The sequence below is a fragment of the Pseudophryne corroboree genome, chromosome 4 (assembly GCF_028390025.1).
Source record: "Pseudophryne corroboree isolate aPseCor3 chromosome 4, aPseCor3.hap2, whole genome shotgun sequence".
Lineage (NCBI taxonomy): Eukaryota > Metazoa > Chordata > Amphibia > Anura > Myobatrachidae > Pseudophryne > Pseudophryne corroboree.
The window spans coordinates 833551614-833695792 of record NC_086447.1 but is presented as its reverse complement, the minus strand read 5'-3'; positions in this window follow the sequence as shown (position 1 = coordinate 833695792).

Below are 144179 nucleotides of genomic sequence, written 5' to 3'. Positions count from 1 at the left end.
AATTGATGGATGGATGGATTGATTTTTCTGTATAACTTTATTGTATGCCTATATATAGTTTTCCAGTTGGATGTTTTCCTTGTGTACTTTGGAACCGGCTAACTTTCTGGAAACCGAGGATTGCTTTTCCCTTTTATAGAATTATTAATGTATTCTGTATGATATACTGATGGACGGGATGCCGGCGGTCAGAATACCAACAGCGGCATCCCAACCATCAGAATCCTGGCAGCCCCCAGAAAGTACCCTAACCGTTCCCTGCACCCTAGCCCAGTGTTGGACTGGGATATGAAGGGCCCACCGAGGGAATGTAGTGATAGGGGCCCATACTTAGGGGTGTGACCAGCCAACAAAGGGGGTGTAGCCAGCCTCTACATAGGCTTGAAATGCACAATAGCCTTGTGCAGTGTAATGCAACATATCTACCATGTATAATACAAGTGCACAGTCTGGAACCTGATCCCTAGAGGAAGGAGTGGGCCCTCAGGCAGTGGGGCCCACCGGTGGTTTCCCCTGTACCCTTGTGGGCCAGTCCGACCCTGCCCAAGCCTAACCCTCCCTTGTGGATGCCTAGCCCTAACCCTCCCAGGTGGTGCCTAACCCTAACCCTCCCTTCTCTACTGCCTAAACTTAACCCTCCCCACTTGGTGCCTAGCTCTTACCTCCCCTTGTAAGTTTCTAACCCTACCCTCCCCCTCCCCAGTACCTAACCATTCCCTTCCCGTCCCTGCAGCCTAACACTAATCCACCTTCTAATGCCTAAACCTAACCTACCATGCCCTGTGTCAGGACGCGAGCGCATACCACTAAAAGAACGTTTGGGATTTCAGGCGTCGGTATGTTAATGCCGGGGTTCTGAGGTTCACTGGGATTTATGCCGGCATTATGCCGTTGTTCGGGATTCCGTCATCTGTATTTAGACCGCCGGGATCCCATCCAGCGGCATTTTAACTACATCCCATTAATTTGTATCAAAGTAGATGCTTGCTTAGTTGCTATAACGGGATGCGTACAGCATCCCAATGAACGGGATGCCGGCAGTCATGTGACTGACACCAGAATCCTGACACCATTTGGGAGACCGGCACCAGAAAACTGAACGCCGACATCCTGGAGGTAAGTATCGGGGAGACTTTTAGGGTTAGGACCATGGGGGGCGGAGTGGGGAGGTAGGCTTAGGCACAAGGCGGGGCTAGGGATAGGTACTAGGAGGGGTTTGCCCTAGCCGCCACCCCCAGAGTCTTAGAGTTAGAGTGTGTGTGTGTGTGTGTGTGTTGGGGTTTAAAAATACTTACCCACTCCATTGTCGGGATCTTCAATGTCAGGATGCCGGTGGCGGCCATGTATCCGCCGGCATCCCGATGACCGGGATTGCATATAGAACCCGCTGTGACAATGATCTTATGCTGATTGTTTACCATAGTCTATTGAAATGTATACTTTTTTTGACTCTTATAATCCTTTGCAGTTTATAATAAGTAGCCAGAGAATGACTCAAAAGTTTGTGACCTGTAGAAGAGTTGTGCTGTATAGGGGGTCTTCCCGTGATTGTATAACAAACAACAGGACAGGTGGATCCTCTCTAAAGTTTACATAGGTAAGGAAAGCAAACTTGAAAATTAAACCAACTCATTTCTCCTTTCACGGGACCGTAAACCCATTGTAGGTTTGTTTGCAGTGCAGAAACAGTGACTGAATTCACACCAGTGTATCCAGCATAATAAGCCATCTGAATGCTGTCTGCTGATGCTGAATCTTGCTTGACCCAAGGTTAGCTAAATATCCCCCCATACACTACATAATTAGATAGACTCTTCCACGGCTGTCAATATGCATCTCACCCCCACAATTCTGCTCTGTAAACATACATGTCCTGTGAAATGTGGCTAGTAGTACATTATATAATAAACAAAAAAATGTTCTTTTCAAATATTTATTTATTTATTTTTTGGAGAAAAGCCATAGTTATTCCCCAGAACATGGGGAATAACATAGCGCTGTAATCTTTAGCATTTATTCCACATATTTTAATACCGACATCCAATATGTTGACATACACTTAGTTAGTTAAAGTGTCGACACATTCAGAATGACACCATGCAACATGTCTACACCAGAATGTGGACAGGTTCTGAATGCCGACTGTCAGTAGGTCAACATGGATATTAAGTCGACAACCAATATGTTGACATACACTTAGGTTGACATGGTTAAAATGTTGACACATTCAGACTACACCAGAATGTCAACATATTATTTTGGCTTATTTAAGTCTAACCCTATCCCTAAAAATTGATTAAAAAAAGTTGATATTCTGGTTTTCACATTGTAAATGCTGACATACTGAATGTGTCAGCATTTTAAGCATGTTGCTGTAAGTGTATGTCGACATTGGTTGTCAGTCTGTCATCCATGTCAACATTCTGACAGATGACATTTAGGATCTATCGAGATTCTGGTGTCGACATTCTGAATGTCGACCAACTGACCAGATACTTTTTAATACTTTTACATCTAGGAGGTTTATTTAATAGTAAAGTGCAAATGCACAAATTAACCATGACAGCATTTGGCATGTTTACACTGGTGTAATGTCGACACCTAATGCACATGTCAACATTTATGATGTTGACATTTTAACCACTCTGACATCATAACTGTTGACATTCTGGTGTACACATTATGAATGTTGACATTGTCACTGTTGACTTAATGAATGCATACCCACTGTTGACATTGTACAGTTTTTAAATGAACATTTCAAATAATATACTAATGTTGTAAATTCATCCGTTGGGCAATGCCCCGGGCTTTTCTGGATTGAACAGAATGTTTTTGACACAATTATAGTGTGTTGTTTATCTGTAGAATTTCCAACTGAGAAGCAATTATTTAAAACAAATGGGCCATTTTCAATATTAGTAACTGATACCCCTTCAATGGGTGTAGTATGGTTTGACGGCGGCCGGGTTCCCGGTGGCCAGCACACTGGCGCCGGGATCCCGACAGCAGGCATGCCGACAGCGGAGCGAGCGCAAATGAGCCCATTGCGGGCTCGCTATTCTCGCCGCACTACGCTCGCCAAGCTACGCTCACCACGCTACGCTCGCCACACTGCGGGCACGGTGGCGCGCCATGCACGCCACGCTATTTATTCTCCCTCCAGGGGGGGTCGTGGACCCCCAAGAGGGAGAATAGGTGTCGGTATGCCTGGTGTCGGAATTCCGGCGCCGGTATACTGAGCGCCGGGATCCCAACAGCCGGCAAACTGAATACCACCCCCTTCAATTATTTACCACCCATTTCACTCGTCAATAATGATTTACCACCCAATTCACCTGTCAATAATCCCTGAAAATGGGCCTGTCTTGCAAAGAAAAGTCAGGTATGTATAAACACAAAAGCCCATGGTACGGTATACTGTAGTTCAGAAATGCATTTTGTACAATATTTAATTTCTATTGGTGCTCAATAAGATGGGGGAAATTTATCAAATCTTGGAGAAAGATAAAGTAGCAACCAATCAGCTTCTGTTATTTTTCTAGCACAGCCTGTAATTGTAATTGGTTGGTACTTTATCTCTCTTCACTTTGTCTCTCTCCGAGATTTGATAAATCTCCTTCCATGTCCTCCATACTTGTTATGTGACATATCATGCCAAAAAGTTTTTATGGCTCATTTTAATAAAGCTGAAAAATGTGGCATGACGCTGTTTGCTTAATCGCACACCTGCATCTACTGTATAATTCTGGAGTATGAATCGGGTGATAGTTATAACGGCTGCTCTCGTGGACAGAGGACCGGGTACAACTGCATAGATGTGTACGAACCAGAATAAGTGCATAGTGTATGAGGGGTATGCAGTAAGTTTTGTATTGTTACATTAGCATTCCATTCACATTTTGTTGGCTGCAGGCACCCAGGATTGCGCTGTGTATATTTGCTCCCCAAATGCATGCTGACTCTTCTGCCTACTGATTACCTCCTCCCACTCCCAGCTCCAAGATTTTGCAAGTGCTACACTCTATCTCTGGAATTCTCTACCTCACCCTATCAGGCTCTCCAGCTCTGTACAAAGCTTCAAATGTGCTCTCAAGACCCACTTCTTCATCAAAACCAGCCAACTCTCCTCCTAACCAACTGCTTCACGCTCACTGTCTACCCCATCGTTGTCACCCTTGTCTGTCTGCTCCCCTATAGAAATGTAAGCTCTCACGGCCAGGGCACACTCCCCTCATGTGCTTTCCTTCTCTTTGTTAGACTATCGTCTACTCCATACCCCCTACAACGGCACCTATCACTCGGTTTTGGCCACCCTGAGGCTTATTTCAGTGTCATGGCCACTGAGGCAGAAATGTTATATACCTGGTCCTGCATTGTCTTGTACTGTAAGTCGCTATTTTCTAGTTTTACTTATTTGTTTATGTACTTTGTTAGGTGCTGTGGAACCCTTGTGGTGTCATATGAATAAGGGGCTGTGTAATGGGATGTCGGCCGCAGAATGATAATAAACAAATCTACACAACAAAGCAAGTGGGCACTCAGTGAAGTACATTATATACAAATTCAAAGATTAAAAACTTTATCAAACAAAATTGTGCTTAAAGTAGTTCCAATCATTGGCGTATCTATAATGGGTGCAGGGTATATGGAGCATGCCGACCACTGGGTCCACAGAGGCCCACAACGCACATCCTGCACACCTATAATTATACTTACCCCCCTGGAGTCCCGCGGTGGCTGCCACTGCAGACAGGAATCACTGGGAAAATGGCATTGCAGCATGCGCAATAGAGATTTCTCCGGGGACCAGAAGCCGGCACTATGTTCCCAGAAAACTGCACATGCGCTGTAGACTCTGCTAGAGAGTGGAGCCTGCACTCGGGCCCTGTCATCTTTTAAACCGGCCCTGCTTGCAATCTATGCTTACTACCACAGACATAAACATTAGGGTTCATTTTTGTCAGAATCAGATTCATTTTGGATTGTGGGAGGAAACCCATGCAAGCATGGGGAGGACATACACACTCCACACAGTTATGGCCTTAGTAGAAATGGAACCCAAGACCTCAGTGCCTCAGTGCTAAGAGGTAGTAATGCTAACCATTACACCAACCGTGCTGCCTGAAGAAATCTTTGTTAGTGTGCTCTTCATAGGAGCCAGCGGCATGGGTGCTAAATATGGGTGATTGAGCACACCCAATATTTGTCCTCCCATGAGTTATGTCTAAGTACAGTATGCCATTTTTATGTCATCTCCATTGAGCTGAAGTGCAGATGAAAAGGTTGGCTCCCGTCACCGTCTTCCCTTCTTACTGCGAATGTTAGCCATAGAAAACTTTGAGATAATAAGAAACAGGCCAGAGACTGAAGAGAGAAAACATGAGTGCAGTCTTCTTCTCTGTCTAATATTAAATATATTACAGGTTGAGTATCCCTTATCCAAAATGCTTGGGACCAGAGGTATTTTGGATATCGGATTTTTCCGTATTTTGAAATAATTGCATACCATAATGAGATATCATGGTGATGGGACCTAAATCTGAGCACAGAATACATTTATGTTACATATACACATTATACACACAGCCGGAAGGTAATTTTAGCCAATATTTTTTATAAGGTTGTGCATTAAACAAAGTGTATCTACATTCACACAATTCATTTATGTTCCATATACACCTTATACACACAGCCTGAAGGTCATTTAATACAATAGTTTTAATAACTGTGTGTATTAAACAAAGTTTGTGTACATTGAGCCATCAAAAAACAAAAGTTTCACTATCTCACTCTCACTCAAAAAAGTCCGTATTTCGGAATATTCCGTATTTCGGATATTTGGATATGGGATTACTCAACCTGTTTAAGCTATTGTTTTTTATTGGAATTCCACATAGTTCACCACTCCAGTGAATTACGAAATAACCTGACTCAAGAGTATTACCATTTTCTACACTTATAACGGTAGTACGGAGAAGTTATCCAATTGAACGCTCTTTAAAATACAAAGCTTTAGTCTTTCACACTCTTAGTCACTTTGCATTCTTAATATATGTCCACTTATTAACGCAGCCAGCCTCAGTGAGGGAGAGAACAGTACATGTGTGTTACTTGATATCGGCCAAGGGAGTTTCTCTAAGAGGTCATCCGAAAGGTTTCTGGTAATCTCCTGTGTCATGTCCCTTTAACAGCCCGGCAATGATATTAATTGCTTGGTGTCAATGAACATATTACCTAAAACAGGAAACTTGCAAACAATTATATTTTCAGAACCAGGAAGGGAATACTTTGGTGCACATTAATGGACCCCCAGCGTGGATCAAAAGGAGCGACTTTCAAAAGAAAAAAAAAATAACAACCAATAAACATACAATGAGCTGCAATCACATATACACCTTGGAAACAATGCTAAGTCCAGGTGGTAGATTGCACTAATTGTGTAAGGTGTTATGGTTTACCAAACTATTGTGATGGTTTACAGCCTTGTATATTGAGCTACTATAGTAACATGTTGTCATATTAATTTATTAACATTAGTGCTCTAAAAGTGTCTCCAAACACTGTAAAAAGTGTTCACTTAAAGCAAGAAAACCCAAATTGTGATATCTGAATAGGGGAAGGTTGTCTGATGTGGCTGGATGTGTTGGGTAATACTTACTTATTGCCTGCAGATGTCAGTGTAACAGTTGCTGTCTATGACAAGGCTTATTCTGTAAGGCTTATGTACTAACATTGCATTTTACTGCGCGTGGTGTCTAACTAATCGGCACTTTCATATATCTAGTGCAAGGGAGTCATTGAAGCATAGGGTGAGTTTGTATGGATTTTGCCATACAGGTGTGACCTGATACACCAATTATTTTTGTGTCACATGGCGCAAGATGTGTAGGAGACTTCTGAGTTTTTGGGTAGTCAACCGCATCCTAGGAAGGTTAGGCAGATCTCCTGCGTCCTACCCATAGGATGCACACAGTATGAGGAGAAAAACACAGGAATCACGACACCATATAAATGGGGTGGGGCCAAATTCCACAAATTGTGTCATTTAGCACCACCCCTATGTCCACAGACCCGAGAATAGCAATATCTTTTCCCATGGTCAGGCCTAATGACATGACAGCCCTCCCCCACAAGCCCCCCCGCTCCCTCCACAGTGGCAAGCAGACCTACAGAATAGTAAATAAGAATGATTTAGGCTGGGCACACTCCAAACAGACATGTCTTGGACCCGCCATCTTACCAACAGAGCGGCCAATTCATGTAAGTATACACACGGATCGACCGCTCGATGCGTCTTCGGGACACCCAGCTGGGTGGGCATTTGAATCTGCCCGCCCAGCTGTGTTGTCAGTCCCTGCGGCCCGTGTACCGGCGGTCAGCAGACTGCCCGCATGCACAGCCAGATGTGCCGATATACATTTAGACGTGATATGTCTATAAATGACGTCATTCACAGATATATTGGGTATACACACCCGCAGGCAGGCTCGTGACATATCGTCCGTTCGCTCAAACCTACATATCGCTCAGTATGTACCCAGCTTTAGACACCACTGGTGGCAATTCATGGATTTTAATAACTTTCCCTAAATTTAGAATCTTTTAAGCATCATAGGTACATACAAAGGCACTTAGGATTTGTAGGGGACCTGTGCATTGTACTTTTGTCACATTAGCAATGCGAGTAAGATGCATATTTTGTGAACACGTGTGTGTCGGGACACATGGCACGGCTTAGTGGCAAAGTCCGTGGAGCTATGTGGCGCGTTTGGAGGATAGTTTTATGAGGACACATTTGGAAGTGCAATATTGGTAAATCAGCACTACTAATAAATAACACATTCACACTAGAGGTGAGACACATCATGACGACAAAGTCATCCGTATATCCAAATGGAACACGTTGTTAAATTAATTTTCAGTCACTTTATTACAAACGTTAAAAGGACACGTTATAGTTCTACGATTGTACGTGAAACTCTTTTTCTGCTTTCTGTTATTGCTGTACAATTGTCACCTTTTTATAGGTTTTAAATCCGTGTAAGAAAAACAATTGTACCCATTTCTCTTGCTGGATTGGATTTAGTCTGACACTGGCGCAGAACTGACTTGTGCTTAAAATGCTTATTAAAGTCTAGACACAACTTGAAAGCTTGTAGATTGGTTCCAGCCATTGCAAGCAGTAACTTCACTTAAACAGAGCAGCTGATTGATGTCCCTCTTAACGTTACCAGAATATGATGTTGGGATTTCTTTCTATGTAGTCAGTTACTTTCCCCTATATGCTGAATTTAGTATCTCTGCTGGTACATAAAATTGGTTTCTTTATAACTTATTAAATCGGAATGTCATTTTAGTCAGGTTAGACATTTTTTGCCTCTTTGGTGGTCCATCCCTTATAAGTTTCCTAAGTATGTTTTATGCTGACGTTCACCGCAGTCTAATTGTGTTTTGCCAAAAGAGAAAATAACACAGCTTCTGACACTTCTTAGAATCCAACCAACGTATAACGTTTAGAAAATCCTAGGAGAGAAAATATACTTTTTCATTTTTTTTTTAGTTTCCACTATTAACTTACGTTATTTAACTTACTCCCTCCTCCTAGCGAAATTCTTCTTCTTGATGCCCTGTTAAGTATGCACTATTTAGAAGGACTGTTTCAGAAAATGAATGTGTCTATAAGATGATATTAAGAACACAGCAGTGCAATGGTAAGCTCCGATGACTCTCAGCACTGTGGACATTGGGCTTAATACAGACCTGATTGCTAGGCTGCGTTTTTTTGTACAGCGAGCGATCAGATCTAAACTGCGCATGCGTATGCACCACAATGTGCAGATGCGTCACGCAGATACAAAGCGGATCGCTGTTCAGCGATGGGTTTGTGCGAAGAAACCATTCACACGGGCGTTCGCAAGGAGATTGACAGGAAGAAGCCGTTTGTGGCTGTCAACTGAGCGTTTTCTGGGAGTGTTTGGAGAAACGCAGGCGCGTCCATGCGTTTGCAGGGAGAGTTCCTGACATCAGTTCTGACCCCAGACAGGTTAAAGCTATCGCAGCGGCTGAGTAAGTCCTGGGCTACTCAGAGACTGCACAAGATCTGTTTGTACAGCTCTGCTACACATGCGTTCGCACACTTGCAAAGCGAAAATACACTCCCCTATGGGCGGCGACTATGCGAACGCAGGACTGCAAAAAAAACATAGCAAGCGAACAGGTCTGAATTAGGCCCATTGCTTTAATTCTAATCAGCACCATATGTTGTGGAGTTTGTATGTTCTCTCCAGGTTTGCGTGGCTTTCCTTCCGGATGCACCAATTTCCTCTTTCAGTCTTAAAACATACAAGTAGGTGGATTTTGATCCTAGTGTGTGTACAGCAACTTGGTCCTCAAGGCACCCTAACAGTCCAGGTTTCAAGGATATTCATGCTTAAGTACAGGTGACTTAATTAGCATCTCCGTTGACTTGATTTAATCATCTGTGCTCAAGCATGGATATTCTAAAAACCTGAACTGTTAGGTTGCCTTGAGGGCCGAGCTTGGGAACCACTGTTTTAGGGTTTATAGAATGTAAGTTCCACTGGGGCAGGGACTAATATGAATGACAAAAAATTCTCTGTAAATCGCTACGTAATTGTTGAAAGAAGAGTGCATTACTGCACAAATCTCAGTCTTCCTGTTCTCCAGGAAGGCTTCATGCCCTATCCCCAGATGACCACAGAGGTCACTACTGTGCATGTGCGGGAGCCTTCATGAGAGAGATATGGTGGGAGACAGAAGTCTCCTCCTTAGCTTCTATAAGAGACCTGGTTAATACCTGCTATAAAGCTATTACAGCATCCCTGCACCACTGCCTATTTGCAGCATAAACTTACTGCTGGTGAGATGTATGAAACCCCGCTTTGCTTCATCACCAATGTACACGTAACAGGTGCCAAGAGGAGGGGAGGGAGGCGGGTACTCTTTACCCGGACCCAGGCAAGTTTGAGGGGGCACGGGTAATGCTGCCCTCTTCCCCCACCGCAGCAGCCTCTTCCCACAGCCCAGTACCAACACACTGCTCAGTGCTGAGCTGGGGAGAGAGGCAGCTGCAGCGGCAGTCATTCCTCTCTCTTCCTGCATGGGGGAGCGATCACAAACACACCCGCACCCTGCCGGATTGGACACCTGCGCCCCCTTGTTTTTTAAAGAAGAGGATTTGCCCATGCCTCCCCCTTTGGCCATGCCTCCCCCTTTGGCCATGCCCCTCCTTGTACTGGAGCTCGGAAGAACTGTCGGCGCCCCTGGTAACAGTGGGTTTGGCTGTACCTGATATCTATCAATAAACCAACACCACTGTTTAAGTAACTGGGCTGTTCATAGATTGAGTCATCCACTGGGGTGTGCCTGTATAACCCAATATCAACACCTGCACGCACATCATATACACAAGTAATATGGGTGGTCTTCAGTTTGCCGGCTGTCGGGATCAAGGCACACAGTATACCAGCGCCGGAATCCCGACAGCCGGCATGCCGACACTTTATCGCCCTCCTGGGGGTCCACGACCCCCCTGGTGGGAGAATAAATAGCGTGGCACGCGTAGTGCGCCACCATGCCCGCAGCGTGGCGAGCGCAGCGAGCCCAGAAGGGGCTCATTTGCGCTCACCACGCTGTCAGTATACCGGCGGTCGGGATTACAGCGCCAGTATGCTGGTCGCCGGGAGCCCGGCCGCCGGCATACCATACTACACCCAAGTAATATATGTGCATAGCTGTTGATAAATAATAAACGTTGATAGGTTCACCCTTATTGCAGATATATTTCATTATGTTCTTTGCTTGATTTGTCACTTCAATCCAAATATGTCTCTTAGCCATGCTCCCACCATTATTGTGTAATCACAGTGTCATGTTTTTCACCTAGGTCATGTGCTCATTCAGCCAGTGGCCCTTCACATCAACTTCAGTCAGACAGGCAGGCCCAGTCTCTGTCACATAGGTGCAGACTGAATGCTGGTCGTGTAATTGCAATTTAATGACAAACATACCACCTGCTGTTGTCAGGGCCGGCAACAGAAATCTAGGGGCCCGTTACACTGATATCTCTGGGGCCCCCCTCCCCTCCGTCCCACTCCCTAAATATCCCTAACCTGCATGTGCCAATACATGCATCACCAAATACAAGGCACTAGATTTGTGCATATACTGAAACACTACAATACATAGATGGAAAACACACAACAAAAGTGCACTGTGTCCGTTACTGGAGCACAAACACACTCATACACATACCTACATACATATACTGTAACTGTATACACACACATACATACTGTGAAGCAGAGGCAGGAGACAGGGAAGGCAGCGGAGGCAGGAGACAGGGAAGTGCCGGCGGGCCAGCGTCATGGCGTCACGACGTTGATGCCATGGTATGGGACCATACCAAGGGACAGGGTAAGGAGGGGGAGGCGCGGAAGGAGGTATTGCGGCTTCTGACTGGACACTTAATTAATTTTTTAGGTGACTGGCAGCTGGGCAGGCATTCACTTCAAATAGGCAGTGCGTCCTATATTTTATTTCCCTGATTCATGGGGCCCCTCCAACCCTCGGGCCCGGTACAGGTGTCCCCTTTGACCCCCCCTGTCGCCGGGCCTGGCTGTTGTCCTGGAACTTGCGGACAGTTTGCCAAGATTGGTGTCTGCAGTAATCACTGCACGTGGTGGACCTACAGAGTATTGACGTCAATAAGATCTAGATCTCAATTATCTGTATGCTGTCAGTGTCTAATCACTTTTGTCTACAAAGTGTCATTTATAATTTGAATGAAAAATAATGTTGAGGCAGGGTTCTAGGGGCGAATTATGAGGACAATATAAATATTGCATTCATTTGGAGCTGGCATCAGGCAGATTTGCTGCAATCTCTGCAATATCGCTGTGCATGTGCCTATAATAGTGGCAAACGCAAGATTTCTACAGGGGGGTTTCCAAATGCAAACCAGTGTCTCCCACTCTGCGGAACATTGGAGCAAGTACGGGAGTCTGGGGGAGCGCCAGAAGAACCTAGTAACGACCCTGGACATTAATGTAAATATTGGTCTATTTTTACATTGGATAATGTAAGGAATACAGTATTAATATTTAATACTATAGATGGCCTACACTATAGGCTGTATCAAATATTTAAATAATATAAATAAGATAAGTGGTCAGGAAAAGTTAAACATACTATAATAAATAAATAACAAACATAATAGAATCAGTACTTCACTTTCTAAGCACACATTCTCCCACCTGATGGTAAGGCTCCTGTCTTTTCTTTCTTGTAGCTACTCTCTGGTCCAGTGCACTGATTGAGGGCTCAGAGCCACCTAACATAACAACTTGGCAGAAGTAGCTGCTACCACTGGACATGTGCAGCAGCTCTGCGCTGTCCCTTACACTGTATGATGTGGCGGCAGTTCTAGTAATCAATCATATTATATACCATTGCTATTGTTGTCATAATTTGAGCCACTTGCCAAGAGGAGGGGGGTTTCCAGGCAACGGGAAACTCCCCCTGCGTTTGCCCATGTATAACATGTACTTTTTAAAAGCGCATCCGTCACTTATTGTTTTCAGCGCTTAGTAAACCCTAGAGATATCCCAAGTGCTGTGGACATACAATAGTAATTGGAACACTACCAAACAAATGTATTACAAGTATGCAGTGTCATGGGGCAGATGGAGCTACAGCTCCAGGCCTCCATATAGTAATAGGCCCATCATCATAAGTATTAAGACCATATTTCTAGGTTTTTCTTTTACAAAATTATGCAATTTTCTATTTTTATGTATTCTGAAGACAGTGGGGTAAATTTACTGAGGTAGGTTTTTTTTTTTTTTTAGAACTGGTGATGTTGCACATACAGTAGCAACCAATCATATTCTAGCTATTATCTTCTAGAAACAGCTAGATAAATGTTAAGTAGAAACTGATTGGTTGCTATGAGCTACATCATCAGTTCTAACAAAAACTCCCACCTTAGTAAATTTACCCCAGTGTGGCTCATAATGTAGGGGGTGTACACACCCACGTGGTACTGGCCCCACCCACACAGCACTGTTCAGCTTCTCCCCTTCTCCTTATAGGCCCTTTCACCTTTTCAGCTCCAGGCCCATTTGGCCCTTAATCTGGCTCTGGCTATGCCCTTTCATATAAAGCTAAATAAGAAAACTATAAACTATAAGGAGAGCTGTAGTCATTTAAAGCAGAAAAGTTCTGTACAATGTTGGTGATAATGCTGATTCAGCTATTTAAGAACGTGCTCTGATAAGAAAAACTCTGCACGAATGCACTAAATACCCAGCAGAATAAAATGTAAATCTACCCAGGGCATAGTTTGCTCTCTCAAAGCCGCAGTAGGTCATGACAATAAACACATGCTTAGAAATATTTAGCGACACGAAGACACAAACACGGTTTCATTTACTTTCAAGCAGGCTCCCTAATCCTGTAATTCATAAACATCTAAAGCACTGAACAATATTTCTTTACTATTCATTCCGTGCTTCAATGCCATTGTTCCGCTGATCCGTGTGGAGCACCAGCTGCCAAGGTTCCGCCTTTACATTCATAATCTTATTAAAAGCATGCCATTATCATCCTGCTACAAGCACAATGACATGGGCAGCCAGCAACTGGCAGGTGCCTCTCGCTGGCCTGGCACCAACATACAGAAGTGGTTGGAGAGTCTTCATTAGAGCTTGCTCTAGCCACATATTACTATCAGCGTGCAGAGTGGCCGCGGTGCGCTGCGTATTTCTGCCGGTAATTTCTGTTGAGTGCTTTGAGATTGTTCCCGAGACCGAGGATGGGGTGTAAGCGATGTGTGACACAGGCAGAGATTGTGACAAGCGTGAAATTAATCTTGATGTGGCAGGTGTCTTTGATTAAAGGGAACCTGCTTATACTCTGATCATATGTATTTAGGAGAACCTGATTCAGAGTGGCAGTAAAAACACAATGTAGTTCTATCCGTGGTGCCATCACAATTGATCAAAGGATACAATTTGAAATGTCCAATAGGGTAGGGTAACCGCGGCGTACAGAGCTTATATACATTAGATTTGGCTGCGACTGACTGTGACCGCTGCCATGTGTTATTATAACCTAATGAAACCACTTAAAGGAAGTGTACATCTGTGTATTCCGAGGGGGTTGTGACCCAAAAACTTGGTCATGTGCCATTGTAGGTAGGACCCCATGAGCCTCTCTTTGCAAAAAGTGTACTAACCACTAATAACCATATTATTCATATTGTTTGGACAATTATTTTCTGAGTCCTGTGCAAGTTCGTATACAGCCGCATCTAATGATCTCTGCCAGACTGCGCATGCTCATTATTGAGCATACACATATTTAGGCAATCTGAGTCAGACAGATCTTAGGGCCTAATTCAGACCTGATCGCAGCAGCAAATTTGTTAGCTAATGGGCAAAACCATGTGCATTGCGGGGGGGGGGCAGATATAACGAGCAGAAAGAGTTAGATATGGGTGGGTTATATTGTTTCGGTGCAGGGTAAATACTGGCTGCTTTATTTCTACACTGCAATTTAGATTTCAGTTTGAACACACCCCACCCAAATCTAACTCTCTCTGCACTTTACATCTGCCCCACCTGCAGTGCACATGGGCCCTCATTCCGAGTTGTTCGCTCGCTAGCTACTTATAGCGGCCGTGCAAACGCATAGTCGCCGGCCACGGGGGAGTGTATTTTTGCTTTGCAAGTGTGCGAACGTCTTTGCCGCGGAGCTCTGCAAAAACATTTTGTGCAATTTCAGAGTAGGTCTGGACTTACTCAGTCCTTGCGATCACTTCAGTGTTTTTGTTCCCGGAATTGACGTCAGACACCCGCCCTGCAAACGCCTGGACACGCCTGCGTTGTCCCAAACACTCCCAGAAAACGCTCAGTTGACAGTGACACCCACAAATGCTCTCTTCCTGTCAATCTCCTTGCGACCGGCTGTGCAAACAGAATCGTCGTAGAAGCCATGCTGTCAGTGTCCAGAGTCTTACCGGTACGCTGGGGCTGGCTTCTCTGGCGGTGTGCGGGCAGCGGTGGAGGTGGGCTGCTGCGCCGGGTCCGTGGGCAGCAGTGGCGGCGGTGAGGGGGTCCGCTCGTGGCGGCGGGACGCCGCTACAGCAGGTCGCTCTTGCTGAGCCTTTGTTAGGAGACCAGAGGCAGTGAGCAATGTGCCTTTGTAGAAAGGTCTGCATTACTGGGCGCCGCCATGTTGGAGACCAAGTTTTAAGTATAGTTCCTGTTTCCTGTTTCTTCCAGCCAATCCAGGGAAAGCTCTCCCTATAAAAGGGGGCTGGTTTAGGACAGGGACGCCAGTGATTCAAGTTACAACCCTGTTGTAGGTGCTTTAGCCTGTGCTCCCAGGATCCTTGTCTTATTCTGGTTACTCCTGCTCCTGCTTGGTCGGTTCTCTGTTGCTGCTGCAGTCCTGCCATTTCTAACCTGCTACTGCCTGTGGAAGCGCTCCTGAAAAACCCGGTCCAGTAAGACTCTTTGGGCACAGTCGGCCCCTGAGTCTTCTGCCTCGTCTTTCAAGCCACACTCCACAAATGTACTTCACCAGCCACGTCTTTGTACCACCGACCACAACCTACAGATTGTTATCTTCAGCCTCATCCTCCAAACCACAGTCCACAGTCCTTGTCTCCAGCCATGTCTTCAACTACCATCCACAGTTCATCATCCACAGTCTCGTCTTTCAAATCACAGTCCACAGTTCTTACCTCCAGCCACGTCTTTTAACCACCATCCACAGTTCCGCAGTTCATTATTCACAACCTCATCTTCCAAGCCATAACCTGCAGTTCTTTACCTGCAACTACGTTCTTTAACCATCGTGCTCCAGCCACAGTTCTCTACCTCAGCCCTGTACATAATAAATACTATTCATTGACTTTCAACCCCGCCTACGTTCTTCATTGCTCCGTGTCCCATGCGAAGGAACTATATCCAACCCCCTCATCTTGTTCACCCACAGCCATCTACCTCCTCGGGCAAGTCTCAGCTGCCGAATCCTCAAACTTTGCTAGACGTGACAGTAAGCACTGGCCATATGGATTCGACGGGTGATCAGGCCTCAGGAGGGGATTCAACTGCAGATATCTGGTCTCGCTTAAGTAAGCAGGAGGCCACACAATCTCAAATTGTGCAGTTCATGCAGAATATGTCCGAACGTCTTGACACTCTCTGTGCTGCCATGATGGCCCCCCAAGTATCTACAGCTGCTCCCACATTAGCACCTCCGGTCCCGCTTCCTCCTGTACCAGTACCACTTCCACGGTTGCATTTACCACCTCCCAGTAAGTTTGATGGGAATCCAAAACAATGCCGCGGGTTTCTTAACCAGTGCGAAATCCAGTTCGAACTACAGTCAGCCAACTTCCCATCAGCACGAACTAAAGTAGCTTATATAATTTCTTTACTTACCGGGCAAGCATTGGAATGGGCTTCACCCTTGTGGGAGAGGATGGATCCCATCCTATCTAACTATTCAGAAATTGTGGCCACCTTTCGAAGAATCTTCGACGAACCGGGCAGGACTTCTGCCGCCTCATTGGAGATCCTGCGCCTGCGTCAGGGCACGCGTACGTACGTACGTACGTACGTACGTACGTACGTACGTACGGTCAGTCAGTACGTGATCCAGTTTCGTACTATCTCCTCAGAACTGAACTGGAATGAGGAGGCTCTCATTGCAGCTTTCTGGAGTGGTCTCTCCGAAAAGATCAAAGATGACCTCGCAACTCAGGACATACCTGATAAGTTGGATTAATTAATTTCTTTATGCAATAAATTAGACCTGAGGTACAGAGAACGCTGTATGGAGAGGTCGCGGTCAGATCGCCCTAAGCCTAGAGTTGTTCTTCCACCAACACTATCATCATCAACTGCAGAAGAACCCATGCAGATCAATCGCTCCCGCCTCTCCAACAAAGAACGTCAGAGACGGCGACAAGGAACCTCTGCTTGTATTTTGGTGCATCTGATCATTTTATCAAAACTTGCAATCTAAGTCCGGGAAACGCCCGCTCCTAGCTTGTGCTGGAGAGGTCAAGCTAGGAGAATTCTCAGAATTACATACCAAGAAAGAGTCTGTCTTGTTAACCCAATTGGAGATCCCTTCTTCTCTTCTTATCCCTGCACTACTCGACTCCGGAGCCGCCGAAAGCTTCATTACATCAGCTCTGGTCAAACGATCTACAATACAAATGGTTCCTTCGGATCGTACCATTTCTGTGACTGCGGTGGATGGAAGTTATATCCCTGAGGGTATTATATCCTTTCGTACTATTCCTCTCAAGATGAAGGTCGGAGTTCTTCATTCAGAAAAAATCTCTTTCCTTTTAATTCCTAAAGCCTCTCATGAACTGATCCCAGGGTTTCCATGGCTAACCAGACACAATCCCCACATAGACTGGCAAACTGTGGATGTTCTCTCTTGGGGACAAGACTGCTTCCAGAACTGTTTACCTTCAGTAAGACCTCTCTGTTCTTCCAGTCCTTCCAGCCTTCCTGTGGAATACCAAGCCTTTCAAGATGTTTTCAGTAAGCATGGGGCGGACACCTTGCCCCTGCATCGTACTTGGGATTGTCCCATTGAGCTAGTACCTGGTAAGACTCCTCCCCGAGGTCGAATCTACCCTCTCTCACTTCCCGAGACACAGGCCATGTCGGAGTATATCCGGGAGAACTTGGATAAAGGGTTCATCAGGTCTTCCACATCTCCGGCCGTGGCGGGGTTTTTCTTCGTCAAAAAGAAGGATGGGGGTTTGCGGCCCTGTATTGACTATAGAGGTCTCAATGACATAACAATTAAGAACAGATATCTGTTACCCCTGATTCCAGAACTGTTCGACCGTGTTAAAGGAGCTACTGTTTTTACTAAGCTGGACTTACGGGGGGCCTACAATCTTATACGTATTCGCCCAGGTGACGAATGGAAGACGACATTTAATACCCGTGATGGCCATTACGAATACCTGGTAATGCCTTTTGGCCTATGTAACGCCCCAGCCGTCTTTCAAGAGTTCGTTAACGAAATCTTCAGAGACCTCCTCTGTGACTGCTTGGTAGTGTATCTGGATGACATCCTCATTTTTTTTAGGGATCTGAAGACCCATTGGGAACAAGTCAAAGAAGTGCTAACTTGTTTACGAAGGAATCAATTATTCTGTAAATTAGAAAAGTGCACCTTCGAAGTACCCACGATTCCATTCCTCGGTTACATTCTGTCAGGGCAGAGGTTACAGATGGACCCCGCTAAAGTCCAGGCGATTCAGGATTGGCCACTTCCAGCTACCCTTATAGGAGTTCAATGTTTCCTGGGGTTCGCTAACTTCTACCGAAGATTCATTCAAAATTATTCTTCTGTCATAGCTCCCATAACCGCATTAACTAGGAAAGGAGCCGATCCTGCCAGGTGGTCTCCGGAGGCTTTGGAAGCCTTTTCGTCTTTAAAGGAGGCCTTCATAACCGCTCCAGTTCTTCGATAACCTGATCTCAGCCGTCCGTTCTTGGTGGAGGTTGATGCCTCTACTGTAGGAGTAGGAGCAGTATTATCCCAGCTCTTCGAGGACAAGAAGGTCCATCCTTGTGCATTCTTCTCGCAAAGATTTTCCCCCGCTGAACTGAATTACGCTATTGGGGACCAGGAATTACTGGCAATTAAGTTGGCCTTTGAGGAGTGGAGGTATTTGTTGGAGGGAGCTCAGCATCCAATCTCGGTAACCACGGATCACAAGAACCTCCTGTATCTACAGTCAGCCTGATGTCTGAACCCACGCCAAGCAAGATGGGCACTCTTCTTTACCTGTTTTAACTTTAAACTTAGCTACCGACCAGGTTCCCTCAACAGAAAGGCAGATGCATTATCTCGCTCCCTAAGTTCTGAAGAACCCTCTGACCGTTCAAAAGAGCAATTCATCCTGAAATCCACCTCTTTTTCAGCAACTAATACCTCTCCACTTCCTCCTCCAGGAAAGATCTTCGTTGCACCAAATCTTCGCAAAAAACTTCTTACATGGGCTCACTCCTCCTTCTTCATGGGCCTTGCAGGCGGTCTTAAAACACTCAAATTCATTCAGCACTCCTACTGGTGGCTTCATCTCAGGACTGACATTCACGAATTCGTGGCTGCCTGTCCAAAATGTGCCCAGCATAAGAGTCCCAAAGGTCCTCCAGCCGGGTTACTCCATCCGTTACCTGTGCCACTAAGACCATGGACGAATATTTCTATGGACTTTATTACTGATTTACCTACGTCTGGTGGACGGAACACCGTATGGGTCATAGTTGACCGATTCTCTAAAATGGCACACTTCGTTCCTCTGGCTAATCTTCCATCAGTATCCCAGTTGGCAAAATTATTTATAGCAGAGATCTTTCGACTTCATGGTCTACCGCAGGAAATCGTGTCTGATAGAGGTCCTCAGTTTGTGGCCAAGTTTTGCAGATCCCTATGTTCTGCTCTTGGTATGAAATTGAACTTCTCCTCAGGATATCATCCCCAAACGGATGCTCAAACAGAGAGAGTGAACCAGGATCTGGAGACTTTTCTGCATTTATTCATGTCCTCCTCACAGGACAACTGGCTGGACTTCCTTCCGTTCGCAGAGTTTGCCCATAAAAATCTCTATCACTGCCACAAAATCTTCCCCATTCTTCATTAATTATGGTTACCATCCGAGAGTTCCTGACTTCCAACTTCTGCCTACGCTCGAGGTTCCTGCCGCAGAGTCAACACTTCGACAATTTACTGAATCCTGGAAACAAATTCACAAGGCCTTGCTCAAGACATCCAAGAGGTATAAGACCTATGCAGATCTGAAGCGAAAAGCTGTACCAAGCCTTAAGGTAGGAGATCGGGTTTGGGTTTCCACACATAACCTAAGATTAAAGGTTCCTACGAAAAAGTTTGCTCCCAGATTTATTGGGCTCTACCCAATCGAAAAAGTTTTGAATCCTGTGGCTTACAAAGTGAAATTACCTCCGCAGTTAAGAATCCCTAATGCATTTCATATTTCTCTCTTAAAAACTTTGGTACTTAATCGATTCAGAGCTGCTTTGCCTAAATCACCCAAGATTTAATCAGCACAAGGAGACGAATTTCAGATTCACAAGATCCTCGATTCTCGCAGACGTTATGGTCGCCTCCAGTACCTTGTTGATTGGAAGGGATATGGACCAGAGGAGAGATCTTGGGTAGAAGCAGAGGATGTCCATGCTCCAAGACTTCTTCGGACATTTCATGCCAAGTTCCCAACTAAACCATTTAGGTGTCCGGAGTCCACCCGCAAAGGAGGGGGGGTACAGTCAGCGTCCGGAGTCTTACCGGTACGCTGGGGCAGCAGGGCTGGCTTCTCTGGCGGTGTGCGGGCAGCGGCGGAGGTGGACTGCTGCGCCGGGTCCGTGGGCAGCAGTGGCGGCGGTGAGGGGGTCCGCTCGTGGCGGCGGGACGCCGCTACAGCGGGTCGCTCTTACTGAGCCGTTGCTAGGAGACCAGAGGCAGTGAGCAATGGGGCTTTGCAGAAAGGTCTGCATTACTTGACACCGCCATGTTGGAGACCAAGTTTTAAGCATAGTTCGTTTCCTGTTTCTTCCAGCCAATCCAGGGGAAGCTCTCCCTATAAAAGGGGGCTGGTTTAGGACAGGGACACCAGTGCTTCAAGTTACAACCCTGTTGTAGGTGCTTTAGCCTGTGCTCCCAGGATCCTTGTCGTATTCTGGTTACTCCTGCTCCTGCTTGGTCGGTTCTCTGCTGCTGCGGTCCTGCCATTCCTAACCTGCTACTGCCTGTGGAAGCGCTCCTGGAAAACCTGGTCCAGTAAGACTCTTTGGGCACAGTCGGCCCCTGAGTCTTCTGCCTCGTCTTTCAAGCCACACTCCACAGATCTACTCCACCAGCCACGTCTTTGTACCACCGACCACAACCTGCAGATTGTTATCTTCAGCCTCATCCTCCAAACCACAGTCCACAGTCCTTGTCTCCAGCCATGTCTTCAACTACCATCCACAGTTCATCATCTACAGTCTCGTCTTTCAAATCACAGTCCACAGTTCTTACCTCCAGCCACGTCTTTTAACCACCATCCACAGTTCCGCAGGTCATTATTCACAACCTCGTCTTCCAAGCCATAACCTGCAGTCCTTTACCCACAACTACGTTCTTTAACCATCGTGCTCCAGCCACAGTTCTCTACCTCAGCCCTGTACATAATAAATACTATATATTGACTTTCAACCCCGCCTACGTTCTTCATTGCTCCATGTCCCATGCGAAGGAACTATATCCAACCCCCTCATCTTGTTCACCCACAGCCATCTACCTCCTCGGGCAAGTCTCAGCTGCCGGATCCTCAAACTTTGCTAGACGTGACACATGCTGGGCAACGAACCACTGTGTACTCGTACAACGTGCCTGCGCATTGCGGTGCATACGCATGCGCAGATTAGTCCCGTTCTGCGATGATTGCTGCGCTGCGAAAATCCATAGCGAGCGATCAACTCGGAATGACCCCCCTTGAATTGTCCTTTAGCTAACAAATTTGCTGCTGCGATCAGATCTTAATTAGGCCCTTAGCCTCTACACCCCTTGTATCACAGTTTCAATGCAATACATCCAGCCCCTTATTGCTCCTACACCAGCATTTATTAATGCTATATGCATGACTCATTATGTAAGGGACAGCTCTTCCGATAAGAGCTGTCTCTTGCACACAGAGTCCTATTGCATATGGACGCCGCTGGAGGAAACATTAAGTGCAACAGAATATGCTGGCCCAATATAAGCAACTGTTAATAAATAAGTCCAGGAAAGGTCGTACAGTAGTCATTGAATCCAAGAGCATGGAGAGTGTTGGTGAGGACAGGAATCTATTGCAGTATACCTTTCACATACATTTTTTTATATTTTGCCGCCTGAAATAATGGATTTGCCACTAATTCCACTGTGATTACATTATTATAATTAGAGATGAGCGGGTTCGGTTTCTCTGAATCCGAACCCGCACGAACTTCATGTTTTTTTTCACGGGTCCGAGCGACTCGGATCTTCCCGCCTTGCTCGGTTAACCCGAGCGCGCCCGAACGTCATCATGACGCTGTCGGATTCTCGCGAGACTCGGATTCTATATAAGGAGCCGCGCGTCGCCGCCATTTTCACACGTGCATTGAGATTGATAGGGAGAGGACGTGGCTGGCGTCCTCTCCATTTAGATTAGGAGAGAGAGAGAGAGATTGACCTGAGGCTGATACTGTAGAAGAGAGTGCAGAGTTTAGTGACTGACCACAGTGACCACCAGCAGTGCAGTTGTTTTATTTAATATATCCGTTCTCTGCCTGAAAAAAACGGTACACACAGTCACATACCATATCTGTGTGCACTGCTCAGCCCAGTGTGCTGCATGCCTGCATCATCTATGTATATATTATATATCTGACTGTGCTCAGCTCACACAGCTTATAATTGTGGGGGAGACTGGGGAGCACTGCAGTGCCAGTTATAGGTTATAGCAGGAGCCAGGAGTACAAGACAGTCACATACCATATCTGTGTGCACTGCTCAGCCCAGTGTGCTGCATCATCTATGTATATATTATATATCTGACTGTGCTCAGCTCACACAGCTTATAATTGTGGGGGAGACTGGGGAGCACTGCAGTGCCAGTTATAGGTTATAGCAGGAGCCAGGAGTACATATTATATTAAAATTAAACAGTGCACACTTTTGCTGCAGGAGTGCCACTGCCAGTGTGACTGACCAGTGACCTGACCACACTGACCACCAGTATAGTTAGTAGTATACTATATTGTGATTGCCTGAAAAAGTTAAACACTCGTCGTGTGACTTCACTTGTGTGGTGTTTTTTTTTTAATTCTATAAAAAACTCATTCTGCTGACAGACAGTGTCCAGCAGGTCCGTCATTATATAATATATATATACCTGTCTGGCTGCAGTAGTGATATATATATATTTTTTATATCATTATTTATCATCCAGTCGCAGCAGACACAGTACGGTAGTTCACGGCTGTAGCTACCTCTGTGTCGGCACTCGGCAGTCCATCCATAATTGTATACCACCTACCCGTGGTTTTTTTTTCTTTCTTCTTTATACATACATACTACTACATCTCTTTATCAACCAGTCTATATTAGCAGCAGACACAGTACAGTACGGTAGTTCATGGCTGTGGCTACCTCTGTGTCGGCACTCGGCAGTCCGTCCATAATTGTATACCACCTAACCGTGGTTTTTTTTTCTTTCTTCTTTATACATACATACTACGACATCTCTTTATCAACCAGTCTATATTAGCAGCAGACACAGTACAGTACGGTAGTTCACGGCTGTGGCTACCTCTGTGTCGGCACTCGGCAGTCCGTCCATAATTGTATACCACCTAACCGTGGTTTTTTTTTCTTTCTTCTTCATACATACATACTACGACATCTCTTTATCAACCAGTCTATATTAGCAGCAGACACAGTACAGTACGGTAGTTCACGGCTGTGGCTACCTCTGTGTCGGCACTCGGCAGTCCGTCCATAATTGTATACCACCTAACCGTGGTTTTTTTTCTTTCTTCTTTATACATACATACTACGACATCTCTTTATCAACCAGTCTATATTAGCAGCAGACACAGTACAGTACGGTAGTTCACGGCTGTGGCTACCTCTGTGTCGGCACTCGGCAGTCCGTCCATAATTGTATACCACCTAACCGTGGTTTTTTTTTCTTTCTTCTTCATACATACATACTACGACATCTCTTTATCAACCAGTCTATATTAGCAGCAGACACAGTACAGTACGGTAGTTCACGGCTGTGGCTACCTCTGTGTCGGCACTCGGCAGTCCGTCCATAATTGTATACCACCTACCCGTGGTTTTTTTTTCTTTCTTCTTCATACATACATACTACTACATCTCTTTATCAACCAGTCTATATTAGCAGCAGACACAGTACAGTACGGTAGTTCACGGCTGTGGCTACCTCTGTATCGGCACTCGGCAGTCCGTTCATAATTGTATACCACCTACCCGTGGTTTTTTTTTCTTTCTTCTTCATACATACATACTACTACATCTCTTTATCAACCAGTCTATATTAGCAGCAGACACAGTACAGTACGGTAGTTCACGGCTGTGGCTACCTCTGTGTCGGCACTCGGCAGTCCGTCCATAATTGTATACCACCTACCCGTGGTTTTTTTTTCTTTCTTCTTCATACATACATACTACGACATCTCTTTAGCAGCCAGTCTATATTAGCAGCAGACACAGTACAGTACGGTAGTTCACGGCTGTGGCTACCTCTGTGTCGGCACTCGGCAGTCCGTCCATAATTGTATACCACCTAACCGTGTTTTTTTTTTCTTTCTTCTTCATACATACATACTACGACATCTCTTTATCAACCAGTCTATATTAGCAGCAGACACAGTACGGTAGTTCACGGCTGTAGCTACCTCTGTGTCGGCACTCGGCAGTCCGTCCATAATTGTATACTAGTATCCATCCATCTCCATTGTTTACCTGAGGTGTCTTTTAGTTGTGCCTATTAAAATATGGAGAACAAAAATGTTGAGGTTCCAAAATTAGGGAAAGATCAAGATCCACTTCCACCTCGTGCTGAAGCTGCTGCCACTAGTCATGGCCGAGACGATGAAATGCCAGCAACGTCGTCTGCCAAGGCCGATGCCCAATGTCATAGTACAGAGCATGTCAAATCCAAAACACCAAATATCAGTAAAAAAAAGGACTCCAAAACCTAAAATAAAATTGTCGGAGGAGAAGCGTAAACTTGCCAATATGCCATTTACCACTCGGAGTGGCAAGGAACGGCTGAGGCCCTGGCCTATGTTCATGGCTAGTGGTTCAGCTTCACATGAGGATGGAGGCACTCAGCCTCTCGCTAGAAAAATGAAAAGACTCAAGCTGGCAAAAGCAGTAGCACCGCAAAGAACTGTGCGTTCTTCGAAATCCCAAATCCACAAGGAGAGTCCAATTGTGTCGGTTGCGATGCCTGACCTTCCCAACACTGGACGTGAAGAGCATGCGCCTTCCACCATTTGCACGCCCCCTGCAAGTGCTGGAAGGAGCACCCGCAGTCCAGTTCCTGATAGTCAGATTGAAGATGTCAGTGTTGAAGTACACCAGGATGAGGAGGATATGGGTGTTGCTGGCGCTGGGGAGGAAATTGACCAGGAGGATTCTGATGGTGAGGTGGTTTGTTTAAGTCAGGCACCCGGGGAGACACCTGTTGTCCGTGGGAGGAATATGGCCGTTGACATGCCTGGTGAAAATACCAAAAAAATCAGCTCTTCGGTGTGGAACTATTTCAACAGAAATGCGGACAACAGGTGTCAAGCCGTGTGTTCCCTTTGTCAAGCTGTAATAAGTAGGGGTAAGGACGTTAACCACCTCGGAACATCCTCCCTTATACGTCACCTGCAGCGCATTCATAATAAGTCAGTGACAAGTTCAAAAACTTTGGGTGACAGCGGAAGCAGTCCACTGACCAGTAAATCCCTTCCTCTTGTAACCAAGCTCACGCAAACCACCCCACCAACTCCCTCAGTGTCAATTTCCTCCTTCCCCAGGAATGCCAATAGTCCTGCAGGCAATGTCACTGGCAATTCTGACGAGTCCTCTCCTGCCTGGGATTCCTCCGATGCATCCTTGCGTGTAATGCCTACTGCTGCTGGCGCTGCTGTTGTTGCTGCTGGGAGTCGATGGTCATCCCAGAGGGGAAGTCGTAAGCCCACTTGTACTACTTCCAGTAAGCAATTGACTGTTCAACAGTCCTTTGCGAGGAAGATGAAATATCACAGCAGTCATCCTGCTGCAAAGCGGATAACTGAGGCCTTGACAACTATGTTGGTGTTAGACGTGCGTCCGGTATCCGCCGTTAGTTCACAGGGAACTAGACAATTTATTGAGGCAGTGTGCCCCCGTTACCAAATACCATCTAGGTTCCACTTCTCTAGGCAGGCGATACCGAGAATGTACACGGACCTCAGAAAAAGACTCACCAGTGTCCTAAAAAATGCAGTTGTACCCAATGTCCACTTAACCACGGACATGTGGACAAGTGGAGCAGGGCAGGGTCAGGACTATATGACTGTGACAGCCCACTGGGTAGATGTATGGACTCCCGCCGCAAGAACAGCAGCGGCGGCACCAGTAGCAGCATCTCGCAAACGCCAACTCTTTCCTATGCAGGCTACGCTTTGTATCACCGGTTTCCAGAATACGCACACAGCTGAAAACCTCTTACGGCAACTGAGGAAGATCATCGCGGAATGGCTTACCCCAATTGGACTCTCCTGTGGATTTGTGGCATCGGACAACGCCAGCAATATTGTGTGTGCATTAAATATGGGCAAATTCCAGCACGTCCCATGTTTTGCACATACCTTGAATTTGGTGGTGCAGAATTATTTAAAAAACGACAGGGGCGTGCAAGAGATGCTGTCGGTGGCCAGAAAAATTGCGGGACACTTTCGGCGTACAGGCACCACGTACAGAAGACTGGAGCACCACCAAAAACTACTGAACCTGCCCTGCCATCATCTGAAGCAAGAAGTGGTAACGAGGTGGAATTCAACCCTCTATATGCTTCAGAGGTTGGAGGAGCAGCAAAAGGCCATTCAAGCCTATACAATTGAGCACGATATAGGAGGTGGAATGCACCTGTCTCAAGCGCAGTGGAGAATGATTTCAACGTTGTGCAAGGTTCTGATGCCCTTTGAACTTGCCACACGTGAAGTCAGTTCAGACACTGCCAGCCTGAGTCAGGTCATTCCCCTCATCAGGCTTTTGCAGAAGAAGCTGGAGACATTGAAGGAGGAGCTAACACGGAGCGATTCCGCTAGGCATGTGGGACTTGTGGATGGAGCCCTTAATTCGCTTAACAAGGATTCACGGGTGGTCAATCTGTTGAAATCAGAGCACTACATTTTGGTCACCGTGCTCGATCCTAGATTTAAAGCCTACCTTGGATCTCTCTTTCCGGCAGACACAAGTCTGCTGGGGTTGAAAGACCTGCTGGTGAGAAAATTGTCAAGTCAAGCGGAACGCGACCTGTCAACATCTCCTCCTTCACATTCTCCGGCAACTGGGGGTGCGAGGAAAAGGCTCAGAATTCTGAGCCCACCCGCTGGCGGTGATGCAGGGCAGTCTGGAGCGACTGCTGATGCTGACATCTGGTCCGGACTGAAGGACCTGACAACGATTACGGACATGTCGTCTACTGTCACTGCATATGATTCTCTCACCATTGAAAGAATGGTGGAGGATTATATGAGTGACTGCATCCAAGTAGACACGTCACACAGTCCATACTTATACTGGCAGGAAAAAGAGGCAATTTGGAGGCCATTGCACAAACTGGCTTTATTCTACCTAAGTTGCCCTCCCACAAGTGTGTACTCCGAAAGAGTGTTTAGTGCCGCCGCTCACCTTGTCAGCAATCGGCGTACGAGGTTACATCCAGAAAATGTGGAGAAGATGATGTTCATTAAAATGAATTATAATCAATTCCTCCGCGGAGACATTGACCAGCAGCAATTGCCTCCACAAAGTACACAGGGAGCTGAGATGGTGGATTCCAGTGGGGACGAATTGATAATCTGTGAGGAGGGGGATGTACACGGTGATATATCGGAGGGTGATGATGAGGTGGACATCTTGCCTCTGTAGAGCCAGTTTGTGCAAGGAGAGATTAATTGCTTCTTTTTTGGGGGGGGTCCAAACCAACCCGTCATATCAGTCACAGTCGTGTGGCAGACCCTGTCACTGAAATGATGGGTTGGTTAAAGTGTGCATGTCCTGTTTTGTTTATACAACATAAGGGTGGGTGGGAGGGCCCAAGGACAATTCCATCTTGCACCTCTTTTTTCTTTTATTTTTCTTTGCGTCATGTGCTGTTTGGGGAGGGTTTTTTGGAAGGGACATCCTGCGTGACACTGCAGTGCCACTCCTAAATGGGCCCGGTGTTTGTGTCGGCCACTAGGGTCGCTAATCTTACTCACACAGTCAGCTACCTCATTGCGCCTCTTTTTTTCTTTGCGCCATGTGCTGATTGGGGAGGGTTTTTTGGAAGGGACATCCTGCGTGACACTGCAGTGCCACTCCTAAATGGGCCCGGTGTTTGTGTCGGCCACTAGGGTCGCTAATCTTACTCACACAGTCAGCTACCTCATTGCGCCTCTTTTTTTCTTTGCGTCATGTGCTGATTGGGGAGGGTTTTTTGGAAGGGACATCCTGCGTGACACTGCAGTGCCACTCCTAAATGGGCCCGGTGTTTGTGTCGGCCACTAGGGTCGCTAATCTTACTCACACAGTCAGCTACCTCATTGCGCCTCTTTTTTTCTTTGCGTCATGTGCTGATTGGGGAGGGTTTTTTGGAAGGGACATCCTGCGTGACACTGCAGTGCCACTCCTAAATGGGCCCGGTGTTTGTGTCGGCCACTAGGGTCGCTAATCTTACTCACACAGTCAGCTACCTCATTGCGCCTCTTTTTTTCTTTGCGTCATGTGCTGATTGGGGAGGGTTTTTTGGAAGGGACATCCTGCGTGACACTGCAGTGCCACTCCTAAATGGGCCCGGTGTTTGTGTCGGCCACTAGGGTCGCTAATCTTACTCACACAGTCAGCTACCTCATTGCGCCTCTTTTTTTCTTTGCGTCATGTGCTGATTGGGGAGGGTTTTTTGGAAGGGACATCCTGCGTGACACTGCAGTGCCACTCCTAAATGGGCCCGGTGTTTGTGTCGGCCACTAGGGTCGCTAATCTTACTCACACAGTCAGCTACCTCATTGCGCCTCTTTTTTTCTTTGCGTCATGTGCTGATTGGGGAGGGTTTTTTGGAAGGGACATCCTGCGTGACACTGCAGTGCCACTCCTAAATGGGCCCGGTGTTTGTGTCGGCCACTAGGGTCGCTTATCTTACTCACACAGTCAGCTACCTCATTGCGCCTCTTTTTTTCTTTGCGTCATGTGCTGATTGGGGAGGGTTTTTTGGAAGGGCCATCCTGCGTGACACTGCAGTGCCACTCCTAAATGGGCCCGGTGTTTGTGTCGGCCACTAGGGTCGCTAATCTTACTCACACAGTCAGCTACCTCATTGCGCCTCTTTTTTTCTTTGCGTCATGTGCTGATTGGGGAGGGTTTTTTGGAAGGGACATCCTGCGTGACACAGCAGTGCCACTCCTAAATGGGCCCGGTGTTTGTGTCGGCCACTAGGGTCGCTAATCTTACTCACACAGTCAGCTACCTCATTGCGCCTCTTTTTTTCTTTGCGTCTGTTATGAACCACAGGTAGTGGTTCATTCCTGTTTTATGTTTATAAAGTTGTCTTGCATGCCAGGATTTCCTGTTGCTCTGTTTTAGAATACTCTTGTCTGCTGCCGCTGGTGAGTCTGTGTAATTGCAGCTTGTTCCCTTGTGTTCAGCCTCACCTGGCTGCTAATGGCATCTGGTCAGTTTGGAATCATGCAACAAGGCAGCTGCATGGGATTATTAATTAGGCCTCTCTGTTATATGCTGGCTGTTTGCAATTCACAGATGCTGGTGATATTCCTTGGTTTGCAGTCTGCTTGAGTTCTGAGCTTGGTTCCTGCTAGTTCCTGAGCTTCCTGTGTCGATTCCTGTGTCAGTCCCTGTGTCGATTCCTATGTCTGATCCCGTGTTCTGCCGTGAGGCGTTCCTGTCCTGAGGTCCAGTACCGTTGCCTGTGCAAGTTTCTGGCTTCTTGGTGTCCACCGGTCTGTCGTTTGGGATTCTGCCTGTCCTCCAGTTCTGAGAGTCTGTGTCAGCAGCATTGGGAGTTCCTGTCCGTTTGCCAGTATTCGTACCGGTTCCGTGAGTAGCGGCACGGCCGCGTCCGTCGGCCTAGGCCGCTGTATTCCCTTATTATTTCTGTCACTGGTGTTTTGCAGAGGGTTCTGCTTATGCTGTCACCGCCAGTACACAAAAGTATTGTGTCGGCGTGTGGTCAGCATTTCCTTTGTTGTTCTTTTCCTTTGGCGGCAAGCCGCACATACTTTGGTTTTAGGTTTGTTAGTAGCCCCTGGCCTTGTTGTTTAGCCAGAGGGCCCCTTGTTATCACCCTGTCTCGGTTCACTCTTTGTCTCTCATTAAGACCTGAGGGGGCATCGAAGTTGGGCAGACGTAATCCGCCCTTCAAACGCGGCTGCCATGGGCTCAAGCAACCATAGTCTCGCAAGAGTGTACTGACAGCACGGGTGAGACAACGGAGATAGGGCGCCAGGGGCTATTCCCTTTCCATTCCCCTTTCCCAGCATTACGTCCTGGTGCTCTGGACTCGCTTCATAACATCTCCCTTGTTCTGAGCACCAGGAACCTAACATTATCACCAGCCATACCACAAAAAAGAAATAAAACTTTTTTTTCTTTTTTGATCCAGTCCAGTGTTTTAGAATCCAGTCCGGTGTTTAGAATCCAGTCCGGTGTTTAGAATCCAGTCCGGTGTTTAAAAAAAAAAAAAAAAAGTCTTGTTTTGTTTAGCAAAACTTAGTCTTGCCTTGCCTTGTCTTGCCTTGTCTTGCCTTGTCTAGTTTTAAATCCTCCTATGTCTACTATGCAAGCCTTGCAGGCATCTCAGCGACTAGAAGTTTTGCAGCAATCCCTAAAGCAACTGCAAAACCTTCTGACTAAAATCTTGCTCATTTTGCCAGAAGTCGTTGAGAGTACATCTATCTCTAAAGAGACTCTTGTTCACAGTATGGTGACAAGAGAATCCTCTGGTTTAATTGAAGAGAAAAGGTTTAAAAGTTTTCTGCGGCCCAGGCTCTCAGAAGAGGAGCATCTGCGTCGCAGAAACTTAAACTTATGCCTATATTGTGGGGGTTTAGGCCATTATCTGCAGACCTGTGAGTTGCGCAAGCCAAAGTGTGGTGACGAGTCTTGCCCTCTGGCCAAGTTGAGTCATGATACAAGACCTACTCCTGTCTCTACTGTGGCAGAGGTACTTGTCACACAACCCACACAAAAAAACTCTCTGTCCTATAATTGGGGTCCTTGGGCAAGGGAGCCCCATTATAGATTCAGGAATCAAAAGAGAATGTTTCTCTCCTCTCTAGGGGTTCCTGTGGAAGCGGAGTTGCAAGTCCCTGGAGTGGTGCCTGATGCCCAGGTTCCTGGAGTGGTGCCTGATGCCCAGGTTCCTGGAGTGGTGCCCGATGCCCAGGTTCCTGGAGTGGTGCCCGATGCCCAGGTTCCTGGAGTGGTGCCCGATGCCCAGGTTCCTGGAGTGGTGCCCGATGCCCAGGGTCCTGGAGCGGTGCCCGATGCCCAGAGTGCTGGAGCGGTACCCGATGCTCAGAGTGCTGGAGCAGTACCCGATGCCCAGAGTGCTGGAGCGGTACCCGATGCCCAGAGTGCTGGAGCGGTACCCGATGCCCAGAGTGCTGGAGCGGTACCCGATGCCCAGAGTGCTGGAGCGGTACCCGATGCCCTAGCTTATAGAGGGACATCAAATATTATTGTTCAGGTGTCCATACCGGAAGGGGTCTCAGAAGCTGTTACCCCAGGTAGGGACTTGAAAAGCGCAACCCTAGAAACGGTCTCTAAAACCATAGTTCTTGAGGGGAACTCGAGAAGCAAAACTCCAGAAGGGATCTTTGAAGTAATATCCCCAAGTGGGGTCTCGAGAGACGCAGCCCCAAAGAAGGGTCTAGAAGTCGCTTCCCCAGGAAAGAACTTAAGAAGCATAGCATTAGTGGAGGATCTGAACGTTATTGCTTCAGCAAAAGTCCCGGAAGTCATAGTCCCGGGAGAACTTTCGATAATTATTGACTCAGAGAGGGAGGCCTATGGCCCGATCCCAGTCAGGGAGGCCAACGGTCCGGTCCCAGTAAAAGAATCCGAGGTGCTGGCCCCAGCGGGGTTCTCGGAGGCCACTGCCCCAGCGGGGTTCTCGGAGGCCACTGCCCCAGCGGGGTTCTCGGAGGCCACTGCTCCAGCGGGGTTCCCGGAGGCCACTGCCCCAGCGGGGTTCCCGGAGGCCACTGCCCCAGCGGGGTTCCCGGAAGTCACTGCCCCGGGTGGGATTCAGAAAGTCACTACCCCGGGTGGGGTTCAGAAAGTCACTGCCCCGGGTGGGGTTCAGAAAGTCACTGCCCCGGGTGGGGTTCAGAAAGTCACTGCCCCGGGTGGGGTTCAGAAAGTCACTGCCCCGGGTGGGGTTCAGAAAGTCTCAGCCCCGGGTGGGGTTCAGAGAGTCTCAGCCTCGAGTAAGGTCAATAGTGACCAGGTCCTAGCAAAGCACTCCAGTCAGTCAGATGAGAAGGAAACAGATCCTGACTCTGATATCTCAACATCCATAATCTTTGATGGGGACTTAGCCCAATTTTTGGCACTTTACAAACACTATTACATTATTATGTTGTCTAGACCATTTCTGGGCATCACTTCAGAGAACATTGTGCTTTATCTGATTTATTCTTTTAGAGGAGAGCCTTTTGAGTGGGCGACCAGCCTAATGAAAGCTGAAGATCCCATTCTTCAGGATCCCCCAGCATTCAGTGATGCAATTATTAAAAGATATGGTTCCAAAGAAATTGGTTCAGGTTCCTCTAAGTCACCCGTCTTGTCTGCTGAGAGTCCACCAAATACTGTAAACTCGGCACAAGAGTCCCAGCCCGTTGTTTTGACTGCAGGATGTGCTTTTTTGACTTCTTCTTCTAATAATAGTACTTTACCAGAAAGTTCAGCTCCCAAGGGTAAGAGACCTGTCTCTGATTTGAACGCAGCCTTGCTGGGTGGTACCATCAGTTCAGACAATGTTTGGGGAATTACCTTGGTCAGACCTAAAGAACTTTGTAAAAAGAAGAAGAAGAAAAAGAAATAATTTTTGACTCTTGCCTTGATAAAAAAAAAAAAAAGGATTTTTTTCCCCCTTGTCTTGTGTCCAGTGGCCACCATCAAGGGAGGGCACTGTTACAAGTTGTTGCTACAGCTTGTTTTTTGTTTTCTTGTCTGTTAGACCAGTGTGTCAGGTTTTTTTTTTTTTTGTATCCCTTGTTCTGGATAGTCTGAATTTTGGGGTCTTCTGACCCCTCCTCAAGGGGGGGGGTAATGTTATGAGCCACGGCTGTGGCTCATTCCTGTTTTGCAGTTTTGTTCTGTATTTCATGTTATACTTCTGTTTATGTTCCCCGTGGGTGTCATGGGGTGCTCGGAGCTCACCCTTAAGGAGGGGATACTGTTATGAACCACAGGTAGTGGTTCATTCCTATTTTATGTTTATAAAGTTGTCTTGCATGCCAGGATTTCCTGTTGCTCTGTTTTAGAATACTCTTGTCTGCTGCCGCTGGTGAGTCTGTGTAATTGCAGCTTGTTCCCTTGTGTTCAGCCTCACCTGGCTGCTAATGGCATCTGGTCAGTTTGGAATCATGCAACAAGGCAGCTGCATGGGATTATTAATTAGGCCTCTCTGTTATATGCTGGCTGTTTGCAATTCACAGATGCTGGTGATATTCCTTGGTTTGCAGTCTGCTTGAGTTCTGAGCTTGGTTCCTGCTAGTTCCTGAGCTTCCTGTGTCGATTCCTGTGTCAGTCCCTGTGTCGATTCCTATGTCTGATCCCGTGTCCTGCCGTGAGGCGTTCCTGTCCTGAGGTCCAGTACCGTTGCCTGTGCAAGTTTCTGGCTTCTTGGTGTCCACCGGTCTGTCGTTTGGGATTCTGCCTGTCCTCCAGTTCTGAGAGTCTGTGTCAGCAGCATTGGGAGTTCCTGTCCGTTTGCCAGTATTCGTACCGGTTCCGTGAGTAGCGGCACGGCCGCGTCCGTCGGCCTAGGCCGCTGTATTCCCTTATTATTTCTGTCACTGGTGTTTTGCAGAGGGTTCTGCTTATGCTGTCACCGCCAGTACACAAAAGTATTGTGTCGGCGTGTGGTCAGCATTTCCTTTGTTGTTCTTTTCCTTTGGCGGCAAGCCGCACATACTTTGGTTTTAGGTTTGTTAGTAGCCCCTGGCCTTGTTGTTTAGTCAGAGGGCCCCTTGTTATCACCCTGTCTCGGTTCACTCTTTGTCTCTCATTAAGACCTGAGGGGGCATCGAAGTTGGGCAGACGTAATCCGCCCTTCAAACGCGGCTGCCATGGGCTCAAGCAACCATAGTCTCGCAAGAGTGTACTGACAGCACGGGTGAGACAACGGAGATAGGGCGCCAGGGGCTATTCCCTTTCCATTCCCCTTTCCCAGCATTACGTCCTGGTGCTCTGGACTCGCTTCATAACATCTCCCTTGTTCTGAGCACCAGGAACCTAACAGCGTCATGTGCTGATTGGGGAGGGTTTTTTGGAAGGGACATCCTGCGTGACACTGCAGTGCCACTCCTAAATGGGCCCGGTGTTTGTGTCGGCCACTAGGGTCGCTAATCTTACTCACACAGTCAGCTACCTCATTGCGCCTCTTTTTTTCTTTGCGTCATGTGCTGATTGGGGAGGGTTTTTTGGAAGGGACATCCTGCGTGACACTGCAGTGCCACTCCTAAATGGGCCCGGTGTTTGTGTCGGCCACTAGGGTCGCTAATCTTACTCACACAGTCAGCTACCTCATTGCGCCTCTTTTTTTCTTTGCGTCATGTGCTGATTGGGGAGGGTTTTTTGGAAGGGACATCCTGCGTGACACTGCAGTGCCACTCCTAAATGGGCCCGGTGTTTGTGTCGGCCACTAGGGTCGCTAATCTTACTCACACAGTCAGCTACCTCATTGCGCCTCTTTTTTTCTTTGCGTCATGTGCTGATTGGGGAGGGTTTTTTGGAAGGGACATCCTGCGTGACACTGCAGTGCCACTCCTAAATGGGCCCGGTGTTTGTGTCGGCCACTAGGGTCGCTTATCTTACTCACACAGTCAGCTACCTCATTGCGCCTCTTTTTTTCTTTGCGTCATGTGCTGATTGGGGAGGGTTTTTTGGAAGGGACATCCTGCGTGACACTGCAGTGCCACTCCTAGATGGGCCAGGTGTTTGTGTCGGCCACTAGTGTCGCTTAGCTTAGTCATCCAGCGACCTTGGTGCAAATTTTAGGACTAAAAATAATATTGTGAGGTGTGAGGTATTCAGAATAGACTGAAAATGAGTGGAAATTATGGTTTTTGAGGTTAATAATAATATGGGATCAAAATGACCCCCAAATTCTATGATTTAAGCTGTTTTTTAGTGTTTTTTAAAAAAAACACCCGAATCCAAAACACACCCGAATCCGACAAAAAAAATTCGGTGAGGTTTTGCCAAAACGCGGTCGAACCCAAAACACGGCCGCGGAACCGAACCCAAAACCAAAACACAAAACCCGAAAAATTTCAGGCGCTCATCTCTAATTATAATCTGATCCAGACATATACGCAAAGGGTTAGAGATTTATATTCTAGTTGATCTACGAATTACAACTGAATGGGGGTTAAGAGACAGCTCATAAACAGGTGAGGTCAAGGACGTGTTTTAAGGAATAGGAAAAAACGCTGTTAGAATAAGGAAGGTTTAAACGCTGGGTTGCTGATTTTATCAGTGAGTAGACAGCAGATGTACTAAGGGCCCGATTCAGCTTGGCACGCTGAAGTACGGAAATTGCTATTTGGCAATATCCGCACTTCTGCGCATGCGCGAGATCTTAGATTGTGAACGCAGTCTAACTGCTGACGGGGGCGTTGATGGGGTGGCGTTGCAGCATTTTGTGGGTGGTGGGCAAGCATTGGAGGGGCGTGGCCCAGATAGCGGGGTGGGCCCTACGTCATACACAGCTCCTATGATCCAAAACGTGGTAGCCCGACGACTGCCTTTGCAGCCTAGCATGGGGCTACCCTAAACATGCAAGTGCATTGCTGCTTAGGGAAGTGCTCGCATAGCAGTGGGGAAGGCTTTAATTCTCTCCACTTTATCTCTCTCTAAGGCAGTGATTTTCAACCTTTCTCGACTCGCGGCACGCCTAACAAGACTTCAAAATTCCCAAGGCACACTATCGGTTACCCACGGGGAAAAAAAAAAACATTGGCCCCCACAGATATCAAATGAGCACATTGGTCCCCACAGTAATTAAACACAATTAAACACATTGACCCTAACAGTTATGAAGCACATTGGCCCCCACAGGAATAAATCAAACGCACTGGCCCCTACAGTAATTGCACACACACTGCCCCCCCCCCCCTTGTAATGGCACTCACAGCCCCCACAGAAATGGCACACACTGCTAACCCCTGTAATAGTAATAACAGCCCCCACAGTAATGGTACACACACACACACACTGCTCTCCCCATCCCCCCATGTAATAGTACTCACAGCCCCCTCTGAAATGTCAGCCTGAAGTACTGCATATCCGAGCTGGAGTAGTATGAGCAGTGCAGGGCAGTCCGTAGCACACATCAGCACCAAGCGCGGGCGGAAATGCGCATGTCACCATAGGTCACGGACCGGGCAGCAGGAGAGCTGACTGTGCTGCCGTGCATGACTGCTGGAGGACCCAGGTATCTCTGGTGTGCGGCGGAGGAGCACTGTCGGCGGGCGGCGGAGCACTGTGCAGGGCAATTCTGGTGGCCGGTGACCGGCAGGCTGCGGCACACCTGACAACTGCTGGCGGCACACTAGTGTGCCGCGGCACAGGGGTTGAAAAACGCTGCTCTAAGGCTTAGTTCATGGACCTCTAGGAGAGAGTTTTTTTAGTTGTTTTTTTTTATTATTATATAAATTGGCAATATTAAAGGAAAACACATTTAATAATCATATAGCAATTTGGCTACAGTGGAAAAATAATGTAATAATTAGTTATGTGCACTGGAAATTTTTCGGGTTTTGTGTTTTGGTTTTGGATTCGATTCCGCGGCCGTGTTTTGAATTCGGACGCGTTTTGGCAAAACCTCCCTGAAAATTTTTTGTCGGATTCGGGTGTGTTTTGGATTCGGGTGTTTTTTTTACAGAAAACCCTTAAAAACAGCTTAAATCATAGAATTTGGGGGTCATTTTGATCCCATAGTATTATTAACCTCAATAACCATAATTTCCACTCATTTTCAGTCTATTCTGAACACCTCACACCTCACAATATTATTTTTAGTCCTAAAATTTGCACCGAGGTCGCTGGATGACTAAGCTAAGCGACACAAGTGGCCGACACAAACACCTGGCCCATCTAGGAGTGGCACTGCAGTGTCAGACAGGATGGCACTTCCAAAAATAGTCCCAAACAGCACATGATGCAAAGAAAAATGAAAGAAAAAAGAGGTGCAGGCATCGCAACCGACACAATTGGACTCTCCTTGGGGATTTGTGATTTAGAAGAACGCACAGTTATTTGCTGTGCTTTTGCCATCTTAACTCTTTTAAGTTTTCTAGCAGGAGGATGAATGCTTCCATCCTCATGTGAAGCTGAACCACTAGCCTTGAACATAGGCCAGGGCCTCAGCCGTTCCTTGCCACTCCGTGTCGTAAATGGCACATTGGCAAGTTTACGCTTCTCCTCAGACAATTTTGATTTAGATTTTTGGGTCATTTTACTGAGCTTTATTTTTTGGATTTTACATGCTCTCTACTATGACATTGGGCATCGGCCTTGGCAGACGACGTTGATGGCATTTCATCGTCTCGGCCATGACTAGTGGCAGCAGCTTCAGCACGAGGTGGAAGTGGATCTTGATCTTTCCCTATTTTACCCTCCACATTTTTGTTCTCCATTTCTTAATGTGTGGAATTATATGCCAGTAATATATCAATAGCAATGGCCTACTACTATATATACTGCGCAAAACTGAAATGCACCACAGATATGGATGGATAGTATACTTGACGACACAGAGGTAGGTAGAGCAGTGGCCTACTGTACCGTACTGCTATATATTATATACTGGTGGTCAGCAAACTGTGCAAAACTGAAATGCACCACAGGTATGGATGGATAGTATACTTGACGACACAGAGGTAGGTAGAGCAGTGGCCTTCTGTACTGTACTGCTATATAGTATATACTGGTGGTCAGCAAACTGCAAAACTGAAATGCACCACAAGTATGGATGGATAGTATACTTGACGACACAGAGGTAGGTAGAGCAGTGACCTTCTGTACCGTACTGCTATATAGTATATACTGGCGGTCAGCAAACTGTGCAAAACTGAAATGCACCACAGATATGGATGGATAGTATACTTGACGACACAGAGGTAGGTAGAGCAGTGGCCTACTGTACCGTACTGCTATATATTATATACTGGTGGTCAGCAAACTGTGCAAAACTGAAATGCACCACAGGTATGGATGGATAGTATACTTGACGACACAGAGGTAGGTAGAGCAGTGGCCTTCTGTACTGTACTGCTATATAGTATATACTGGTGGTCAGCAAACTGCAAAACTGAAATGCACCACAAGTATGGATGGATAGTATACTTGACGACACAGAGGTAGGTAGAGCAGTGACCTTCTGTACCGTACTGCTATATAGTATATACTGGCGGTCAGCAAACTGTGCAAAACTGAAATGCACCACAGGTATGGATGGATAATTTACTTGACGACACAGAGGTAGGTAGAGCAGTGGACTACTGTCCTCCTACTATATACTACAATGCAGCACAGATATGGAGCGTTTTTCAGGCAGAGAACGTATAATACTGGTGGTCACTGGTCAGTAAAACTCTGCACTGTCCTCCTACTATATAATACTGCTGGTCCCCAGTCCCCACAATAAAGCAATTAGCACACTGAGCACAGATATTTGCAGCACACTGAGCACAGTCAGATATGGAGCGTTTTTCAGGCAGAGAACGTAGATATTTGCACTTGCAGCACACTGAGCACAGATATTTGCAGCACACTGAGCACAGATATTTGCAGCACACTGAGCACAGATATTTGCAGCACAATTTGCAGCCCACTGAACATAGAAACTGAGAGGACGCCAGCCACGTCCTCTCACGATCATCTCCAATGCACGAGTGAAAAATGGCGGCGACGCGCGGCTCCTTATATAGAATACGAATCTCGCGAGAATCCGACCGCGGGATGATGACATTCGGGCGCGCCTGGGTTAACCGAGCAAGGCGGGAGGATCCGAGTCTGCCTCGGACCCGTGTAAAATGGGTGAAGTTCGGGTGGGTTAGGATCCCGAAGATCCGAACCCGCTCATCACTAGTAATAATGGGTGGACTATCAATGGAATATTCTAATCCCTTACTGGATGTATAGGTTCCACCTTTCCCTATGACACCTTACTGGCACTGAATGCACAAGTCCACTAAAAAGTGATGATAATTAACAAAGCAGGTCCAAGACCTGGCTAAGCTATAAATAAAATAGCAGTCACTATGGCAGCATCTACATTAAATAAAATGTATAAAAGTGTTGCCTTTCTCTTCTTTTTACTATACTAAACTTGTATTTCCCTCATAGCCGATTCCTATTTCCTCTATTCTCAGGGCCAGTTTAACAATGGGGTATATGTGACTACAGATCCATCATCCAGGCATCCACATAACAATAGGCCCATCACAAAGACAGCACGACGATGACCAGCTGCCCAGTTGGCCACACAGTCGGCCATAAATCCTTATCATAATCAAGTAGTAAAAGATTATTTTCAGTTTTCTCACATAATGTGCAATTTTTCTATTTTTATACTTTTTTTTAGTGAGAAATTGAGCCTGATAGTGGGAAAGACACACACACACACACACACACACACACACACACACACACACACACACACACACACACACACACACACACACACACACACACACACACACACGGCACTGGCCACACCCACACAACACTGGCCACACCCACACAGCTCTGGTCACACCTCCTTTACATCTCAGTATAGGTCCTTTAACAACTGCAGGCCCGTGTGGCTCTTAATCCAGCCCTGTCTATTCTCAAATATTCACATTCTTATCCCTATATACTGACAATAAACATGATCAGTATATAATACAGGGTGAGTATCCCTTATCCAAAATGCTTGGGACCAGAGGTATTTTGGATATCGGATTTTTTCCGTATTTTGGAATAATTGCATACCATAATGAGATATCACGGCGATGGGACCTAAATCTAAGCACAGAATGCATTTATGTTACATATACACCTTATATACACAGCCTGTAGGTAATTTAATACAATATTTTTAATGACTTTGTGTCATACTTACCTACATTTTGGCTGCATTACACTGCAGGGGGCGTGGCTATGATGACGCGATTCAGCAAGAATCGCGTGATCAACTGCCCGGACCGCCCACTTTACACACTAAGTGGGAGGACGGGCAGGGGGGACCCCACGAATCGGGAGACTTGCCTGCTCTTCCGGGGGGCCGGGAGGGTCACCCGATTTTCGGGAGCCTCCCGGCCATTCCGGGAGAGTAGGCAAGTATGCTTTGTGTATTAAACAAAGTTTGTGTACATTGAGCCATCAAAAAACAAAGGTTTCACTATCCCACTCTCACTCAAAAAAGTCCGTATTTCGGAATATTCCGTATTTTGGAATATTTGGATATGGGATACTCAACCTGTATTACCTAGCATGCACTATAAAAATAGGATTTTGTCCAAAATCTACATTTAAACACAAGTGATGCTATAGCAGTATATAATATTATATTATATGATTATGTATAGACTCTTGCAAATATTATCTGTATGTACTGTATGTACAGAGATTTCTGATACTATCACTTACAATTGGAGGAGTCATTTCAAGATTTATTAGAGAGAAGTATATTATAGGGAATAATATAGCCCTACTGTAAATCATTACAGATATTACAAGTCACCTCAGATTTATGTGACCTGTGTTAAAGTAATTGGCACACACAGCAGAGGCTACTCTGCAAATCTGTATTATCCATATAATTTACACAGGGGAACACATTTTCTGATATATTGTATTTTATGGGTGCTGTATGCGTGACCGGCGGTCAACATACCGACGCCGGTATCCCGGCAGCGGAATGCTAGTGGTGGTGGTGGGGGCAACGCAACAAGCGCCTTGCAGGCTCGTTGGCGGCCGGGTTGACAGTGCTTATGGTCGACAGGTTCAAATGGTCGACATGCCAATGGTCAACACAATTTTTTAAGGTTTTTTTGCATTTTTTTTAAACTTTTTCATACTTTACTATCCATGTGGACTACAACTGGGAATAGTAACCTGCAGCATGGAGAATGAAGCGAGCTGCATGGGGACACTATGCACTACTTGGGGTTCAATGTGCATTGACAGTGAAAAACGACACAACCCCCCCCAAAAAAGTTGTGTCAATCTTTTTCATATCGACCTTTTTATGTGTTGACCCTTTGTACCTGTTGACCTCACAACCTAATGACCCTGTCGACCTTTTCCATGTCAACCATATGGGGTCAACCTATTGACTGTCGACCTAATGATCCATACCCATTATAATAATAGTGCTGCTTCCTGGGACTGAAACCTGTAAATGGTGATACATAGTTGGCAGTACCATGTTTCAGTATCCTAAAACAGCAGTTCCATGAAATACTGTGTATGTATGTATGTATGTATGTATCTATCTATCTATCTATCTATCTATCTATCTATCTATCTATCTATCTATCTATATCTATATATATATATATATATATATATATACTGTGTATCTATCTATATCTATATGTTGGAGTCCTGCTCTCACCGCAGCAATAGTCCAGTCTGGGTTGCAGCCTCACTGAGGCAGCAAATTGCTGTGTACTCACTTTTATAAAGTACCTTCTGTCTTTCCACTGGAGTGGTCCTCTGGTGTTGCTAACTATGAAAAAGGTCCATAATGGGACTGAATCAACATTAACGCTGGGGCCATGTAAACAATAATCAACTGCAATTTTGATACAGTTGGAAATGTTGATTTTTGTTCATGAACTACCATGGCAACCACAGTCACATGGCACATAATGTTGTGAGCAGGGAGTCTTTGGAATGTCCCGCTGATCTCTGTGTGCACTGTGTTTTGTAAGATCACCCCCCTACTTTTCTCTCTTTGTACCAAAAAGCGCAATTTTAAGCCGTAAAATCTTGGCTTTATTCACCGTGTTTCGTGCCTTTAAAATTTTGCATTACCTGCATATGTATAAAATAACTTACACTGTTATAATCAAAAAAACGTGTCTTTTCTGATAAGCCTTCACATGACATGCTGGGAGTTGTATGAGCCTGTGGTAGCTAAGAGATCATGATTTGTAGAAGTTAAGCTAAGAGAAGTACTGTACATGCTTGAAAGCTACTTAACTTGCTCTTGTTAAAACCGACTTCTGTATTGGTGTAATCACAAAGGTAACAGTGTATGCGTATGCTATACACTACATAGGTGGAGGATATAGCTTAGTGGTTAAATATATTAACGGACAAGGGTATTTTCTGGAGAGATATGATGGAGACACATTGGAGATGTGGTTTAAATCCCAGTTTTCCAGTTTCTTGTGGTCTTGAAGTAATCACTATGGGCGTCATTTAAAGTTAAGAATAAATCCAGATGTACAATTCTGCCCCATGGCAAAATCCATTTGCATTTTGCACTGCACGGAAGCAAACGTAAAACATACAGAGCAAGAGCTTCAACAGTGTAGGGGAGGGAGTCTTCTTAGGTGAACTAGCAGTGCAAAAATAAACTGCCCAGTATGTGTGTGCTATGTGCAAAGTACTGTAATTTCTCTACATGGAAAAATAAATTCCATCTACACACCACATACATCGCAACATCGTTTATCCTAGTGCAGAATATAAATAGAACTTACTGAGCTCAGGGGGACACTCCAAAGCCTTTCTGCTCACAACATCATGTGCCATGTGATTTCGGTTGGACTTTACTTTGGAGTGTGACTTCAATTATATTATATATATATATATATATATATATTAGTGATGAGCACCGGAAATTTTTCGGGTTTTGTGTTTTGGTTTTGGGTTCGGTTCCGCGGCCGTGTTTTGGGTTCGAACGCGTTTTGGCAAAACCTCACCGAATTTTTTTTGTCGGATTCGGGTGTGTTTTGGATTCGGGTGTTTTTTTCAAAAAACCCTAAAAAACAGCTTAAATCATAGAATTTGGGGGTCATTTTGATCCCAAAGTATTATTAACCTCAATAACCATAATTTCCACTCATTTTCAGTCTATTCTGAACACCTCACACCTCACAATATTATTTTTAGTCCTAAAATTTGCACCGAGGTCGCTGGATGGCTAAGCTAAGCGACCCAAGTGGCCGACACAAACACCTGGCCCATCTAGGAGTGTCACTGCAGTGTCACGCAGGATGGCCCTTCCAAAAAACACTCCCCAAACAGCACATGACGCAAAGAAAAAAAGAGGCGCAATGAGGTAGCTGTGTGAGTAAGCTAAGCGACCCTAGTGGCCGACACAAACACCTGGCCCATCTAGGAGTGGCACTGCAGTGTCACGCAGGATGGCCCTTCCAAAAAACACTCCCCAAACAGCACATGACACAAAGAAAAAAAGAGGCGCAATGAGGTAGCTGTGTGAGTAAGCTAAGCGACCCTAGTGGCCGACACAAACACCTGGCCCATCTAGGAGTGGCACTGCAGTGTCACGCAGGATGGCCCTTCCAAAAAACACTCCCCAAACAGCACATGACGCAAAGAAAAAAAGAGGCGCAATGAGGTAGCTGTGTGAGTAAGCTAAGCGACCCTAGTGGCCGACACAAACACCTGGCCCATCTAGGAGTGGCACTGCAGTGTCACGCAGGATGGCCCTTCCAAAAAACACCCCCCAAACAGCACATGACGCAAAGAAAAATGAAAGAAAAAAGAGGTGCAAGATGGAATTGTCCTTGGGCCCTCCCACCCACCCTTATGTTGTATAAACAGGACATGCACACTTTAACCAACCCATCATTTCAGTGACAGGGTCTGCCACACGACTGTGACTGAAATGACGGGTTGGTTTGGACCCCCACCAAAAAAGAAGCAATTAATCTCTCCTTGCACAAACTGGCTCTACAGAGGCAAGATGTCCACCTCATCATCATCCTCCGATATATCACCATGTACATCCGCCTCCTCACAGATTATCAATTCGTCCCCACTGGAATCCACCATCTCAGCTCCCTGTGTACTTTGTGGAGGCAATTGCTGCTGGTCAATGTCTCCACGGAGGAATTGATTATAATTCATTTTAATGAACATCATCTTCTCCACATTTTCTGGATGTAACCTCGTACGCCGATTGCTGACAAGGTGAGCGGCGGCACTAAACACTCTTTTGGAGTACACACTTGTGGGAGGGCAACTTAGGTAGAATAAAGCCAGTTTGTGCAAGGGCCTCCAAATTGCCTCTTTTTCCTGCCAGTATAAGTACGGACTGTCTGACGTGCCTACTTGGATGCGGTCACTCATATAATCCTCCACCATTCTTTCAATGGGGAGAGAATCATATGCAGTGACAGTAGACGACATGTCCGTAATCGTTGTCAGGTCCTTCAGTCCGGACCAGATGTCAGCATCAGCAGTCGCTACAGACTGCCCTGCATCACCGCCAGCGGGTGGGCTCGGAATTCTGAGCCTTTTCCTCGCACCCCCAGTTGCGGGAGAATGTGAAGGAGGAGATGTTGACAGGTCGCGTTCCGCTTGACTTGACAATTTTGTCACCAGCAGTTCTTTGAACCCCAGCAGACTTGTGTCTGCCGGAAAGAGAGATCCAAGGTAGGTTTTAAATCTAGGATCGAGCACGGTGGCCAAAATGTAGTGTTCTGATTTCAACAGATTGACCACCCGTGAATCCTTGTTAAGCGAATTAAGGGCTCCATCCACAAGTCCCACATGCCTAGCGGAATCGCTCTGTGTTAGCTCCTACTTCAATGTCTCCAGCTTCTTCTGCAAAAGCCTGATGAGGGGAATGACCTGACTCAGGCTGGCAGTGTCTGAACTGACTTCACGTGTGGCAAGTTCAAAAGGTTGCAGAACCTTGCACAACGTTGAAATCATTCTCCACTGCGCTTGAGACAGGTGCATTCCACCTCCTATATCGTGCTCAGTTGTATAGGCTTGAATGGCCTTTTGCTGCTCCTCCAACCTCTGAAGCATATAGAGGGTTGAATTCCACCTCGTTACCACTTCTTGCTTCAGATGATGGCAGGGCAGGTTCAGGCGTTTTTGGTGGTGCTCCAGTTTTCTGTACGTGGTGCCTGTACGCCGCAAGTGTCCCGCAATTCTTCTGGCCACCGACAGCATCTCTTGCACGCCCCTCTCGTTTTTTAAATAATTCTGCACCACCAAATTCAAGGTATGTGCAAAACATGGGACGTGCTGGAATTTGCCCAGATTTAATGCACACACAATATTGCTGGCGTTGTCCGATGCCACAAATCCACAGGAGAGTCCAATTGGGGTAAGCCATTCTGCGATTATCTTCCTCAGTTGCCGTAAGAGGTTTTTAGCTGTGTGCGTATTCTGGAAAGCGGTGATACAAAGCGTAGCCTGCCTAGGAAAGAGTTGGCGTTTGCGAGATGCTGTTACTGGTGCCGCCGCTGCTGTTCTTGCGGCGGGAGTCCATACATCTACCCAGTGGGCTGTCACAGTCATATAGTCCTGAGCCTGCCCTGCTCCACTTGTCCACATGTCCGTGGTTAAGTGGACATTGGGTACAACTGCATTTTTTAGGACACTGGTGAGTCTTTTTCTGAGGTCTGTGTACATTTTCGGTATCACCTGCCTAGAGAAATGGAACCTAGATGGTATTTGGTACCGGGGACACAGTACCTCCAACAAGTCTCTAGTTGGCTCTGCAGTAATGATGGATACCGGAACCACGTTTCTCACCTCCCAGGATGCCAAGGCCTCAGTTATCCGCTTTGCAGCAGGATAACTGCTGTGATATTTCATCTTCCTCGCAAAGGACTGTTGGACAGTCAATTGCTTGGTGGAAGTAGTAAAAGTGGTCTTACGAGTACGACTTCCCCTCTGGGATGACCATCGACTCCCAGCAGCAACAACAGCAGCGCCAGCAGCAGTAGGCGTTACACGCAAGGAGGCATCGGAGGAATCCCAGGCAGGAGAGGACTCGTCAGAATTGCCAGTGACATGGCCTGCAGGACTATTGGCATTCCTGGGGAAGGAGGAAATTGACACTGAGGGAGTTGGTGGGGTGGTTTGCGTGAGCTTGGTTACAAGAGGAAGGGATTTACTGGTCAGTGGACTGCTTCCGCTGTCGCCCAAAGTTTTTGAACTTGTCACTGACTTATGATGAATGCGCTGCAGGTGACGTATAAGGGAGGATGTTCCGAGGTGGTTAACGTCCTTACCCCTACTTATTACAGCTTGACAAAGGCAACACACGGCTTGACAAATGTTGTCCGCATTTCTGTTGAAATACTTCCACACCGAAGAGCTGATTTTTTTGGTATTTTCACCAGGCATGTCAATGGCCCTATTCCTCCCATGGACAACAGGTGTCTCCCCGGGTGCCTGACTTAAACAAACCACCTCACCATCAGAATCCTCCTGGTCAATTTCCTCCCCAGCGCCAGCAACACCCATATCCTCCTCATCCTGGTGTACTTCAACACTGACATCTTCAATCTGACTATCAGGAACTGGACTGCGGGTGCTCCTTCCAGCACTTGCAGGGGGCGTGCAAATGGTGGAAGGCGCATGCTCTTCACGTCCAGTGTTGGGAAGGTCAGGCATCGCAAACGACACAATTGGACTCTCCTTGTGGATTTGTGATTTCGAAGAACGCACAGTTCTTTGCTGTGCTTTTGCCAGCTTGAGTCTTTTCATTTTTCTAGCGAGAGGCTGAGTGCTTCCATCCTCATGTGAAGCTGAACCACTAGCCATCAACATAGGCCAGGGCCTCAGCCGTTCCTTGCCACTCCGTGTGGTAAATGGCATATTGGCAAGTTTACGCTTCTCCTCTGACAATTTTATTTTAGATTTTTGAGTCCTTTTTTTACTGATATTTGGTGTTTTGGATTTTACATGCTCTGTACTATGACATTGGGCATCGGCCTTGGCAGACGACGTTGCTGGCATTTCATCGTCTCGGCCATGACTAGTGGCAGCAGCTTCAGCACGAGGTGGAAGTCGATCTTGATCTTTCCCTATTTTTGGAACCTCAACATTTTTGTTCTCCATATTTTAATAGGCACAACTAAAAGGCACCTCAGGTAAACAATGGAGATGGATGGATACTAGTATACTTATGGATGGATGAGCGACTGCCGACACAGAGGTAGCTACAGCCGTGGACTACCGTACTGCGTCTGCTGCTAATATAGACTGGATGATAATGATATAAAAAATATATATATATCACTACTGCAGCCGGACAGGTATATATTATATAATGACGGACCTGCTGGACACTGTCAGCACTGCAGACTCCTAAAGTAAGCTACTAGTATCAAGAAGATAGAAAAAAAAAAAAACACCACAGGTAGGTGGTATACAATTATGGATGGACGAGCGACTGCCGACACAGAGGTAGCTACAGCCGTGGACTACCGTACTGCATCTGCTGCTAATATAGACTGGATGATAATGATATAAAATATATATATATATATATATCACTACTGCAGCCGGACAGGTATATATTATATAGTGACGGACCTGCTGGACACTGTCAGCTCAGCACTGCAGACTCCTAAAGTAAGCTACTAGTATCAAGAAGATAGAAAAAAAAAAAAACACCACGGGTAGGTGGTATACAATTATGGATGGACGAGCGACTGCCGACACAGAGGTAGCTACAGCCGTGGACTACCGTACTGCGTCTGCTGCTAATATAGACTGGATGATAATGAGATATAAAATATATATATATCACTACTGCAGCCGGACAGGTATATATTATATAATGACGGACCTGCTGGACACTGTCAGCTCAGCACTGCAGACTCCTAAAGTAAGCTACTAGTATTATCAAGAAGATAGAAAAAAAAAAAACACCACAGGTAGGTGGTATACAATTATGATGGACGAGCGACTGCCGACACAGAGGTAGCTACAGCCGTGGACTACCGTACTGCGTCTGCTGCTAATATAGACTGGATGATAATGATATAAAAAATATATATATATCACTACTGCAGCCGGACAGGTATATATTATATAATGACGGACCTGCTGGACACTGTCAGCTCAGCACTGCAGACTCCTAAAGTAAGCTACTAGTATCAAGAAGATAGAAAAAAAAAAACACCACGGGTAGGTGGTATACAATTATGGATGGACGAGCGACTGCCGACACAGAGGTAGCTACAGCCGTGGACTACCGTACTGCGTCTGCTGCTAATATAGACTGGATGATAATGAGATATAAAATATATATATATCACTACTGCAGCCGGACAGGTATATATTATATAATGACGGACCTGCTGGACACTGTCAGCTCAGCACTGCAGACTCCTAAAGTAAGCTACTAGTATCAAGAAGATAGAAAAAAAAAAAAACACACGGGTAGGTGGTATACAATTATGGATGGACGAGCGACTGCCGACACAGAGGTAGCTACAGCCGTGGACTACCGTACTGCGTCTGCTGCTAATATAGACTGGATGATAATGATATAAAAAATATATATATCACTACTGCAGCCGGACAAGGTATATATTATATAATGACGGACCTGCTGGACACTGTCAGCAGAATGCGTTTATAGAATAAAAACACCACACGACGAGTGTTTAACTTTTTCAGGCAGACAATCACAATATACTGGTGGTCAGTGGTCACTGGTCAGTCACACTGGCAGTGGCACTCTGGCAGCAAAAGTGTGCACTGTTAAAATATGTACTCCTGCTATAACTGCTCCCCAGTCTCCCCACAATTAAGCTGTGTGAGCAGTGAGCACTCAGCACAGTCAGATATACAGTATTACATAGATGATGCAGCACACTGAGGCTGAGCACAGATATGGTATGTGACTGTGTCACACTGTGTATCGTTTTTTTTCAGGCAGAGAACGGATTAATTAAACTGGTGGTCACTGGTCACACTATCAGCAAGTAGTACTCCTAATATGCTCCCCAAAATTAGTAAATCAAGTGTCTCTACTACTCTCTAGTCTACTCTAAACGGAGAGGACGCCAGCCACGTCCTCTCCTATCAATCTCAATGCACGTGTGAAAATGGCGGCGACGCGCGGCTCCTTATATAGAATCCGAGTCTCGCGATAGAATCCGAGCCTCGCGAGAATCCGACAGCGGGATGATGACGTTCGGGCGCGCTCGGGTTAACCGAGCAAGGCGGGAAGATCCGAGTCTGCCTCGGACCCGTGTAAAAAGCGTGAAGTTCGGGGGGGTTCGGTTTCCGAGAAACCGAACCCGCTCATCACTAATATATATATATATATATATATATATATATATATATATATTTATTTTACACACACACAGACTCAAACAATACTGTAAATTCTATGCACTGTACATGAAAGAAGATACATTTTTTGACATTAAACAATATTTTCTGATATCCATTTTCATTCTTTTACATTACTGTACTACTTCACTGTCGTCCTCCTTTGCCTGCTAGAAGGCGGGGTTAAATACAAGCAGTACAATTTAGCAGTGTTTACTTTCTTGGCACATTAAGAAAAGCTTCAACAAAATTACTTCAGCTTTATATATGATTCAAGAGTTATTGGCACCGGAACTGAAAACCTAAAATTGCTCTGCAAATATATTTTTTTATTTTATTTTTTAGTTCAGGAACATAAGACCAAAAAATAAAAAAAAAATCACATGAAAAATATTATATGAAAAGTAAGATGTTTCTCTAACGTCCTAGAGGATGCTGGGACTCCGTAAGGACCATGGGGAATAGACGGGCTCCGCAGGAGATAGGGCACTTTAAGAAAGACTTTAGGATTCTAGGTTTGCACTGGCTCCTCCCTCTATGCCCCTCCTCCAGACCTCAGTTTTAGTTGTAGACTGTGCCCAGAGGAAGATGGTGCACTGCAGGGAGCTCTCCTGAGTTTCCTGCTAAGAAAGCATTTTGTTAGGATTTTTTTCTCTTTTTCAGGAGCACTGCTGGCAACAGGCTCCCTGCATTGAGGGACTGAGGAGAGAGGAGCAGACCTACTTAAATGTTAGGCTCTGCTTTCTCGGCTACTGGACACCATTAGCTCAGAGGGAGTGAACACAGGTTCGTCCTGGGCGTTCATCCCAGAGCCGCGCCGCCGTTCTCCTCACAGAGCCGGAAGAAACGAAGAAAGAAGACTACTGAGGCGACAGAAGCCTTCAGTGCTTCACTGAGGTAACGCACAGCACCGCAGCTGTGCGTAATTGCTCCCATACACCTCACACACTCCGGTCACTGTAAGGCATACTTGCCTACCTGACCCTCTCCATGAGGGAGAAAATGCTCTGTTCCTGGACTTTCCTGGTAATGTATGATTGCCATCACCTGTGGTGAAACACCTTTCTTATCAGTTAACTAGCTCACCACAGGTGATGGCAATCATACATTACCAGGAAAGTCCAGGAACAGAGCATTTTCTCCCTCATTGAGAGGGTCAGGTAGGCAAGTATGCTGTAACGGTGCAGGGCAGGGGGGGCGCCCTGGGCAGCAATAAAACACCTCTCCTATGGCAAAAGTGTATATACATGTACAGGTGGGCACTGTAGATGTATATAAAAGAGCCCCCGCCATTTTTTAATAAGTTTGAGCGGGACAGAAGCCGCAGCCGAGGGGGCGGGGCTTCACCCTCAGCACTCACCAGCACCATTTTCTCTACACAGCACCGCTGAGAGGAAGCTCCCCGGACTCTCCCCTGCTTGACACACGGTGAAAGGGGGTTTTAAAGTAGAGGGGAGGGGGGGCACTTTATTGGCGTTTATACACTACAGCAGCGCTACTGGGTAAACATTCTGTGTTTTTCTCCAGGGACATATAGCGCTGGGATGTGTGCTGGCATACTCTCTCTCTCTGTCTCTACAAAGGGCCTCAGGGGAAACCTGTCTTCAGAAAAGAGATTCCCTGTGTGTGTGAAGTGTGTCGGTACGTGTGTGTCGACATGTTTGACGAGGAAGGCTCACCTAAGGAGGAGGGGGAGTGCATGATGGTCAGGTCGCCGTCGGCAACGCCGACACCGGACTGGGTGGATATGTGGAATGTCTTGAATGCAAATGTAAATTTACTGCATAAACGATTAGACAAGGCTGAAGCTAGGGATCAGTCAGGTAGTCAGACCATGCCTGTCCCTGTGGCACCTGGACCTTCGGGGTCTCAAAAACGCACCATATCCCAGATCACTGACACAGATACCGACACAGAGACTGACTCTAGTGTCGACTATGAGGATGCAAAATTACAGCCAAAGGTGGCGAAAGGTATTCGTTACATGATTATGGCCATTAAAGAGGCTTTACATATCACTGAGGAACCCCCTGTACCAGACACGAGGGTACACATGTATAAAGGGAAAAAGCCTGAGGTCACTTTTCCGTCCTCATTTGAACTAAGCGACTTGTGCGAAAAGGCTTGGGAATCTCCAGATAGGAGACTACAAGTTCCCAAAAGGATTCTTATGGCGTATCCCTTTCCACAAAAGGACATGATACGATGGGAATCTTCGCCGAAGGTAGACAAGGCGCTGACACGCTTATCCAAGAAGGTGGCACTGCCTTCTCAGGATACAGCTTCCCTCAAGGATCCTGCTGATCGTAAGCAGGAGGTTACCATGAAACACATTTACACACATTCCGGTACTATCATTAGACTGGCTATGGCATCGGCCTGGGTGTGTAGTGCTATCGCAGCATGGACAGATTCCTTATCTACGGAACTTGAAACCCTAGATAAGGATTCCATTCTAATGACCCTAGAGCATATCAAAGATGCTGCTTTGTATATGAGGGATGCTCAAAGAGACATTTGTTTACTAAGCTCCAGAATAAATGCTATGTCTATTTCTGCTAGGCGACTCCTGTGGACCCGACAGTGGACGGGGGATGCCGACTCAAAGCGGCATATGGAGTCGTTGCCTTGCAAGGGGGAGGAGTTGTTTGGAGAAGGCCTCTCGGACCTTGTCTCTACTGCTACGGCCGGTAAATCGAATTTCTTACCTTATGTCCCCCCCGCAGCATACTAAAAAGGCACCTCATTATCAAATGCAGTCCTTTCGTTCCAATAGAAGCAAGAAGGTACGGGGATCGTCCTTCCTTGCCAGAGGAAAAGGCAAGGGAAAGAATCTGCATGCAGCTAGTTCCCAGGAGCAGAAGTCCTCCCCTACATCTGCAAAGTCAACCGCATGACGCTGGGGCTTCCCGGGGGGAGTCAGCTCAAGTGGGGACGCATCTTCGATTTTTCAGCCAGGTCTGGGTTCACTCACAGGTGGATCCCTGGGCTATAGAGATTGTTTCTCAGGGATACAGGCTGGAATTCAAAGACGTGCCTCCTCGCCAGTTTTTCAAATCGGCTCTGCCAGCTTCCCCGTCAGAGAGGGAGTTAGTGTTGACTGCGATTCAAAAATTGTATCTTCAACAGGTGATAGTCAAAGTTCCTCTTCTCCAGCAAGGAAAGGGGTATTACTCAACCCTGTTTGTGGTCCCGAAACCGGACGGTTCGGTCAGGCCCATTTTGAATCTAAAATTCCTGAACTTGTACTTGAAAAAGTTCAAGTTCAAGATGGAATCGCTCGGAGCGGTCATCGCCAGCCTGGAGGGGGGGGATTGAATGGTGTCCCTGGACATAAAGGATGCATACCTTCATGTTCCGATTTTCCCTCCTCATCAGGCGTTCCTGAGATTTGCAGTACAGGACTGTCATTGGAAAACAAAAGATTGTGTCTGTGCGCTTCAGTGACTCCAAATATAGTGATGAAAGTGAGTATTTGCCTCTAATAATAAACCAAGAGACTTCTTAAATTCTTATAATTTTACTAGAAACAAATCACATTACACTTATATATGTACATTTATTAAAACATATAATAAAATATATAGTAAAATATGTCTGCTCAATTGCTAATATATTTCAACCGGAGTGCATTCCTGACTAGAATGTTATAATGTGTAGCCACTTTGACTTAATTGGTTAGCCCGTATTTCTTACAGAGATAACCTAATGTTGGAAATCAATATTCAGCTGTTTATATTGCCATTAGTGCCACATTTTTCTCATCACTAAATGCCGGTTTATAGATATATAGATAATAGTAAAAGGTCTCCACTTAACCTATCACTGGCGTCCCAGTGCAGGATAGCAGTGCAGGACTGTCATTACCAATTTCAGACGTTGCCGTTTGGGCTTTCCACAGCCCCGAGAATTTTCACCAAGGTAATTTCGGAAATGATGGTGCTCCTGCGCAAGCTCGGGGTCACAATTATCCCATACTTTGACGATCTCCTCATAAAGGCGAGATCTCGGGAGAAGTTGCTGGACAGCATGTCGCTGTCGGTGAGGATGTTGCAGGGGCACGGCTGGATTCTCAATTTACCGAAGTCCCAGCTAGTCCCTACAACGCACCTGACCTTTCTGGGTCTGATTCTAGACACAGACCAGAAAAAGGTTTTTCTTCTGATGGAAAAGGCTCAGGAGCTCATGGCCCTGGTCAGGAACCTATTAAAGCTAAAAACGGTTTCAGTGCATCATTGCACACGTGTCCTGGGGAAGATGGTGGCATCGTACGAGGCCATCCCCTTCGGCAGGTTCCATGCGAGGACCTTTCAATGGGATCTACTGGACAAATGGTCCGGGTCCCATATACAAATGCATCAAAGGATTACCCTGTCTCTCAGAGCCAGGGTATCTCTCCTGTGGTGGCTGCACAGTGCTCACCTCCTAGAAGGCCGCAGGTTCGGAATTCAGGACTGGATCCTGGTGACCACGGACGCAAGCCTCCGAGGTTGGGGAGCGGTCACACTGGGAAGAAATTTCCAAGGTCTCTGGTCAAATCTGGAGACTGGCCTCCGCATTAACGTCCTGGAGTTGAAGGCCATATACAACGCCCTACGCCAAGCGGAGGCATTGCTTCGGGACAAACCAGTTCTGATTCAGTCAGACAATGTCACGGCAGTGGCTCATGTAAACCGCCAAGGCGGCACAAGGAGCAGAGTGGCCATGGCAGAAGCGACCAGGATTCTTTGCTGGGCGGAAGGCCATGTAAGCGCCCTATTAGCAGTATTCATCCCGGGGGTGGACAACTGGGAAGCGGACTTCCTGAGTAGACACGACCTGCATATGGGAGAGTGGGGACTTCATCCAGAAGTCTTCGCACAGATCGTGGGTCGGTGGGGACTGCCTCAGATAGACATGATGGCGTCCCATCTCAACAAAAAGCTAAAGCGGTATTGCGCCAGGTCCAGGGACCCTCAGGCGGTAGCGGTAGACGCTCTAGTGACACCTTGGGTGTTCAGATCGGTCTATGTGTTCCCTCCTCTACCTCTCATACCCAAGGTGTTGAAAATAATAAGGCTAAGAGGAGTCAGAACGATCCTCATTGTTCCGGATTGGCCACGAAGGACTTGGTATCCGTAACTGCAAGAGTTGCTCACAGAAGATCCGTGGCCTCTTCCCCTAAGGCAGGATCTGCTGCAGCAGGGGCCCTGTCTATTCCAAGACTTACCGCGGCTGCATTTGACGGCATGGCGGTTGAACGCCGGATCCTAGCGGAAAAAGGTATTCCGGAGGAGGTCATTCCTACCCTGATCAAGGCTAGGAAGGACGTGACATTGAAACATTATCACCGTATATGGCGAAAATATGTGTCTTGGTGTGAGGCCAGAACTGCTCCTACGGAGGAGTTCCATTTGGGCCGTCTGCTTCACTTCCTGCAAACGGGAGTGAATTTGGGCCTAAAATTAGGGTCCATAAAGGTCCAAATTTCGGCCTTATCCATTTTCTTCCAAAAAGAATTGGCTTCTCTTCCTGAAGTACAGACATTTGTGAAGGGGGTACTGCATATTCAGCCTCCCTTTATACCTCCGGTGGCACCTTGGGATCTTAACGTGGTATTAAGTTTCCTCAAGTCACCTTGGTTTGAACCACTCAAGACGGTGGAATTGAAATATCTCACTTGGAAAGTGGTTATGTTATTGGCCTTGGCTTCTGCAAGGCGTGTTTCAGAATTGGCGGCTTTGTCGTATAAAAGCCCCTACCTGGTTTTTCATGTGGATAGGGCAGAATTGAGGACTCGTCCTCAATTTCTGCCAAAGGTGGTCTCATCTTTTCATATGAACCAACCTATTGTCGTGCCTGTGGCTACGCGGGACTTTGGGGATTCCGAGTCCCTGGATGTGGTCAGGGCTTTGAAGATTTATGTGTCCAGAACAACTAGGATCAGGAAGACTGAAGCTCTGTTTGTTCTGTATGCGGCCAACAAGGTTGGCGCTCCTGCTTCAAAGCAGATAATTGCTCGCTGGATCTGTAACACGATTCAGCAGGCGCATTCTACGGCAGGATTACCATTGCCTAAATCGGTTAAGGCCCATTCCACTAGGAAGGTGGGCTCTTCTTGGGCGGCTGCCCGAGGGGTCTCGGCATTACAGTTGTGCCGAGCAGCTACTTGGTCGGGGTCAAACACCTTTGCAAAGTTCTATAAGTTTGATACCTTGGCTGAGGAGGACCTCCTGTTTGCTCAATCGGTGCTGCAGAGTCATCCGCACTCTCCCGCCCGTTTGGGAGCTTTGGTATAATCCCCATGGTCCTTACGGAGTCCCCAGCATCCTCTAGGACGTTAGAGAAAATAAGATTTTACTTACCGGTAAATCTATTTCTCGTAGTCCGTAGAGGATGCTGGGCGCCCGTCCCAAGTGTGGACTACTTCTGCAATACTTGTATATAGTTATTGCTTCAATAAGGGTTATGTTATGGTTGCATCAGTCATGTACTGATGCTATGTTGTTTTTTCATACTGTTAACTGGGTAGTTTATCACAAGTTATACGGTGTGATTGGTGTGGCTGGTATGAATCTTGCCCTTGGATTAACAAAAATCCTTTCCTCGTACTGTCCGTCTCCACTGGGCACAGTTTCTCTAACTGAGGTCTGGAGGAGGGGCATAGAGGGAGGAGCCAGTGCACACTCAGAATCCTAAAGTCTTTCTTAAAGTGCCCTATCTCCTGCGGAGCCCGTCTATTCCCCATGGTCCTTACGGAGTCCCCAGCATCCTCTACGGACTACGAGAAATAGATTTACCGGTAAGTAAAATCTTATTTTTTCATTTCTGAAGAAACATTGCAGTTATAACAGAGAATATGTTCTGCAATATAAACTCATAGTAACATTATATTAAAATAGCTTAAAAAAGTAAAAATACAGATCATGGGGGTCATTCCGAGTTGATCGTAGCTGTGCTTAATTTTGCACAGCTACGATCATTAACTCAGACATGCGGCGGGACACCCAGCACAGCGCTAGTCCGCCCCGCATGTCAGTGCCGGCACCCCCGCACAAATACAATAGCATCGCACAGAGGTGATGCCTTTGTATTTGAGGAGTAACTCCCAGCCAGCGCAGCTCCTACAGCTGGCTGGGAGTTGCTCGTCGCTCCCACTGGCCGCAGCGGCTGCGTGAGACGTCACGCAGTCGCCGCGGCCGCCCCCCCCTACGGTCCGGCCACGCCTGCGTTGGCCGGACCGCTCTCCCTAAACGGCGGCTTAACGCTGCCGTTCAGCCCCCTCCCGCCTAGCGACCGCCTCTGTCTCAGAGGCGATCGCTAGGCAACAACGGCTGCCATGCGCCGGCGCATGTGCAGTTCCGACCCTATCGCTGCGCTGCGACAAACTGCAGCGAGCGATGGGGTCGGAATGACCCCCTATGTTCTCAAGGAAACAGATAATTCACATAACATTTATGTAGCCACACTCATTGTTACTACATTTTATCACGATCACAAACGCCGCAGCTCGGCACGGCTAGGTGTGGGTGCGCCTAGCCATGCCGAGAGTACTTGTTTAGCGCAGATGTAGCCACGATGAGCATGGATATATATTATATAAGTGCCCAAGAGTGTAAATCTATAGTTGAGTATATAAGGAAATGTGATAATGGTATGGATCCAATACACTTATCTGGTTGGTGGAACTTCAATCAGATGACCGTCATATTGAACATAGAATATGCAAAAAAAAAAAAAAAAAAAACCAGCAAGCATAGTGTGTACCAATATTGTAAAACTATTGTAAAAATGTCACTGTGGAGATAACATGAGGCGAAATTAGGGAATAAGCTATTCCCAAGAAACACTTAGCGGCCTCATATTAAAAGGTTAAAACACACGGTTTAATAAACAATGACATACAATAACTGAAAAACACATGTACAAGATTAAAAACAAAAAGAGCTTATCTGTCCATTATTTGGAGGTATCAGCAGGCAGTTTCAACGCGTTTCGTCCGTCAGTGTCTGATGAAGTCCAGACACTGACGGACAAAACGCATTGGAACTGCCTACATGGTTCCTCTCACTATAAATGTGAGCATTTTTTGAAATCATGTGGAACGATATTCTTTAAGTCTGCCTAAGTTATATATAATTCTGGCATGTGGATGACCGCCATTAACTATGGTGTATTCGTTTGCGGGAATAATTTGTACCAAGTTACTAGATATTTATTATATAATTGTTTCCCAACATAACAGGCAAAGGGATAGAGCTATAAGTGTGACATAACAGTTTGGAGACGACGGCTCTAGGTACAAAGCACAGTTTATGACACTTTCGGAATATGGACTATCTACATTCATTATGTGACAAATGCAAAACCTGTCACCACCCAGCACTTGATAAAAACCTTTCTATTTCCAACATTTGTTTCTTATGCTGTCAAATCACTTAAACTTAATGGCCCTTTGTTTAAAAATGTCCAAGAGATTTTTATCAGGTGTGATGGCATCCAGGAACAGGCATGGCATTCCAATTATTACCTTGCATTGTTCTAATTACTAGCTTTGGTTTCCTTCTAAATAAACAGCAGAACTCGCACTGAAAGCGAAACACATTCTTCATCTCGTATTTGGAACAAATACATCATTTTCTTGGCAAACATTGGTACGTTTTTTTTTTTTTTTTAATACTGGAAAGTATTAGAAATAGCAGTAAAGTAAATTCATGGGTGTTTCCTTTGTAATATGGTTCCCCAAGCCACCCAGAATAGAGCTTGATTTGTAGGCCAGATAGATGAACAGACCGCAGAAGAGATACATTTCAGTGACTACTATCTGATACGTAGGTTGCAGTCTGGAACTACTGTAGGCTAAGCCTTTATGTATGCTTTAACGGCATTTTTCAATCATGGCACATATTCATTTTATGTGTATTTGACCTCATAGCATGAGGTGGATGCTAATGACAAATAAAACAGCTTGGTGGCCCCTTAGCAATAAAGGCTAAATTCTTACGTCTGTGAACACGTGTTATTGCAAATTCAGGTCTCTTGTGTTGCTATGGTAACCTGAGTTTACTTGACAGTTTTATATGTCGGCAAGTGAGCCTATCACCCAAACATTCTTATATTTCAGTCCTGGCAGAGTTGCAGAGGAAACAAAGGAGAAACAGATTTCCAGGCTGTATGCCTTCTGGAGGTTAAGCTATAGCTCAAATGCTTTTAAATATTACATAATCTTAAAAAAATTACTCTTATCTGGACTTATGTTTCAGGGTTTTTGATTTATTTGTGTAACAGAAAGAATCGTTTCGATTGCATTAGCTACACCAATTCATCCAGGGACTAAATCTGAAAACGTTTAAAGGAAGAACAATTATAAAACACATTACTGAGTGCGCTAAGAGGCTTGTCACTTAAAGTTACAATCAGCCGTAGAATAAGGCTTTATGGAAAGAGATAATTATCTATATACCAATTACTTTGGTACTAAAAAAGTAAATAAAAAAAACAAAGTACACAGTGATGCAGGTGTTTCCAGGATTCGCACGTTAAAGAGTAGCGATATATACGTGACTTTAACAATGCAAACTATGGACCCTGCTCAGTATCAGTTGCAGATTGTGCTAAAAAGCAGAATCTGCTACTGATGAAATTGCATGCTGGGGGCCGCCCCGCGCAGGGCAAGGCTGCCCGCATGCTATTTGGCAGCCAGCGCTGCGATTGCAAAACAATTGCGATCGCTTTGCTTATTCAGGAATTAGGGTTGGCAGCGGCCAATTAGGTGGCAGCGGCTTTCAGGGATACGATCGCTCTGTGAAGGTCTGCACGTGCGCAAATGTCCATAAATCGCAAACAGGCATTTTGCAATCCAATCTGAATCAGGGCCTATGGCCTTTGTCTCAGACGGCAAGATTTGGGGCTCTGCACAATTCGGGCACTGTAATTAAATAAATAAATAATAAAAAATAATGATGATAATAATAATAATAATAATAATAATAATATTATTAATAATAATCCTAATCATAATCATCATAATCAATAAAGTCAATAATACTCTACCTTTGTGGTTCCTAGACAGGGTGCCTCGGGGTACTTGCAGGGGTGCCCTGGGCTGGGGGTCTAGGATCAATTCAATTGTAATAGGCATAACCAGTGTTGGTGGCGGCCAATTATAAAATATGTGGACAAACAGAAGCAAATCTTGTCCCTCACCACATAACTGACTATGAGAATGACCTATAAACACAATTTACTTAATTAATATTTTTTTCTGAATTTCACAATAAGAAACTTTTGACCTTCTGATATTCTAGGGCGCCGTGATTCAAAAACATTTGGGAACCACTGCTCTACCTTATTATTATTATTATTATTATTATTATTGTAGAAGTCAAGACATTGTGCAACTGTTCATGGTGCAAAACAAAGTCCAGGGAATTAGGACCCAAAGTAAATAAAAAACAATATGGCGTATACAGGGGGAGAGAAGTGGAGAGAGATAAGGTGTCAACCAATCAGCTCCTAACTGACATTTTACAGGCTGTGTTTGATTGGTTGGTTCTTTATTTCTCTCAAAGCTTTGTTTCATCTCCACCATACTGTCAAACAGAATGTTGTAATCGTATGCATAATTCCAAATGGACTTTACCTGAAATATCTTGTTTGTGATAGTGGTGAGCGTCCATAGTTATATGATTGCTTTTCCCTTACCTCAGTAGATGAGTGTGACATATTGGCATTCAATTTATCCCTGTATTCTGAGCGATATGTATACGTGCAATAGCACCACCCCACTCTTCCATCTTAGAGAGTATCATTGGCACATGTACCCCAGGTCTACATGTACCCCAGGTCTACCTTCTCTTCAATGTGTTCACATGTTTTCGGGGTTTTTTGTTTTGTTTCCCACTGACCTGGATTTAGATATGAATCAAGCAACTGAGGTCAGATTTGGGAGCTTCTCCATCTCTTGCTGCAACCTAGTGCTGGGTATACCCTAGACAATATTGTGAACGATGTGTCAGATTCCGATGGATCGGAATGACACAGTGTTCAAATAATCTAGTGTGTACTCACCATGTAGCTGACGATGCATGGTCCTGCATCATCAACATCTTCCAAATGCAGCATGGCCCCTGCGCCCCACCGCCCTTGCAGCGTCGCTGACAGTTTTAACAAGTGTGTGTACCCTTGCCAATGCGGCCCCAGCGCTGATTCACGTCGCCGCCGATATCGTGCTGTATACACATCGTCTAATATATACCCAGCTGAATGAATCTGGTTGAATTGTGATGATTTCAGAATTCATTTGGCACTGGCCAATGGCAGTTTACAGAAGAGATGTGAATGGTGACAATTCAGTTGCCACTTTGGGCAACTGTACAACTTAGCCTTCCCCTGGGACCACAAGCAGGAAAATGATGTCAATAGAAAGTATCACACCACCATTATTGCAATAAATCTGTTGGGATCTACTCAAGAAAACATGATCTTAAATCATATAAAGTATAAGCTGCAATGCCGGGGAAACTCCTTAGTATTGTTACTGTAAACAGGGCAAGTGCCCAGGACCTAATGTAATGCTATAGGCAATGAATCTTAGAAATTATGCAAAACGGAGAAGCTGGCTTATATATGTCTATGTTTGATGTGGATAATGCTGGTGTTGGTATTGATGGAGGAGTAAAAATGAAAAGTTTAGTAAAAAAATAAAAATAGAAATACTTACTGGCCCTGATGTGACTTTACTTGCTTTATTTATTAATAGTTACTTATATAGCGCCCTTGCCACTCACAATTGGGAACAGTAATACATCATAAATAAGAAATAACAGACAAAGAGGTAAGAGGGCCCTGCTCGAACAACCTGTAGATTCCCCACTGCAGATTGTTCTCCAAATCCTGCTCCTGCTATAGAGATACAGGGGTATATTTACTAAGATGGGAGTTCTATTTAACATGGGATGTTGCCCATAGCAACCAATCAGATTCTACTTTTCATTTATCTAGCACCTTCTAGAAGATAATCATTGGAATCTGATTGGTTGCTATGGGCAACATCCCATCTTAAATAGAACTCCCATCTTAGTAAATTTACCCCATAGTTTTTGATTGAACAGTAAATTATCCTCTATATGCCCAATCCAAAAATAAAATAGAGGTGAGCTACAGTAGCAATAACCAATCTAGGGGATATTGTATTTTATTCCTTCCTCATTTCATGCACGACCTGCAGATTTTTTTCTCTTTTCCTAATTCTACTATGTGCTAATTCATGGTATCTTATTCTACTTCTTCCGCTCACTACACCCCACCCCCCCACCCTTCCACGTAGTACCCATCACTTCACATTTCATTGCTCAGTCATCATGAGCCCGGTCTTCTCCTAGATGGTCAATTTTCTTCCCTTCAGAACATCAACAATCTGGTTTTCATTCAAGTGAAACAGTAGCTAATGACTTCCAGGAGTCACGCTCTCAGTGTAGTTTCTCCAGAACTTTATCCTGTTTGATCTTTCTTGCTCCTCCTGATACTGTTGAACTCATCATTACATCGTACACTCATTTACTAGTAATAAATTCATCTGGAAACACATCATGTGAAATCCTTCTCACCAGGCACTGTATCCTGCCAGAATTATTTACTGGTTCATCAGTTTATTTGTATATTTCCTGTCTCCGTGTTATAACATATTATCAAGCAACGTCTCACACCTGTGCTTTATTCTGAGGACGCTAATTACCTTTCTGCTCCACACCAACACTCCTCCCACATCCTACTTATTCTGTGACCTGACCCAGCCTCATTCTTCTCACAGCAAGCTCATTAAAATCCTCAAAGCGTAATATTTAGGTGTAACAATTAAAGCTTCCTTCTTCTCTTACAGGATTGATCAGCTTGGCCTGGACACAATAGCGCTTTTTAAAAAAAATATTCCAGTGCTTCAAAAACAACACAAAAACAAACACAATAAAGGCAATTTACAGAAGTGCTACAGTGTACATGTGCAATGTCTTTTTTTGGGTGCAATTATCTGCTTATCATATGCCTCACATTCCACTGCCGGAGCTCCAACTCCTAAATGCGTCCTGAGCTTACCTTTGCATATACAATGGTCTTTCTGGAAATGAACACAATGGACAGACTGAAAACATAAAGGTTGAAGTAGTGAAAGAGTGGAGAAGTGGATCAGTGGAAAAACTGCCCCTTGAAACCAATCAGCTTCTGTACATTTTATAGCATGTACTTGATAAATGATACCTCGAAAATGATTGTTTGCTATGGGCAACTTTTCCACTGGTCCAATTCTCCACTCTTTTTTCTGCTTGATACATCAACCCCATAAGTTGAAAGCCATATACACTATGAAATGACAGCCAAAACCTTTACACAGTTTTTACATGTTATGTATTAAGGCCCTCATTCCGAGTTGTTCGCTCGCTAGCTGCTTTTAGCAGCCGTGCAAATGCTAAGCCGCCGCCCTTTGGGAGTGTATCTTAGATTAGCAGAAGTGCGAACGAAAGGATCGCAGAGCGGCTACTAAATAATTTTGTGCAGCTTCAGAGTAGCTCCAGACCTACTCCTAGCTTGCGATCACTGCAGACTATTTAGTTCCTGTTTTGACGTCATGAACATGCCCTGCGTTCAGCCAACCACGCCTCCGTTTCCCCAGCCATGCCTGCGGTTTTATCTGGCACGCCTGCGTTTTTCCGCACACTCCCTGAAAACGGTCAGTTGACACCCAGAAACACCCACTTCCTGTCAATCACTCTGCGGTCAGCAGTGCGACTGAAAAGCTTCGCTAGACCTTGTGTGAAACTACATTGTTCGTTGTAAAAGTACGACGCGCGTGCGTTTTGCGCCACATACACATGCGCAGAAGTGCTGATTTTTTGCCTGATCACTGCACTGCGAACGAAAGAAGCTAGCGATCAACTCGGAATGACCACCTAAGTCTTAAAAAGCGATACAGTGGAGACGGATAAAGAGTGTTAAATTACCAGCCAATCAGCTTCCTAACTGCCATGCCACTGGCTGTGTTTGAAAAATGTCAGTTAGAAAGCTGATTGGCTGGTATGAGGAATAAGGAACAAAAGTATATCAGCCCAAATCCAACCCACTTAATATCTGCCCAATCAGATACAGAAAACGCACACAAGTAAAAAAATTAGTGGCGGATCAAAGGCGACAAGATATTTTGAGACACGTCAATCAATACAATATAAAAGATAATAACAATATACCAAACCAATACAATTCTTGGATGTTGTGCAGGATTTTCAAAGTGATAATTCCTCACAGATATCCAAATATACATGTAAAATAAACAAAAAACAAAAATACAATGAATAGTAATGTATCAAGTAGAAAGAATTCCGCTTGTGTTCAGAAGATGAGAGGTGGCTGTCCAGCTTTTCGTGATAAATAGCAGGATAGACTCTCGCCACCAATATAATGGATGGATAAGTTTACCGAAAACTCACTTGGAGTATGTGGTAAAGATATAACATAAATGTTTCGTTTTACAAAGTCAGTACCAGATCAGACCCAAATCTATTAGGAAAATACTGCGTACCAAACTCACTTGTATAACGGTTGGTATCCACATATAGCGGTTTCTTTTAAATGCTGATTCCACACAAGATAGGCATAGTAAAAGTAGATTTATTCCAAAACACTATTAAAATACACTAGAATAACTGCATAGGTGCAATCCAGTGGTAGTCCAAACATAAATCAATATACCAGTTAGATGTTATATAACGTGGTAGGTGTGTGATAAAGTCAAAAACAGAAAAAGGGTCCTGACTTGAACCTCAATTAAAACCTCATCATACTGTACCTTCACAATGCTGGAATGAAAGTATCTGGGATTGTCCTATTGGAGCCATCTGGTAGTTTATCACTCTTTTTCCGTCTATCACTTTTTAAGGCTTAATACATTTGGGCCTATATTCCAAGAAGACAACAGGTTCTATATACTAAGCCTTGGAGAGAGATAAAGTGGACGGAGATAAAGTACCAGCCAATCAGCTCCTAACTGACATGTTACAGGCTGTGTTTGAAAAATGACAGGAGCTGGTTGGTCGGTACTTTATCTCTCTCCAAGGCTTAGAACAGACCCCAGCTTATGAATACTAGTGCCCATTTGTGTGTTTCTAGGTTTTTGTACCATGGGTAGTATGGGCATGTAGATACCCTTATCCATAATGACTGTGCCTTGATGGTACAGAGCCTATCTCACTGACAATATAGGATGACTTCCAGTTACCAGAACTTATAGAACACCTGGAAATAGAAATAGGCTCTATGTCAAACCATCGACCGGGAAACCCCAGCTCCAACTTGTCTCCTCTCCACTCCTTGCATCTAATAGCTTGCAAACTTCTTTTTTTTAATTCGTTTTTTGTCCTGCAGGAACAATTTTAGATGCCTGTGCTAGCAATGCCATTATCCTCCTGCTGATTTGCCATCTTTACTGGCAGATTAATGCGGTTCTTCTAACAATGAGTACATCGGCATGAAAATTAAGCATATGGTCTAAGAACTTTTGGCTTCTCTGTTAAATTTCAATCTAAACAAAAGGACTAAGAGAAATTACTTCAAGAAACAATTAAACATGCACCAAAAAAAGCAGAAGCAAAGCAAAAACACATGATAACAGGAAAATACAAAAAAAAAGGAAGAAAACTCAATTCAGATCCCAAAACTAATTTCTACTTATCATTATCCGTTATAAACCATTGGCAATATTATTTCAGTATATTGTGTGAAATGTGATAACTGCACTAGATTCATTGTATTACAGAACATTAGCATTATGCTGATTAGAATTATTGTTTTGTTGTGGGGCATATTTACTAATTTTCAGATTTTAGACCTGATAAATAGAATTTTATGCTATTAGTGGCAATAAGGAATTAACTTTCCTGATGGCGCGGAGAGGTGTTTGTACTCTCCAGCCTATATATCCTGTGTGCTTATCCTGCTGCCCTAAAGGGACTCCTATCACCACTCACATGATCCAGTAAGTCACCTGCTACCTTTAGGGGGCTCTGGAGGTCGCTGGTAAATCTGATAGCTTTGAGACCCTCGTAGAAACCTAAGGAGGTTACAGCTGCTGTCGGAAATGGAGAGACCACATCAGATAATGGCTATATCTGCTGCAGTGCCTCCGTCATACATTCGAGGAAATTCTTAATATTTGCAGGTGTCCCCTGAAATGGGTGTTTTGAGGAATATCATTATTTGATACAGTAAATAGGTTCCAATGTCTCTGAATAATATCTCCTGGTTATCATGGGCAGCAACAATGACTTCTGCAGATACATATTTTGATACTTGTCAGCGCTTATGTTAATTCTGAAGTAATCCTCACTCCTTGGCATGACATAGCTTGGGCTCAATGAAAAGGAAATCAGTGTATATAGTGAAGGACAGTTTTTTTAATCACAAATATCACACACAAAGATAAAATACTAAAAAGTTAGGGCATAATATACTGTAAAATATATTCCTATAAAAGCATGTATCCACAGGAGGTCAGCAATGGTAACAATTACCGGAGGTAGTGTGAACCGTGTCAAAAACAATAGTTCTGAAAGCGTCTGATAATGTGTGTTCTGGATCCACCACCACAGATCGCCTATGTCACTGACGTCAGGTGCTGCTCCGCACTGGCCTCTATGTGAATTCAGATCAGGTCCAACGCATTTCTACCCCTTCTGAGGTCTTTATCAAGGTCCTCAGATGCTGCATGATTTCTAGCCAAAAACTGATCCGGTTTAAATACCCATCCTTCATCCAGCATGTACACAGCTGATCCCTATACAGAATTCTCCTAATTGTCCGTGATCATTCACAGTGTGGCATCGTTGTCATGGAGACCCACCTCCACAACCAATCATGGGAAGGAAGCCTCATTAGTCATGTCCGTATCTCATTGTTTATGTCCATATTCCGTTGCTAAGCGATAGCCGGCGTCCAATACGTCATGTCCGGTCACGTCAACCGTTACCTAGTAACGGGAATAATCAAAATAGAGTCCTGCTCTCGATTCCTGTAGCTGTATTTCAAATCAGGATGTTTTGTATTTCGGTCGCGGTACCTTAATTTCTTACCTATATCACTTATATATATATATAAAATATCGAGTAATGATAAAACCCAGCAAAAAGTGACACAGTGCATTATTTCTCATCTGGGGAATCTCAAGAAAAGAGTGATGTAAATTCATAGAGTTTATCCACATTAAAATAATAAAACCTCAAAACAGAGTGCATATATCATAAAAACCATTTAATCTCAAAATCTGAGTTGAGTCCACCCGGTTGTAGTGTTCCCAACTCAAATATAGTCTGCATTTCTACTTTGGCTAATCGGTTGGTGTCATATTTATGACGCCAATTATTCTGAACACATTTCAGACCACAGAATCTTTTGATTCCTGTGATACAACTGTTATGGTGTTTTTTAAAATGGTCAGACAATGCATGAGTCATAAGCCCTTTTGTTATGTTGCGTATATGCTCTGCCACTCTAACTTTCAGCGGCCTAGATGTTCTTCCAATGTAGCATAATCCGCAACTACATTCTATGGCGTACACTACAATCTTGGAATTACAAGTTATGAAATCCATAATTTTGTGTTCTTTACCATTGATCGTGATTTCACTTGTTTTATTCCCTTCTCCTTTGATTTTTTTTTACAGCCAATACAGAGGCCACACCTATAAAACCCTTTTGATCTAATTTGTGGGCCTCTGTTCACCAATGATTGGGCACTTCTTACCAAATTCGAACTGATATTAGGTGCCCTTCTGTATATATATTTCGGTTTATGTGGGAGATGTTGGCCAACTATACGGTCCTTTCTTAAAATGTCACAATGTTTGTTAATGGTTTTTTCTAATATTTTATGTTGACTACTGAAGGTCGTAACAAACGAAGTAGGATATATCAAGGAAAGATGCATAGCTACAACTTTTATTGTACAGCTTATATTGTTAGGTTTTTGTAATTTAAGTTAATTTTTTTTAAATCTGAATATATATATATTTTTTTTGGTAAATTATGCAGACACCACTGTTGCACGTTAGCATGGCTTGAATCACTTGAACTACTATTTCTTTCTCCTGAGTGAATCTTAAATTGTGCCAAGCAGTGAAGGATTTGAAAATACTGTAGTGGGTTAAGCAGAAGCTGCGCAATGATCATACAATTGACAAGTACCATACATTTTCATAAATCATTTTTCCCTCTTCCCCATATAATCCAAATAAAAGGGATCGGTATGGGATCCCAACAGATGGTCACAATACCGATGCCAGCATCCGGATGGTCATAATCCTGACAGGGAGCAGTTATTATACCTCACCCCCCTAACCCTACCCCTCTGGTACCGCAGCCTAACCCCCTTTAGTTCCTAAACCTAACCTGCCCCTTTAGTGCCTAAACTCCACCCCCCCTATCTGCAGCCTAACCCTAACATCCCCGGGTGGTACCTAAACCTAACCACCTCCCCACAGCCGCCAAACCCAAACCCTCCGGGCTGTAGTACGGATGGTGTAATGGTTAGCATTACTGCCTCACAGCACTGAGGTCATGGGTTCAATTCCAACCATGGCCCTAACTGTGTGGAGTTTGTATATTCTCCCTGTACTTGCGTGGGTTTCCTCCGGGTACTCCGTTTCCTCCCACAATCCAAAAATATACTGGTAGGTCAATTGGCTCTCAACAAAAATTAACCCTAGCGTGAATGTGTCTGTGTGCATGTGGTAGGGAATATAGAGTGTAAGCTCCACTGGGGCAGGGACTGATGTGAATGGGCAAATATGCTCTGTAAAGCGCTGCAGAATATGTGTGCGCTATATAAATAACTGGTATTTGCTATATAAATAACTTGTATTAAATAAATAAATAAGTACTTTGAGATCCTGGCTGTTGGTATTCCAGTGTCAGGATACTAACATGGTCGGGATTCCAGCATTGGCGTTCTGGCATATGTTGGGATTCCGAACATATTCCAAAATAAAATATTCTCATATATTACTATCCAGAAGCAATATTTAAACCCCAAAAACTTTATAATGTTAATTCAATAATAAAAAGTTATTCCCATGAATAATGGAGAATGCATTAATACATATGACAACTCTTCTGGTCATGAAGCAGTTAATAATCTTCCCCTTTGATTGGGTTAATTAAGCAACCATTTATGAACATGTTCTTTGGAGTTTATTATTTACACATGGTTAGAGTAGTATCCAGTGTTACAGTATGTTCAAATCTATCCATACCTAATTATGCAGGCCATGCTTTATTGTAAGCAACACATTTTAGCTCATTATTTTGTTCAACCTAAAAGATTAAAATGATAGCAAATGGTTTGACTTAAAATTCCAAGAACAATGCGATTCAGGTCTTTCAGTCAGCTCCTTACTTTGTGCAGTTTTGTACAAATTACTTTGACTACATCCATTTTCCTGTACATTTCCTTCAACAAATAAACGTTAACGTTTCTTTTTTACGTTATCTTGTAATAACAATTCACAAAATGTTTACAATATATTTTTGTTTTTATTGCAAGTTTGACAAGCTAACCAGAAAGGCATTTCCCTGTGCGAGACAAGGGTTAGTGGTTTTCTTGCTCAAACAGTCCAAAATTTTCCTGAACTATGATTACATGGCTTAAGCGTACAACAGTACTTGCCTACTTCAGGAAGATTGTGAAAGCTCCTATAAACGTGGTGGTAAAGTGGACATGAACTGCCACATCTGAGAGACGTGTCATAAAAATACTTGCATCCAAATATAAATACACCCCAAACCTTTCAGGGCTTGCTGGTGTGTTGTGTATTACAAGATGTTCCATATAAGTAGCTACGAGAAACCTTATTTGAAAATGCATGTAGCCATAGCGATCATTGTGCCTTATAACCAATGCAGGGGAATGATACTGATGATCCTATTTAAATGTATATATCTCGGATCTCCTTTTTAATTCCCCAAGAATAAAACGGCTACATCGTAGGGGTAAGGTGCAATCAGGGAGATTGCTGGACTCTTCAGGGAGTCAGGGAGATTGCTACTATTTCAGGGAGTCTCCCTGGCAAGTATGGACTGGAGATATAGGGGGTAATTCCAAGTTGATCGCAGCAGGAAAATTTTTAGCAGTTGGGCAAAACCATGTGCACTGCAGGGGGGCAGATATAACATTTGCAGAGAGAGTTAGATTTGGGTGGGTGATTTTGTTTCTGTGCAGGGTAAATACTGGCTGCTTTATTTTTACACTGCAAATTAGATTGCAGATTGAACACACCCCACCCAAATCTAACTCTCTCTGCACATGTTATATCTACCTCCCCTGCAGTGCACATGGTTTTGCCCAACTGCTAAAAAATTTCCTGCTGCGATCAACTTGGAATTACCTTCATAGGTCCTTACTCAGGTTGGTTTGCAAACCAAAAAAGTTAGCAACTGGGCAAAACCATGTTGCATTGCAGGTGGGGCAGTGTGTTCAAACTGAAATCTAAAATGCAGTGTAAAAATAAAGCAGCCAATATTTACCCAGCATAGAAACAATATAACCCGCCCAAATCTAAATCCCTCTGCACATGTCACATCTACCCCACCTGCAGTGCAATATGGTTTTGCCCAGTTGCTAACTTTTTTGGTTTGCTAACAAACCTGAATAACCCCCATAGTGTAACTATGTGGATTCTGGTCTTGTTATTGCCGTGTTGTGCACGCATGAAGACAGTGCTATACCGCTTTTCAGCCGGGAGTGTTACTTAGGTATTTGCAGACCATTATCTTTGTTTAGTTTCATTAAGAGGGTTATATTCTGTCACTGCCAGAGGAAATGTCAAGCAAAAAAAGTTATCCATTACTCCCTATGTTTTGCCAGCATGGTGGCTGATCATCCTCCGTGGTGAAAGTATTCCTCCCTTTTCTCCAGTACAGAAAATCATAAGCCCACATGTTATATTTAGGGCTAGATGCATCATCGTTTGGTGATAAAATGGAGAAAGAAAAAGTGTCAGACAATCAGGTGCTAACTACCATGTCACAGGTCCTTTTTGAAAAATGGCATTTAGGAACTGATTGGCTGATACTTTTTCACTCTCCATTTTATCACTTTCCAAGTGATGATGCATCTGGTCCTAAAGTCTTTTACCAGACCGTAAATATGTCTGCTGGATATTAAACATATGAAACATGTTATTTACCCAATCCTTTTCTTTACCGCAAGATGTGCTTATGACAAATCTGTATGCCCCCATTAATCACACTTGATGCCCCCAGATTATCAGGATAAATGAAATAATATTGTCATCTGGGTGGTAAATAGGGATGTGCCAGTGGTCCGGCCTCCCAGGGTGTTGGGTCAAGAGGTAGCACAGCTGCGGCTTTGGTGTCACCTGGGTTTGGGTTATAGGGTGCCTGGAAGCCGGGAGAGCTGGCAGAGAGTTGCCTTTGAATCAGTGGCAGATTAAAGGGGGGTTGGTATCGGGTGATCACCTTCTCCAGATTAGCACTTCAGGAGCTCTGCCCCAATGAGGAGATGAGGCACCAGGGTGGAGATGAAGGCCACCCAATTGCTAATCTGGAGAAGGTGTGTGTTTTACTGGGGGCAAACTCCCTGATCATCCGTCCTTGGATCCACCACTGTTGCTCAGCTTCCTTTCAGCCCCCTCTATGTAGTGCATGAAGTCACATGTGGGTAGTGCATCTGTGTCAGGCCAGGGCGAATTACTGCCCTGCTATTTGCGACGCATCAAAACTTAGCACAGAGCCTTGGGGTTTTGTGTGTGCTTTTTAGTTTCGGGCAACTTCTGAGTGGATCCAGGACATCTACTTTACCTTACTTGGTACCAGAAGGATGGTGGAACGGGAATATTATAGTCTCTGCAACCCACAGTTTATGTAGGTAAATCAGTTTATCATTTAAAAAGTACTTTCACTTTACCAATAACCCACCATGATCATGGGATCAGCTACAACCAAAATAATAGTTCATTATGCTACTGTTTGGGCCTACAATAATACCGCCTAATGTTTTTTAATCTTGGGCGTAAAACATGACAAAACCGATGAACACACCTCATGCATCTCTTCTCCAGTTATTTTCTTTTCCAAACCACAGGCATATAAATAAATTTAGACTCCTGGCAACATTTGTTGTGTCACTGTGGTGCAGTGATGTCATATTAAACACAGCTTAGGCCAATTGCATTTCGTTATGCAGTCCATGAACTGTTCAGTCTAGTCCTGACTTTTCACTATGGCTCTGTTTATAGTACTCCATCAGAAACACCTAATGACTCTTCCCACGGATTTTAAAGTACAGCTAGCATTCTGGACATATTTAATTAGGATTAAAAATGTATTTTATTATATGTATGGTATAATGTAATCTAATACACAAGTTTTTTTTTATTTTTTATTCACAGTAGTTACTTGACTCGCTCTTTCATAATTAAAAATGTGGCGAGAGGTGTGACTCTAGTCATAATGAGTTATGTCACTATTTCTCTTTTTCTTTTCTTTTTTTGTTATAAACTGAAAATGTAAAGTATATTAAGAATTTAGACATGTTCAATGTTGACATTTTGTCTTTGTCAACATTCTCAATGTTGACATCCATACCATGACATCATTATGAATGCTGACATCCACATCATGTCGACGTTATGCGATATACAGCATGGTGCTAGACCTTAACTCATAACATTGGGGGTCATTCCGAGTTGATCGCTCGCTGCCATTTTTCGCAGCATAGCAATCAGGCTAAAAACCGGCTGTTGTGCACATGCGTATGGGCCGCAGGGCGCACGCTCCAAGTAATTTCACACAAAACTAAGTAATTTTACACAGGGGCGAGCGACGCTTTTCAGTCGCACTGCTGATCGGTGAGTGATTGACAGGAAGTGGGTGTTTCTGGCTGGTAACTGAGCGTTTTCTGGGAGTGTGCAAAAAAATGCAGGCGTATCAGGCTAAAACGCAGGAGTGGCTGATGAAACGGGGGAGTGGCTGGCTGAACGCAGGGCGTGTTTGTGACGTCAAAGCAGGAACTAAACGGACTGAGGTGATCGCAATCTAGGAGTAGGTCTGGAGCTACTCAGAAACTGCAGGAAAAGATTTTCGAGCAGTTCTGCTAATCTTTCGTTCGCTAATCTGCTAAACTAAGATACACTCCCAGAGGTCGGTGGCCTAGCGTGTGCAATGCTGCTAAAAGCAGCTAGCGACCGAACAACTCGGAATGAGGGCCTATATGCATTGCACCTGGAATATTAAAGAGATGTTACTAAAAGTTAATGACTAATACCCCTTTTACACTCGCACACCCGGGTCACTCCCGGGATGCTTCCCAGGATGCGTCCCGGGATGCATTCCCGGGACTGATCCCTTTCACACTGCACTAAGACCTGGGATCGACCCGGGACAGCCCCATTGATAAAGCTAGATATTTATCGTATATAATACCTTTATGAGGTCTAAGAACACTGCACGCTATCTACGTATGAAGTACCGTAAGGGTACGCACGTTGCGTAACAATCGCTTAGCCGTAGTCGAGACGCTCAAGCGTCACGTTCGCTCACGGCCAAGAGATCACAGGCAGGCACGTTATTGGCTGCCGACTAACGTAATGATTCGCTATAGCGTAGCGGACGCTCGGGACCACGAGGAGATCACCAGCGGCGCTGACACTCACAATGTTAAACCTTTAAATCTAAACCATAAACAGTATAATATGCTGTAAAACCTTTTGTGTAGAAATAGGGTGTAGATGCAACCAAGTGTAACCTTATTAACTTAAAAGCTGTTTGAGCGTCAGCGACGCTCTGAGAATACTTAGCACTATAAGAAATACACAGATACCTGGGCTTAGGGTCCAACGCCTAATATATATATATTATGAATGATATACTTGCAAAAGAATTAACACAATACAAGTCATACACTACAATATAACATAGACTACCTAACCAGATAACTACACAGGAAATACAATACAATACAATTACGTTTTAAGGGAAAATAAGAGAGAAAGAGGAGAAGAGAGAGAGAGAGAGAGATTGGCCCACAATAACAGTAAGAACAATATGGTTGCGGAGAAAACTTACGCACAAAGGAAACGATCGCAAGCGCCTCTGGACATCCAGCTCCCGATTTTCAGCAATGATAACCGTTGAAGAGTGAGAGCTGGATGTGATCGGCTTGTCTATTTATGCCCCACACACAATACAATTCAATGGTCCCTACAATCTCATTGTTCATTGGACACAGGAATTCCTCCTCGCATTATAACAAAAGGTCATAGGTTGATTCATACAGGTGGGCCGTGACTATTTCCAACAGCTCAGATGGGAGGGAAACTGGGTTTCCCGCCGCATGGATAAGTAAGTGCAAATACAGTAAATGTTCATAAACTTCTTATGTCCATAACTATTCGCACGAGCGATTAATCCGCTTCAAACCAACACCGGAATATTGCTAATTAAATACTCTTCCGATGGGTACTAAACACCACTGTATTACTCCTGTCTGACCCTTCGTATCAAACAAAGAGGGATTTCTCTGTTCATGAACATTCTATATTAACCAAACTTTCAGAATCTATCAAAGGGACCATGATCTACAAAATACATTATATAGTGGAAATATGTAATGATTGAGTCGCACGCTACGATCACATAAACTCTACCGTAAATACGCATACCGTGCGCCTGCGGGTGCCCGCGACTGTGAGTATGCGCACGTACGGGAGAGCGTACGCATGCGCAGCACGGACCTGTGTGAGGTGCAAATATGGTAGTGTGCATAGAGATATTTTTCTGACTTTGACAGTCCACCCTTTGGCAGTCAACAATAACTGCCACTTCCTAAAACATTTCAAAAGGAGAAAAATATATGTCAGGGGTTAATACATTTACATGGTTGGGTAGGGGAGGAGAGGAGAAGGTAGGAAAAAAGGGTATGACCTAGTGAGATAGCAGAAGCATGTGTGTATGAATCCATGTTTGGGGGGTCATGTATCATCGTGCCGTACGTGTTGTACATCAAGCTTCGAGGTATTGCGAAGTATACATTTGAATTCCTTCTTATCCCGTGGTACGGGTCTGTGGATGGGCTGTCAAACTTTACCGAGCTCTTTTCGGCTTTTGGTTGTAACAAAATGGGGGAGCACATTTTAGTTGATGATACATGAATGGGGGAATATGTGATTGCTGATATCTGTGCCTGTATTCCCTATACTATGTGTGTAATTACCTGAAGGTTGTAGAAATGAAAAAAAAGACATAATTACGGTAAATGCGGTGGTATTCTATGTCAGGTAAATGTACATTCGTCGATTGAGGTCTTGTTTGGTGTCTGTTGAATGCAGTCTTCTTTGTGCTTTTGCCCATAAGGTGCGAGCAAAAGCTGTCAATGTCCATAGATTTACAAAAGTGTTGGGCTAGCGTAATTTTAAAATTTCTAGGGAAACTGGGGATCCATGGCATAGTTCATCAAAAATCTGTGTATCAGGTTGTCAAAACTTCTTCTTTAATCCATCTGTTGTCTGTATATCGGCTCATCAAATTCCTCGTCCAAGTGGGTCTTTTTACCTTGGAGGAAACGGAAAAACAGGTGAAGAAACGGACCGTAGAAATCGCATTTTCATCACATCATTGTTTCTACATTTGGGTCATAAATCAAATCCATTGGAATTACAGTTTCCTCACTCCTTAAACTCATCACCCTGGTACTTTGTTTACACTTCGTTAAAGCCTGACCGCATCTAAATATCAAGCCAATCGTTATGATAACACCTAAGATACATAGGAGAAACTTCCCAACATCCATTATGACTCCTTGAGCCCAGTCTCCTAAACCAGAGAACCAATTTCGTGGGTTCAACCATGACACCCAACCAGTCAGCTCATTACCTACAGCAGCAAGAGTGAGATTGTGTCTCCTGCGAAATTCCCACTTCAGTTGGAGAATATCGTCCATCTTTTGGTCTATGACCTCGACCGGGTCCTCGGTGCTATTCGTAATATATGTGCAACACTTCACGCCGTATTGTGTTGCCAGTTTGACACAATATCCGCCTGTCACTGCTGTGAGGTAATTAAGAACCATTCTATGCTGTACCAGTTCTGTTTTATAAGCTTGAAGTTCTCTTCCAGTATACCTAAACGTGTCATCATACATTTCAGTGATATTATCTAACAAATTTGCAAGTGCGGATATGTATTTATAATTCAACACTCCTCTGGCGGTACGAGTGATGTCTAACGCGATTAGAAACTGAATCCCGGTGGATTCATGGATCATGTCAGAGGCCGGATGCTCTGTTCTTCCTATCAGGTGCCGTTTAACTACGTGCTCGTAATGGGTGTGAGTATAAGGAGTTTGGGCAACACGGTGTATGTCTTTCATTTTGTCATGTGATACAGTCATTACTTCAGGCAGTACTTTTCCAATATAACACAATCCTTCAGAGTTTGGGGCAAGCCACTTATACGCCTTTCTCCCGCATATGAAATATGCATAATCGGGGAGAACATATGGGACGGAGTAGGACATAACCATATTACACACCTTCCATGTGAAATCTCCTAACCCTAATTCTTCCATCTGCTTAGTACACGTATCAGGTTGTATGATATGTGCACAGTATCCTGGTGATACCTCTCCAACTCTCGTAATCCTATTTCCTAAGGTATACCTATATCGGAAAGATTTTCCTCTACTGGCTATGTGGCGTATAAGCTCTGTATCTGTAGGCATTCTATCTGCTCTATGTGAAAAGGTCATGGTTTGATTACTCCATGACACTTCCCAATTTCCCGGCTTTCGGGGATTGGAGATGTTAAAACATAATAGGGACCTATCCACATGGTATTGGTGGAGCTTCAAACTAGGAGGGCTGGAGATATTAAACCTCCTGTCCACCGGTCTCCCACCACTTAACTCAAGTACCTCCCCTAACGTTAAAGGAAATGGTACTAGCCCTGATTTGCTATGACCTTGAGGTACTTGAGAGCATACCCAACAATCTGTTTTATTTAACACACTACCCACTAAGGAGTGATAGTCACTCAATGGATGCCGGTCCATATGGATATTAAAACTGGATTGGCATTTCTTTATGCACCCATCCTCAATGACATTGTTACAGAGCCGACAGATACAGTTTTCTTCAGCTAACAATCCTTCACAATTCCTTCTATGGTCAATGCTATCGGATCGTTTTCTGATACTCGCCTTTACTTGTTGGTTAAGTTGTTCTTGGAAAACTACGCCTCCATCTTTATCATCAGAACCCATTCCAGAACCTTTCTCGACCTCCATGGTACTCTCGCCGGAACAGACTGCTCTGGTCAACATCATGGTCAACAGGAAAATCCGGATCACAGTCTCTTGGGGCAAGTCCATCTTGTAGGAGGAAACGGAGAAGAATGAGAAGGGGGAAAAAATAATTTGAGGGAGAGGGGATGGGAAGTTGGAGAAAAACAATAAAAGGGAACAGGGGATCGACAACTGCTTTTGGTCTTGTGATTTTCAATGCTCAGGTGCCGCCTCAATCTTCCTGGAACAGACACTCCAGTGATACAACCTCTACCGTCTGTTCCTTACCACGGGACCTCTCTGGATCAGCAACCTTCTTACAGTGGGACGAATGAACCCAAGTCTCTCTCTCAGCAACCTTCAATGCTGTAGTGCTAGTCAATAAGACCTGGTATGGTCCTTCCCATCTGTCAATAAGGCAACCTGAGCGTAGAAAATTCCGTATCATTACATAATCCCCAGGTTCAATGTCATGACAATTACTATCTGGTAAATCAGGAATCACTAACTTCAGATTATCATTTTGATTCCTTAACTGTTTACTCATGTTAATCAAGTATTTTACAGTCACTTCATTGTTACACTTCAAATCATCCTGAGGGTTAATCATAACATGCGGTTGTCGACCAAACAAGATTTCAAAGGGAGACAGATTAAGAGGGGACCTGGGAGTGGTTCTGATGCTGTACAGTACAATGGGTAAAGCTTCTGGCCATGTCAATCCTGTCTCTGCCATCACTTTACTCAGTTTATTTTTAATAGTGCTGTTCACTCTTTCCACTTTCGCACTCGCCTGTGGATGGTATGGAGTGTGCAGCTTGCTATCAATTCCCATCAATTTACACATTCCTTGAAAGACATCACCTGTAAAATGGGTACCCCTATCACTTTCGATAATTCTAGGGATACCATATCTACATACAAATTCCTGCACAATTTTCTTAGCAGTAAACATAGCGGTATTTGTGGCCGCCGGAAATGCTTCGACCCAATTTGAGAAAACATCTATACAAACAAGTACATTTTTCAAATTTCGACAAGGGGGTAATTGAATAAAGTCAATCTGTATTACCTGGAAAGGGCCGCCGGCAGGTGGGATATGAGATGGTTCTGTAGGTATTGCCTTTCCGATGTTCTTTCTCAAACAGGTAAGGCATGACATTGCTCTTTTACTCGCATGAGATGAAAATCCTGGGGCACACCAATATGCTCTTACCAACTTGCACATCCCTTCCTTGCCCAGATGAGTCAGCCCGTGAGCTGCCTCAGCTAAACATGGAAGGTATGCTCTGGGGGCCACTGGTTTACCGTGTCCATCCGTCCAGAGTCCTGAGGACTCCTGGCCATATCCTTTTGCCTTCCAGACTGCCTTTTTCTGTGTGGAACACAAATTTTGCATCTCACACAACTTCTGTGTGTTGATGGTATTAAATACCATCAGTTGTGTGGTGTCTGTCTGTCTGGGAGTAGCAGCTGCTAACTTAGCAGCTTCGTCTGCTCGGCTGTTACCAAGTGATACTGGGTCTTGGCTATATGTGTGTGCTTTACATTTGATAACAGCCACTCTGTCGGGTTCCTGTATCGCTGTTAGAAGCCTTTTTATGTGAGCTGCATGCGCTATCGGTGTACCAGCTGCCGTCATGAAATTTCTGAGGCGCCATAGGGCTCCGAAATCATGGACTACCCCGAATGCGTATCTAGAGTCGGTGTAGATATTGTCTGATTTGCCCTTAGCCAATTCACATGCTCTGGTTAGGGCGACCAGTTCAGCAACCTGGGCTGAGTGAGGTGGGCCTAGCGGTTCCGCTTCTATGGTGCCTTGGTCGTCTACGACTGCGTATCCAGTACACAAGTCTCCCGAGTCTGACTGTCTATGACAACTACCGTCCGTGTAGAACGTAAGTTCTACATCTTCCAGTGGGTTGTCACTGATGTCAGGCCTTGCGGTAAAATTTTGGGTCAAATATTCCATACAATCATGTGTGTCTTCCTTTGTATTAAATCCTCCTTCCCCACCACTCTCATCCTCCACCCTTTGTGCCTGTCCAGGCACACCTGGGAGATATGTTGCAGGATTTAATGCACTGCATCTCCTTATGGTGATGTTTACGGGGGCCATTAGTGCCAATTCCCATCTTGTAAACCGTGCTGATGAGACGTGCCTGGTTTGGGCAGAATTCAGCAAGGCTGACACTGCATGTGGTGTATGAATTGTGAGGTTGTGACCTAGCACGACATCTTCGCTTTTCGTTACTAGCAATGCTATCGCAGCAACGCTTCGCAAGCATGTGGGGAGGGATCGCGCTACCGTGTCTAGCTGAGCGCTGTAATATGCTACTGGTCTGCTGGCATCACCGTGCTTTTGGGTTAGTACGCCTGCCGCGCAACCAGCACTTTCTGTTCCGTATAGTTCAAAGGGTTTCCCATAGTCTGGCATACCTAATGCTGGTGCCTGCGTTAGGCACTGTTTAAGTCTCTCAAATGCTGTCTCAGACACGTCTGTATGCGAAATCCGATCAGGTTTGTTTGAGGAGACCATCTCCTGCAAGGGTAACGCTAGAATGGAAAACCCTGGGATCCTATTACGGCAATACCCACACATTCCTAAAAATGTTCTGATCTGTTGCTGGGTTTGTGGCAGAGTCATGTCTCTAATTGCTTGAATTCTAACAGCGGTCAGGTGTCTCAGTCCTTGTGTTAGACAGTGTCCCAAATATTTTACCTTAGTTTGGCATAATTGCAACTTGTCTTTGGAAACCTTGTGTCCTGTGTCTGAAAGATGAAACAGGAGCTGTTTCGTATCCTTCAGGGATGCTTCCAATGAATCAGAACACAGTAGTAGATCATCCACGTACTGTATTAATACTGATCCACTCTCTGGTTGGAAAGACTGTAAACAATCATGCAAAGCCTGGGAAAATATACTTGGACTATCTATGAATCCTTGTGGTAATCGAGTCCATGTGTATTGGACTCCTCTGTATGTGAATGCAAACAAATATTGACTGTCAGGGTGCAGAGGTACCGAAAAGAAAGCGGAGCAGAGGTCAATAACAGTGAAAAATTTCGCAGTGGGAGGGATTTGCATTAGGATGACAGCTGGATTTGGCACTACGGGGAACTGACTCTCAACTATTTTGTTAATCCCCCTTAGATCCTGCACTAGCCGGTAACCCCTCCCCCCACTATTTTTCACAGGGAAGATGGGACTATTGGCAGTGCTGGACGTTCTTACCAGAATGCCCTGTTGTAGCAAGCGCTCTATTACTGGGTAAACTCCTAACTCCACCTCTGGCTTCAGAGGGTACTGTGGGATTTTTGGAGCTATCCTACCATCTTTTACTTGTACAACTACCGGAGCTACGTTTGCCATTAATCCAGTGTCCTGTCCATCTTTAGTCCAAAGTGACTCTGGTATCTGAGATGTCATTTCTTCTACTTGGGAGGGAGTCCTATTTGTCATAATGGTATGTGACATTAATTTTGATGGGGAGTCTAACATGTCTCGCACTTCCTGAGCGTGATTCTCAGGTATGTCCAAGAATACACCTTCAGGAGTACAATAAATGACGCACCCCATTTTACACAGTAAATCTCTTCCCAGGAGATTAGTCGGTGCCGATGCAGCCAGCAAAAAGGAATGCTTGGTATGTAAAGGCCCTATTGTAATCTCGGCTGGTTTGCTAACAGGGTAGTGCTGGACTACTCCCGTTACCCCTATGGCTGGAATTGTCTTACCAGTGGTTCTCATGCCCACTGTCGAATTTATCACTGATTTTGCCGCCCCTGTATCTACAAGAAAGTTTAATGATTTACCAGCTACATTGATTGCAATTTCGGGTTCACTTCCAAGGCTTGCAATCAATTTTACTGGCTGCAGATTACAGGTATGGCCACACCCCTATTGGGTATGGTGACCTCCCTGAATCCCGCTGGCAGCAACTACTTGTGATGGAGTTAATTGGGAGCTACCAGAGGCTTGCCAGTCTCTGTTCGGGGGATATCTTTTTGTTTCCCCTGCATGTGGCTCATAACTCCGTTTCTGCGGACCCTGATCCCAATGTCGTGTATCGTGTCGTTGTCTAGGGGGTTGATAAGATTTTTGTATATTTCTCGATCTACAGTCTCGTGCAAAGTGTCCCTGTTTGTGACAAAAATAACATGTTACCACATTTGACTTACCCACAGGGTTTGGTGATATTAACACAGGCTGTTTTGTGGTCAAGGCCTGTATACTTACTGCCATTAACTTATCACCTTGTTGTTCCCTGTGTCTGGTGATGTTCCTATCGTGATCAATAGCAGCCTCTCTCAAAGTAGCCACAGACAGACCTCGCCAACATGGTTGTGTGGTCTGTACCCTAGTCTTTAATGATTCTTTTAAACCATCCATCAGTACCGATACTGCTACTTCTCGATGGTTTATGTTTGTTTTAATGTCCTCTATGCCTGTGTATTTTGCCATCTCTAATAATGCCCTGTGAAAATATTCTGCAGCAGTTTCTGACTCTTTCTGTCTAATGGAGAATATCTTGTTCCATTTAACTACCGCTGGGAAATACTCTTTTAACTGTAAACTTATTCTTTTTACGTTGTCTTTGTTGTACACATCTGTAAGAGGTACATCCTGATCTAATCCACAGTCAGCTAAAAATTGAGTTGCGTCAACATTGGAGGGTAAACATGCTCTCAGCAATATCTGCCAGTCTTTGTTGTTGGGCTCTAACGTGTTACCTAGGTCTCTGATGTATTTTTGGCTGGCAACTAAGTCTTTTCTAGGGTCAGGGAATTCAGACACTATGGTCCTTAATTCCATTCGGGAAAATGGGCTATACATGGCAATGTTCCTAACAGGAGTGACTCCTGAAGTGTCTGTTTTCCCATTTGGAACTACTATTACCTTAACAGGATTAACTCTAACAACCTCATTCTGTGTAGATTCTACAGGCTGTGGTGAAATAGTTTCAGCATAGTGTATGGTGCCGTACTTACCCGTTGATACGACCTCACCTATCCCTCCGCTAGGGGCCTTTGTTACTAATCTCGGGGGTGGAGCTGTGCCTACTGTGGTCTCTGCTATGGTGGCTGCTAGCGAGAACACTGAAATTGTTGCCGATTCGTCCTCTTGATCACACTCCTGAGGAAAGTTCAAAACAGGGTACAACTTGCACGGGTTAATACTTGCATTGGTTAATTGGTTAACATTATCTTTAACATTTACACAGTTGCTAAGTGTTTGTTTGTTACACCTTAGTGCGTCATTCTCCGCAACCAATTTCTCTCCCGATATGTATGGTGGCGGTGGGGCCGTGGCTATCAGTTTCCTGATCGAGCCAGATCCCGCCGCCTGAGCCAATCCTCTCTGTATGTCACCCTCCTGTTGCCACAACTGCAAATAATCATAATGCTTGATTCGTCTCTTTGCTGATTTAATGAGACATATCCTTCTCCTTAAATTCGTTAACACTTCTGTGCTGAAGCTACCTACTCTTGGGAATTTCTCCCCGTCATGTACTGTCATTCTCTCCCATTCATCACATAAAGCTTCTGTGTGACTTCCGTACTTTTCACACATTACGTACCTTGCCGACCCGACTGGTCGGTTTATGGAATCAACCCGAACCGAGGTTGATCGCCCCCTTCCTGAACAACTGGCCCCCATAATTTGCAGGTGTTACGGACCCTTACAAAAAACCAAGATATTCACGATAGGTTGACGGTAAGGTTTACCGAGCACCTTACTCACTCTGCCCACGCCGACCAATACGACCTGATCACACCGATATGGTGCTGGCGTACTCGACCCAGGGCACCTATTAACCTTTGTTTACTGGAACATGCGAGGGATATCCGCAGAACACTTACTCTTTCCAGTAAAGGTGAGGTTGTTGGATAATTCCTGAGTGACCAGCGAACTTCCCTTTGTAAAAATAAAAAATTACACAAATCACGTCAGAATGTACAAATAGCGTTTATGACCTTTGTACACAAATAGTACCGGTCAGGTTTACTAATGCACACAATTACGTGCGGTACAATCGTTCAGCACATAAGCAACTAATCTTATGTACGGAGCGACCAGCGGAATCGAAAATTGCGGCTGCGAATTCCTTCAGCAAGAGCTTGTATGGCCTATATGGGTGTTGCACCAACCCTTTTAGGTGTTGTGCCTGTGGACTGTATAGCGGACTTCCTTGTCTGCTGTACCTGAACCTGCTGGTCTGTTATGACCTCCTGGTCTGTTACAGTATGACCTCCTGGTCTGCTATACTCTAATGCTCAAATTTTATGTTTAACCAAGGATGCCTCCCTAGCCACCGTGCATGTCACTTACACGTATGTACCTCACGAGAACTCGATGATTTCTTTTGGTTCAACCTCAAAATTGTATAAATGTATGTAAAAACACTCACTCACCACATGTACACTTTTGTTTCTATTTCTATTTCTGCGCAGAAATTTCTCTTTAGACCAGATGTGTTACAAATTAGGAGAAGGATCTAATAATTTAAATTTCGAATGTTAAAATAAATTTTCGCTATTTATCACCTGTTGCGTTATTTATCGCGTGTTGTTTGAGTTACGTGGGCGTACCCAGACGCTCCGTTGCGTAATTTACGCTGCGTGCGTCGGCCTTTGCGTACGCGAGTCTCCCTTTGTTAGAGACACGTGTACACCAGTCTTTGTCTACCGTAACACAACTAACACGTTTTATCAATGTAGATGATCCTTGATCATCTACCAAGCACCACACCAATCTCTCTTTATACCTTTAGGTAGAGTTGCGTGTGCGCTTTACACTTTATCCTTTTACTTTTACACTTTAACTATGAAATAGCGACAAATCTCTCTTAGTACGTTTATCAATTATACAATGGCAAACAGGAGAGTGATATATGAAAATACACGAATGAAAAGAAATGCAGATATGCGTGCGTGTGTACGCAAGACAGAAATAAACAGTTTTAAAAAGACACTATCGTTTTGTTCTTACCTCCGGTCCCGGATTCCTTCAGCACCCTTTACTAAGCAAAGCAGACGTTTATCCAAACAGCACTACGAGGAATATGATCTCCCGCCCTTTGCTGCTGGATAATGTCTGCTGAAATTACCTAGTGCAGATATGTGAAGGACGGGCGAGCGGCCAATTGATAAAGCTAGATATTTATCGTATATAATACCTTTATGAGGTCTAAGAACACTGCATGCTATCTACGTATGAAGTACCGTAAGGGTACGCACGTTGCGTAACAATCGCTTAGCCGTAGTCGAGACGCTCAAGCGTCACGTTCGCTCACGGCCAAGAGATCACAGGCAGGCACGTTATTGGCTGCCGACTAACGTAATGATTCGCTATAGCGTAGCGGACGCTCGGGACCACGAGGAGATCACCAGCGGCGCTGACACTCACAATGTTAAACCTTTAAATCTAAACCATAAACAGTATAATATGCTGTAAAACCTTTTGTGTAGAAATAGGGTGTAGATGCAACCAAGTGTAACCTTATTAACTTAAAAGCTGTTTGAGCGTCAGCGACGCTCTGAGAATACTTAGCACTATAAGAAATACACAGATACCTGGGCTTAGGGTCCAACGCCTAATATATATATATTATGAATGATATACTTGCAAAAGAATTAACACAATACAAGTCATACACTACAATATAACATAGACTACCTAACCAGATAACTACACAGGAAATACAATACAATACAATTACGTTTTAAGGGAAAATAAGAGAGAAAGAGGAGAAGAGAGAGAGAGAGAGAGATTGGCCCACAATAACAGTAAGAACAATATGGTTGCGGAGAAAACTTACGCACAAAGGAAACGATCGCAAGCGCCTCTGGACATCCAGCTCCCGATTTTCAGCAATGATAACCGTTGAAGAGTGAGAGCTGGATGTGATCGGCTTGTCTATTTATGCCCCACACACAATACAATTCAATGGTCCCTACAATCTCATTGTTCATTGGACACAGGAATTCCTCCTCGCATTATAACAAAAGGTCATAGGTTGATTCATACAGGTGGGCCGTGACTATTTCCAACAGCTCAGGTGGGAGGGAAACTGGGTTTCCCGCCGCATGGATAAGTAAGTGCAAATACAGTAAATGTTCATAAACTTCTTATGTCCATAACTATTCGCACGAGCGATTAATCCGCTTCAAACCAACACCGGAATATTGCTAATTAAATACTCTTCCGATGGGTACTAAACACCACTGTATTACTCCTGTCTGACCCTTCGTATCAAACAAAGAGGGATTTCTCTGTTCATGAACATTCTATATTAACCAAACTTTCAGAATCTATCAAAGGGACCATGATCTACAAAATACATTATATAGTGGAAATATGTAATGATTGAGTCGCACGCTACGATCACATAAACTCTACCGTAAATACGCATACCGTGCGCCTGCGGGTGCCCGCGACTGTGAGTATGCGCACGTACGGGAGAGCGTACGCATGCGCAGCACGGACCTGTGTGAGGTGCAAATATGGTAGTGTGCATAGAGATATTTTTCTGACTTTGACACCATTTACACTGATCCCGGGATATCCCTGCAAATGCATATGTATGTCATTAGAAATGGCCTTTTTCTGGCTCACATAGATGAGGTCACACTAGTCAACAAAGGGAGGGGTGGTGCCTGCTCACACCATTGCTGCAGTCATGGCCGACGGAGTACCAGTGTGTATGCCTGAGCTCATGATTCTTTCTGCTTTGCAGATGTTTCATACAGCCAGTGACAGCATGATGCAGCTTGTCACACTGTGCAGTATGCTGCACATATATTTTATGAGGAGGAGGAGGGCGCAATTTATGGTGGATAGGGCTGCTAGTCGCCGCCAATATTTGCGCAGGAGGAGAGCCCTCATATCATCCAGGATGAGTACCATCCTGAGCGTGAGTATGGGGCTTAACCGCTCATTTTGGTCATGAGATCGCCGGCACGGAGAAGTCTTTATGAGGACCGTGGAAGCTTACCAGGATGAGGAGTGGATGGCTAACTTCCGTGTGTCTCGTGCAACCTTTGACTACATCCTGGAATTACTTACCCCAGCACTTGACATGCAGACCACCAGGCTTAGGAGACCCATCGAGGCACGCAGGAGGCTAGCTATTGCATTGTGGTGGTATGCTACCCCAGGAGAGTACCGCTCAGTCTCATGCTTGTTCGGTGTTGCGATCGCCACCTGCTGTGTCATAGTCCACCAGGTGACTAAAGCAATTGTATCTACCTTATACAAGCGCTTCATATCTCTACCACAAGGACAGCGCTTACAGGATACCATCAAAGGATTTGTGAAGCGAGGCTATCCGCAGTGTGGAGGAGCGATTGATGGGACACACATCCCCATTATTGCCCCACGTGACAACTAGAGATGAGCGGGTTCGGTTTCTCTGAATCCGAACCCGCCAGAACTTCATGTTTTTTTTCACGGGTCCGAGCGACTCGGATCTTCCCGCCTTGCTCGGTTAACCCGAGCGCGCCCGAACGTCATCATGACGCTGTCGGATTCTCGCGAGGCTCGGATTCTATCGCGAGACTCGGATTCTATATAAGGAGCCGCGCGTCGCCGCCATTTTCACACGTGCATTGAGATTGATAGGGAGAGGACGTGGCTGGCGTCCTCTCCGTTTAGAATAGATTAGAGAGACACTTGATTTACTAATTTTGGGGAGCATTAGGAGTACTCAGTACAGTGCAGAGTTTTGCTGATAGTGACCACCAGTTTTATTTATAATCCGTTCTCTGCCTGAAAAAAGCGATACACAGCACACAGTGACTCAGTCACATACCATATCTGTGTGCACTGCTCAGGCTCAGGCCAGTGTGCTGCATCATCTATTATCTATATATAATATTATATATATCTGTCTGACTGCTCAGCTCACACAGCTTATAATTGTGGGGGAGACTGGGGAGCACTACTGCAGTGCCAGTTATAGGTTATAGCAGGAGCCAGGAGTACATAATATATTATATAGTGAGTGACCACCAGACACACAGTGCAGTTTATTTAATATATCCGTTCTCTGCCTGAAAAAAGCGATACACACAGTGACTCAGTCAGTCACATACCATATCTGTGTGCACTGCTCAGGCTCAGGCCAGTGTGCTGCATCATCTATATATATTATATATCTGTCTGACTGCTCAGCTCACACAGCTTATAATTGTGGGGGAGACTGGGGAGCACTACTGCAGTGCCAGTTATAGGTTATAGCAGGAGCCAGGAGTACATAATATTATATTAAAACAGTGCACACTTTTGCTGCAGGAGTGCCACTGCCAGTGTGACTAGTGACCAGTGACCTGACCACCAGTATATATAATATTAGTAGTATACTATCTCTTTATCAACCAGTCTATATTAGCAGCAGACACAGTACAGTGCGGTAGTTCACGGCTGTGGCTACCTCTGTGTCGGCACTCGGCAGCCCGTCCATAATTGTATATACCACCTAACCGTGGTTTTTTTTTCTTTCTTTATACATACATACTAGTTACGAGTATACTATCTCTTTATCAACCAGTCTATATATTAGCAGCAGACACAGTACAGTGCGGTAGTTCACGGCTGTGGCTACCTCTGTGTCGGCACTCGGCAGCCCGTCCATAATTGTATATACCACCTAACCGTGGTTTTTTTTTCTTTCTTTATACATACATACTAGTTACGAGTATACTATCTCTTTATCAACCAGTCTATATATTAGCAGCAGACACAGTACAGTGCGGTAGTTCACGGCTGTGGCTACCTCTGTGTCGGCACTCGGCAGCCCGTCCATAATTGTATATACCACCTAACCGTGGTTTTTTTTTCTTTCTTTATACATACATACTAGTTACGAGTATACTATCTCTTTATCAACCAGTCTATATATTAGCAGCAGACACAGTACAGTGCGGTAGTTCACGGCTGTGGCTACCTCTGTGTCGGCACTCGGCAGCCCGTCCATAATTGTATATACCACCTAACCGTGGTTTTTTTTTCTTTCTTTATACATACATACTAGTTACGAGTATACTATCTCTTTATCAACCAGTCTATATATTAGCAGCAGATACAGTACAGTGCGGTAGTTCACGGCTGTGGCTACCTCTGTGTCGGCACTCGGCAGCCCGTCCATAATTGTATATACCACCTAACCGTGGTTTTTTTTTCTTTCTTTATACATACATACTAGTTACGAGTATACTATCTCTTTATCAACCAGTCTATATATTAGCAGCAGACACAGTACAGTGCGGTAGTTCACGGCTGTGGCTACCTCTGTGTCGGCACTCGGCAGCCCGTCCATAATTGTATATACCACCTAACCGTGGTTTTTTTTTCTTTCTTTATACATACATACTAGTTACGAGTATACTATCTCTTTATCAACCAGTCTATATATTAGCAGCAGACACAGTACAGTGCGGTAGTTCACGGCTGTGGCTACCTCTGTGTCGGCACTCGGCAGCCCGTCCATAATTGTATATACCACCTAACCGTGGTTTTTTTTTCTTTCTTTATACATACATACTAGTTACGAGTATACTATCTCTTTATCAACCAGTCTATATATTAGCAGCAGACACAGTACAGTGCGGTAGTTCACGGCTGTGGCTACCTCTGTGTCGGCACTCGGCAGCCCGTCCATAATTGTATATACCACCTAACCGTGGTTTTTTTTTCTTTCTTTATACATACATACTAGTTACGAGTATACTATCTCTTTATCAACCAGTCTATATATTAGCAGCAGACACAGTACAGTGCGGTAGTTCACGGCTGTGGCTACCTCTGTGTCGGCACTCGGCAGCCCGTCCATAATTGTATATACCACCTAACCGTGGTTTTTTTTTCTTTCTTTATACATACATACTAGTTACGAGTATACTATCTCTTTATCAACCAGTCTATATATTAGCAGCAGACACAGTACAGTGCGGTAGTTCACGGCTGTGGCTACCTCTGTGTCGGCACTCGGCAGCCCGTCCATAATTGTATATACCACCTAACCGTGGTTTTTTTTTCTTTCTTTATACATACATACTAGTTACGAGTATACTATCTCTTTATCAACCAGTCTATATATTAGCAGCAGACACAGTACAGTGCGGTAGTTCACGGCTGTGGCTACCTCTGTGTCGGCACTCGGCAGCCCGTCCATAATTGTATACTAGTATCCAATCCATCCATCTCCATTGTTTACCTGAGGTGCCTTTTAGTTGTGCCTATTAAAATATGGAGAACAAAAATGTTGAGGTTCCAAAATTAGGGAAAGATCAAGATCCACTTCCACCTCGTGCTGAAGCTGCTGCCACTAGTCATGGCCGAGACGATGAAATGCCAGCAACGTCGTCTGCCAAGGCCGATGCCCAATGGCATAGTACAGAGCATGTCAAAACCAAAACACCAAATATCAGTAAAAAAAGGACTCCAAAACCTAAAATAAAATTGTCGGAGGAGAAGCGTAAACTTGCCAATATGCCATTTACCACACGGAGTGGCAAGGAACGGCTGAGGCCCTGGCCTATGTTCATGGCTAGTGGTTCAGCTTCACATGAGGATGGAAGCACTCAGCCTCTCGCTAGAAAACTGAAAAGACTCAAGCTGGCAAAAGCACCGCAAAGAACTGTGCGTTCTTTGAAATCCCAAATCCACAAGGAGAGTCCAATTGTGTCGGTTGCGATGCCTGACCTTCCCAACACTGGACGTGAAGAGCATGCGCCTTCCACCATTTGCACGCCCCCTGCAAGTGCTGGAAGGAGCACCCGCAGTCCAGTTCCTGATAGTCAGATTGAAGATGTCAGTGTTGAAGTACACCAGGATGAGGAGGATATGGGTGTTGCTGGCGCTGGGGAGGAAATTGACCAGGAGGATTCTGATGGTGAGGTGGTTTGTTTAAGTCAGGCACCCGGGGAGACACCTGTTGTCCGTGGGAGGAATATGGCCGTTGACATGCCAGGTGAAAATACCAAAAAAATCAGCTCTTCGGTGTGGAGGTATTTCACCAGAAATGCGGACAACAGGTGTCAAGCCGTGTGTTCCCTTTGTCAAGCTGTAATAAGTAGGGGTAAGGACGTTAACCACCTCGGAACATCCTCCCTTATACGTCACCTGCAGCGCATTCATAATAAGTCAGTGACAAGTTCAAAAACTTTGGGTGACAGCGGAAGCAGTCCACTGACCAGTAAATCCCTTCCTCTTGTAACCAAGCTCACGCAAACCACCCCACCAACTCCCTCAGTGTCAATTTCCTCCTTCCCCAGGAATGCCAATAGTCCTGCAGGCCATGTCACTGGCAATTCTGACGAGTCCTCTCCTGCCTGGGATTCCTCCGATGCATCCTTGCGTGTAACGCCTACTGCTGCTGGCGCTGCTGTTGTTGCCGCTGGGAGTCGATGGTCATCCCAGAGGGGAAGTCGTAAGCCCACTTGTACTACTTCCAGTAAGCAATTGACTGTTCAACAGTCCTTTGCGAGGAAGATGAAATATCACAGCAGTCATCCTACTGCAAAGCGGATAACTGAGTCCTTGACAACTATGTTGGTGTTAGACGTGCGTCCGGTATCCGCCGTTAGTTCACAGGGAACTAGACAATTTATTGAGGCAGTGTGCCCCCGTTACCAAATACCATCTAGGTTCCACTTCTCTAGGCAGGCGATACCGAGAATGTACACGGACGTCAGAAAAAGACTCACCAGTGTCCTAAAAAATGCAGTTGTACCCAATGTCCACTTAACCACGGACATGTGGACAAGTGGAGCAGGGCAGGGTCAGGACTATATGACTGTGACAGCCCACTGGGTAGATGTATGGACTCCCGCCGCAAGAACAGCAGCGGCGGCACCAGTAGCAGCATCTCGCAAACGCCAACTCTTTCCTAGGCAGGCTACGCTTTGTATCACCGCTTTCCAGAATACGCACACAGCTGAAAACCTCTTACGGCAACTGAGGAAGATCATCGCGGAATGGCTTACCCCAATTGGACTCTCCTGTGGATTTGTGGCATCGGACAACGCCAGCAATATTGTGTGTGCATTAAATATGGGCAAATTCCAGCACGTCCCATGTTTTGCACATACCTTGAATTTGGTGGTGCAGAATTTTTTAAAAAACGACAGGGGCGTGCAAGAGATACTGTCGGTGGCCAGAAAAATTGCGGGACACTTTCGGCGTACAGGCACCACGTACAGAAGACTGGAGCACCACCAAAAACTACTGAACCTGCCCTGCCATCATCTGAAGCAAGAAGTGGTAACGAGGTGGAATTCAACCCTCTATATGCTTCAGAGGTTGGAGGAGCAGCAAAAGGCCATTCAAGCCTATACAATTGAGCACGATATAGTAGGTGGAATGCACCTGTCTCAAGTGCAGTGGAGAATGATTTCAACGTTGTGCAAGGTTCTGATGCCCTTTGAACTTGCCACACGTGAAGTCAGTTCAGACACTGCCAGCCTGAGTCAGGTCATTCCCCTCATCAGGCTTTTGCAGAAGAAGCTGGAGGCATTGAAGAAGGAGCTAAAAGGGAGCGATTCCGCTAGGCATGTGGGACTTGTGGATGCAGCCCTTAATTCGCTTAACAAGGATTCACGGGTGGTCAATCTGTTGAAATCAGAGCACTACATTTTGGCCACCGTGCTCGATCCTAGATTTAAAGCCTACCTTGGATCTCTCTTTCCGGCAGACACAGGTCTGCTGGGGTTGAAAGACCTGCTGGTGACAAAATTGTCAAGTCAAGCGGAACGCGACCTGTCAACATCTCCTCCTTCACATTCTCCCGCAACTGGGGGTGCGAGGAAAAGGCTCAGAATTCCGAGCCCACCCGCTGGCGGTGATGCAGGGCAGTCTGGAGCGACTGCTGATGCTGACATCTGGTCCGGACTGAAGGACCTGACAACGATTACGGACATGTCGTCTACTGTCACTGCATATGATTCTCTCAACATTGATAGAATGGTGGAGGATTATATGAGTGACCGCATCCAAGTAGGCACGTCACACAGTCCGTACTTATACTGGCAGGAAAAAGAGGCAATTTGGAGGCCCTTGCACAAACTGGCTTTATTCTACCTAAGTTGCCCTCCCACAAGTGTGTACTCCGAAAGAGTGTTTAGTGCCGCCGCTCACCTTGTCAGCAATCGGCGTACGAGGTTACATCCAGAAAATGTGGAGAAGATGATGTTCATTAAAATGAATTATAATCAATTCCTCCGCGGAGACATTGACCAGCAGCAATTGCCTCCACAAAGTACACAGGGAGCTGAGATGGTGGATTCCAGTGGGGACGAATTGATAATCTGTGAGGAGGGGGATGTACACGGTGATATATCAGAGGGTGAAGATGAGGTGGACATCTTGCCTCTGTAGAGCCAGTTTGTGCAAGGAGAGATTAATTGCTTCTTTTTTGGGGGGGGTCCAAACCAACCCGTCATATCAGTCACAGTCGTGTGGCAGACCCTGTCACTGAAATAATGGGTTGGTTAAAGTGTGCATGTCCTGTTTTGTTTATACAACATAAGGGTGGGTGGGAGGGCCCAAGGACAATTCCATCTTGCACCTCTTTTTTCTTTTCTTTTTCTTTGCATCATGTGCTGATTGGGGAGGGTTTTTTGGAAGGGACATCCTGCGTGACACTGCAGTGCCACTCCTAGATGGGCCCGGTGTTTGTGTCGGCCACTAGGGTCGCTAATCTTACTCACACAGTCAGCTACCTCATTGCGCCTCTTTTTTTCTTTGCGTCATGTGCTGTTTGGGGAGGGTTTTTTGGAAGGGACATCCTGCGTGACACTGCAGTGCCACTCCTAGATGGGCCCGGTGTTTGTGTCGGCCACTAGGGTCGCTAATCTTACTCACACAGCTACCTCATTGCGCCTCTTTTTTTCTTTGCGTCATGTGCTGTTTGGGGAGGGTTTTTTGGAAGGGACATCCTGCGTGACACTGCAGTGCCACTCCTAGATGGGCCCGGTGTTTGTGTCGGCCACTAGGGTCGCTTATCTTACTCACACAGCGACCTCGGTGCAAATTTTAGGACTAAAAATAATATTGTGAGGTGTGAGGTATTCAGAATAGACTGAAAATGAGTGTAAATTATGGTTTTTGAGGTTAATAATACTTTGGGATCAAAATGACCCCCAAATTCTATGATTTAAGCTGTTTTTTAGTGTTTTTTGAAAAAAACACCCGAATCCAAAACACACCCGAATCCGACAAAAAAAATTCTGTGAGGTTTTGCCAAAACGCGTTCGAACCCAAAACACGGCCGCGGAACCGAACCCAAAACCAAAACACGAAACCCGAAAAATTTCAGGCGCTCATCTCTAGTGACAACCATGCTGACTATTTTAATAGGAAGGGCTGACACTCCATCATATTACAGGCTGTTGTGGACCACAAATATTGGTAAGTGTTTATTTTTGGGGTGGTGGGATGAGTTGCATGTGTGATTCCCGGGACTGACCCCTTTCACACTGCACTAAGACCTGGGATCGACCCGGGACAGCCCCATTTACACTGATCCCAGGATATCCCTGCAAATGCATATGTATGTCATTAGAAATGGCCTTTTTCTGGCTCACATAGATGAGGTCACACTAGTCAACAAAGGGAGGGGTGGTGCCTGCTCACACCATTGCTGCAGTCATGGCCGACGGAGTACCAGTGTGTATGCCTGAGCTCATGATTCTTTCTGCTTTGCAGATGTTTCATACAGCCAGTGACAGCATGATGCAGCTTGTCACACTGTGCAGTATACTGCACATATATTTTATGAGGAGGAGGAGGGCGCAATTTATGGTGGATAGGGCTGCTAGTCGACGCCAATATTTGCGCAGGAGGAGAGCCCTCATATCATCCAGGATGAGTACCATCCTGAGCGTGAGTATGGGGCTTAACTGCTCATTTTGGTCCAGAGATCGCCGGCACGGAGAAGCCTTTATGAGGACCGTGGAAGCTTACCAGGATGAGGAGTGGATGGCTAACTTCCGTGTGTCTCATATTACAGGCTGTTGTGGACCACAAATATTGGTAAGTGTTTATTTTTGGGGTGGTGGGATGAGTTGCATGTGTGAGTTTTACATTCTAACTTTTTTAAATTTTACTGTTCTTTAGTTTCCTAGATGTGTTTATTGGCTGGCCAGGCCGATCTCATGACTCCCGAGTTCTTGCCAATTCTGACCTGTACAACATCGTAGAGGAGAAGCAGGGAGGCTGGCTGTACCCCAAAGAGTGTGCAAAGATTGTGAATGGGGTGGAGATCCCTGTCCACATCATCGGGGATGCTGCATACCCTTTACGCCCCTGGATTATGAAAGGCTACACCCAACAGGTCCCGTTAACCCCAGAGCAACAAACCTATACTCACACCCTGAGTTCAGCAAGGATGGTGGTTGAGAACGCCTTTGGCAGGTTAAAAGGAAGATGGCGTTGTTTGATGAAGCGCAATGATGTGGACCTAAAGAATATGCCTAATGTAGTAGCTGCGTGCTGTATACTGCACAACATCTGTGAACTGAAAAATTAGGTATTCCTTCCTGAGTGGACTGTGCTGGACCCTGAGGTTATGAACCCACATGTGGAAGGTGCTTTGTTTGGGACTGCCTCAAACTCCGCTGCAGAACAAATACGCCACACTATTACGTCCAACCTTGCAGCACTGGTACAATAGTGTTTAAGAATCAGCACAACATGTTTGGTGAATTACATTTTTTTTATTTTGTATTCCACCTTTGATCTTTGGTTTCAATATTTATGATTTTCAAACAAAACCACATTGCCAGCAACTGTGTATATATGGAGAAACAACGTAGAAAACACTGAAAACATGGTCTACTGTTACGCACAAGTGGGAATGTTATGCATAGATTTGCAATCAAGTTTTGATTGGCATAAAAAAAACAAAAACACTGGTAGGCTTGTAGATACAACACCACAGTGTCCCTGCAGTATATTATTACTGTGTAAAAAATAAATAAAAAGTGCTTTAATGTAGACACTATACAAAACAGAACATAGAAAAAAAATTAAAGAATGCACAAACAGTTGTGCATAAACACTGACCACACTGTGGTTATTTAACAGCAAATAACAACAATAAGAAATTCACTGTTTCACGGCAAATTGCGCAATACAGTAAACTCTGTGCTTTGCGCGCTAGATGGTGCAGTATTTGGGGCATAGTATGGGCCAGGATTAAATGATGAAAAACCCTGCTCAGGGTATTGTGAGTTGTGGTGTTGGATTGGTGCTCTTGAGGTATTGCTCATACGCTCATAGAATGCCATGTTCATTTGGTGCATTTCCCTGTGCCGGTCATACTGCTCTCTACTCATGCGTTCCTGCATTGTCATGACTTGGGAAAGAAATGCATCATGCATTTGGCGTTCTGCCTCTAGAAACCTGTCGAGCCTTGCATCCTCCTGTGCGGACATTGTAGCGTCCATCTCTCGGAGTTGGTCGACAAGGACATTTGACATGGCTTTAGCCAGTTGCTCCGCTTTGCTCAGTTTCTTCCTTCTAGGCGGTACAGTGTAAACTGTGAAGAGAAGAAATACAAAATGAGCATATATAAAAATAGCAGCATTAGCAAACATGTGTTTGTGGCATTAATCCACCTACACATTAGCTACTCTGCAACATTGAACTATTTATAAAAATGCAAAGCCCCCCTGGGTGGGGGCAGAAATTGCAAAGCGTGCCACCGTGCCAGCAGCGTGATGAGCGCAGTGATCCTGCAAGGGGCTCATTTGCGCTCGCCACACTGCTGCCACACTGGCCACTCATACTACACACATAACCGGATGATTAACAATTGTGGATTTGTGCTATGAGTGTTAATTTCTAAACATGTACTTACTGTTTTTCTGTAAAGTTGGGGTGACGGTACTTTGTACAGTCCCACTGTCACTGGTCTGAGCATCCACGACGTCTTCAATGGTTGCAGTTATGCTGTCGTCGTTTCTGGATGTGTTTATGGACGGCTGGGAGGATGTGTCGCTGTCCTCAGGTGTGTCGTCAATTAACAACGGTGATGACGGACAGACGTCACTGCTTGTCTGTGTCTCTTCTGGGGTGCCTTCTGTAGCAGTGTACTGTGAACTGGAAGACAGACTCACCGGACTGCATATAGCTGTGTTTCCAAAGATATTGGCGCAGATGTCATAGTACTGCCAGTTGATACGGCCAACACCGCTCTTTTTACTGTTGTTGTCATGCACCTTCAGAAACTGCTTTTTAAGAGTTTTCATTTTGTTTAACACTTGCTGCTGTGTGCGGATGATTCCCCTGGTTTCCAGCATCTTGGAGATGTTTTTATAAATCACTGCATCTTTAACTGTGCCTGTGATCTGCCTCATTATTTCCTCCTCTCCCCTAATGCTCAGCAACTCTCTAACCTCCTGGTCTGTCCAGGTCGCCATGCTGCCTTCCTCACACGCATCCAGGACGCTCCCCAGGGCTCTGGAAGATGACATCATCTTTTCTGAGCCCATGAAAGCTCCAATCGTAGGCCTTTTAACAGTCCCGGGTAGTGAATCCCGGGACGGGCCCTTTCACACTACCCAGCTTCCCGGGACGGTCCCGGATTCAACCCTGGTCGAGACCTGGGTTGAAATCCCGGGATGCTCGACCCGGGAAATTGTCCCTGTACCCAGGGCCGGTTCTAAGAGTTGTGGCGCCCCGGGCAAAATATGGGGGCGTGGCTTCAATTGGGGGCGTGGTCACGACGCTGCAAGAAAATAAATAAATAAATACAAAGAATACTTACCATCCCCGTTCCTGATCCAGACCCCCTCCGCCGGCGGCACCGCTCTTCTCCCCTCTCTCTTCTCTTCGATCTATGGGAGAGACGTTATTACGTCTCTCCCATAGAACAGCATAGACACTAGAGGTCAATTATGACCCCTAGTGTCTGTGCCACTATGCTGTGCGGTGCGCGATGACGTCATCGCGCATCGCACAGCAAAGGTCCTCTACACGAAGGGAAACTAGACCGTAGCGTCTAGTTTCCCTTCATGGAGAGGACCTTTGCTGTGCGGTGCGCGATGACGTCATCGCGCACCGCACAACTAAGGTCCTCTCAATGAAGGGAAACTAGACGCTACGCGTCTGGTTCCCTTCAAAGCAGGGGGGCACAGCAGGGCACTGCGGGGAGCACAGTGGCGGATCTTGCCCTGGTGCGGCGCCCTCCGGATGGCGCCGGCGCCCTCCGGAAGGCGGCGCCCCGGGCAAAAGTACCGCTTGCCCGTGGCAAGAACCGCCACTGCCTGTACCCTTTCACACTGACAAAAACCCGGGATGATGCGCGTTCACGTGCAATATCCCGGGATTTTCATGCGAGTGTAAAAGTGGTATAAAGGGCCTGATTCAGAGATGTACAATAATGCATTTGCAGCTGCAGATTGGTACACAGCTAATGTATGAAAATCTGCTAATGCTGCTGCTGCCTGGAAATATAATGAGACACCCACAGGCGGCATCACAACTCCAAGAATGGCTGCTTGAACTGAGATGCTGGTGCCATGTTTTCTGCATATAGGATTGCAGTCACACATTGAGACACGCCCCGAAAATGGTGATAACGCGGCTGGGTTATTGCCGCCACTCCCATTACCTCCCGCAATAAGTCCCTGACTGTCAATCACTTTGTGAATAAAGCTTCACTGCAAGTGACATCACTAAGTACCTTGGCGTGTGCGCAGTGCGACTTATACACATGCACAGTTTACAGACATTCGCTCAACTCCATGAATAATGGCACAGAGTACAACTCTTAATACTTAGTACATTGACATCCGTGCTTTGGTATTGCCAAAATCATCCTCGTGGGTTTTTTTTGCTTTCAGGTTTTGGCAAAACCACCCTCACATGTTTTGGATCTATATATTTTTTTAATGGCCAAAAACAGCAAAAATCATGTAATTTGGGCCTATTTTAGTTCCTACAGTATTATAAACCGCAATAACATTAATTTCCAGTTATTTCCAGTTCATTTTAACCACCTGCAGACAAACAGTGGCAGTTGCTCTATCATTTCTGGAGATAATTATATATCAGGTGATAGAAAGAGGGAGGGGTCACAGACAAACAGCAGACAGAGAGGGGGGTGCTTCCCCCCCCGGTCACCCCCCAGCACACTAAAAAATGACCTGTAACCATACCTGAACCTATCTGGTAATAGAATTTCAGAGAATTGGTCACATGCGTTTGCAAAGACATGTTTAGCTACTGAGCAACACCAACGCTTCTCCGATATCAGCGTTCCTAACAATACATAATAGCAGTGCCCACATAGGCACCCCCCTCTGCCTGCTAACTTTAACCACCTCACAACTCACAATATCAATGTTGGCGAAAGGGTGGCTGGTTAAACGAAGCAATAGAGCAGCTGCAAAAACACATGGCAGTTATTTCTATTTAAAAATATGTTGCAAATTAATCATGTATTAGAGCAAGAACCAATTGCAATAATAAAAATGTTTGACTATATGAAAAAGAGCACCACCAGTGCCCCCCAAAAATACAGCCCATGATGAAAACAAAATTGGTGCAAGATGGAATTGTCCCCGAGCCTTCCTGCCCACCCTAATGTTGCATATTAAAAGGACATGCGCAGTTTAACAAACCAATCACCTCACTGAGAGGGACTGCCACTTTTGTGACTGAAGTGCTTGATTTGTTTGGGCCACCACAAACAAGCTACCAATAAGCTTAAGGCAGATAACAGTGTTTTTATCTAATCCTCTCTACAGTTAGATCAGTATTAATATTATCTTCACCACACAATATTCATCTCCCACTAGAATCCACCATTAAACTCTCTGTACTTTGATGTAATTGGCGGGAAAGGTTTTCCTCATGGAATTTGTAGTTGATTTTTGTGAACATCAGCTTTTCACATTTTTAGAAAGTAACCTCATAATCACTCATTAGTACACACTGGAGAGTAGGCAGTTTAAGTACAACAAAGCTACTTTGTACAAGGGGCTCCAAATTGCATTTTTTTTTTACTTCCAATAGTCAGGGACTGTCTGACATGCTACCTTGTACATTGTTGTTAATATAATCCTCCACCATTCTATTGATGGTTGCTTCATACCTCCCAAGTGTCCCGATTTTCATGGGACAGTCCTGTTTTTTTTGGACTGTCCCGCTGGCCCACCAGCAGGCTGAAGTGTCTCGCGGTCGGGGTGGAGGGGGAGGTCAGTTGGGAGACTCCTGCCAGTAGCAGTGAATTGATGCTGTGAGCATGCGCAAAGCATCTATTCATTGGAGTCAGAGGACTGGGGGCATGCCAGCAGCTCACAGAGCGCTGTGCATGCCCCCACAGTGACGGAAAATGGGGGCGTGGCTAGCAATTGCAGCACTTCCATGAAGCCATGCCCCCTTGCCTATAGGTCACTCCCCTTTTTGGCTGGGTGCCAGGGTGTCTCTCCTTAACATCTCCCGATGTTGGGAGGTATGGTTACTGTATCAGATTGAGTCACAGTAAAAGTGTCAATTATTTTGGGCAATTATTTTAGGCCTGACCAGTTGTCATAATGTTGTTACACTCTGGTGCACTGAGTGGACTCATCAGTGGACTAAACATTATTATTTTGCAACACAATGCCTGAACCTGAACAACACACACATTTTATTTTTTTTACAGGATTTGACTATCAGTTAGAGTCCAAACTTAAGGCGTTTAGTATATATGGCTTTGCCTCCCCTCCTCTGTTTTGTGGTGCCATTAAAGTTTTTAAAGAATCACAGCCAGTGCTGCCCACAGTAACACACCCTAGTCCTCTGGCGTCCTGTGTGAAATGACACCTGAATCACCACAGAAGGGACTATTATCTAGTACAAACCACACAGGAAGATGTTTTGCCTCGTTTTCACATACAATCCCTGTGGGCATGGTCGTAGACAATGTGGTCGGGCCCAGGTAAGGGCCTCCTCCATACAAAAAAATATAATAAAAAATAGTTTTTATGGTGCCATGGTGCACACCAGCCAGAAGCAGATCAGGAGGGTGACCCGATCATTGCTATCCCTCCCCTCCAACTCTCGGCGCCACAGCTCATGGCAAAACCAGACCCCGGCTTCGGAGATACTCGGAAATGGCAAGTTTGGGTGGGTTCACTTTTCAAAAACCCGAACCTGCGCATCTGTACTCTGAATAAGGCTATCCCATATTGACCAACGGATGCTCCTGAGTAAACCTGCCCTCATAGTCAGGGACAACAGAGTAACGAATATATGTACAGCGGGCTTGTGTGGTAAAAGTATTGCATTATTACTTATTCATTTATCCACGTGTTTTTGTTTTGCTACAATGCCAAGCTTTGATTCTATTCTGCTTAAACAAAGAGCTGGAGAACAAAGATACACTAGAAAAATAACCCTCCCAACACAATCCACTATGACTATTATATTACACAACAGTTCTCTCCAGTTTGCAGAGACTATACTATTAGATGAACGTGCTGGCGACCGGCCAAAGGTGCACACAGTCATTTTCGAAAGTACTTTGCATGAAACATAAAACAATTATCTGCCATTTTCTATTTTTTTTAAAAAAAATCACTTTTGCAGCAAAAATCTCAGCTGTTTCTAATAAATTTCCAAATGCCATAAATTTTTTATTTTTTTTTACAAACCAAACCCTTAATGAGAAATATGCTTTCTGTTTTTAAAGCCAAAGAAAGTACAACATAATTTTGGATAACAATGTAAGATCCTTGGGCACTACATATGAGTGTGTATTACAGTTTGCATATTTTACCTTATTTGTTTTCTCAGCTGCACTAGGGACTAAACTAAACAGCAAGTAGATCTTTGACATCAATTCAATGCCTGTGATTAACTGTCTCTGAAGTACATCTGCTAAATAGTTCTACTTAGTGTTTATATTTATGCTCGCAGCGCAAGTGTTCACAAAAGACAGATTTCAAAGAATACAAAAAAAAAAGTTGGATACTATTTGAGTACATAAAAAGCAAAGACAAGACAACGTTGTAATATATTAGTAACAATGCTATGATGAGTAATCTCCCAGAGAACCCATGTCTGCAGGCATGGTGTACAAGACAGCGCATCCAAGATGGCACTACTTGTTTTGTACTTGTACTCAGGCCATACTTACCTACTCTCCCGGAAGCTGCAGGAGGCTCCAGTTTTTTGGGGTAGCCCCCCGCACCCCCGGAAGAGTGGGCAGGTCTCCCGCATCCTGCTCGCACCCTAGTGATGTGAGCAGGATAGAGAGATAACCTCCCGCAGTCGCGGGTCCGTCGGGTGGAGAAGGGGTTAAAATGACGCAAATACCCCTTCCCGCGGACCCGCGAATCGCGGCATTTTCCGATGCAGGGGCGGGGCTTAGTTATGTCACAGTCCGGCCCCGCCCCCGAAGACACATGCAGCGTCTCCTCTCCGGGCTTCTCCCGGAGAGGAGACTTACAATGTAGGTAAGTATGACTCAGGCTTGGACTGGCCCATAGGGGTACAGGGGAAACCACCGGTGGGCCCCACTGTCTGAGGGCCCACCTCCTCCTCTAAGGATCAGGTTCCAGACTGTGCACTTGAATTATACATTATACATATGTTACCTTATACTGGACTGTGGTGTATTTTCTACAGTGCATTGCTGTTATTAATCTGTTATTAATCTGGTACATTATCATGCATGCAGCAGCTGAACCGACTGTATATATTTATGAAGGGACCCAGACGTTGCACTCTCTAATGGTTAGTCAAACCAATGTGGTGGCAGGCCACACCCCCTGTGCAGACTGGCCACACCCCTAAACATGGGTCCTACTACTGCATTCCTCCAGTGCCTTGCAGTGAAACGCGTCAGGAGGCTTGCCAGGCCACTTTCTTTCCTGCTATCTCAGCTGCCTTGGTGTGTCTGAACCAGGACTGGAGCGCAAAACCTACAGAGAAATAATTCATCTGGATTACCACCCATCCTTTGTACAACAGGAGGAACCGCATTGCAGTGAAGATCCCTCTCAACCCTTGCCTGGGTTTGAGTCCAGCAAAAGGACAATTCCAAGGGACTACACCACCAGCGGCTTAATGTGGTAATAACCTATGTGGGACTTTACCTCTGGTCCATTTCCAGTGTTTTATCTGCAAAGTTTTTGCCAGTCCACTTTATATTAGGAACGGACTACACCAGAAAGGCAGCAGTCATTTAAATGGTGAATTATATAAGTGGCCACACCATGGTTTATTTTTGTGTTTTTAGAAATTTGTATAATTAAATTGTGATTAATTTTTCACTCAATCCTTCTTAGTTATATTTATTCCATTGTGCGCTGCTATTTTATTTGTTTATCTGAAAAGGGAAGATGGCCCTGCTTTTATGAGCTTGCAATCTATAAGGGATATGGATGGACACAATGAGGAAAAGAGGGCAGAGACGTCAGGATTACTGTATGTGGAGTAGTAAGAAAGAATGAAGGAAATCAGTTTTACAAATACACCTGAAGGCTGCGGTGCTGGATGAAAGTCTAATAGAGCGAGGGAGGGCATTCAAGAGGTTAGGAGCCACTTGAGAGTAATCCTGAGTGTGACAGTGGGAAGTGGTGATGAAGGAGGAGGCGATAACTAGCAGAGGGCGAGAGGAAGTACGGGAGGAAATGAGGGCCTGATTCTGATTTGTAAGGAACAGTACTGCACAGCCACAGGGAAGCGGTTGTGCAATACCATAGAAATAAAATGCAAATGCAGCAGGAGGTGTCTGTAGGTGCAACACTTACACTCATCGATCACCATTTCTGTGTAAGCTTAAGCTCTCTCAAACTGACTGTCGGATCCGGTAAGCCAGGTCCAAGTCTGCATCTGATTAATACAAAACAGAGGTGACACGCCCCCTTGTGGCAGAGGAAAGGCTGCAAGCATAATCTCAGGACCTGTACATCACATGGGCAGAATGGGTCTTGCGTATGTGCAGACCACCAATAATCAAATATGTATGTAAACCATGGGGTTTGCATCCAAATCCGTATCAGGCCCTGAGGCTTTAGAAGTAGGGAAAAGCGGTGACGTGGCGTGCTCTGAAGGTGAGAGGGAGGAGTCTGACTTTAATTTTGAGTGGCATAGAGAGCCAATGAAATGACTGGCAGAGAAGCTGAGGTTCAGATACACAGAGGCAAATGAGGCAGCAGCAGTTAAGGATATAGGCCCTCATTTCGAGTTGATCGCTAGCTGCTTTCGTTGGCAGCGCAGCGATTAAGTGAAAAAGCGGCACTTCTGCGCATGCGTATGGTGCACAGTGCGCACGCGCGTCATACTTTCACAAAAGCCGATGTAGTTTCACACAAGGTCTAGCGACGCTTTTCAGTCGCATTGCTGGCCGCAGAGTGATTGACAGGAAGTGGGTGTTTTTGGATGGTAACTGACCGTTTTCGGGGAGTGTGTGTAAAAACGCAAGCGTGTCGGATAAAAACGCAGGAGTGGCTGGGGAAACGTAGGCGTGGCTGGACGAATGCAGGGCGTGTTTGTGACGTCAAACCAGGAACTAAACAGTCTGAAGTGATCGCTAGCCAGGAGTAAGTCTTGAGCTACTCAGAAACTGCACATACTTTTTTTGTAGCAATACTGCGATCCTTTCGGTCGCACTTCTGCTAAGCTAAGATACACTCCCAGAGGGCGGCGGCCTAGCTTTTGCACTGCTGCTAAAAGCAGCTAGCGAGCGAACAACTCGGAATGAGGGCCATACTGGAGAGAGGCAAGGTGGGAGTAAGGAAGGCCAGAGAGGATCACATTACAGTGATCAAAGCGGGAACTGATAAGGCAATAATGAGAGTTTTTGTTGATTCCAAAAAGAGGAAGGGCCTGATTCCGAAATTATTGCTGATGTAGAAATGGCAGGATTGTGAATGGGAAAGCATATGGGGAAGAGAAAGGGTAGAGTGAAGGGTGACAGATATCAGACTTGGGCAATGAACAATAGTGAGATGGATAGGGTATATTATGTGACAACCTTCATTCTGCAAATGAGCACAGCGATTTTGCTAATTTCCTTTGCAGAATTTCTCTTTAAGTGTTAAAATGCAGAATTTTTCCTATAGTTGTTTTTTTTAGACCTTTAATTCCTCCTTCATTTTGTCTTTCTGAATTTCTCCCATATAATACTCAAACCAGACCGTATTGTTGTTTCACCTGTGGATGGCAAATCAATGCTTCGTGATGGCTGCATTCTGACCGTTTTTCTGGTACCTTGCGACCACCAATCGCAGATTTTTCCTCACACCACATAGAGGTACACAGGTCAATCTGTGACGTTGGTCTACTATAATTTCTACCATAACAGCCACACATCACTCAGAATTGAATTGCTCCGTAAATTTCTTGATGTTTAATGCATATAGTATTTTTAAAACGCAGTGTGGAATAGTAGTTATGATGTACACATTGTTAAAGTGCCGACAAGCGAAATGTTGACATTGTAAAAATGTCGATATTAGAGTTAGGCTGCGGGCAGGAGCGTTGGGGTTAGGCTGCAGGGGGAGAGAGTTTAGGGTTGGGCTGCTGGTGGGAGGGTAGGTTAGGGTTAGGCACTCGATTAAGTGTTAGGGGTAGGGTTAGGGATTAGGGATATCTGAGAAACACTCATCTGAATGCCAGAGAAGCAGAGATCTGACCCGGAAGCAGTAGCGGATCTTGATACGGACACACAGGACTTTTGCCCGGGGCGCCGCCTCCCGGAGGGCGCCGGAGCCATCTGGAGGGTGCCGCACCATGTCAAGATCCGCTACTGTTTGGCAGTGCCCCCCGCTGTGAAGGGAACTAGACGCTACCTGTCTAGTTTCCCTTCGTGGAGAGGACCTTTGCTGTGCGGTACGCGATGACATCATTGCGCACCGCACAGCATTGTGGGACTGGCACAGACGCTAGGGGTCATAATTGACCTCTAGTGTCTATCTATGCTGTGCTATGGGAGAGAAGTCATGACGTCTCTCCAATAGATCCGAGGAGCGGCGCCGGCGGAGGTCTGCAGCGGATGTCAGCAGCGGTCGGGAATCAGGAGCGGGGAAAGTAAGTATTAATTACTATGTGATTCATCGCGCCCTACGGGTGCTCTTCCCACCGTCGTAAGGGGCTACGGCCCCTTAACCCTTGCACACCCTTGTGGCGTGCAATATTTTTATTATATGGAGTATTACCTCCAATCATAATTGTGTGAGTGGTTAAATATTGCACGGACAAAGGGCGTGCAATGGTTAAGGGGTCGAAGCCCCTTGCAACGGCGTGAACAGCGCACGCAGGGCCTGATGAATCACCTAGTAGGTGCTTTGGGTGGGGAGTGGCGGGTGCGGGGAAGACGCGGATGGGATCCGGGGGTTCCGCCGGAGGGGTGGTTGCGGTGGTGCTGCAGGTGGGAGAGGGGCTGGTGCGGTGGTGCCGCAGGTGGGGGTCCAGAGCCACCGCGGGTGGGGGAGGAGCAGTTGCGGGGGTGCCCTGGGTGGGGGAGGGGCAAATGCGGTGGTGCGGGGGGAGGGGCGGGTGCGGGGTTGCTGCGGGTGGGGGAGGGGGTCCGGAGCTACCGCTGGTGCTGGAGGGGGTGTGTGCGGGTGCCGCGGGTGGGGGCCGGAGGTACTGTGAGTGGGGGAGGGGCGGGTAATGCTTATCCTGCTTCTCCTCCTGTCAGCAGCTAAGATGCTGTCCTCCCTTTGGCAGTGGCTCTCCTGGAGACTTGCACAGCAGCCAGTCACTATTGTTAGCGCCGGTGTCCCAACCCGCTGCATTACAGGGAAGAAGATGCACTCAATAAACTACAGCTCCCAGCAGCCCTAAGGGCCGGAATGCTTCGGCGCTAAGGGCTGCTGGGAGCTGTAGTTTAGGGAGCGTTACGTGTGTACGCATCACTGGTACAGGGGGCATTACGTGTCTAAGCAGCACTGGTACAGGGGGGCGTTACATGTCTAAGCGGCACATATACAGGGGCATTACGTGTCTAAGCGTCACTGGTACAGAGGGCATTACGTGTCTAAGCGTCACTGGTACAGAGGGCATTACGTGTCTAAGCGGCACTGGTACAGAGGGCTTTATGTCTGTAAGCGTCACTGCTACGGGGGGGGGGCGTTACGTGTGTAAGTGTCACTGGTACAGGGGGGCGTTACGTGTGTAAGCGTCACTGGTACAGGGGGCGTTACGTGTGTAAGCATCACTGGTACAGGGGGCGTTACGTGTGTAAGCGTCACTGGTACAGGGGGGCGTTACATGTCTAAGCGGCACAGATACAGGGCATTACGTGTCTAAGCATCACTGGTACAGAGGGCATTACGTGTCTAAGCGGCACTGGTACAGAGGGCGTTATGTCTGTAAGCGTCACTGCTACGGGGGGCGTTACGTGTGTAAGCGTCACTGGTACAGGGGGGCGTTACGTGTGTAAGCGTCACTGGTACAGGGGGCGTTACATGTGTAAGCGTCACTGGTACAGGGGGCGTTACATGTGTAAGCGTCACTGGTACAGGGGGCGTTACATGTGTAAGCGTCACTGGTACAGGGGGCGTTACGTGTGTAAGCATCACTGGTACAGGGGGCGTTACGTGTGTAAGCGTCACTGGTACAGGGGGGCGTTACTTGTGTAAGCGTCACTGCTACAGGGGGTGTTACTTGTGTAAGCGTCACTGGTACAAGGGGGCGTTACATGTGTAAGTGGCACTGGTATAGGGAGCGTTACGTGTGTAAACATCACTGGTACAGGGGGCATTACGTGTCTAAGCAGCACTGGTACAGGGGGGCGTTACATGTCTAAGCGGCACATATACAGGGGCATTACGTGTCTAAGCGTCACTGGTACAGAGGGCATTACGTGTCTAAGCGGCACTGGTACAGAGGGCATTACGTGTCTAAGCGGCACTGGTACAGAGGGCGTTATGTTTGTAAGCGTCACTGCTACGGGGGGGGGGGGGGGCGTTACATGTGTAAGCGTCACTGGTACAGGGGGGCGTTACATGTGTAAGCGTCACTGGTACAGGGGGCGTTACGTGTGTAAGCATCACTGGTACAGGGGGCGTTACGTGTCTAAGCGTCACTGGTACAGGGGCTGTTACGTGTCTAAGCGGCACTGGTACAGGGGGGCGTTACATGTGTAAGCGGCACTGGTATAGGGGGTGTTACGTGTGTAAACATCACTGGTACAGGGGGCGTTACGTGTGTAAGCGTCACTGGTACAGGGGCTGACACGTGTCTAAGCGGCACAGATACAGGGGCGTTACGTGTCTAAGCGTCACTGGTACAGAGGGTGTTACGTGTCTAAGCGGCACTGGTACAGAGGGCGTTATGTGTATAAGCGTCACTGCTACTGGGGGCGTTACGTGTGTAAGTGTCACTGGTACGGGGGGGTGACGTGTGTAAGCGTCACTCTTACAGGGGGGGAGTTACATATGTAAGCATCACTGGTACAGGGGGCATTACGTGTGTAAGCATCACTGGTACAGGGGGCGCAGGGCCGGAGCTTCCACTAGGCAGCTGCCTAGGGGCGCCGGGACCTGAGGGGGCGGCCTGCTACAGCTGTCTGAAAAAGGTAGCGTGGTCCTACTTCTCACAGCTGCCGCAATCCCCCCGGCACTCGTATCTTACAGTAGCCGTAACTGCCAAGCTCCCGTATTGCAGCCTCCAGCTCCGTTTCCACCTGGCACAGGCAGTAACTTTCACAGCTCCTGGAGTCCTGGCTGGGGGTGACATGCGGCGCTGCTCTTCATTCTAGGCTCTTTCACAGACCACTCAGTCCCAACTCTGCATCGCAGCCTGCAGGTAAGGTGGCTACACAGCACAATTTCTGCATTTGATAAGGAAAGAGGGGGAGAGCAGCAGTCTGGGGGGGCATGCACACAGATGGTGGAGGGGATAGAGTTGTAGACATTTAATAGAGTAGGAGGCACCCACACAGACTGGGGAGAAAAGAGCAACCATGCAACAGACTGGGGAGGGGGAGAGCAGCATGCTGCCTTTCACCTGAAGGGCGGGTAGGGGGAAGGGGCAGTAGGCAGAAATTTTGCCTAGGGTGTCGAGAAACCTTGCACCGGCCCTGAGGGGGGCGTTACATGTGTAAGCGTCACTGGTACAGGGGGCGTTACGTGTGTAAGCGTCACTGCTACAGGGGGTGTTATGTGTGTAAGCGTCACTGCTACAGGGGGTGTTACTTGTGTATGGTCACTGGTACAGGGGGGCGTTACATGTGTAAGCGTTACTGGTACAGGGGGCATTACATATGTAAGCGTCTCTGGTACAGGGGGCGTTACATGTGTAAGTGTCTCTACTACAGGGGGTATTATGTGCGCTGTGCCTTTGTAAAGTATGTGAGGTTGCCAATTTATAGTTTGCAGGGGGCGCCGAACACCCTAGCACCGGCCCAGACTGCACACCCACTGCAGTGCACAGCACTGTCACCTTTTCAGTGTCCAGACATTACCCTCCACGATATCACCCACTCTATCCATCACATTATCCATCTCGGGGCTTCCAGGCCTGCAGCCCAGGTGCTGTGTTGCGGAGTCAGGGCTTCTGGGGATCTGGGAGCGGCTGTGGCGGGGAGGCACTACTGTGACATCACGCGCAGAGGAGGCTCCGGGGCTCAGAGAATATGTCACGCAGGGAGGGCTATGAAAGCCTTCCGCTGCCCTGCTTTCATACACATCTATGCCGGTGGCCGCAGCAGCTTTTGTTTCACCTGCGCTGCGGCTAGGGAGTGGGGACTGTTGATGGCGGAGGGGGCAGGCGGACTGGCAGAAGGACAAACGACGCTGAAGCAAAAGGATTTTCCCCCCTATCTACAGCGCAGAGACTTGCTGCAGATGCAGTGGCATACCCTCCAGCTGGACCTTTTTGGCAGGTACAGTCCCTTTTTTTATGGTCTGTACCGATTATTGACTCTCCAAGCTTCCATTGAAAGTATAGGAAAATGGGCGTGGCCACGCGGCTGTACCCGTGGTCACGCTCCCTTTTCGAATTTGTATCAATGTTTATGTGTAAACTGTTGGAGGGTGTGTTGCTGCAGATGCAGTGGGCCTATTTTGGGGATCGGGGCTGGAGCTGCAGCTCCATCAGTCCCATTGCTAATCCTGTTCTGTGAAAACACAGCAGGCAAAGGGCAGAGCCTCCCATTGGATGTAACCTGTGTGGGAGGGCATTTCTCGCCCAATCAGCTGTGGACTGGGTGTGATAGACCTGCCACTAACCCAATGAGAGCTCCTAGCCACGCCCAGCATATACACACAGGCACAAAGTCACAGAGCTGGGTTATTATATATATATATATTTTTTTTCTTTTCTTTATTTTTTATGTAAGCGGCGCTACTCTACAGGGGCACAACTCTACAGGGGGCACAAATGGGGGCACAACTCTACAGGGGGCACAAATGGGGGCACAACTCTACAGGGGGCGTAACTGACCACGCCCCTGTATGAAGTCACGCCCCTATTTTCGCCCGGGGCGCCACAAGGGCTTGGACCGGCCCTGCCCGGAAGTGATGGTCAGATGACTGACAGGACCCAGAAGACTCCGAGCCGATGTAGCCAACAGGAGCAGGTAAGTGACTGCTGGAGCATCAGAGATGATATGGTGACAATCTAACATGTCAGCACTTCATTACTGTCTACCTGATGACATCTGACATTATGTCGCCATATTGTTACTTTTGCAGTCAATTAAAAAAAGTATTGTACACATATACGGTAGATAGGCTGTACACGTTGTGCTCTTGATAAAATACAGATAATGCCATAGAAAACTAAATGTTACAGGTTACTTACCTAGGAGTAAGTTTAACAGACTTTATTACCTAAAGGAACCTTTCTAAAACTATAAAGCTGCAATTCCAGGAAAATATATTTCTGGCTAGAGCTCTGTAGCGGCCACATGCAGCTGATTTTCAAATAAATGAGATGGCAGTCGACATCGGTGGCTTAAGAGAGGAGAGGGGCCATTTGCAGTCTCCATGTGGACCCCCCTTTTTAGCAGAATTTGCAATCCTTTGACTTGCATGATGGGGGCCGTCCATCGCAGGGCAAGGCCGCACAGAATGCTAACCACCACCCCACGCGACCATGCACTAATTGCGATTGTGACGCAATTAGTGCGCAGTCGCAGAAATTATGGAAGCTTCATGCTGGCGCAGCCTGGCTGCCATAGCAGGAGGCCCACCGCCATCTTTTGTGACATCATGCAGCCCACACCACGAACCCCATTCACATTGACATGACCCCGTTTCCCTGCCGCTGCCCCTGCAACGCTCCGTCTCCGCCTTGGGAACAGTGTTGCCGGCCCCCTCCCCCCATGCAAATGTCTCTGCCTGTCAATCAGGCAGAGACGTTCGCATTTACTGAGGGTCACCAGCAGAAAGAGTGTGCGCAAGTGCAGGACGAGCTCTGCACATGTGCCCGCTGGTCGAATGCAGAAATTCTGGTTGGATCGCAACCCGCCAGGCGAATGCAGAAATTCCGGTTGGATTGCGATTTGCGATCCAACCTTAATAAGCCTATATGTCCACACCATGGGGGTAATTCCAAGTTGATCGCAGCAGGAATTTTGTTATCAATTGGGCAAAACCATGTGCACTGCAGGGGAGGCAGATATAAAATGTGCAGAAAGAGTTAGATTTGGGTGGGTTATTTTATTTCTGTGCAGGGTAAATACTGGCTGCTTTATTTTTACACTGCAAATTAGATTGCAGATTGAACACACCACACTCATATCTAACTCTCTCTGCACATGTTAAATCTGCCTCCCCTGCAGTGCACATGGTTTTGCCCAACTGCTAACAAAATTCCTGCTGCGATCAACTTGGAATTACCCCCATGTTCCGGGTGATTGCTCTACTGTGCATGTGCAAATCCTCAGGAAAATTGCAGCTGCGCACACTCTGCGCCCATTATAAATATGTCACTGGCAATGGTGGGTAGTGTGTCTCTTGATTGCATTTTGTTATTGGTCCATCTGCTGATAGACTGTCCCACCCAGTTTGGATTGGGGCTGCAAGAGAAATGGAGAGCCTCTTGAAAAATAGCTGCATGAAGCAGAACCAATATCTTCCTAGGTGGTAGTGCAGCTTTAAATATACTTTTTTTTTTAACTGCCTACCAAATGTGGTTTTGTCATGTGTTGACAGAGTTATAGGATTTTGGAACAAGGGTATGGGATTATATATTAGAATGTACCAAGGTTGCTAGAGTATTAAGTTTCCTGCCCACTACTAGTCCTCCAATGTCTATTACCGCATTTAAGCGATCATTAACCAACATTCATCACTTAGCATTTCAGACAAGTGGCTTAACTCTTCAGAAGTGTTTATCGTACTACAAATGTAAATTGATTACAAAACAGAGTAATAAAGACCAAATTATCTTTGTTTTTATCACTATTGCTTTCACTCACTGTTTGTTATTCTTGCTTATTTACTTTTTCTATATTCTCCCTGTGCTCTGCTTAATTTTCATTCTTTTAGCGTCATACATGCTAATTACAGAACTTGTGTATTTAAGTTTAAATTGGCACAAATGCACACGTTGGGCCGTCAGTTTCTCTGCTTTGGGAACTCTCTTAAAAAAATACTCTGCTAACCTTTTGCAGGATTATTGGTCCAGATAAAAATGTGCATGCTGCAAAGACTATAATATAGAAGCCAAATCAGCTTGCTGTTCTTTTATAACCTCTCTCATCAATTTCAGATTCCTTTTATTATATACTGCTTAAGTTTCTTATATTTATAATCCATGAAAGTAAAGGAACATTGGTACTTTTATACAATGTAAGAATTGTCCTCTCCCTGTTTCCGTCCCTGCTAACCTGAAACATCCTCCCCTCAAAACTTATATCTCTTCTCACACATGGGGCGGGATGTAATGCCGCCCTAGTTCAGCGGCTGTGCGGGATGCTGGCCGTATGCGGACATTTTTTTAAAAGAGCAATCACAAGGTATGGTTTTGCCATGTACAGGGTCTCCAACATGGGGGGACTGCCATACTTGCCGTCCCAGGCCCAGACAGAGGGGGCCCGGGTGGCTGCAGTTTGGATCGGCACCAGCAGATGCCTTGAAGACTAGAGAGGCCATTGTACCAGCTCCTGATTGGCTGCAGGTCTGCAAGCTCATGTTGGCTGGTGGTCGGCTCCAAATTTAAAATGCCAACGGCACTGGCTCTGCATGGTTGCCTGCTGGTGCACCATTCTGATGGTGGCGCTGATCCACAATGCTGCCATCCGGGCCCCATCTTTACAGATTTACAGGCAGGAAGGAGAAAGCAAGATCTGCTTCCAGAGCTTCGAGCAGGTGACCCACATCTCACAACAGGGGAGATGTATTATAGCGACATGAAATGTGCCGCTATAATACTGTTTTGAGCCACGGCTGTGGCTCATTCCTGTTTTGCATTTTGGTTATGTATTTTATGTTATACTTCTGTTTCTATTCCCCGTGGGTGTCATGGGGTGTCCGGAGCCCACCCTTAAGGAGAGGGTACTGTTATGAACCACAGGTAGTGGTTCATTCCTGTTTTCCGTTTATGTATTTTATGTGTTAGTTCTCTTGCAGGCCAGGGTTTCCCTTTGCTCTGGTTTAGAAGACTTGTTTGCTGCCGGTGGTGAGTCTGTGTAATTGCAGCCTGTTCCCATGTGTTCAGCCTCACCTGTCTGTTAATTGCACCTGTCAGTTGTGCAGCAGGGCAGCTGCACAACATAATTAATTAGGTTCTCTGCAGCTATTGGAGGGCTGCCTGTTATATTCTGTCTCAGTGCATTTCACAGATGCCGGTGATAGTTCCTGTCCAGTTTCTGAGCTTCTGTCTAGCTGCTTCCAGCCTTGATCCAGTGTCTGATCCAGTGTCTGATCCAGTGTCTGATCCAGTGTCTGATCCAGTGTCTGATCCAGTGTCTTATCCAGTGTCTTATCCAGTGTCTTATCCAGTGTCTGATCCAGCTTCTTGCCTTGAAGCATTCCTGTCCTGAAGTCCAGTGGCTTTGTCTATTCCTGATTCGGTATCCTGTTCCTTGGTGTCCACTGCTCAGTCGTTGGAACTCTGCCTGTCCTCTGGTCCTGAGAGCCTGTGTCAGCTACATTGGGGGTTCCTGTCCGTTTGCCAGTATTTGTACCGGTACTGTGAGTAGCGGCTTTGCCACGTCCGTCGGCCAAGGCCGCTGTATTCTTTAGTTTCTAGTTATTGGTGTTTTGCAGAGGGTTCTGCATATGCTGTCACCGCCGGTACACAACAGTATTGTGTTGGCGTGTGGACAGCATTTTCTTTGTTGTTGTTTATCCTGGCGGCTGTGCCGCACATACTTTATTTAAGTTCTGTAGCGCCCCTAACTCTGTATTTCTGTCTTTAGTTAGAGGTTCCCCTTGTCATCACCCCGTCTCAGTTTACGCCTTGTCTCCAAATAAGACCGGGGGGCATCGGAGTTGGGCAGACATAATTCGCCCTTCAAACGTGGCTGCCGTGGGAACCAAGAAACCATAGTCACGCAGGTGTAGGCTGACAACGAGGGGGAGACAATGGAGTCAGGTTTCCGTAGGGGTTGCTGCTGAGCTCTGTATCTATTGCAGCTTTGCGTTCCTGTACTTGGGGCTCATCCGCCCAGTTCCAGGAGTACCAAGTACAGTAAACGTAACAAATACTTCCTGATTTGCCTTGTTACCGATGTGAAGCAGGAAGAAATATCGACAAGATGTAAGAACATTTTCTCTGCCTAAGCTGGGGAGTAAAACTCCACCTTTCGCCGATCCATGCCTGAGACCACAGTGCATCAGGTTAGTGCTGAGGTTCTGCGTCTCAACCCTGACGTAACATGCGCTAAATCCATTAACGCCTATAAAGATGATATATCTACCCATAGTGTAATGTGTGACTCCTGAATTAGGGGGAGTCTGCTCAATTCCCAGGCTCCATGTTCCTCTTAGGCCCTACCGTGCCCTCTACCCTCCCCACAGTCTCTGTCAGGGACGGACTGGGGCTCCAAATCAGCCTGGGCATTTGTGAAAGCGTGTGCATGTCACTGTTGCACGTGCATCCAATGCATGGGGCGCGCCATGAGTCAGGGGGTGTGAACTCGTAACACGCCCCCTTTTTCATGTACACGCTTGCTTTGGGCGGGGGCTCGCTGTGAGTCTGGGGGGGGTGAACTAGTGGCATACCCCCATTTCTATGGAGACCAGTGGAGGCGGCTAAACAGACATCTCTAAGTACTGCGGAGCATATTGAAAGGTTCTGTGTAACTCTAACTTGTGCAATATACTGAGATAAAGACCTGAATCTGCAGACTGCGTGATATATACTTTGTTTGAGTTTATACTGAGCCAGAGTCTAGTGGTGTAAAGACAGAAAGCCATTTAGTGAGAAAATCATAGGGGGTAATTCCAAGTTGATCGCAGCAGCAACTTTGTTAGCAGTTCGGTAAAACCATGTGCACTACAGGTGGGGCAGATATAACATTTGCAGAGAAAGTTAGACTTGGGTGGGTTATTTTGTTTCTGTGCAGGGTAAATACTGGCTGCTTTATTTTTACACTGCAATTTAGATTTCAGTTTGAACACACCCACCCAAATCTATCTCTCTCTGCACATGTTATATCTGCCCCCCCTGCAGTGCACATGGTTTTGCCCAACTGCTAACAAATTTGCTGCTGCGATCAACTCTGAATTACCCCCATAAACTGATTAAAGAGCACTGTGTGACTGAGCTATTGATATTTTAATTACTGAAGATAACTATACAATTGAAAGTGAAAGTGCATTTTTTGTACCTTATCATTGGAGAGCCAAAGCTATTGTTTTCTGGAATCAGGAAAGACCAGCATTAGAAGCTAATCGCACTGTGGATTTCAAATAGATGCATGTTATTTGACAATGACTGTCCATCAACAGAGTATTCCAATGACAGAATTTAATGACCACCTTAGTGTAAATAATTGTTCAGTTTGAGGTTTTTTTATAATTCTACAGAGTTATTACTTTATCTCTGTGTTTGGTAGATTTTTTTTGTGTGTTTAGAGTATAGTATAGTGAAACAAATGAGAAACTGTATTTTTCCCTAGTTATAGCCAAAGAGGTGCTGCAGCAGTTAAGATACAGAATTCCATGTAACTATTAGAAAAAAATAATTGTCCACTGCCTAATTATCACTGTATTGCAAACTACAGTGCTGTGTTATAAGTGTCATATTGTATTTGTGCTGCAATTTACTGTCATACTGTATCTATGGTGATGACTGTTTTCATCATGTAGTGACCTTCCCTGCACTCATGTCCTCTTACCCTCCCCTTAATAAACCTACTTGATTATTATTTTTATTATGGTTGTCACATTATGTCATTTTACAGTGTGTGTATGGGACTAACATCTCTGCTACAGCTTGAGGTGGATAAAGCTCATGGAGTCATTGCCAGAAAATAAGGAAGGTCTGCTGGAGCGGACATCTCAGATGTAAGGTAGCATCTACACATAACTTATCTATGCCCACATCAATACCCAGGGTACTACACATATTACCCGCAGGTGCTGCCATCTTCCATAGAAAAGGGTGCTTTATGTTGGATGATGTAGTTTGCACTTTGTTCCCACAATTTAGCTGTTTTAAATTACCCTAATTGAGTACTTAATTGACTTCTGACACAGAATTTTAGATATAATACAGAAAGATATATACATTGATGGATATATATTAGATAGAGGTATGAAAATATATTTGAGATAGATAGATAGATTAGATATATGTGAGATAGATAGATAGATAGATAGATCATATGAGATATATAGGTAGGTAGATGGACAAATATCTATATACAGCTAGACATGAGATAGGTAAATAGGTACAGATATTAGATAATTGAGTACATAGTAATGCGATAGATAGATAGATAGATAGATAGATAGATAGATAGATAGATAGATAGACAGATAAATAGACAAGACATAAATAATAAATAAATAAATAGGTGGATAAATATGAGATAGATAGATAGATAGATAGATAGATAGATAGATAGATAGATAGATAGATATAGATAGGAGATATATAAATAAATAAATGGGTAGATAAATATGAGATAGATAGATAGATAGATAGATAGATAGATAGATAGATAGATAGATAGATAGATAGATAGATAGAAATTTGAAAGCAAGGATGTTTAAATCCAAACTATTTTATGATTTTCTTTTGAAGTTACAGTGCAGAGAGTTGTAGGAAGTTGGCTGAATTGCAGGGTTTAGCCATATCTGTAAACCACAAAAAGCTGTATAGGTCTTTGTTGAGTGCGTTCCCCTGTTAATAGTTCTTACACACAGAGTACTGGTCATAGTATTTAAAATAATCGACATCCCTTGGGATAGGTGCTAATTATTTATAATGGAGAACTATTTTTCCTAGTAATTACAAACATTTGTGAGTGAAGCTGATTTTTATATTTTCCCTCCCTCTGGCAGATTTTCCTGGTTTAATTTTGAACATTTTATAATAAAAGACTATTTTAACTAAATTTGGTATTTATAAATAACTATAAAAAAACACAATGTTATATTATTGTTTTAGTAAAAACTTCTTTCTGCTCATGAAATAAATTACAACTCTGTGCCTACACAAAACTTTAGCACTGAAATACTTAAATGTCCGGTAAACCTGTCCCCTCCCTTTACTTTGCCAAAATATTGTGGTTTTCAGAGAAACAATGACTGAAAAGGAGAGGAAGGAGCCAGACAACAGAGGCTAATAAAACATCTGTATTCCTTCCTCCAAAAGTCCTGGCTAATGTAGCAAGGTGGAGGTAGCAGGTGACAGTGGAAGGCAGTGGGTGGCATATAGTGGCAGTGGGTGGCAGGAAGAGGCATTGGGTGACTGGGGAGGCAGAGGGTGACTGGGGGGAAGGGGTAGTGGGAGGCAGAGGGCTGCAGTGGTTGACTGGTGTAGGCACTGGGAGACAAGAACCCTCATTCCGAGTTGATCGCACGCTGCCACTTTTTGCAGCCCGTGCGATCAACTAGACGCCGCCTATGGGAGGAGTGTTTTTTTGCATAGCAAGGCAGCGATCGCTTGTGCAGCCGAGCTACGCAAAAACATTTTGTGCAGTTTCTAAGTAGGCCTGGACTTACTTACCCACTGCGATGACTTCAGCCTGTCAGGTCCCGGAATTGACGTCAGACACCCGCCCTGCAAACGCCTGGATACGCCTGCGTTTTCCTCACCACTCCCAGAAAACGGTCAGTTGCCACCCCAAAACGCCTTCCTCCTGTCAATCACGTTGCGATCGCAGCAGCGATCGTTTTTTTTACTTTAATTCAGTCGCTGCCCGGCATTCACCATCGCACATGCACTTTCTGGACCAGTTTGCATGGCTGCGAAAAAAAGCAGCGTGCGAACGGGTCAGAATGACCCCCAAGGAGAGGTAGAGAGTGACAGCGGGAGGCACAGTGTGACTGGGTGGCAAGCACGCAGTTCGTTGCGGTGTTGTTAAAAGTTGTTGACATGGACTGCAAGGTATCCGGTCTCTAGGTCGACCACACTTTTGTCGACAGTCATTAGGTCGACAGGGTTTCTATGTCGACATGGTCACTTAGTCGACATGTTCTAGGCTAAATTGCAGGGTTTAGCCATATCTAACTCGACATGAGTTTTTAATAATTTTCTTCATTATTTGAACTTTTTCATAATTTCCGAACTACAAATGAGAACGGTAACCTGTGCTGCAAGCGGGGCGAGGCACCTTTCGCGAGCCATGCAAGGGGACACGGTGCACTAATTGGTGTTCCCGGTCACTCTATGAAGAAAACAACACATTTTTAAAAAAAAACCTCTTGTCGACCCTTTGTCATGTCGACCTAATGATTGTGTCGACCTATTTTGTATGTCGACTTACTGTCGACAAATAGTGATTGACCTAGACACTGTTGACCTAAGTGTGGTCTACCCTATGAACCACACCCGGTCTGCAAATAGGTGGTCATTCCAAGTTGTTTGCTCGGTAATTTTCTTCGCATCGCAGCGATTTTCCGCTAACTGCGCATGCGCAATGTTCACACTGCGACTGCGCCAAGTAAATTTGCTATGCAGTTAGGTATTTTACTCACGGCATTACAAGGTGTTTTCTTCGTTCTGGAGATCGTAATGTGATTGACAGGAAGTGGGTGTTTTTTATGATTCTGATACTCAGGTCAGGGGTGATCTTATACGGTAGGACCTGAATACCAGAACGTAATGCTGGGAAAGGGGAATGGAAAGGGAATAGCCCCTGGCACCCTATCTCCGTTGTCTCGCCCGTGCTGTCAGTACACTCTTGCGAGACTATGGTTGCTTGGGCCCATGGCAGCCGCGTTTGAAGGGCGGATTACGTCTGCCCAACTCCGATGCCCCCTCAGGTCTTAATGAGAGACAAAGAGCGAACCGAGACAGGGTGATAACAAGGGGCCCTCTAACTGAACAACAAAGCCAGGGGCTACTAACAAAGCTGAAACTAAAGTATGCGCGGATTTCCGCCAGGGAAAAGAACAACAAAGGAAATGCTGTCCACACGCCGACACAATACTTTTGTGTATCGGCGGTGACAGCATAAGCAGAACCCTCTGCAAAACACCAGTGACAGATATAACCAAGGAATACAGCGGCCTAGGCCGACGGACGCGGCAGAGCCGCTACTCACGGAACCGGTACAAATACTGGCAAACGGACAGGAACCCCCAACACTGCCGACACAGACTCTCAGAACTGGAGGACAGGCAGAATCCCAAACGACAGACCGGTGGACACCAAGAAGCCAGAAACTCGACCAGGTATAGGCAAAGCCACAGGACTTCTGGACAGGAACGCTTCACGGCAGGACACGGGATCAGACACAGGAATCGACACAGGGACTGACACAGGAATCGACACAGGAAGCAGCTAAACAGACACTGCTAGACTGGAGCTCAGGAACTGGCAGGAACAAGCTCAGAACTCAAGCAGACTGGAAACTTAGAAATATCACCAGCGTCTGTGAATTGCACTCAGCCAGCATATAACAGAGAGGCCTAATTAATTATGTCATGCAGCTGCCCTGTTGCATGACTCCAAACTGACAAGATGCAATTAGCAGCCAGGTGAGGCTGAACACATGGGAACAGACTGCAATTACACAGACTGACCACTGACAGCAAACAATAATCCTCTAAACCAGAGCAAAGGGAAATCCTGGCCTGCAAGAGAACTATAAACATAAAATAGGAATGAACCACTACCTGTGGTTCATAACAGTGTTTCTGGGCGGAAACTGGCCGTTTTATGGGAGTGTGTGAAAAAAACGCTACAGTTTCTGGGAAAAACGCGGGAGTGGCTGGAGAAACGGAGGAGTGTCTGGGCGAATGCTGGGTGTGTTTGTGACGTCAAACCAGCAACAACAAGCACTGCACTGATCGCACTGGAAGAGTAAGTTTCGAGCTACTCAGAAACTGCAAAGAAATTTCTATTCGCAATTTTGAGAACCTTTCGTTCGCAATTTTGATAAGCTAAGATTCACTCCCTGTAGGCGGCGGCTTAGCGTGTGCAATGCTGCTAAAAGCAGCTTGCGAGCGAACAACTCGGAATCACCCCCATAGTCAGAATCAGTTCCTTAATCTTTTCTGACATTCTATTTGGTAATACATGCTCATGAGCTGTATGACTGAAACCCCTGTTTAACACTTACTCTATATCAAGTGACCATTGTAGTGACTGGCCGATGCGAACGCACTACCTTGATTACCTCTATCATGACATGAAAGTCAGTGGCCTCCTCCCAATCAAAGAGTTACATCCCTTTCTCAGTAACTCCAGCTTAATAGCTCTGACGTGCTTCCATAGTTGGTCAGATTTGTGTACAATTCTCCTGTTCATGTTATAGCTGAGACTATGCACCTAGGCACAGCAGCAGAATAATATGTCACCAATCTATGAGAGAATACAATTCCATGCAAGTCATGTTAACTTGAATTTTTGGGTGTGGTATGTTATTTCATCATTCACAGAATGTCAACATGATCTGAATGTCGACTTGGGAAGTCAGCATGCACAATGTCGACATGGCCATGATGTCAACATTGTGCATGTCGACAGTTGTCTGGTTAGAGCACTAATGCTAACCTTACACTACTTGCAGTGTAACCCTAACTGCAGCCTAACCCTAACCCCAACTCTAATTGCAGTCTAACCCTAAACCTATCTGCAGCTTAACCCTATCTCTAACTGCAGGCTAGTTCTAACCCTAAACCTAACGACATGTCAACAGTTGGTATGTTGACATAATAATTTTCTACTGTTAGAACTCTATCACGAAACCTATTTTTAAGCAGCCTAACTGTAATCACAGCCTAACCTTAACTCTAACTGCAGCCTAGCCTTTACCCTAATGGCAGCTTAACTCTAATTGCAGCCTAGCCTTAACCCTAATGGCAGCCTAACCCTTACTCTAATGGCAGCCTAGCCCTATCCCTAATGGAATGGCAGCCTAACCCTAACCATTATGGCAGCCTTACGCTAACCTCAGCCTAACCCTATCCTCTGCCCAACCCTAACCCTAATGGCAGCCCAACCCTAACCCTAATGGCTGCCTAACCCTAACTTCAGCCTAGCTCTAACCTCAGCCTAACCCTAACTATAATTGTAGCCTAGTCTTAACCTTAACGGCAGCCTAACCCTAACCATAATCACAACCTAGCCATAACCCTAAACCCAACCCAACCGCAGCCTTAACCTAACCCTGACCCTAATTGCAGCCTAGCCCTAAACATAACCTTAAACCTGTAATGATTGTTGGCGTGCACAATGTAAACATAATGACAGTGTCGACATTACATCAATGACAACAATGACAAGGCCATGACAACATTTTTAATGTCGACAAAACAACTGCATACTGATTTTTTCCGTAGATTTTTGCATTTTTATCTACTATTCAGTGATAAGCAATAATGGGCCTGATTCAGAGGTAAATGCTGTGCCGATGTTTGCGCAGTTGTCTGAGGTGTTTTGTACAGCGCATGCGTCTGACATGCACTGCACATGTGTCACAATGACCACCAACAGGGGGGTGCAGTACAATTTTGGATGCAGAGAACTGGTGTTTCAGTGGGTGTTTCTGGGTGTTAACAGGGTGTGGATAGCTAGACACTTGCATGTCGCCGCTAGATAATGCATCTAACACACAATTGCACTGGACCGGCGGCCATGTTCCAATGGACATTCTGAGCAACCGTAGGGCTGCTCTACTGTTTGATGGTGCAACGGATGTGCAACCAATGGGGATGATGGTGCGACTTTTTATTTAAAGCTACGGATTACAGATTCAGCCTGTCGGCGTCTCTCTATGAATCCACTGGCTGTGTCACTCACACAAATTTGCAGTTGTGCTGCGTAAAAAGACACAGTCACATTTACGCCCAACTCTGAACCAGGCGCAATATCTCAAACCTTGAGTATAAGATTACAATAACGCGCTGAAATGGATGAGTTTTATTATTATGCAGTAATAGGGGCAGATGTACTAAGCCTTGAAAAAGTCATAAATTTCACGGTAATAAAGTACCAGCCAATCAGCTTCTAAATGTCATTTTTCAAACCCAACTTGTAACATGGCAATTACAGTAGGAGCTGATTGGCTGGTACTTTATCTCAGTCGACTTTATCTCCATCCAATGCTTAGTAAATAGACCCCTTTATCACTGTGAAATGTATCACTTTTCAAGGCTTAGTACATCCCCTATGTCACTTTTGAAACACAGGGACATTCCCATGGACAAATCTGTGAAACCTATTTCTGTAATCTAGGGACCGTTAGCAAGTCTGTGCTTTTTAGGTTATGCAGCAGCAGGTGGGGGCAGACATTATGTAGGGGCCTCGGGATGAACACCCCTGTCGCCCCTCCTTAATCCGTCCCTGGAGGAAGAACTGTACACTAGAGCCAAAAAGAACAATAATTGCAAGCAATTTGTTGAAGCAAAGATCATTTATACATAGGCATGTTTTATCACTTCTTTATTGCAGGCACTGACTGGGAGGTTTCTAGAAACTTTCTCCTTCTAAACCATATATTTTTGGGATTTGGGGAAGGGGGCATCAGTTGTGGGCAAAAGAAAATATCCCAAAAAGGCTTCTGCTGAAAAGGGTTGTTCTTTCCAACTAATCGGGTACATGGTGAATAACAGTAACAACTGGGCTAATTTGCTTTACTGAAATATAGTAAACATCAAGGTAGTTCAGATTACCTGTGGTTTTGATATTCACACAGACTATACAGTCATCTAGCCCAGTGCCTCCTACAGTATGGAACGTCTTCGTAAATAAGGTTCCAAACATGGGAGATCTAATTGAGATCACTTCTCTAAGTATCGGGAGTGTCTCATTTTCCTGTCAGCTGAGTCACTGAGCTCTTACCGTTTGTGTTATTATATCAGCATGCGGAGTGGAAAGGATGAAATCACAGCGTCAAACATGTAAGAAGATGCTAAAACAAGTCTCCCCGGGAAAGGTGTTTCCTTCTGAGTTGTAAAATGTAAAAGCAAAAGATGCATTAAAGTCTTGCCAGAATGTTCAGATGTTGCTACTGCTGACTCTTGTCGTTATTTTACTAATTCACAAAAAGCTAAAATTCTTTCGCCTAAATAAACTAATTAGCTGTTTAATAAAAGCACTGGTTTGCATTTTCTTAGGCAGTTTCAAAACTACAATAAAACAAAGGGGCAACTGCTAGAAAACAGCAGTTTTACAAAGCGCCGCAATACGCATCACTATCTCGAACTTTCTATCGGTAAAGAATACAAAGCATCGGATTGATCAAGTGGCGGGTTCGCCAGAAATGCTGCTAGAAAAAAGCGGTGATTGAGAAAGATGAAAAAGCTCAAATCGCATGTAGGAACTAGTGATGAGCGGGTTCGGTTCGTCGTAATCCGAACCCCCCCCGAACTTAACCCTTTTTACACGGGTCCGAGGCAGACTCGGATCCTCCCGCCTTGCTCGGTTAACCCGAGCGCGCCCGAACGTCATCATCCCGCGGTTGGATTCTCGCGAGATTCGTATTCTATATAAGGAGCCGCGCGTCGCTGCCATTTTTCACTCGTGCATTGGAAATGATAGTGAGAGGACGTGGCTGGCATCCTCTCAGTTTTATTCAGGTGGCTGCAAATATCTGTGCTCACACTGCTTTATTGTGGGGACTGGGGACCACCAGTATTATATAGGAGTACAGTGCAGAGTTTTGCTGACCAGTGACCACCAGTATTATACGTTCTCTGCCTGAAAAACGCTCCATATCTGTGCTCAGTGTGCTGCATATATCTGTGCTCACACTGCTTTATTGTGGGGACTGGGGACTACCAGTATTCTCTACGAGGAGTACAGTGCAGAGTTTTGCTGACCAGTGACCACCAGTATTATACATTCTCTGCCTGAAAAATGCTCCATATCTTTGCTGCATTGTAGTATATAGTAGGAGTACAGTGCATAATTTTGCTGACCACCAGTATATAATATATAGCAGTACGGTACAGAAGGCCACTGCTCTACCTACCTCTGTGTCGTCAATTATACTATCCATCCATACCTGTGGTGCATTTCAGTTTTGCACAGTTTGCTGACCACCAGTATATAATATATAGCAGTACGGTACAGTAGGCCACTGCTCTACCTACCTCTGTGTCGTCAAGTATACTATCCATCCATACCTGTGGTGCATTTCAGTTGTGCGCAGTATATATAGTAGTAGGCCATTGCTATTGATACTGGCATATAATTCCACACATTAAAAAATGGCGAACAAAAATGTGGAGGGTAAAATAGGGAAAGATCAAGATCCACTTCCACCTCGTGCTGAAGCTGCTGCCACTAGTCATGGCCGAGACGATGAAATGCCATCAACGTCGTCTGCCAAGCCCGATGCCCAATGTCATAGTAGAGAGCATGTCAAATCCAAAAAAATAAAGCTCAGTAAAATGACCCAAAAATCTAAATCAAAATCGTCTGAGGAGAAGCGTAAACTTGCCAATGTGCCATTTACGACACGGAGTGGCAAGGAATGGCTGAGGCCCTGGCCTATGTTCAAGGCTAGTGGTTCAGCTTCACCTGAGGATGGAAGCACTCATCCTCCTGCTAGAAAACTTAAAAGAGTTAAGATGGCAAAAGCACAGCAAAGAACTGTGCGTTCTTCTAAATCACAAATCCCCAAGGAGAGTCCAATTGTGTCGGTTGCGATGCCTGACCTTCCCAACACTGGACGGGAATAGGTTGCAACTTCCACCATTTGCACGCCCCCTGCAAGTGCTGGAAGGAGCACCTGCAGTCCAGTTCCTGATAGTCAAATTGAAGATGTCACTGTTGAAGTACACCAGGATGAGGATATGGGTGTTGCCGGCGCTGGGGAGGAAATTGACAAGGAGGATTCTGATGGTGAGGTGGTTTGTTTAAGTCAGGCACCCGGGGAGACACCTGTTGTCCGTGGGACGAATATGGCCATTGACATGCCTGGTCAAAATACAAAAAAATCACCTCTTCGGTGTGGAATTATTTCAACAGAAATGCGGACAACTGGTGTCAAGCCGTGTGTTGCCTTTGTCAAGCTGTAATAAGTAGGGGTAAGGACGTTAACCACCTAGGAACATCCTCCCTTATACGTCACCTTGACCGCATTCATCAGAAGTCAGTGACAAGTTCAAAAACTTTGGATGACAGCGGAAGCAGTCCATTGACCACTAAATCCCTTCCTCTTGTAACCAAGCTCCTGCAAACCACACTACCAACTCCCTCAGTGTCAATTTCCTCCTTACACAGGAAAGCCAGTAGTCCTGCAGGCCATGTCACTGTCAAGTCTGATGAGTCCTCTCCTGCCTGGGATTCCTCCGATGCATCCTTGAGTGTAACGCCTACTGCTGCTGGCGCTGCTGTTGTTGCTGCTGGGAGTCGATCGTCATCCCAGAGGGGAAGTCGGAAGACCACTTGTACTACTTCCAGTAAGCAATTGACTGTCCAACAGTCCTTTGCGAGGAAGATGAAATATCACAGCAGTCATCCTGCTGCAAAGCGGATAACTCAGGCCTTGGCAGCCTGGGTGGTGAGAAACGTGTTTCCGGTATCCACCGTTAATTCCCAGGCAACTAGAGACTTAATTGAGGTACTGTGTCCCCGGTACCAAATACCATCTAGGTTCCATTTCTCTAGGCAGGCGATACCGAAAATGTACACAGACGTCAGAAAAAGAGTCATTAGTGTCCTAAAAAATGCAGTTGTACCCAATGTCCACTTAACCACGGACATGTGGACAAGTGGAGCAGGGCAGACTCAGGACTATATGACTGTGACAGCCCACTGGGTAGATGTATTGCCTCCCGCAGCAAGAACAGCAGCGGCGGCACCAGTAGGAGCATCTCACAAATGCCAACTCGTTCCTAGGCAGGCTACGCTTTGTATCACCGCTTTCCATAAGAGGCACACAGCTGACAACCTCTTATGGAAACTGAGGAACATCATCGCAGAATGGCTTACCCCAATTGGACTCTCCTGGGGATTTGTGACATCGGACAACGCCACCAATATTGTGCGTGCATTACATCTGGGCAAATTCCAGCACGTCCCATGTTTTGCACATACCTTGAATTTGGTGGTGCAGAATTATTTAAAAAACGACAGGGGCGTGCAAGAGATGCTGTCGGTGGCCCAAAGAATTGCGGGCCACTTTCGGCATTCAGCCACCGCGTGCCGAAGACTGGAGCACCAGCAAACACTCCTGAACCTGCCCTGTCATCATCTGAAGCAAGAGGTGGTAACGAGGTGAAATTCAACCCTCTATATGCTTCAGAGGATGGAGGAGCAGCAAAAGGCCATTCAAGCCTATACATCTGCCCACGATATAGGCAAAGGAGGGGGAATGCACCTGACTCAAGCGCAGTGGAGAATGATTTCAACATTGTGCAAGGTTCTGCAACCCTTTGAACTTGCCACACGTGAAGTCAGTTCAGACACTGCCAGCCTGAGTCAGGTCATTCCCCTCATCAGGCTATTGCAGAAGAAGCTGGAGACATTGAAGGAGGAGCTAAAACAGAGCGATTCCGCTAGGCATGTGGGACTTGTGGATGGAGCGCTTAATTCGCTTAACCAGGATTCACGGGTGGTCAATCTGTTGAAATCAGAGCACTACATTTTGGCCACCGTGCTCGATCCTAGATTTAAAACCTACGTTGTATCTCTCTTTCCGGCAGACACAAGTCTGCAGAGGTTCAAAGACCTGCTGGTGAGAAAATTGTCAAGTCAAGCGGAACGTGACCCGTCAACATCTCCTCCTTCACATTCTCCCGCAACTGGGGGTGTGAGGAAAAGGCTAAGAATTCCGAGCCCACCCGCTGGCGGTGATGCAGGGCAGTCTGGAGCGAGTGCTGACATCTGGTCCGGACTGAAGGACCTGCCAACGATTACTGACATGTCGTCTACTGTCACTGCATATGATTCTGTCACCATTGAAAGAATGGTGGAGGATTATATGAGTGACCGCATCCAAGTAGGCACGTCAGACAGTCCGTACGTATACTGGCAGGAAAAAGAGGCAATTTGGAGGCCCTTGCACAAACTGGCTTTATTCTACCTAAGTTGCCCTCCCTCCAGTGTTTACTCCGAAAGAGTGTTTAGTGCAGCCGCTCACCTTGTCAGCAATCGGCGTACGAGGTTAATTCCAGAAAATGTGGAGAAGATGATGTTCATCAAAATGAATTATAATCAATTCCTCCGTGGAGACATTCACCAGCAGCAATTGCCTCCAGAAAGTACACGGGGATCTGAGATGGTGGATTCCAGTGGGGACGAATTAATAATCTGTGAGGAGGGGGATGTACACAGTGAAAGGGGTGAGGAATCGGAGGAGGATGATGATGAGGTGGACATCTTGCCTCTGTAGAGCCAGTTTGTGCAAGGAGAGATTGATTGCTTCTTTTTTGGTGGGGGCCCAAACCAACCAGTCATTTCAGTCACAGTTGTGTGGCAGACCCTGTCGCTGAAATGATGGGTTCGTTAAAGTGTGCATGTCCTGTTTATACAACATAAGGGTGGGTGGGAGGGCCCAAGGACAATTTTGCACCTCTTTTTTCTTTCATTTTTCTTTGCATCACGTGCTGTTTGAGGACTATTTTTTTGAAGTGCCATCCTGCCTGACACTGCAGTGCCACTCCTAGATGGGCCAGGTGTTTGTGTCGGCCACTTGTGATGCTTAGCTTAACCATCCAGCGACCTTGGCACACCTCTTTTTTTCTTTGCATCATGTGCTGTTTGGGGACTATTTTTTTAATCTGCCATCCTGTCTGACACTGCAGTGCCACTCCTAGATGGGCCAGGTGTTTGTGTCGGCCACTTGGGTCGCTTAGCTTAGTCATCCAGCGACCTCGGTGCAAATTGTAAAAAAACACCCGAATCCAAAACACACCCGAATCTGTCAAAAAAATTTCAGGGAGGTTTTGCCAAAATGCGTCCGAATCCAAAACACGGCCGCGGAACCGAATCCAAAACCAAAACCCAAAACCCGAAAAATGTCCGGTGCACATCACTAGTAGGAACAGCACCTGTGCCCCATACAGTATTATTAATGTTAAGTATTATTACCCCCCCAGTCTCTAGATGTGTAATTTATAGTGCCCCTTATTTGTTTTTCTAAACAATACTACCCCCTTTTTAAATGACAAAAGGGAGGGCAAATTCTGGCGCAAATACCTGTCAGCCCAATCAAAACCCTTAGTTAACTGCCCAAAACAGATATAAGGTACATACAATCAACTATAGAAAGGGTATTGATCATAGGCGATACTAAACAACAAAATACAACACTTCAGGGCTCTATTTCTGGACACTTAACGCAGTATTTTGTTTTGTTAAAAGCAATACTACACATTGGATATTTTTTTCTTTATTTTCATGTAACTTTGCGGATCTTGTGATAACAATGAGGAATCGGAAAGTGAAAGACATCGTACGCGCATGAGACCAGTAATTTACATACTTACCTTTTGAGTATTGTACTTTGTATTTTGTTATTTAGTGTCGCCTTTGATCAATACCCTTTCTATTTTTGTTTATATACTCCGTTTTTAAATTTTCTAAATAACGGTGCCCCCTCTCTTTGGGATGTGGTCTCTAGGTCGACAGTAACTAGGTTGACACTATCTAGGTCGACCACTATTGGTCGACAGTAACTAGGTCGATAGGGTTTCTAGGTCGACAGGGTCTCTAGGGCGACATGTTCTAGGTCGACAGGTCAAAAGGTTGACATGAGTCAATTGGAACGGTAATCTGCCCGAAGCATGGCGAGCAAAGCGAGCCATGCGAGGGGACACGGTGCACTAATTGGGTTTCCCTTTCACTCTACGAAGAAAACGACACACAAAAAACATAAAAAACTCAGGTCGACCTTTTGACCTGTCGACCTAGACCATGTCGACCTAAAGACCCTGTTGACCTAGAGACCCTGTCGACCTAGTTACTGTCGATCAATAGTGGTCGACCTAGACACTATCGACCTAGTTAGCCATCTACCTTCTATACCGCACCCCTCTCTTTATGTTATGTTATGTTATGGAAGAAACTTCAGACTCAAGAGGCATTTCAGGTCCCCTTGCTTTTTTAAATCTGTCCCGAGTTTAAACCATAAATGTTATATATAGATCGAATATTGTGATTTTTTTTTTTATAGTGTTTTTCGCTTGCATTACAAAAAGGCATTTGAAATGTCTGTATATATGTAGCTTCAGGACAGTAAAGGATCACCATTAAAACATGAGTGATTGCGCATGAAAAAATTGATACAAATAACTAGTGATGTGCACCGGAAATTTTTCGGGTTTTGGTTTTGGATTCGGTTCCGCGGCCGTGTTTTGGATTCGGACGCGTTTTGGCAAAACCTCCCTGAATTTTTTGTCGGATTCGGGTGTGTTTTGGATTCGGTTTTTTTTTACAAAAAAACCCTCAAAAACAGCTTAAATCATAGAATTTGGGGGGTCATTTTGATCCCATAGTATTAACCTCAATAACCATAATTTCCACTCATTTCCAGTCTATTTTGAACACCTCACAATATTATTTTTAGTCCTAAAATTTGCACCAAGGTCGCTGTATGACTAAGCTAAGTGACCCAAGTGGCCGACACAAACACCTGGCCCATCTAGGAGTGGCACTGCAGTGTCAGACAGCAGGGCCGAAACTAGGATCTTTGACACCTGGGGCAAGACAGTAAGTTGGCGCCCCCCCTCCCCTTCATTGTAAGAGTGTGAGTGAGTGAGTGAGTGTATATATATATATATATATATGGAAAAAATTGAGGCGGCACTCAGAGACTTGTAACAGCATTCGTGTAATTGTGCAAATAGTGCAAATAATGTCAACGTTTCGGGGACATGTTCCCCTTCTTCAGGATAGGAGTGGCACTGCAGTGTCAGACAGCAGGGCCGAAACTAGGATCTTTGACACCTGGGGCAAGACAGTAAGTTGGCGCCCCCCCTCCCCTTCATTGTAAGAGTGTGAGTGAGTGAGTGAGTGTATATATATATATATATATATATATATATATATATATATTGTGCTTGGAAAAACGAGGCGGCACTCAGAGGCTGTCAATCACATAAAGCGTGTAATAATGCAATCATCCTGATGAAGGGGAGGTGGTCCCCGAAACGTTGATTGCACCATTACACGTTTTCTGTGATTGACAGCCTCCAATCATATCTTGGCGGGTGACCTCCCTGGGGAAGGTACCTGAGCAGGACACATATTGCTGTGGACACTCTGAGTGTGTATGTGTGTGTGTGTGTGTGTGAACTCCATAAGGGCTGGTAGCTGCTGTAAAGATTTTTATCGAGGGGATGGCTAGAAATGTATTTGGCCTAGGGATAAATAAAAAAAGGGAAATAAATACTCATACCTTGAAACATACATAAAATCACACACCTATACACATGCATACTGTCACACACCTGAATATATCAATGCATGCATACATTCACTCACTCGCTCATATATATATACACATAGTCACACACCTGTATACATACATATATAGAGTCAAACATATATACATACTTACATATAGTGAGACACAAGCACACATACAGCTATGTAGTCAGTCATACACCTTTTCACATACAGTCACACACATGCACACACTCATAGAGACACACATACTCTGGGCGGGATGTACTAATGTACATCGCCGCCCTGCGCCACGATGCTGATCGCATATGTACTAACATATGCGATCAGTATTGCGGAGGACAGCTCTTCCGATAAGAGCTGTCCTCCGCGATGCGCAGCGGCAGCCTGACTTCCGGGATTCGGCCCCAGGAGTCAGTCTGCGCATGCGCGGGGTGACGGGGGCGGCCGCAGGGCATGCTGGGAGGGATCCGATCGGATCCCTCACACAGCGCCGCGGAGAGAAGCCCATAGGCTTCTATGGACGTAAAGCTGGCGTACCCCGCCGCGGCGCTGTCCTGCCGGCCGGGGGTTAGTACATCAGGAAAATGCGGTAAACAGGGAGTTTACCGCATTTTCCGCTTAGTACATCCCACCCTCTATATGGTACTGGTAGTCACACACACACAGTGCCCCTTCCCTAACACTCACTACTTAGGCTCTTCTGCTCCTTGTCCTGGATAGTGAGCTCTCCCAATGATGCTGCTGGCTGGCCTGGCACTGTGTACAGCACAGTGCCGTGTAGCCCCGCCCCCTTTTCGGACCTACGGCTGCCTCTTCTTTTCCAGCTCAGCAGTGCACTATAGTAGTGCACTGCTGCGATGATTAATGGCAGCGGGGGGGGGAGGCTGGGGAGTCATCTTGTTCCTTGTGCCCTGCAGGCACTACACGTGACCAGAAGAAACTGAAAGTAAACTACAGCTCCCGCAGCAAGGGCTGCTGGGAGCTGTAGTTTATTTTCAGTTTAATCACAGCAATGCGGCCGCGGAAGCTAGTAGAGTGAGAGTCTGGAGCTTGTGCTCCGTCGGCTGACTCGGCTCTAAGGAACCGCAGCGCATAGGGAGGGGGTGTTAGGGGGATTAAACTGATCCTCTCTGCGCCCCCTCCTATCCTGCGCCCAGGTCACATGCCCCCCTAGCCCCCCCCGTAGTTACGGCCGTGCAGACAGGATGGCAGATTTAAAAAAATAGTCCTCAAACAGCACATGATGCAAAGAATAAAAGAGGTGCAATGAGGTAGCTGTGTGATTAAGCTAAGCGACCCAAGTGGCCGATACAAACACCTGGCCCATCTAGTAATGGCACTGCAGTGTCAGACAGGATGGCAGATTTAAAAAAAATAGTCCCCAAACAGCACATGATGCAAAGAATAAAAGAGGTGCAATGAGGTAGCTGTGTGGCTAAGCTAAGCGACCCAAGTGGCCGACACAAACACCTGGCCCATCTAGGAGTGGCACTGCAGTTTTCTAGCGAGAGGTTGAGTGCTTCCATCCTCATGTGAACCTGATCCACTAGCCATGAACATAGGCCAGGGCCTCAGCCGTTCCTTGCCACTCCGTGTCGTAAATGGCATATTGGCAAGTTTACGCTTCTCATCAAAGGCTTTTAATTTAGATTTTTGGGTCATTTTACTGAACTTTTGTAGTATACTTGACGACACAGAGGTAAAGCAGTGGACTACTGTACCGTACTGCTATATATTATATACTGGTGGTCAGCTAAATTCTGCACTGTCCTCCTACTATATATACTGCGCACAACTAAAATGCACCACAGGTACGGATGGATAGTATACTTGACGACACAGAGGTAGGTAGAGCAGTGGCCTACTGTACCGTACTGCTATATATTATATACTGGTGGTCAGCAAAATTCTGCACTGTCCTCCTATATATACTGCGCACAACTAAAATGCACCACAGGTATGGATGGATAGTATACTTGACGACACAGAGGTAGGTGGATCAGTGGACTACTGTACCGTACTGCTATATTATACTGGTGGCACTGGTCACTGGTCAGCAAAATTCTGCACTGTCCTCCTACTATATACTACAGTGCAGCACAGATATGGAGCGTTTTTCAGGCAGAGAACGTAGATATTTTCAGCACAATGGTGGTCATTCCGAGTTGTTCGCTCGCAAGCTGTTTTTAGCAGCTTTGCACACGCTAAGCCGCCGCCTACTGGGAGTGAATCTTAGCATCTTAAAATTGCGAACGAAAGATTCGCAATATTGCGATTACACAAGTCTTAGCAGTTTCAGAGTAGCTCCAGACTTACTCGGCATCTGCGATCAGTTCAGTGCTTGTCGTTCCTGGTTTGACGTCACAAACACACCCAGCGTTCGCCCAGACACTCCCGCGTTTTTCCCAGAAACGGTAGCGTTTTTTCACACACACCCATAAAACGGCCAGTTTCCGCCCAGAAACACCAACTTCCTGTCAATCACATTACGATCGCCTGAACGATGAAAAAGCCGTGAGTAAAATTCCTAACTTCATAGCAAATTTACTTGGCGCAGTCGCAGTGCGAACATTGCGCATGCGCACTAAGCGGAAAATCGCAGCGATGCAAAGAAATTTACCGAGCGAACAACTCGGAATGACCCCCAATGAGCACAGATATTTGCAAGCACACTGAGCACAGATATTTGCAAGCACACTGAGCACAGATATTTGCAGCACACTGAACACAGAAACTGAGAGAACGCTGCACGTCCTCTCCCTATCATCTACAATGCACGAGTGAAAATGGTGGCGACGCGCGGCTCCTTATATAGAATACGAATCTTGCGAGAGTCAGACAGTGGGATGATGATGTTTGTGCGCGCTCGGGTTAACCGAGCAAGGCGGGAGGATCCGAGTCTGCCTCGGAACCGTGTAAAATGGGTGATGTTCGGGGGGGTTCGGATTCCGAGGAACCGAACCCACTCATCACTACAAATAATAATGTAATTATAATAAAAACACATACATAAACAATTATATTTATAGTTTATTATGGCCCACATAGATAGAACAGACCTCCAATAATTTAACCATATTAACTACCCCACTAAGCCTTTATAACATGCATGAATGTAATTTATTGAAGAATTTTGGATAAATGTTGTAAATCTTTATTTAAATAATTATTTACTGAACATTGGTTCCCAAACAAGGATGTGGAAATATTATATACATATTTTCCTACACAAATAAACAAAAAGGCCTACAGAGTCTGCCACAGTATGGAACATTTGGCCTTGTTCCGGTTTGTTAGCAAACCAAAAAAGAAAAAGTGGATAAGTTACCCATAGCAACTTCTAAACGTTGTTTTATAGACTGTGCTAGAAAAATTATAGCTAGAAGCTGATTGGTTTCTGTGGCCAACTTCTCTATTTTATCTCTCAAAGGTACGATACTTTCCCCACACCCCCGAGTCTTCTCCCTGCACATTTTTTTTTGTTCTCGAAAGGAGTAACAAAGTTTAATTATTTAGCCAATGGGGCTTATTCAGGCTTGTTAGCAAACCAAAAACACACACTAATGGGCAATTCCATGTTGCACTGCAGACGGGGCAGATGTGACATGTGCAGAGGGATTTAGATTTGGGTGGAGTGTGTTCAAACTGAAATCTAAATTGCAGTGTAAAAATAAAGCAGCCAGTATTTACCCTGCACAGAAACAAAATAACCCACCCAAATCGAACTCTCTCGGCACATGTAACATCTGCCCCCCTAACCAACCCCCCCTGCAGTGCAACATGGATTTGCCCATTAGTGTGCTTTTTTGGTTTGCTAACTAACCTGAACAACCCCTCATTGGCTAAATAATTAAACTTGAAAAACAAATGTACAAAGAGAAGACTCAGAGGGAGATGTATCATTTTTATAGCACAGTCTATAAAATAACAATTAGAAGTTGCTATGGGTAACTTCTCCACTTTATTCCTCTCACAGGTTTGATACATCTGCTCATCAGAATATCATATATTCAAAGTTTAACCTGAGATTACAAAACAAATCACTGTGGGCCTCAGCACCTCAGATCTGCAGAGAATGGTGGTTGTCTAATCATTTGGTATGGGTTAAAGTCATTTTCATTTCTCTACACACTCCCTTTCTGTCAGAAAACATTACCAGAATATTTGCACAAAAGAAGCACTTTGTAATACCATACCTCCCGCTGTGTAGACATGGCACTCCCTTGACCCACAAATGCGCTCACATGTAGTGAGTCTATCTGCCTGAGGGAATGAACTGATACTTAGATCGAGCTACAGCTGGAGGTCTGGCGTGGACCCATAAGGTCACTCCTGATGATGTACTAAAGCAGCAAACCACTCTCACTCACATTAACCTGCAGCTTGCTGCCACATATTGCTAGTGAATACCCACTTACAGCTATTGATTATGTTCTATGGTTTTAGGTTGTCATAGGGTGTGATAGAGGCAGATATAACGGTAACACTGGAGAATCGTTTCCTTTTACATGACTGTGTTATTGGTTATGCAAAGTGGCAGATGCCTCCAGTCATTTATTTTCTATGACTTATCAGTACTTCTGCAACATGTGAAAGGTCATTTCCTTTTGTCATTATTGAAATGTGTATTTTACCATTAGGCAACTTGAATTTATTGCTTTGACACTTTTACTAAATGCATTGCTTTAGCTTTACTTCCTTCTGTGCTTTACAGCAGACTTGCCTACTCTCCCGGAATGGCCGGGAGGCTCCCGAAAATCTGGTGACCCTCCCGGCCCCCCGGAAGAGCAGGCAAGTCTCCCGATTACAGGGGTCCCCCCCTGCCCGGCCGCCCACTTAGCGAGTAAAGTGGGCGGTCCGGGCAGGCGATGACGCGATTCTTGTTGAATCGCGTCATCATAGCCACGCCCCCTGCTGTATAATGCCGGTAATAGCGGCATTACACAGCGGGGGCGGGGCTTACACAGGATGATTCCCGTAGTCATGCCCCCGGCCCGCCTCCGACACGCCCCCGGCCCACACACGCCACGCCTCCGGTCCGCCCCCCTCTGCACTCACATCGCAGCCCGCCCCCCTGCCGAACCAACCTGGCTGCTCTCTCCCGGAGAGAGCAGCCAAAAAGTCGGTAAGTATGCTTTACAGCCATATCTTTGTATCATCAAGCAGTGTTGTTTCATGTCACTGCAGGGATAACGCACAAAACTGCTGCCTCTATACAGCTGTATCTAATGGACAGATCACAGCAGAGCAGGTTAGTATCCCAGGGAAGATGAAATAACTATGGGGGTAATTCCAAATTGATCGCAGCAAGAATTTTTTTAGCAGTTGGGCAAAACCATGTGCACTGCAGGGGAGGCAGATTTAACATGTGCAGAGAGAGTTAGATTTGGGTGGGGTGTGTTCAATCTGCAATCTAATTTGCAGTGTAAAAATAAAGCAGCCAGTATTTACCCGGCACAGAAACAAAATAACCCACCCAAATCTAACTCTTTCTGCACATGTTATATCTGCCTCCCCTGCAGTGCACATGGTTTTGCCCAACTGCTATGACACTTTTACTAAATGCATTGCTTTAGCTTTACTTCCTTCTGTGCTTTACAGCAGACTTGCCTACTATCTCAGTCTCACTCAAAAAATTACGTATTTCGGAATATCCCGTATTTCGGAATATTTGGATATGGGATACTCAACCTGTATCACAGTGTGTGTGTGTGTATATGTATATGTACTGTGTATCTAGCTATACTGTATATATATATATATATATATATATATATATACTGCTCCAAAAAATAAAGGGAACACTAAAATAACACATCCTAGATCTGGATGAATGAAATATTCTTATTAAATACTTTGTTCTTTACATAGTTGAATGTGCTGACAACAAAATCACACAAAAATGATCAATGGAAATCAAATTTATTAACCCATGGAGGTCTGGATTTGGAGTCACCCTCAAAATTAAAGTGGAAAAACACACTACAGGCTGATTCAACTTTGATGTAATGTCATTAAAATAAGTCAAAATGAGGTTCAGTAGTGTGTGTGGCCTCCACGTGCCTGTATGACGTCCCTACAACCCACACAAGTGGCTCAGGTAGTGCAGCTCATCCAGGATGGCACATCAATGCGAGCTGTGGCAAGAAGGTTTGCTGTGTCTGTCAGCGTAGTGTCCAGAGCATGGAGGCGCTACCAGGAGACAGGCCAGTACATCAGGAGATGTGGAGGAGGCCGTAGGAGGGCAACAACCCAGCAGCAGGACCGCTACCTCCACAGGTGGGGGTTGTGCTTACAGCCCAACACCGTGCAGGACATTTGGCATTTGCCAGAGAACACCAAGATTGGCAAATTCGCCACTGGCGCCCTGTGCTCTTCACAGATGAAAGCAGGTTCTCTGTGCACATGTGACAGACGTGACAGAGTCTGGAGATGCCAAGGAGAATGTTCTGCTGACTGCAACATCTTCCAGCATGACCGGTTTGGCTGTGGGTCAGTAATGGTGTGGGGTGGCATTTCTTTGGGGGGCCGCACAGCCCTCCATGTGCTCGCCAGAGATAGCCTGGCTGCCATTAGGTACCGAGATGAGATCCTCAGACCCCTTGTGAGACCATATGCTGGTGCGGTTGGCCCTGGGTTCCTCCTAATGCAAGACAATGCTAGACCTCATGTGGCTGGAGTGTGTCAGCAGTTCCTGCAAGACGAAGGCATTGATGCTATAGACTGGCCCGCCCGTTCCCCAGACCTGAATCCAATTGAGCACATCTGGGACATCATGTCTCGCTCCATCCATTGCACCACAGACTGTCCAGGAGTTGGCGGATGCTTTAGTCCAGGTCTGGGAGGAGATCCCTTAGGAGACCATCCGCCACTTCATCAGGAGCATGCACAGGCGTTGTAGGGAGGTCATACAGGCACGTGGAGGACACACACTAAAAAGCCTCATTTTGACTTTTTTTAAGGACATTACATCAAAGTTGGATCAGCCTGTAGTGTGTTTTTCCACTTTAATTTTCAGGGTGACTCCAAATCCAGACCTCCATGGGTTAATAAATTTGATTTCCATTGATAATTTTTGTGTGATTTTGTTGTCAGCACATTCAACTATGTAAAGAACAAAGTATTTAATAAGAATATTTTATTCATTCAGATCTAGGATGTGTTATTTTAGTGTTCCCTTTATTTTTTTGAGCAATGTATATGTGTATATATATATATATATATATATATATATATATATATATACAGAAATCAGTCATTTGCATTATAATCCTTGGTTGTCCAGAATAATGTCCAAATGCGCTTCAATCCCCTCCGTGCCACCGGAGCAAATGGAAACTGGTAAACAAATTGGAGAGCGCAAATAAGTAATAAAAAGTATATAATTTTACTTATAAAATCTGCTTACATACATTTCAGTTTAAAACAAACGGCATATGTGGACTACTGCAACTCAGCCACTTCGTCCGTACTGCTGACTTCTCTCAGTGCCCGCTCTGGTAACGGTCAACGAAGTCACAACGTCCACGTCCAAGCCACGCCCAATATATACAACTTGATCCGGCACTCAATTAATATAAAATTATTACCTCGCTGGCCTTGTCCAACACGGTCGACCTGCCAATACATACATGAATGGGACGACACTTTTTTTCGCAGATATATATATATATATATATATATATATTCAAAACGTAATACCACAGGACATCTCATCAATGTTTCAGTGCAAGCATGCACTGTCATCTGGATGTATCTCTGCATAAAAATTGACACAGACAGTTATATATATATATATATATATATATATATATATCTATCATATATATGTCATATATAGCTCAGGAGTCCCGGTTCGGATCTTCCCGCGGTTCATAATTCAGATTTTAAATCCGAATTTCAGGTTTTGGATTGTGAAAATTACATTATTTTAGCTGTTTTTATTGACTTTTCTTGATTTTTAACTGGACCAAAAACCGAATCCAACCCAAAACCCTACAGGCTGGTTTTGCATAACTAAAAACATGAAGATGAAACTAGTGGTCCGCAAACATCTATACTCCTTATTATCTTGTTACTGGAGACACTTTACAATGTTATAGCTCACTCCTCCTCCTGCTGCCTCAGCCCTCTCTCACTTTTGCCTATGTAGTGTCGGACTGGGGTATGAAGGGCCCACTGTGTCAATGCAGTAATAGGGGCCCATATTTGGGGTTGTGACCAGCCTACAAAGGGGATGTGGCCAGCCTCCACAAAGGCTTGAAATGCACAATAGTCTTGTGCAGTGTAATGCAGCATATCTACCATGTATAATACAAGTGTACAGTCTGAAACCTAATCCCTAGAGAAAGGAGTGGGACCTCAGGCAGTGGGGCCCACCGGTGGTTTCCCTTGTACCCCTGTGGGCCAGTCCGACCCTGTGCCTATGGCTTTTTCCCTGTACCCAGGCTGCCTGTCAGCAATGATTCAACTACTGTATATGGCTGTTGGAGCTTTGTGTGTGGGGAGTTACACTGGCTGCTGATAGCTTTTAGGTTATCATGGATCTTTTAGTCCTGTCTATAGTTATATGCGGATGATGACTCTCCCTTGCTCTTCCTCTCTTATGCCCTTACTTCAGTAATTGGGGTCTTTGTCCTTGATGTCAGTGCTAGTCCTCTTTTTCGCCTCACAAACTTCACTGCATTCATTATAATTGGTTTTACACCTTACACTGGGGCCCTCATGGCATTGGGCTACACTAGGGACGGCCATCAACTGTTGACAATCATTAATGGTTTCATAGCGATGGTAGATGATTTTGCTATCAGTGACAGAAGACCATATCCCATCGATAACTTCAAATCATCAAGGGTTTTCCATCAATGGTTTCTTCCAACTGATGGAATGTACCAACTGCACCATCGATGGAACAATTTTCTCATTTTCTGACTATATAAACTGTATGTGTACAAGACAGAGGGGGAAATATACTTAGACTTGGAGAGTGATATGGTGGAGAGAGTAATAAAGTACCAGCCAATCAGCTCCTAACTGCCATATTACAGGCTGTGTTTGAAAAATGACAGTTAGAAGCTGATTGTTTATCTCTCTCCACTTTGCTGCTTTTCAAGGGTTAGTACATCTGCCCCATTAATGTTTTTTTGTTTCTCTTACTGTATTAGCACCAGTGCCATAGCAGGGCACCTCAGAACCTGTGCCGGCACTGCCCCTGCACACATGAAGGGGTGGGACCACCAGCAGGAGAAAGTGTAAGGCTGCCCGGATGCTTCGGTGGCTATACACACTGCAGCTCTGGTAGCACACCCTGTGCAGCACTCCAGCAGCACTGCTGGCCACATACAGAAGTGGTAGGTCAGTCACAGTTACTGATTACCACAGGATAATTTCTGATCTCCACCAGGGAATAAAATAATAAAAGATGGAGGAAGAGGATTTCATGAAGAGGAGGCTTCAGTCAGGGGTACAGATCCTATATATGGAATCCTTATCTCCAATCCTCGCTCTGATCCCTCATTGGTTAACTAATCTGAAGACACAGCCCACTGTCTGAGTCATACACAGCCCTCTCATGCCTCAGGGTTTAACCCTGTCAGGTCGCATGTCCTTCTGTCAGCCTGGCTTAAATTTAACGTGATAGAACATTGAGGCTGCCATTATTACATGTAAGACTTTTTCATATGGGGGAAAATGGGCTGTTCTTCGCTGTAGTGCAGCAACAATATCATACCTCCCAACTTTTGTCCATCCTGAATCGGGACCTGCCACACACGTCTGAAAAGGGGGGGGTGACCTCAGAAGGAGTGGGTGGGGCATAGAGCAGAGGTGCAGGGCCTACCGCCACGACCCCCCATTTTTGTCATTTTGGGGGCGTGCCCAGCGCTCCCTGAGCATATAACCCACCAAAATCTAACTCTTTGCACATGTTATATCTGCCCCCCCTGCGCTGCACATGGGGGCTAATTCATACCTGATCGCTGCTGTGAGTTTTTGCACAGCGAGCGATAAGGTCTGAACTACGCATGCGCATGCTGATTGACAGGCAGAGGCGTTCGCTGGGCAGGAGGGGGCGGGCTGGCAGCGTTTGGCTGCCGTTTTGGGGATGCAGTCCGCACCATTCGGGGGGCGGGCTGCGGTGGCTGCATGGCGTCACATGCATCCGCTGTGACCCAGGATTTGACAAGTAGCTCCCTGCCAGCGCGCAAGAGCTGCGCAGGTAGGGAGCTACTTGTCAAGAACCAAAGCATCGCCGCCGAGCGATGCTTTTGTACTTGTGCGGGGGGGAAAGGGGGGAGGGGGGTTAGGGCCCGATATGTGGGGCGTTCCCCCGCATGTCAGAGTAAATGTTCGCAGATGTGCTGAATTCCACTCTGTATTAGTCCCCCATGGTTTTGCCCATTTGATAACAAATTTGCTGCTGCGATCAGATCTGAATTAGGCCCTAATTCAGTGATCACCGGCTGCTTTGCAGAGCAGAGCTGCGGTCATCACTGGCTCTCCCAATATGCCCCCCCGACTGCGGGACACCGCTCCCCCGCTGTATTCGGGACAGTTGAGAGTTATGCAATATGTAAAAGGAAGTAAGTATACTTGGTGCCTCTACCTTCTTCATCCTCACTCCAACTATGCCCATCTCCTGCTACTGACTTGTACAAACATCTACTTCTTGGCAAATGCTGCTACCTTGCTCAGCAAATAAATGCACTTAGCAGAAATCTAGGCACGCTAGTGAAAAACAAGGCGCATGACATCACAAAGATGCCCACAACTAATTTCATGTATATAAATAATGTCCAGAAGCACAAACACCTCTGCCCCAAGGCACAGTTCTAAGATGTGTCACTTTGTTTCCCAATCTTAATGATCAATATTGAAAGAAATATGTCTGTGACAGGAAGGTAGAGATTGGAAAAATATACTACTGGTAAATACATCAATGTAAGGGGTTGGGATGGACTAAACATGAAACTTTTTGGCTGTAATACGTATTTGGTGACATGCTGTCTCCTTTATATGTTACAACCCTAATGAATCACCAAATGAACCAAATAAATTTATATAAGATTTTATTTACTTTAAATGGGTTTATTAATTAAAATGCTTCACATTTTCTTTGCCAACTGGGACTCCTGCAGATTAAAAAATAATCTGGTTCAATAATACAATATTTTTGATCATTATATTTTTATATGTTAGTGTATGTTTTGCGCAGTTTTCTCATTATGGCTGCTGTGTGGATTCTTATACGTTTATTGGGGGCTATTCAGATGTGAACGGAGCTGCTTCCTGATGCGCAAAGTATCAATTATTGGTACTTTGCTCATGTGCAGCACCTGCACTGAGTGTGCACGAACTGGTCCTGCCACACAGTGACTGACAGTCTGCTGCCACCTGGGGAGCGGGGGGGGGGGGGGGGGAGGGAAGAGGCCAGAGATCTCCGTTGCTGGATGGCCTCTGCAATGGACGGCTTTCGGAGCGCCATGAGTGCTGCAAGCTGCCCAATGGTGGGAGAGAGATCTGATGCTGTGTCATGGGATGCAGCTCGGATCACTACTGCAGCAGGAGGCGTCTGCTTGTAATAGACGCCTCATGCTGCATCACCATACAGCGCTATCACTGCTGCTTCCAAGAAAGCAACAGCCACCCCAACCACATCTGAATTATCCCCATTATCCTATTGGAATTGGAAGGCCTGTTGTGAGTCTGTTGTGAGTCTGAAACATGTTGAAATAAGTGTTGTATACAGTTGTCTAGTTTTGCTGAAATGTGTTGAGTCTTATTTTCTTTATTGAGTATCAGCTGGAGATCTTGGGGAACCGAAGGCAAAAGCAACCTGATGAAGTGAGTTCCTTATGCAGATACATTTTGGTAGATTAAACCCTTAGGACTGACACATGGGTGTTATAAATTATCTTGCCTTTGTATTGTTTTTAGACAGCTGACAGCAGGAGGGAAGGGGAGCGGTGTGCTAATTAGATATCACCTTGTTTTCACATTAAACAGACTTCCACATGAGAAAGCAGCAAGGATGCAGTGGCGTTAATGTTTCCTGGTGTCAACCTGTATTATTTCAGTAGACATTGAAATGAGGATGCATCTTGCTGCCTTTCCAATGAAGCAAGCCTATAGATTGGTGATAATTGCTCCCCATATGGATCATTCTTCTCTATTCCGTCACTGTGACAATACAAGGTACTAGAGTCTGGTCTCACACTGAATACCCCAATACTAAAGCTCACAAATCACACCGGTAAGACCGACAGGGAGGATACAACAGTATCTTTATTACATTGTATTGAAAGCGATGCAGCACAGTAATAAATATATATCTACAACAGTGGTTCTCAACTCCAGTCCTCAAGTGCCCCCAACAGGTCATGTTTTCACAGTGGCGTAAGTTCGTCACAGTTGCCCGGAGGCATGTTCATACCAGTTGCCCCCCCCCCCCCCCCTTTATATTTAGATAAATATATGTTTGTATGTGTGCATATATGTGTGTGTGTGTGTGTGTGTGTGTGTGTGTGTGTGTGTGTGTGTGTGTATGGAGTGTTCTGATTTTTCTTTTATATACTGTATATATACATTTCATTGTCTTTTATTTTAAATCACACATTTCTTAGCAGTCCTCCCAGGATTAGAACCCTCTGATAGCAGACACTTTACTGATGGAGCTATTTGCTCCAGTACAGGAAGCATGAGAATTGTAACTGTATAAAGTTATGTGTAATTTTCAGAGAAGTAACTTCATATAGTGAAAAGATAATGGCAGCCATCAATTAACTTATTTCAATGGTGTCACAGAATGGGGGGAGAAGAGCCCCCCTTCAGAGCAGGAGCCCGGTGGCAGATGACTCCGTTGCCTCCCAGAGTTCTGCCTCTGTGTTTTCAGGGTTTTTGTTGGTGGAACAGGTGGTATAATTGCTGACCCAGCAGAATAAATGAACTCACCTGTGCATGATTAAAGAAATGCAGAAAACATGACCTGTTGGGGATACTGCATCCCCAATCCCAAGCATACGCAAAATTATTCATGGTCATAGTAAAGTACACTTTGCCACATCTGCCTTTGTCCTTAACATGTAGAGTTGTAGAAAACATTCAGTTTACAGAGGAACATAATTATAACCACAGTGTATACTGTTCTCCAAGTAGTGGTACATTATGCCCTTCCCAGTGTCCTGGGCATCTGAGGATCATCGGAAGGGCAAGAAAAGTATTAGCTCTTAATGCCTCGCTTTGTGAGAAACGCGGTACAGTTTAACAAAAAATGACGGTACTCCCTCATTTCATCACAGTCACTCACTTTATATTCATTATTGAGGTCTACCCAACCCAAGCACCTTCCTGTTATTGAAACATCAGCAAGCTCAGGGGGTACTAGGACTACCTGATCCTAAAGCTTACATAGATCATCTTGTGTATTGAGATTAACTTCTCTAAAGTACTCTCTGTCAAAATATAAAGCAGGTACTGTGGAGTTACCAGGATATTATTTAAGGTTCCGGTATAAATGGTCGACAGTGTTAAGGTCGACAGTCATTAGGTCGACCACTATTGGTCGACATTGACATGGTTAACATGGAGAGATGGTCGACACATGAAAGGTCGACACATGAAAAGGTTGACATGGATTTTTGAGCTGTTTTTGGTGTCATTTTTTCCGTAACATGACCAGGAACCCCAATTAGTGTATCGCGTCCCCTTGCATGGCGAGCGAACATCTTACTATTCCCAATCGTAGTCCACGTGGATGATAAAGTATGAAAAGTTGACTTTTTTTTAAAAAAAGCCACGTCGACCTTTTCATGTGTCGACCATTGTCATGTGTCGACAATTTGTGCACGTCGACCAGGTCAATGTCAACCAATAGTGGTCAACCTAATGAGTGTCGACCTTAACATTGTCGACCATCTGAACGGATACCATTATTTAAATATTATAAGCGGGTTGCCAATTAGGGAAATGTATATCCAACTATTAAGTCCTAACTTGAAACTAGCCGGCAGAGAAAAAAAGTATCCAAACACAAAGTATTGAGAACGATGGGGCTTGGAGCAGGTTCCTTTCCCTCTACATAAGATGTTTACATTTTATAATCCTACAAAATATATAAAATAATAGATTCAATATGTTTCGTTTCGGAAACAAACTGTTGGCTATGTTAAACAACAGCAAAGAAATAAAAATTCTGAGTGACATTCTTGTCCTCTTCGGTTTAACAAGTTACCATTTTGCTTACGCCAAGTCACTTAGAATCTCCCACTGAGAGACTGTAAGACAACACAATACAGTGAAAGTGTATTAAAAAGACCAATGTTGACTGGTTTTAAAATTAAGACCATATGAGGGCTAAAGGCAATTTATTTACTAGAGTTAGTCACATTTAAAGACCCACCGGTTGCCTTCCAAGCCTTGTAGGATACTTTTGTGTAGTCAGATAAAGGGTCCAACCAAATGAATGGCAATGATTATCTTGTTTCAGTTTTCTTTTTAGACAAATGGTACTTTATTGCTGTAGTATGAGAACGTATTTATAGTTTTAATAAAAAAATAAAACAAAAATAAGGCTGGAGGGAACAAATGTAC